The 141,406-nt window shown below is 43.4% G+C and overlaps 7 protein-coding genes across 12 annotated transcripts in view; 3 read left to right on the forward strand and 4 right to left on the reverse strand.

Moving 5' to 3' along the window:
• The window catches only part of arl9 (ADP-ribosylation factor-like 9), a 3,963-nt gene extending 3,536 nt beyond the window's left edge, over positions 1-427 (forward strand). The window contains exon 4 of the mRNA XM_053428656.1: positions 1-427. This exon is cut by the window's left edge and continues 1,577 nt beyond it. The gene's annotated coding sequence lies outside the window, so the exon portion shown is untranslated.
• A 14,005-nt stretch (positions 428-14,432) lies between these two features.
• Positions 14,433-20,874, reverse strand: hopx (HOP homeobox). The gene is made up of 2 exons (XM_053429579.1): positions 20,500-20,874; positions 14,433-14,724 (listed from the first exon to the last, which is right to left on the reverse strand). The coding sequence occupies exons 1-2, from the start codon at positions 20,644-20,646 to the stop codon at positions 14,647-14,649; spliced, it is 225 nt and encodes a 74-aa protein (XP_053285554.1). The 5' UTR covers positions 20,647-20,874; the 3' UTR covers positions 14,433-14,646.
• Positions 20,875-29,747: 8,873 nt separating this feature from the next.
• sec24b (SEC24 homolog B, COPII coat complex component) lies at positions 29,748-45,748 on the reverse strand. 3 transcript variants are annotated; one of them, XM_053428091.1, is made up of 24 exons: positions 45,531-45,748; positions 44,318-44,974; positions 43,908-44,051; positions 42,968-43,138; positions 39,768-39,851; positions 39,361-39,521; positions 38,845-39,029; positions 38,564-38,666; positions 38,330-38,453; positions 38,117-38,226; positions 37,730-37,842; positions 37,470-37,588; positions 37,043-37,098; positions 36,390-36,596; positions 35,671-35,794; positions 35,395-35,553; positions 34,962-35,135; positions 34,570-34,680; positions 34,052-34,227; positions 33,476-33,613; positions 32,934-33,038; positions 32,257-32,349; positions 31,555-31,658; positions 29,748-30,286 (listed from the first exon to the last, which is right to left on the reverse strand). In XM_053428091.1, the coding sequence occupies exons 1-24, from the start codon at positions 45,619-45,621 to the stop codon at positions 30,172-30,174; spliced, it is 3,624 nt and encodes a 1,207-aa protein (XP_053284066.1). In that variant the 5' UTR covers positions 45,622-45,748; the 3' UTR covers positions 29,748-30,171. The 3 variants fall into 3 exon arrangements, with proteins under 3 accessions (XP_053284066.1, XP_053284065.1, XP_053284068.1); XM_053428090.1 differs by having other exon boundaries at positions 38,330-38,456; XM_053428093.1 differs by lacking the exon at positions 42,968-43,138 and having other exon boundaries at positions 38,330-38,456.
• A 1,014-nt stretch (positions 45,749-46,762) lies between these two features.
• On the reverse strand, positions 46,763-50,954 carry LOC128445439 (thiosulfate sulfurtransferase/rhodanese-like domain-containing protein 2). Its single transcript, XM_053428098.1, has 9 exons — positions 50,583-50,954; positions 49,362-49,651; positions 49,147-49,255; positions 48,929-49,048; positions 48,534-48,639; positions 48,223-48,338; positions 47,806-47,964; positions 47,462-47,600; positions 46,763-47,311 (listed from the first exon to the last, which is right to left on the reverse strand). Exons 1-9 carry the CDS (start codon positions 50,712-50,714, stop codon positions 47,082-47,084), a joined length of 1,401 nt encoding a protein of 466 aa, XP_053284073.1. The 5' UTR covers positions 50,715-50,954; the 3' UTR covers positions 46,763-47,081.
• Positions 50,955-50,959: 5 nt separating this feature from the next.
• Positions 50,960-58,513, forward strand: LOC128445437 (nuclear cap-binding protein subunit 1). 3 transcript variants are annotated; one of them, XM_053428094.1, is made up of 23 exons: positions 50,960-51,167; positions 52,158-52,246; positions 52,396-52,496; positions 52,581-52,737; positions 52,848-52,955; positions 53,133-53,254; positions 53,392-53,461; positions 53,685-53,900; positions 53,978-54,075; positions 54,165-54,228; positions 54,330-54,440; positions 54,754-54,818; positions 54,936-54,998; positions 55,119-55,193; positions 55,443-55,546; positions 55,667-55,789; positions 55,984-56,086; positions 56,511-56,604; positions 56,693-56,796; positions 56,944-57,061; positions 57,153-57,314; positions 57,429-57,542; positions 57,965-58,513. In XM_053428094.1, exons 1-23 carry the CDS (start codon positions 51,134-51,136, stop codon positions 58,076-58,078), a joined length of 2,409 nt encoding a protein of 802 aa, XP_053284069.1. In that variant the 5' UTR covers positions 50,960-51,133; the 3' UTR covers positions 58,079-58,513. The 3 variants fall into 3 exon arrangements, with proteins under 3 accessions (XP_053284069.1, XP_053284070.1, XP_053284071.1); XM_053428095.1 differs by having other exon boundaries at positions 57,171-57,314; XM_053428096.1 differs by having other exon boundaries at positions 57,174-57,314.
• Positions 58,514-59,016: 503 nt separating this feature from the next.
• slc49a3 (solute carrier family 49 member 3) lies at positions 59,017-69,858 on the reverse strand. The gene is made up of 10 exons (XM_053428097.1): positions 69,444-69,858; positions 64,833-64,991; positions 64,439-64,658; positions 64,097-64,173; positions 63,655-63,792; positions 62,183-62,299; positions 61,934-62,086; positions 61,202-61,359; positions 60,775-60,878; positions 59,017-60,604 (listed from the first exon to the last, which is right to left on the reverse strand). Exons 1-10 carry the CDS (start codon positions 69,621-69,623, stop codon positions 60,264-60,266), a joined length of 1,647 nt encoding a protein of 548 aa, XP_053284072.1. The 5' UTR covers positions 69,624-69,858; the 3' UTR covers positions 59,017-60,263.
• Positions 69,421-111,350, forward strand: LOC128445440 (polycomb group RING finger protein 3). 2 transcript variants are annotated; one of them, XM_053428100.1, is made up of 10 exons: positions 69,421-69,702; positions 90,071-90,180; positions 94,316-94,433; positions 97,360-97,456; positions 99,685-99,740; positions 99,912-100,019; positions 102,642-102,730; positions 105,587-105,724; positions 107,602-107,682; positions 107,925-111,350. In XM_053428100.1, exons 2-10 carry the CDS (start codon positions 90,166-90,168, stop codon positions 107,970-107,972), a joined length of 750 nt encoding a protein of 249 aa, XP_053284075.1. In that variant the 5' UTR covers positions 69,421-69,702; positions 90,071-90,165; the 3' UTR covers positions 107,973-111,350. The 2 variants fall into 2 exon arrangements, with proteins under 2 accessions (XP_053284075.1, XP_053284074.1); XM_053428099.1 differs by lacking the exon at positions 69,421-69,702 and adding an exon at positions 72,201-72,325.
• The last annotated feature ends 30,056 nt before the right edge of the window (positions 111,351-141,406 follow it).

Here is a 141,406-nt window from a genome sequence, read left to right on the forward strand (position 1 = left end):
GAGTTCTGTTCTCATACACTTTATACATATATACTAAAATATATATTCTAATAATTAAAGTTCTTGTTACAGTTTAAACAGATTGTTTTTTATCACTAAATGACCGAAAGCTGAATAATTAATTTGCTTCGTCTTTACACTAATAATCGTTGCTCTGTGTTTTACGTTTATTTGAAACCCTAAACATTTGCCGTCATGTGTTAAACTCCTACACAGTTATTTCTTTATTAATGTAAACCTTTTCAAATTAAAACAGAGACTTGCTGCTTTAATATCATGTCCAATATATATCTCTATATATTTCAAACTGAACGTGGAGAAGCTCAGAACCTTGAAGATAAAAAAAATTGTGTAACGCTCCAAACGCTTTGTCATGGTCCGGATTGTTTGTACTGTTTTTCACATTTAAATAAAATATTTCAAGTAATTGTCTGTGGAGTTTTTAGGTATTGAGCTGATCACACGCACACACACACACACACACACACACACAGGGACAGTCTCTATATTTCCCATCAGCCCACACATGCAGTGACATACTTATGTGGTTAAAACTAAAAAACAGTTCATCTGAGAAGTCAGAAACAATTAAAAACATCTGGAATCTGATCAGAACACACAGATGCTGCCGACATGTCCACCGACCTCCCCGGATCCCTGTCCTCCTATTGTTGGAGAGGAGGAGGAGGAGGAGGAGGAGGAGGAGGAAGAGGAGGAGGAGGAGGAGTCTAGACTCCAGTTTCCAGAAGGCCTCAGGTGTGGCGCTGGTTACAAAGGAGTCCGGTTGCGATAGTGACAGCAGGAGATCAGCGTGACACAATCGACTGAGGCTGCGAGTTGAGATGGTGTCTGAACAACAAGGTGAACACAACAGCTCAGTCTGCAGACGTGTGTTGTCTCTTGTTTTCAGTCTCATGTGTTGTTGTTGTTGTTTGCAGGAGTCCGGTCCAGATTCGGTCCGTCCACCAGGTGACGTAACTTCACTCTTTATCAAGTTAACTCTTTCTGAAGCAGCTGGAAGATGAGGGCTGAAGTTTCTCAATCTGACTTGTTTGCTCACAGTTTATTTATTATGTATCATCAGTATTATCATCTATGTATATTCCTGTTTCTCTATATGTAGAGATAAGTGAGTGAAGTGACATTTAGACATAAGGAAAAGATGCTCCTGCATTAGTATTTAGAATAATATAATAATGATCATCATATTTTTTTCAAAGCAATTTTTTCAAAGTAGCTTTTACAAAGAAGAACAAATCGAAAACCTAAAAAAGTAAATATGAGCAAACTAATTAAAACAATCGATCCATTTCAAATAAAAAACAACAAATCAAATATTACAACCTAATTTTAAATCAAGACAAGTTTAATAGCACATTTATAAGTACTGGTAGTAACACGAAAGTAATGGATTACAGCACTTTTTGAGAGATTTACAAACTGACTTTTCTAGTCTGAGTTCAACCGGGGAAGTTTAAAGACTTTACTCGGTGGAAACTGGATTAAAACATTTCAGGTGTAAATAGGATCAGGGAAGAAAATGATACAGAAATAAAACACATCAAAACATTAATACAATAGTGATAAAAATAATAAATCAAACAAAACCTGTTGGTAATAAAAGGAGGCAATAGGATTGATGAAAGGATTTAAAATATATGATTTTAAGTTGATATATTACTGACAATAATAATATTAATAAACACAAAGTGCTTCACAAGTCAATAATTAAAAATGTATGTCAAAACGATGTAAAGATCCCTCAGCGACAGGGCACAGATAAATAAAAGAGATGCAGTGACTCCACTGAGTCACGAGGAGTCACTGGATGGATTCATGAGAATAAAAACAACGGGACCCAAACGTTGTGGCCTCTGCAGTCACCGGATCTCGACCCCACGTGACCCGAGCTCTCTCCATCTCCTGCAGACGAGGGAACATCTTCAGGGAGACTCGTGTTTCCATCCCTTCCAAATGAAAAGCTGCTGCAGTGAAAGTCGTTTGATTAGTGGTCACTGTGAGGTTGAACGATGGAGAGGAGCAGGATCAGGTTCTTTGGAGTTTGCAGCTCTGCCAGAAAGTCAGAAAAACCCTTCGACAGAAACAAGGAAACCCGCAGAGTGATTGCACGTTTCCCCCTCTGAGCCACGAAGTGCCTGAACATACACTTGTGTGCGACGCTGATTTGTGTCCTCTGTGAATACTTGTTTTCTCTTCTGCAGGATCTTGGAGCTGGCGCGGCACAAAACCTCAAAAACAATCTGGGCCACGACTCCTCGGTGAGGAGCTCGAGTCGGGCAAACTTCTGGAACTCCTTCCTGCTCGTGTAGAAACCAACACGGCAGGAAGGAGCACAATGGCCTCTGTTCCGCTCACGCTTGCTTGTTTGCAGTTTCTCGGCCTCTGAGATCACATGAGATCCAAACGTTCATTGATCTGGAGTGAAACCTGAGTCTTTGTGTTTCTCAGTGAAGTTTCCCCCAAAAACCCACGTGATGAAACTCTGATGTTTGTTTGAGTACTGAACAGAGGTCACGTTTTGATTGACAGCAATCATTGTCTCATTTGCCCACTTGGAGAAAGTTTTGTTTTCCTAATCACAGCTTCTCATCGTTGTCTCTATCGATCAGTGAGAAGCTGAGGGGGGGCGTCCAGGAGCTGGTGTGGCCCGGCGGCGCTTTTCCAAGTGCAAGAATCCAACACCTGGCCGAGCACAAGAGACGCCTCCCAGCAGGGGACGGGAGGTAACTGGAGCCGGGCTTATTGATGACTCTATCAAAAGCGCATGAGCGGGGGGGGGGAGGTGTTGTTGTTTGTGTACACAAGCTCTTTACTGATGTGCTGCGTTGGCATATCAGTGGAAATGTTTGCAGAGCCAAAGGGACTAATAACCTCGCAGTCGGAGCAGGAAACTGTAAAGTGATGTTCAGGAGCGATGCCAGTTTCATCGGGGGGGGGGGGGGGGGGGGGGGGGTGCTGCTGCTGCTGGAAGTAGTTACAGACCCGGACGCTTTTATTTTGATACCACCTAAGTGTTTCCTGACTCAGCTGTCAGATTAAAAGCTCGGCAGCAGTGTAACTCAATCAGAAGCCCACACAGGAAGTGCAGCTCCCGGGGAAATGATAATAAATCTGATGATAATTGAGTTTTATTGATGATGACAGTGATCACCTGCTGGTTCCATCACCAGAGATTCTCCCCTGTGAAATATAAACAGCACAAACAAACTCGACCTTCTTACCTGGTGAAATATGTATTTACAGGTTTGTTCTGTTTGTTAATTACATCAGATAATTATGTTCATGTCTAATCACATTATTTTGCGGATGAACTTCCTGCTACACTATTTATTTCAATTTAAATGACAAGTTTATTCTGTAGGGCTTCAGAGAAATGGTAGTTTCATTATCAGGGTTTCATTATCAGTTATTGATCAGTGTTGTTATTTGATTAAAGAAATACTAGTAATAGAGTTGTAACAGTTAAAAAAGCAAAGATTCACAATTGTTAAAGATCTATCTACATATTTGTGTGAGTCCATAGGTTCCTGCTGATGATTTACTTTATATTATATAGTTTTATATCTAATAAGTGTCTCTAATTTCCTCAAAAACCCAGATGCTTTAGTTTTTATTAAGTTTTGATCAAGTTTCAGAGACAAATAACACAAAAAACGTGTTGGTAGGTTGTTGTTTTAAGTGTTTTTATGGGTTAATTCAACAATAAGGTAAGATTTAATAAATCAGTAAACTGATTCTTTACATTTGGAATTGGTCCGAGAGGATTTTGCACTTTCCCTATTTGAAACGAAAAGGAATGAATGTCCATGTTTGTGTGGTTGTTGATCATTTTTCAGTCGTGCGTCAGTGAAGCTCATACATTAATCCATTGTTCTGCCCCCCCCCCCCCCCCCCCCCCCCTTCTTCCTTCTGCTGGGAGACATTGTTTTGTCCCAGTCTCTCAACACAACCCACGCTAATGGACGTGGTAACAGCTTCCGTTTTCCTGCAGGAAGGACGAGGAGGCGAAGACACAGCGTCCTTCCTCCAAGACGTCCCAGTACCAGAGCTTCGTCCGCCTGTCCACACCCACAGGCCGCAGCCACAGTTCCCAGGAGGCGCGGTAACAGACCAGTAGAGTAACAGACCTCATTAGATAAACCACAACCAGTAGAGTAACAGACCTCATTAGATAAACCACAACCAGTAGAGTAACAGACCTCATTAGATAAACCACAACCAGTAGAGTAACAGACCTCATTAGATAAACCACAACCAGTAAAGTAACAGACCTCATTAGATAAACCACAACCAGTAGAGTAACAGACCTCATTAGATAAACCACAACCAGTAGAGTAACAGACCTCATTAGATAAACCACAACCAGTAGAGTAACAGACCTCATTAGATAAACCACAACCAGTAAAGTTAAACCAGTTGAATCTTTGTGTTTTGAGTTATTTATATTAGAGCTGCAGAGACCAGGGAGTTATTGATTTGGGTGATTTTCAAATTAAGAGACATTTGGTCAATAACTCATAGTTTCATCTTCCCAGTGACGATATTTCAGTGTAAAGCAAAACTACAGTTAACCTAAATTAACAGTCACATGACATTTAAACACAAACTTTCACATTCAAACCAAATGTTTTCATTTTTTAACCTTGAGCAGTCAAAACGATGCTTTTAACATCTGCATTGCAGCGTCTTGTATTCAAATTGTATATATATGTTATGTCATAATCTGAATACAACAAATATATATATAAAAAAGCAAAACCAATACATTAATACATATAATCGTCTTACTTTCATTTATTATATCAATGTATGTGTCACCAGTAAGTAACTCTGTACAGCTGGAAACACAGTTTACACTATTTGTCCACTAGAGAGCACTGACTGGTGTGTTTGGACAGTTTGTCAGTTTATTAGGAACACTTTGCTAAAAGTTGGTTATTTAATACGATAAAAACAATGTAATATGTTCAGTTTGTGTTGATTGACAGTGAAGTGATTGTCAGAATAACAAACAACTTTTACCTCTACACTTTATTTATAAGTTTATGTTTTCAAAATCAATGTAATAGATATTTGCTGATCTTATTTGTTTTAAATAACTTCCTTGCTATCTGTCTTAACTAATGTTTCTTATCGGATTCATGTTTTATTGTTTTTGCTAACAACTAGAAATAAGGACGGACCTTTAGCTTTAACTAGTGTTTGAATAATTAGACAAGTAATCAATTTGTCATTAGTGAGAACATTAATTATAATAATCATAGAAAAAGTTATTTTGAAAAGGCCGTATATATGTGATACATTTCAGTTTTATATGATCCTAAATGGAACATCTTTGTTTTCAGTCCACACACACAGACCCTGGGATTTAGGATTTTGAATCAAATCACTGCTTCATACAGAAATATGAACCGTTTGTCCTGCAGCTTCATGTCCTGTATCTGTTTTAAAGATAATGTCCACATCCAGCTCTCCACCAAACCTCCACTTCTCCAGCCTTTTAGAGATGTGTCCAAAACCCAACTGCAGAGTAACAAACGTATCATAAAGTAAAATATGAGAAGAGGCTGATGTCCAACACTAACGTCTCCCCTCGGGCTGAGGAAGCCAGGTTTGGGACTTTGTGTTATTTCAGTGTCAGACTGTGGGAGAGCGAGGAGCGGAGACAATAGAGCTCATTGTCCCGGGCTCAGGACCCCTGGGACGCCTCAGACAGCCGCGGAAGTCTTTTTATAAAATCTGAACACGCTGCAGCAGCCGCAGAACATCGTGCTGCCGAGCATGTGCAGACTGAGACTCGTCCAGGGTTTAGATCCTGAGCTCAACACACACACACACACATCAATATCTGCTGCTGCTGCTGGGATATGAATATGATGCTGATGTTTTAACATCCTGCACAAAAAACAACAATAGTCACGAGCAGCTGAGAAGAAACAACACAACACAAAAAAAGTGAAATAAAGAAATGAATCAGACAGAAATCACTTGAGACAGAACAAACCACAAACATCAGATACTTCTGAAACAGATTAGAGGAACCCTTTCAGAATAAAAGCAGCTGCTGACATCAAATCAGAAGTCCACACCTTCTTTACTCAAGCAGAATCCAGATGTGTTAGAAATGACTTTAACTAGAAGAAAGAAGAAGAATGACTTTGGAGATACAGGTCGGAAACTGTAAGGCAGAGTGGTTATAATAATAATAATAATAATAATAATAATAATAAATTAAATTAAATTAAAACACAGCAACGAGGTGCTTTATGAGTTAAAAACCAGAAACAGTTAAAAACAACAAATTGAAAGTAATTTGATTACACACAAAATAAAATATGTTACAGAGGAGATGAGAGGAAATGTATGAAGCGAAGATCCAGAGTCAAACCAGAGACGTCTTATTCAGGATGTTTGTAGAATGGTAGTTTGGTTGAACGCTCCATGAAGAGCAGAGTAAGATGTAGATGATTGATCACAGAAATCTACTTCATCATCAATACTCTAGAAACAGAGATTTGACATCAATTATGCATGTGTCGGATGTCGCTCTGTTGTTTTGCTCTCTGTCCTCAGATAAGACCTTGAGTTCAGACGTGTCTCCTGCATGTGGATCAATGAGTTTGATGGTTGACTTGTGTCTCTCTCTGGTCGTCTGTCCCTCAGGTCTCCTCACACTCCTCGGTGTGAGATCAACTGTCCGATCTGGCACGTTGACCCCCGAGTGAAAACTGCAGCGATCGCTCCTCGACTGCTGCGGCTCGCCAACGCCAGACAGAACCACCCGGACTTCCAGAGCAACAGAGAGGCCAGAACCTTTACTCTGAAATAAACACGCAGGAAACCTTGTGTTGTTGTTGTTGTTGTCGATACATTGTGAGGCAGAAGACATGTTATTATCGTACTGTACCAATGCTGCTGGAGTTTCAGATTTGCAGAGTTTTACTTTAATGCAATAAAACACCTTTACTGTTTGGAACCGACGCTCTTAATTATTTTATCTTTAGATACTTAACCAAACACTCCTACCTGTTGCATTGTGCTTATATATTACACAGCATAACCTCTTTTTATCTTGAAGTATTTCATTCCTTTTAATTGCTTTAATATTTCTTGTCTTTAAATGCTTCTTTTTGAATGTTATCTTATGTTGACTGTTTTTATTTATTCTATGCTCCTGTAAAACATTTTTGAATTGATTGTGTTTTAAAGGTAATTTTCATTCTTTATTCACTCATTCTAATTTAAATGAGTTTAAGTCTGAACTCCGTCCCTCTGTTTGCTCCGCAGAGCGTCTCGTCCACCGTGTCCTCGGCGTCCAGAGCAGCTCGTGTCTCTCAGCGACTCGTCCAGCTGTCCCTGCCCAGACTGAGAAAGAGCAACGTCTGCAGCGAGCTGGGACGTCCGGAGGAGTCGGTCTGGACGGTGAGATCAACTCGCATCAGATCAAGAGAAGGATCAAAATTCAGGAGCATCAGGCTCTTACTTTTTGGGGAACTGTCCCTCTAGAAGTTTGTCAACAGGAACAAGCACAAAAAACTGTTTAAATCATGAAACAAGGAAGATATTTTCCAGTTATTTGACCATTTATGAGTTCAACACTACAAATTGTTCATTGAATTAATTGTGGAGCTTTCAACCCAATGACTGTTTGATGCTTCCTCTGCTTTCCTTACAGTTTCCAGATTTTAAAACATGAGTTTAGATTCATTACTTTCTGACTTTTCTGCCCAAACTTCCTTCAAACTTTGGTGAAGTTAGTGTCGACACATCTTGAACCTCACAGTGAAACCTCTGATTTATGATCTCAGGTGTCGAGGGCAGCGAGGAGAGCGACGCCAAGTTCTCGAGTTGAAACGCTGGCGACACCGAAGCAGCTCTCCAAGGACTACGTCTCTCCACGAGAGGCGGAGTGGAAAAGAAACTACGTCCTGTTCCCCTGAACCTCCGTCAGCATCACAACCAACTCTCTGCTGGTCTCATCTCTGCTACTGTGGGATTGATGGGAATTGGAAGTTAGGATGAAGAAAGAGGCTTTGAACTTAATCTGAAAACACACATAGATCTTGACAAGAAAAGTTTTTAACATTTCTGAAGATCTGCAGATTCAATGTTCGTCAAATTCTTTAGACCTTTAGTTTCTTACATCTTTTCCACTAATGCAATAAAATCTTTTCGAGAGAAGTTTCCGTATTTTTCAGCCTGAGTCGTGTGTTTATAAATATGCAATGTTTCCAGACTCTGAGCGAAATCCCAGAGAAACAATTTCAGCCTTTTATGGGTGAAAAAACACTTGAAGTGACATATTGTGGATTGTTGCATTTGCTCATTAATATTAAACAGCAACCGAAATACCAGAATTCCTCTTTAAACCACAAAACCAAGCGAGAGAGTCTCTTCTCCTCAGTGCAAACCCAAAAGACGAACGAAGGAAACAGACTTAAAGTAAAAATAAAAAAAAGGAAGTTCTGAAAAAAACATATAAATTCTCAAAGGATTTGAAAATGTGTTGAAATTCTCAGTTTATTGAATCTGGACGGGAAACGTGTCGGAGATCGAGTCCCAACTGTTGCCTGTGTGTCTCCGCTCGTGTGATGATGTCATCACCGCGAGCTGGAGCCATTAAAACCAGTTATTTCTGGATTTGGACATCGTGATTTATGAACGATTGCTGCTTTAAATCTCTGAGTTAAAAAGCCGAGTGTGATGTCGTGATCCAGGAGGTTTTTCCTTTGCAGTGAAGCTGGATTTCATGTTTATATCACAACCATGTGTGTGTGGATGCTTGTCCCTGCACTGGTTTTTAATCCACTGTGTATTTTAAACCATAATCGAACCACTAAATAAAACCTTGAGAATTTCAACACCTGCTTTTGATTAGGGTCAGATGTGCACGGAGAGAGGACGTGCACGTTGAAGATGACTTCAACCGAACCCGTTCAGAAGCTCCCCTCTGTCCTCTGAAAGGTCGTGACCCGTGGAAAGTACCACAATCTGGCCTCAGTCCAGATGACAAAGGGGTTGTGAGGCCTCGGGAATCCGTTGTAAGACACAATTTTTCCATAAGAAGCGGTCACGGCTGATGTGTGCAGAGGTGGAGGCGCGGTGCAGTAATCAGGGTTGGAGCCCTGCGGGCGGGGGGGGGGCAGCCCAGGTCTGTGGTGCGGCTGGAGGCCGAGGAGCAGACAGGCATCAAAGGAGGCAGACAGATAGACAGTCTACACAGACAGTCCAGACAGACAGTCCAGACAGACAGTGATGAGAAGCTTCCAGATTTTTCAGCTCTTCTTGGAGATCATTGTTCTTCTTCTTTTCCTCTTGGAGCTCAGTTTTCAACTTCCCCTCGTTGTTTGCATGTCTTTGACAGACCTCGTGATAAGAAGCTTTGAGCTTCTCAAGCTCTTCTTGGAAAATGTTATTTTTCATCTTCTCCTCCTGGAGCTCACTGTTGACCTCCTCCTGGTTGGTTGTATGACTTTTGCAGACCTCGTGACAAGAAGCTTCGAGATTCTCAAAATCTTCTTGGAGAGAGTTCTTCATTCTCTTCTCCTCCTGGAGCTCGGTGTTGAGTTTATCCTGGTTGGTTGTATGATGTTGGTAGAACTCATAAAAAGAAGCTTTGAGCTTCTCCAGCTCTTCTTGGAGAATGTTCTTCATCTTCTTCTCCTCCTGGAGCTCGGTTTTCAACTTCTCCTGGTTGTTTGCATGACTTAAGCAGACCTCGTGATGAGCAGCTTTGAGCTTCTCCAGCTCTTCTTGGAGAATATTCTTCTTCTTCTTCTCCTCCTGGAGCTCGGTGTTGAGCTTCTCCTGATTGGTTGCATGACTTTTACAAAAATAATTCTGCAGAATCGTTGGTGGGTCTTGAATAGTTCCCATGTTTTGGTGAAAAAAGCTGTCCATCACTGGTTTTAATCTTCTAGTTTGAAACCTTCTAGTCTGTCTAGACTGTCTGGACTGTATGAGTCCAGATAAATGTGGATGTGTTGCCATTGTGTTAGAAACACTTTTAGGTTTGTCTCTTTAGAAATGTGAGTTTCTGTCATTAATCATCAACATTTTGATAATGATTCAAGTTATTTATCAACCAAAACATATAATATTCTAATTAAATGTTAATATTAGCTTCTTCTCTGTGATTGATTGACTTTTGAATGAACATTGGCTTCACAAACAGGCAATATGAAAATGGGCTCTATAGCAACTTGTGATTCATGTGACTAATAAAGACAAAAAGTAATTATATCTGAATATTATTGTATCCAGATGTTGTTTTGTTACGTCCACACCCATGTGTATAAAGGATTAGCAGTAACCATGACTGTTTGCACATCTTCACACAGGATGTTTTCTTTCTGTCACACCTTCTGCTGCACACAGGAAACGGTTGAATCATGTTTATGATGTGTATGGTTCAATATGACTTGTTTTGTATTCCTTCCTGCTCTAAGTGTAACAGCGACAGTTCAGTGATCAGGAGACAACTGTCATTTGAAGAAAATAACCCCGGTTATGATCCGTCTCACTGTTAGATTCGTTTTCAAGAGTTAAAACAAAATGCTACACAACTCTTTAAACTCCACCAACAGCCTCTCTATCCTCATCTGTTGAGACTGTTGAGACACAAAAGTTACAAACTCTCTTCACGGATCCCTGGTTTCATTTTTTCATTTGCATGGAGCGAGTCTGCAAACAAACCGTGTGAGGGCGGAGTGACAGGAGCTCGTTGGTCAAAGTTCTCCGAGATGTGAGAAGACGATGCTGCAGTGGGTTTGGACTCGAGTCAGTTGTAAATAAATAAAGTGTGCAGAGCGAAGTCCTTTATTTATTTAACCACCATTTGTGCAGCAAACGGTAAAACCACAGCTTTAATTTGCCGTTGCTTCAGTTTATTTGTGCGTGTAAATGTTTTCGAAACAGAAGAGGGAAAAGTTTGGAGGCTCCAGCGTTTCAGCTGGAAAGTATAACCCAGTTTGTTAAAGAGGTTTTCATTGGTTTCATTGGCACAGTCGGTTTCTACAGGGGAGTTTGTGTCTCTCTCACATGAAGCTGGATCTGAATCCAGTTTTTTTTCCCACTTTCCTCCTTTTTCTCATGTTTTTCTTGATTTTTAGCATCTTGCACAATCTTGAAATGACAAATCTTTTAACTTAAATTGATCTGCATTCAAATTTGATCTAAAGAATATCAGAAAATACATTATTTGTCTTGTCTGTAAAGCTAAAAACGCAAAAAAAATATAGTCAACTTATATAAAAGTAACATAGAGAAAAACAAAACATATTAAGATTTTAGAAGATCTTGGCATCTTGGCATAAATCAACATCAAAATTACTGGCTAACAATTTTTTATAGTTGATCAACTGTTTAATTCAGCTCTAATTTGCGCAGACAGCTGCAGAAACTTTAGGACCAGAGTTGAAGTCAAAGGACGACTACGAGCGGAAGTGAGTAAAGTAGAAACCTAGTTTTGCTCCGGTGGTTAACCGGTGATGAGATGATCGGTGTCCCGGCAGAAAGTCAAGCAGCAGAAAGTCAAGCAGCAGCAAGTCAAGCAGCAGAAAGTCAAGCAGCAGAAAGTCAAGCAGCAGAAAGTCAAGCAGCAGAAAGTCTGGCGGCTCCTGAGCGACAGATTCCTCACAGCGCTGCAGAGTTTTCTTAGCAACACACAAAACAAAACTCCAATTCAAATTCTGCACACACGCTCAGCGTCTCCTGTGGCTCAGCATCACACACCCGGGACGTCCTCTCACTGGAGGGACGTCCTCTCACTGGAGGGACGTCCTCTCACTGGAGGGACTCCAGGACGGACGGCTGGGGGACAGCGTCTCCGTCAAGCTTCATCAGTGAGGAAGAGGAGGCCTCTGTGACCTCTGACCCTTTACACTTATTATTACCTCTATTATTAGTTATCAATAATCCTTAGGTTAAGGTCTTACAAAGTAATAATACGTTATATAAGCTGTAAGAAAATAATCTTTCTGCTCTTTTCACAAACTAAACCACAAAGGTTAATGTTTGTTTCCATTCATTCAGTTGTTTTGCTATTTATTAGGAAAATGTGAACTTTCTGAGTGTTGAAGGGTTTAACTCAATTTTTTTTAATCGGCAAGATTTAAAATGTTATAGTTTATAGCTCAAACAAAACAGTGGAGCTGTAAACACAAGAGGGGATACTTTATAAATCACATGATCTATTGTTGATGTTAATAATTTTTGATAAAAGCCATTTTAAGTAAAGATTTAGATACAGGAGCTCAAACTGGACAAACTATTTTTCGTTTCTCTAACAACTGAAAGTTTCTACAGGTTCTCTCTCATGTTTGGAAGGGGGGGGGGGATGTTCGGCTGCAGTATGACACTTCACCACTAGATGTCACTAAATCCTACACACTGAACCTTTAATCCACAACCAGCTGAATTATCATGATGGAATAACAGTGTGTAAGGATTGTGTGTTTTGTTATTTCTACACAAAATCTTAAATGTAAATGTCAGTGAACATGCGTGTCAATGTGTGAGTGTGTGTGTGTGTGTGTGTGTGTGTGTTTATGTGTGAGTGTGTGTGAGTGTGTGTGTGTGTGTGTGTGTGTGTGTGCAGCTGATGCCTGTTAAATGGCAGTGTGTGTAAGGAGCAGCTGATCTACCTGTTGGATCAGTGTTGGTTTCTGTTGAGCTGGTTGTGAGGGCGTTCCCACCATCACAGCGTATCCTCTCTCTCTCTCTCTCTCTCTCTCTCTCTCTCCCTCCCTCCCACCTTCCTCTGTGTCTTAGTGGAAAGTATGACATGAGTAATGCAGATGGAGATCATGTAGAATGGCTTCAATTACCAGACTAACCTCACTCAGTTGTTGAATCAATCAAATCACAGAATCAGGAATGCAAAGGATTCTAGAGATCCTGAAGGTCGGAGGTGAGGAGGTCACCTTCCTGTGACCTCTGTCTGGAGGCCACAGCGTCAAACCTCTGCTCTACTTCCCAGTTTGTGCACCAGCGGACATTTTGACACCTCAGTTCAGGATGTTGACCTTGACGTTGACCTCTGGAAGGTGAGACGCCCACAGCTGGTCAGTGGGAGGAAGTGCAGCTCTCGTCTGTGTCTGTCTGTGAGCACTTCCTCACGTGTCGGAGCAACAGACGCTTCCCTCTCTGGACCTGGAGTCGTGTCTGTATTCGTTCCCAGTTGTTGTCAGTATAATATTCTCCAGTTCTCTGGAACCCACGAGCATCTTCTTCTCCTTCTGGCTTCGGCTCCGGTGTCTGGACTCGGCTCAGGACTCTGGTTTCCTGCTGGAACCTTTTCTGGAGCTCAGCCTGCAGCCGCCTGTCTGCCTCCTTCACTCCAACTCCAGTGAACTCCTGTCTAATTCATCTACTTCTATTTTATTTTAAATTACTTTACTACTACTGCTACGTTTTACTAATTTCTGAAAAGAAAAACCTTTTTGATCAAGAAGTGATGTCACCTCAGTACTTTGATCTGCTCCGATTCAGTAAAAATAATAAACTTGTGTTACACTTTTCTTAATCTGACTAAATACTTTACAATGAACAATGAGAATAATAAAGACGGAACACAAGCAGAGGAAACAGAACAATTAAATAAATAGATTTATATAATTAAATAAAGAGGATGAGTCCTTGTAGATAAGAGTCATCATGACAAGCAAACAAATTTAATTGAGCCTTGACACTTTACAGTTTAACCATGAAATTCATCATAAATATGGATAATTGCAAATATTATAAACTATTATGTTATCTCTCATGTTAACGCTAAATGAAAAAAACAAGTACAGCCAAATATATTGATATGTTATTATAAATAAAGATATATAAACTCTGGAAAGTCTCTTATCAGCTTCGGTTTCTAATAACTCATCCGGGTTCTTCTCTATAAATGTAAATATATGAAGAGCTTGTTGTTGTGATGTTTGTGTAACAGCCTGTGGACTGATTTATATTTAAGAGATGATCACAAGCGTTCTGCAGAGCTCGGTCACGGGGACAAAGGGACAATGTAATGACATCACCGGCCATTTGTTGAGTCCATGTTGCCGTTCACTTTACTCTGCCCCCCCCCCCCCTGTCCTCTCACTCCTGAAAACCTTCCAGATTCATCTCCGGAAGTTTCCTGAATAGCTGCAGCAGATTCCAGCTCCATCTATTGTAGCTGCAGCGCTTCCTCACTTCCTTTATCAGCCAGTGACGCTGCTGAGGGACATGCGTGTAAACAAAGCCTGAAAACAAAAGCTCAACCCCCCCCCCCCCCCCCCCCCAGGCCCCCCGCCGCCCACCACCACCACCACCACCCTTTCTAAAACCTCATCCCGCCATTGTATAGCCCGGCTTCCTCCCTGCATTCGGACCTCGGATGTTCAGTTTCCCTCAAAGCACACTTCAGTCGGTTTAACTTATAATAACAATAATGTTTATTTCTGTAAACATGGCGGTTAGATAGTTGGCAACAACACACAGACACCTTCACATTCTGTAAGTTAAAAGAGCTTCATGGGTACAAAACAGAGAGACGGACGCGAGGAAGAGGAGGGGAGTGAGGAAGAGGAGGGGAGGTCTTCTCGTCCGAGGTCAGCGGGGTCAGCTCGGGGTCCTAGAGGTCGGGACGTGTCAGTCCAGCACCGAGCCGTGTTCGGCGGGGAGACCCTCCGCCCGCCGCCACTTCGCGTTCCGCTGCTTGAACCAGACCTGGAGGAACCAGAGAGAAGGAGGAAGGTTAGCAATCAGGTGACAGGTCAGGTGACAGGTCAGGTGACAGGTCAGGTGACAGGTCAGGTGACAAACGGCTGCAGAGGCGGACACAGGAGAGCGATGAGGTCACTGGTCCCGGCGACTAATCACAGCCATGACATGAATATTCCTGAGAAGGTGGAGTTCTGCTATTGTCACGAAGGATTTGAACCAAATACGATTCTGTTGTTCTGCTTTTTCTCCTCCTCGGGCCTCAAGGCTCCACTCACACAATAACTTGACACAATAACTTGACACAATAACTTGACACAATAAGTTAACGGTTGGCCCGAGCTCTTTGTATGAGTCATCAACGGGCAACCGAGTATCCTGTTTACATACATGTGCTGTGGTTACGCTCACGCAAGACACAACATGTGCTGAACTAAAGTACATTGTACACATCAAAGAGTTTTCACCGCACAAAACAGGTTGGTTTAGTCTTTCATCATATTCATAATATTAATAATATAGAAGTGAAAAGCTTCAACATCTGGTTGAATCGTGTACAATTTTAAGATTTAGATTATTTACACTGTTTCGCTTTAGTTCTGAAAGTTAATAGATCTATTAGATATAATAAAATGCTTTAGTAATGTCCCGGGTTCCATTAAACCTTGGAACTTGGAATTATCGACCCAGGGTCAGAATTCAGTCTCAGAGAGTCGGAGGAACTTCACCACCCTCGACTTTGAAATCCAAGATGGCCCCTCTGTGCAAAGCGTTACTGTTTATTAGCACTTCTGTCATTAACTTATTCATACGTCCACTTACTGTGTGGACGTTTTACCTTGGTGTTAGTATACTTGAAATACTGCGTAATGCGTTGAGGATACTTTATAAATCACATGATCTATTGTTGATGTTAATAATTTTTGATAAAAGCCATTTTAAGTAAAGATTTAGATACAGGAGCTCAAACTGGACAAACTATTTTTTGTTTCTTATTATTTAACAACTGAAAGTTTCTACAGGTTCTCTCATGTTTGGAAGGGGGGGGGGGATGTTCGGCTGCAGTATGACACTTCACCACTAGATGTCACTAAATCCTACACACTGAACCTTTAATCCACAACCAGCTGAATTATCATGATGGAATAACAGTGTGTAAGGATTGTGTGTTTTGTTATTTCTACACAAAATCTTAAACGTAAATGTCAATGAACATGCGTGTGTCAACCTGGTTTACAAAAGTTTATCTGCTGGTTAACGTAAACATTGATCCTCACTCAACTGGAACTCACTCAACACGGGTGACCGGGGTGTGATGTCATTCTGAAGTCAGAACGCAGCATTAGATTTGCACCAGGACTAAATAATGACCATGTTTCGAGGCTGGTTTGTGTTGAACGTGATAAAACTCTCTTGTTTATCTCGAGACGTGAAATCCTCGAAGCGAGAGCAGCGTTCTGCTTTCCTTCACCAGACTCATTATCTTCACAACGACATTAAAGTGGGATTTCTCGGCGTGCGGAGGCCGACTGTGGTCAGTGACTCATGCAGACGCAGCCTTGACCTGGAGGCGCTCGTGTCGGAGCAAACCACAGAAAACAAAAGTCTCTGTGTAATTTGCAACACAGGATTCTGGCAGCGGCCGCTCCTCTGGATCCAGTTCTCCCACCGCTCGGCTAACGACTGCTGCTCTGGATCCAGTTCTCCCACTGCTCCTCTGAAAGCTGCCGGCCAGATGATGACTGCGCCGGGCGCCGCGACACACGCCCGTGACCTGACGCCCCCGCTATGTTGCGGCTGGCGTTGTTATGGGATCCACAACAACGCTGACATCATCTCGATAACGCTGGGGGGGGGGGGGGGGGGGAGGGGAGGGAGGGATCCAGCTCTGCAGCTTCAGGACACGAGGCCCGGACTGGAGGCGTGAGACGAGAGCCTGGCAGGACGAACATGTCCTCACCACATCCTCACTGGAGACACGTGAGATTCACATTCAGAGTTTTCTGGGTTTGCACTTGGATGTGAGAAGTAGTTTCTGTAGCTCCCTGTGTTTCAGAACATCTGTGTGAGGAGATGAACTCATTTTAAAGTTCTTCTCTTCGAAGGTCCAGTTTTTAAAGGTTCATCGGGTGAAGAGACCGTTTCTCTCTTTCCAGCGTTTGAATGGAACTCAAACGTTTTGCACTTTCTTTTGTTTTCTGCTCGTTCGGCCCGAAGCACAAAAGCTCTTTGATGTCTGGTGAAGCCATCACACACGTGCTATTTCTGAACAATCATGTCAGGATTTATAATCCCGCTGACGCACACAATGGCGCTTGTGTCATTTCCCGCCCATTGACTCCGAGTGGATTACATAACGAGGTCTTTCACCCCCCCGCTCCACCTTTAAAGCATTGAAAGCAAGTGAAACGTGTGAAAGGAGCAGAAACATGCTGCACAGCTGCACATTGGAGGAGCTGTTAATGTGGAACAGGGAGTGGAAGCCGGGGCGTGTTCCTCCAGCTAAAGCTTCTCCTCCAATGAGAGCTTTGTTAACTGATCCAGAAACACTCAAACTGAGGCAGGGCCACAGAGAGAGAAAGGAAGGGAGCTGTTTACCCCCCCCCACACCTCACCTCACCCTGCCTGGACCGGGCTTCACCTGACAGCTCCGCCCGATGAAGAAGAACACCAGGATGAGTCAGGAAAGATTCTAATACAGGTTTAGGCAGAAAATCTGGATTTAATCCTCGGTGGGCAGAGCTAAATAAACTATTTCACTGAGTGACGCATCCTGAAACCCTGAAACTCAGGTCTGTGCACACCCAAAGGGATGATGATGACTTCTGAGGCCTCAACAGCTAGTTGTTCACCGACAAATTGAATCAACTATAATTTAAATAAACTCATTTGTATCTATATTTTTTATCTATATATCGTTTTCTATGTTTTCGCATTAAAAAAGACTAGAAATCAAAGTAGGAACAGCACAAATCAGCTAAATCTCGTAATTTTAGAAGCTGGAACTTTCCGTTTGAAAAGTGACGTAAACCAATGTTTGATTATTAAAACAGCTGCGGAACAATAACTTGCCTTCAGTTGATTAATCAATTTAAAGACTAACCAACAGTTGTTTGAGTGAAACCAGCCAGAACTGCTCCTATAAATCAAAATACCTCACGTGACTTTTCTTTCTGAACGAGGGGGAAACTGCCCGATGCACCTGTTTGCACCTGAGGGTGAAACCTGTGTCAGATCTGTTGTAACTGCAGCTCTGAGTGAAATCTGGAGGAACCGGCTGGAGGAGTCCGAGTGGAACAATCCAGCGTCGGCCTGACGTGCACAAGTTATTGATTGGTGAAGTGTTTGCACTGGGAGAGCTCATTATGGAGAGGACACGTGTCCCAGTCCACGTGAGAGCTCGGTCTCTCCTCAACCTCAAAGCAAAACCAGGAGCGAGGATTTGCCTGTGACATGAAACTCAAATTACAGAATTTACATGACCAGCCAATGAGCAAATAACCAGGTTGCTCTGCTGCCAGATCCCAAACAGGTTCAACAACTCTGACTTTATATTCCGGAATGAAACGTCCAATCGTTGCAACTCTTGCATCGACTCATTTCTCGGGAGCGTTTGAACTGGTTGCCAGTGACTCTATCTGGTGGAGGAATGCTACTGGAGGTGTCTGCATAACTTCAGCTGCTGTTATCGCTGCGCTGAGGCTTCACATCTGGATCCTGATGTGGACGCTGCTCCGACGCGGCAGTGGAGGACATTCCTCAGATAGAGGCCGGGTGGGAGAGCTCACACGTGGGAGACGCTCTGGAGCCCTGAGTCATAAAGGGATGCTTCATTTCATTAAATGACAGTTTTCTATTTCTTTTATCACGGATTATAACAACATCCTTTAATCTTACTGCACTTCACAAGTTGTTCAAAGGTTTTCTGCTCGAATCTGTGTGATCATGTGCTGATTTATAAACTCATTGATAAAGAGAAATCGAATTAAGCTGGTAGATAACATTGTCTAATAGAATATGGAGATCGTTAATATGCTTTTTGTTGTTTACATACATCCTGAACTTTGTCTTTTATCCTGATATGATGTGATTTCTGTCTTAGAAGCTTCTCAGTCAACATCAGCTCGTTAAACTCCTGTTGTCAAAGTCAACGATGAACTTTTACACTTAAACGTCAGAGTTCGACTGTTGAGAAGGATTTTAAAATCTGTTTTTATATCATTTAGTAAGAAAAAGCAGAGCTGCAACTTCATTATTCATAAGCCTGTCGTTTATGTTACCATTTAAATGACTTGTTTTGTCTATTAAACAGAGATAAATACTAAGACTGTGTATTTTCATCATATTTGTATATCAGGTTGTTTGTGTATTGTTGGTTAAATTTTTGTGGAATTGTGTTTAGAACTAGTTTAAACTGATACTTCTTGTCCTATTAGAAATAAAGAAAACATAGGTGCTAGTTTTATCCGAACAAAAAGCTAAACTCAACAAGTGAGTATTTGTCAATTCGCCCTTGAAAAATCTGTCAGCAAATCAACTAATCATTCCAGCTACACTTTTAAATATGTGTCTCACTGGAGCCAAACAAATACACTTGGTCTTTCTCCTCCTTATGAAAGAAGTTGAAGTAACTGAAGAAGTTTTTTCCCACATGAACACATGACCTCTGTGAGCTCGGGCCCAAACAGATGAACGAGTGTTTGTGAGGAGGAGCTGAGTCGCTCTCAGAGCTGAAGGCAGCAGGAACCTGGAGCCTGAGTCTCTGAGTCCGAGAGGGAGAAACAAGCTGGAGCCGCCCGGCTGGCGACCAGCGGGGGGGCCCCGCCTTTGTCATCAGTGTTTGTTTGCACACAAACGAGGATTTATTCATCCCAGTCCACAAACCGGATCTATTCAGCGTCAGCACAGCGGCTCCAGGTTTGACTCGGAACATGTCGAGTCTCACTTTGTTTTCAGAAAAGACAAACACACATGTCCCCTCGGCTTTTCTCTCCACATTTCCCCTCTGAGGTCACTGGACTGTGACACAATCCTGACTCATAGAGTATTTACACAAAGATGTTAAAGTTTCCTGAGATTGAAGAAAAACCTCTGAAACTGCACACAAGTAAAGTAAATACACCCTAATACTGTAGTTAAGTAGTTTTTAGTTACCATTCTCTTCTTTACAAGTCGCATTAACATAATAAAGAAATATTTTGTACCATATATAGTACTTTTATTCATAGTACTCTTGTTATCAGCCAGATCCTGAAAACACATGAATATTCAACCTTTATCCTTCATTGTTAAGTGTATTTGTATTCAATTACTTACACAATGTAGTTTTAATTAAGTAAAAGTTTGAATACTGGACTCTTATTTGTACAGGTACTAGTATTTATTGTCTCTAAAAACATCTTCAAGTCCAATAAATACACTTTCTATTACAAGTGTTTGTGAGACTCAGTGGCTCCTATAGTGATGCTCCTAAGTGATATTATAGCTTATGAATATCATAAATAATAAATCTCAACTGGGACCATTACAGAAACACCTCAGTGAATCTAGAGAAGAGAAACATCAACTAAAGACTAAACTATAAAGTGCAAAGTTCATTACTTCAAGAAATTAGTGTCTGATCAGGATGAATACCTCTAAACCAGGAGTTAAGAACATCTGGGAAAGTTAATTCCAGATGTTTTCAGCACTTTATCACACACACACACACACACACACACACACACACACACACACACACACACACACACACACACACACAGAAGTGAAGCAGTGACTCACTAGTGTGTCCTCCTCTGACAGTCCGCACTCTGCCGCCACCAGCATGAGCGTCGTCCCGTCCGGGTACCGACAGCCCTTGAAACATTCCTCCAGCACTTTGACCTGCTCCTCGGACAGCTGCATCAGCTCGATCGCCTGGGAGGCCATGGTCCTGGTCCTGGTCCTGGTACTGGTCCTGGTCCTAGTACTGGTCCTGGTACTGGTCCTGGTCCTAGTCCTGGTCCCTGACCGACACGGGGCTCCGGAGAGGAGAGCGGTGCGCGAGGCTGGGACGCGCCGAGCAGGAGGCACCGCGCTGCGCACAGGACGCGCAGGATGGATCAGCGTGGAGCGGAGGACTGACAGCTCGCTGGGAGTGTGTGTGTGGGTCTGTGTGTGTCTGTGGGCGTGTGAGTGAGTGCGTGTGTGTGCGGAGGCTTTACTACTGTCAACAGAGGCGCGTCATGAGGCCAGTCCCCCCCCCCTCCTCCCAGCAGGACCCTCCCACAAACACAAACTGGAGGAGTAGGAGAAGGAGGAGGAGGAGGAGGAGGAGGAGGAGGAGGGCCACATTCAGCAAACAGGCCAATCAGGAAACAGCTCGTTAATGTAGATCATAGACAGAAGTTGTTATTGTGACTCAATAATTCAGCTTTATATTCATAAATTCAATAACAAACCACAGATTTATCAATATCTGCAGGAACTTTTAGTTACATAGCCGTAGAATAACAATTTGAACAAAAATGAATCAATCAACCAATTAATTAATTAGGTTAATTTCATTTAAGGTCCAGTATCTAAACAGTGTCTTCTTTTATAGGCTTCCACCACCAGGGGGCGTAAAAACAATCTGTTATCAGATGTGAACTCCGGACTTTCTCTGGAGTTTCACAGAAGATTCTCCACTCGGACACATTCTTATCGATATGAGATCTTCGGGGCGCTCATTGACATATTCCTCCTTTTCTTCCTGAACAATGACAACATCCAGAGTGTGAATCTTTCCCAAGATGCAAAGCGTGTCAGTGACGAATAAGCCAACGAGCCAACAAGAGCAGCAGCTCGAGGAGGAAGTGACCATGAGGGTGAGATAAGCTACTGACACACATAAAGATGTGATGGGTGATAAAGACGATAACCGATGTTCTCTAGTCAACGTGTTCCACCTGGTTTACTCTCCACTCAGACTTATTGGTCCAAACTGGAAACCAGAAGCTTCCAGAACCAACATCTGTATATTCACCTGCAGGATCTGTTTCTCATTTCTCATTCCAGATGTAAGAACTGCACAGAAAACAAACCAAGCTGCTGTTATTACACACAACAGACGTGTTGACGTCCCGAACTGGAATGTGACAGGATCTCTGAGGTGTTGCTAAACTAAGAAAACGAGGATAAAGGAATAACTCCACCTGATTCCATCTTTACTTTCATCTTAATCCGACTCTTGTTTCTATTCTGACGTCTTCACACAGAACACGTCGAGTCACCTGATAAAATTCTCCTTTTAAACCGGAAATCCCCTCCACACACACACACACACACACACACACACACACACACACACACACACACACTCTCTGGCTTTGTGGTGATTCTGCAGTGAAGGAAACCTCCTGACGCAGTTTGTTGAAGTTCTCATGGCAGCAGCAGTAAATAGAGGCCCTGATAAAGTTCCCTCACAACACACACAGCTCCCTCTGATGATATCTTTAGATTCCCATTAGACCCGTCATTATGTGGCTCTCTCACTGAGAGCTCGACTTGAGCGAGTGCAAGGCTGATTTCCTCCCGTCGGCCAAACAGCACCAGGCCTGCACAGATCCATGCAGAAGCCTCAGCTGGGCCACAGGGACAGAAACACGCTCTGCTCTCTATTCACTGTCTACTCTCGGGGCTTTTCAGGTTCTTAGAAGCTTCCACAAGCCGGAGGATCTTTTTTCTTCTGCTCCAGTTTGCACGAGGATCCTTTTCAAAACAGTTCTGACACCGAACAACAACTTGGACAACGCCTGGAGATGTAAAACTGCTCTCAGCACGATGGAGGAGATGTTTATTGTGAAAACGTAATCGGACACAACGACAGGAAATTACCTCATGAAGTCAGGTTTTATGGGGGTAATGGGGGGGGGGGGGGGGGGGATATGTGATAGGCAGCAGCTCCTCAGGCTCGAAACGATGAGAACTGAAGTCTGAAGTCGTTCCATCGGCCTGGAGGTCGACCCACTTTGTTTAGTTTGCTGAGCTGAATGAACTTTTTACCACAACTCACTGTTTTGTTGCTGTTTTCAGAGCCGTGACGAGCTGCTGGTGCTGATGCAAAATAACATGAGTATTATTATAGGATGGATGGATTACGAGAGAAAAGGCACAAGATCAAGTCATTATTTTTAAATCACATTGTGTGTTTGTGCAGTGATTTTGTGTCTTTTGTCATCTGTTCTGATCTTTAATAACTTCTTCTTGTTCATTTAGTTTCTCTTCAAGATCAATTTTCATCTTATCTGGTCACAATTTGTCTCTTTTCATGTTTCAAGTCATTTTGTCAGCTCTTTGTTTTAACTTTAAATCTGAATTAAGGTCTGTTTGTGTCTTATCCCTGTTTCACTACAGGAGGTGACTTGCTGCTGATTACAAGTTTACGACAGATCAACACAACGTTCAGTTCTGGAGAGCAGGTCCCGCGGCTGATTGGCTGCTGCAGAGGATCCGGGGTCGTAATTAAAGATAAGAAAGTTAATCATATCTGAATGTTCCAAAGTTCACTGTGAGAACCTGATGGTTCTGCAGATGTTTCTGTAAAGAACAGTCTTCACTTTCACTGTTTGAACAATTCACTGAACATGTTGTCTGTTCTCTGGATCGGATTCTAGAGCCAGTGACGCGTGTTATCAGATTCAGCTTCTTTAAAATGTATATATAGAAAAGGTTTAGCATGAGGATATGTTTATATATTTATATCCTCACCCTAAAGCTTTTTAATAAGAGAAAACCGTATATTTTATTATTTAAAACAAGAAAACTAGTCTAGGCAGTTATTTTATTGAACAAACTCATTTAAACTACGATTATAATTAACATTTTTATAAAGATTTAAGGTTTTTTTAAAATAAAAACCTTAGATAAACATCGGAGTGTCTTGTCACATCATCTCTTTCTGACTTAAATGAGAGAAAAGCTCTTTTTTGCAGTAGATCCCACAGGAGGAGTTTATTTAGTCGATAAACGAGCAGCGTGTTGCATCTGAAAACTCCCAGAATCCTAAATAAACACAGTGAGGAGCTGCTGACAGAGGACGTCTGTCCTCCTCCTGCGTGTGGGACACCCGGACGTGTTCAGGAGACACACAAGGACATCAGTGAGTGGCTGTGAGTCCACCACAGATATGATGAGAGCGCTCGGACTAAAAATACCACAGGTCGTGACTCGTTGTTTCCAGGCAGCGCAGGAGATAGTGTGAGGATGTGAGGAGAAGTTATTAATGTGTCCTGATGGTCAGAGACGTCAGGGAGGTTCGTATGATTCAGAAACAGACTGAGGATCAGTTTTATATATATGAATGTTGATATTTTAAACTTTTGAAAACCTCTCTATTAACTCATCTTATGATATTTACCCTTTTCTTTTATTATCAAAGCGTAAAACTGAATATAAAACTGAGAAGTATTTAAATTGTTTTATAAACTAACTATTAAATTGTTAAGGTTACCTTTAGTGTGAGTTATGTATGATATGGAATTAAAATATAAGATTTTGGGACATGATGAAGAGTAGGTGACCTGTACAGTGAACTTTTTAGTGGGTTTTTCCAAGATTTTTGTTGAATTCTCAGAGAATAATTCATGAATCTAAATGAAAAACATATCACATATGTTGAAAGGACTGAATTTAATGTGTGTGCAGTTTGGTGCAGATCTACATTCTGGATGTGGCTTCCTGGGGGACTGTTGGGCCTCGGTGGATGTATCTGCTCCCTAGGCTTTGACAATTCAACAGCTTTATCAAATTCACAATAAGTATTAATATCTCAATAGTTCTCTGGGGGGGACGCAGCAGCTTCATGTTCCCTGTGGACGGGACTTGTTCTTGAAAGCAGCCCTGAGCTGATGCTCCTCGTGACACAGTCTGAGTCCCTGTGATCACATGTGAGACACGGGACCTTCTCCTCGTCCTCTGGAGGTGAGACCACGTGCTGCCGTCCAGTGCAGGCATGTTGCAAATTGTTGTTTTCACGCACATGAGACTGGAGGAGTAACAACGTCCAGACACGAAGGCTCATCACAGGAGCTTCAGGGACACGTCAGAGATGCGACCTCCATCTTTACCTTACGTCCACGGAGAGCACAGAGATCTACAGACGTCCAGACCTCAGACCAGTGGTCAAACCCTCCGACTCTTAAATAACCCGAACCTAAACATTTAGACATTTTCCCGTAGCTGTTTTTCTGGGTGAGGTCAAAGGTTACGAGGTTTAATCGTGTCTGGTCGAGAGGACTTTGCTTTTCAGACAGTTAAACCTGTCGCTGAGGTGGATCCATGGGACAGAGCTCCAGCGTGTTGATGACACACGGCTCTCCCTGTTGAACCAGGGATCAAACCCCCCCCTGAAGAAACAGGGGAAGCAGATCCAAGACAAACACAGAGTTCTGTGTTCAGAGCCTCGTCCTCCTCACGAGACAGCGAATCCACGGAGAATCAGATATGTGCAGAAGGTCGCTATTAATAAATCTGGTCCTCCTGCGGGAAGCGGGAAGCGGGGGGGGGGGGAACAGCATCTGCTCGTCTTCTTCATTTAACCCTTCAAAGTCACAGAGCCTTGTTTTCGTTAAAGAGCGAGAGAGAGTTCTTTATTGGCTGAGAGTCGTGGTCGACACATGTGCCCGACTCGAACCTATGCTCCATCACCCCCCCCTCACTATTCACATTGACCTGGGAGATGAACCCACACGGCTGCTGAGAGTTTACAATGAACTGACACAGGAAGGGTTTGAATAATAAAATCACCTCAGCTGGTATTTGGTTGTAAAGTATTGGATTTATATATTTTGAGCAAAGACCGTCGTGTATAAAAGATGGACGACATGACAGCTCTCCAAAAAGGGGAAGTCCCCTGGTGGCAAAGTCAAAACCCCACCCTCCTCCGTGTTAGTGGAGGGGACATGGACCCTGTTGAGCCCATGTAGGACCCTCAGAGGTTGTTCTTCTCGGGGCAGGCCCTCGTGGAGGAAGTCCTGAAGACGTTTCAAACAGCCGGAGGAGGAAGCCGGGCCTTGACAGCAGCTTCCTGAGTCGCTCTGAGGATCCGACCGACACAGAGGAAGCCGAGCAGCTGAACTCTGAGCAGCACTGAGGCCGGACCTCTTGTGTAACCGGGTGGATTCAGACATTCCACGTGGAACACTGGGGGCCCTCAGTAGGTGACGGCTCCTGGGGAGGGGTCGAGTCCGAGGCCCGACTGGTGCTGCCGGCCAAACACAACAGACCGAAGAACTGACTGCCACCTTTGTACCGAGAAGGACTGAAGGAGTTGAGCTACTCTCAGTTCTCTAGACCCCCAAAAACAAAGCAGTGAAGTCAGCAACAGAAGATCCAGCCGTTTGGACTCTGCTGGGTTTGTTTCTGAGGACTTCTCTCTCTCTCTGAAGTCGTTCTACATGTGGTTCACGTTGAGGACTCGGGCCTGTGAGGGGATAAACTCTGGTTCCTCCTCCTCCTCCTCCTCTTCCTCCTGCCAGCTGAAGCGTCTGGTGAGCAGGCAGGAGGTTATCTGGGACAGAGGGCCGGCGTGTTGGCGGGTGAAGCTGCAGCAAAGCTGAACAAACAGCAGCGTTTGTTCATCACGCTGCGATAAAGAGACGCGATGAGAGCGGAGGACATCGACTCTGCCTTCACAGACCGACGCTACCACACCGGGTTCTGTTTGTGGGCAGGGAACAGTCGACCCTCCGGGGTTCAGACACAAGTTCTGAACTCGAATAGGGCAACAAACACACAACTGCTTTTCTGCTTCAGAGTGAACGCACCAGAGGAATAAAAACAAGGCGCACAAGCTCCTTATCTGGCCTCAGACGCACATACCTTCCCCCTCAGACTTCAGAAAGAACTCCTCTCTTTATTTTGACTGTGACTATCTGAAGCATATCAGCTGCAGCAGTAATCCAGTGTTTGCTTACAAGACAAACACAGAAGCTGCTTTTGAGCGAGGCCAAGACTCACAGAGCAGAGCAGAGCAGAGGCCTCCAGAAGAGAAACTCCAGAAGAGAAACTCCAGAAGAGAAACTCCCACAGGCAGCGACTCACAGGCCGATAACATCCGAGTGCACAAGAATCAGAATGAGACAGGTGGGGGGTGGGGTGGGGGGGGGGGGGGGGGGGGGGGGGGGGTTCTTATCTTCTAACGGCTGGATGAAATAGAAACTGAACATTCTGCAAACATACACGCACACACACTCACACACACAAACCCCTCCACCCTGCTGCTGCTCTCTTTTCTGGCTGGAATATTAATAAGTTTTCTCCTTCTCACTTTTCTACGTTTTGCATTCACTTGAAAAAAAAAAGTTCTGTTTTTCTGAGATAATTATCTCGGAAATTCCGAAAGTCTATTTAAGTTTTGCCACTTTCTGGCATTTAAACGTTTCTCATCAACCAAGATAAACATGACTAGATTCCTCATAACAATCTTACACATTTACTTCCTTATATATTGTTATCAGGAAACATACCAAACACTAATTGGCTGACAGTATTTAGTATTTTCAGATTTTCAGTGTTTTGTTCATATCTGTAACTGGTCACGCTTTCTTCTCCCAGTGTGAAACACCAGCTCTGCAGAGTAGATGCTCAGGAACCAGCTGTGTGAGGAAACTGTGACTTCATGATCATAAATAAGTCAAAGAGGGTCTGTAGTAAGAAGGAAAGTTGTCCCCCCCCCCGCTCTGGCAGAGGGGGTTGGGTGGACGACGGGGGGGCTGGACCAGTTAAAACAGGAGTTTAAATATAACACAGCGCTCACTTGTTGTTTGTCGGGAGAGAAACTCAAATGTCGAGCGTTGAAACGCAAAGAAATATCTTTTGACTTTTAATTTGTCGCAGCCGCCGCAGCTCACACATCTGGCCTCACAGATCAAATCCTTACAATGTGAAGTACTGCAGCTCTGAATCACATAAAGTGACATCTCCAGGCCTCGCCTCCAGCTGGACGAGGACACGTCTCTCCCTCCAGAACGTTTATTCACAGAACTTCCTCAAATCTGAAAGCAGAGAATGTAAGATGCCTCGTGTCAGCGTCTGTCTGGCTCCTTAAAGTTTGTCCATGAGAGCAGTGGCAGCAGATGGGATCCAGATCTGTTTGCCAGTGGAGCAGGGAGCCGTTCACTTTCTGTTTGTGTGTTTACTGCACACCATTAGCTTCCACAGTGTGTGTTTTTATCAGCTCCTTCATAAGCAGTTTGACTCTGTTGAAGGAAACGATCTTAATTCTCCTCCGCAGGCCAGTGGAGCCTGAAAACTACCGGGGGGGGGGGGGGGGGGGGGGGGCGAGGTCTGATCATTTCCTGCTGTGGAGAAGTTTAAGAATAAACACACAAGTCTGGGAAAGCATCACAAAAGTGTTAACCATGTTCATTTCACACACTACTGTTTGCTGATAAGATTTAAAACACGACTCAGCTCGAATGTCAAAGCATCAACTCAGTTTCTCATGGGTCGAACTTCGGTTTCAGACTTTAGATTCTGAAAGTCAGTTCATCTGCAGCGTCCATCAGGAAACCAGAGAAACCTGCAGACTGAGAGTTACTCATTTACCGATTGTCCAATAAAAGTTTTCATTCTGTTCATTCAGGCTGAAGTTTCAACACGTGAGTTCCATTTGTCTGAAATATGCAGAAGTGTTGTTGCCAAGTATGTTTCAGACATATTGCTGCTATAACTGTGGTGAAATGTGAAAAGTGAGAAAGTGACGGGAGGATTTCAAGTTATTCAAGTTTATGTGATTTTTACATCTTCTGAAATTTGATGGGAGCAGTGCTGGGTGTGAATACTTTGAATGAAATCTTAATTTTTTTGTAAATGAAAATCCGAATGGCACTGGATCATAAACCTCACATTTCCCTGATTAGAGATCAGTTCCTTAAATACTAATTTCAGCAAGATTCATGAATTATTTCCCTGAGAAACCAGTTCAAAAGTCAAAAATATTCCTGGGCATTTATCCAAATCTGATCCAAAATAAAATGGGTCACACCTCCACAAAAGTTCATGGACATCTGGACAGAAGCTTTTTCAAAATGCTGCTTACTAACAAACAATAAAAGACCCAAACCGCTCAACAGTCTCCTTATTAAACCACATTTAAATTGACGTGTGTTTTATTTCTTATTTTTGGATCCCCACCTAATGACACACTGACTCATAAACATCTGGTTTTCATCAGGATCCGTGAATTATTCCCTGTGAACTTTGTAAGGTTCTTCTCCGACCAAGTTTTGTCAAAATCCCTCCAGTAGTTTTAGTGTAATCCTGCAAACTACCAGACAAAACAAAACTATCTAAGTTGTACAATGAAGTTGGAGCTTTTAGAAAATAAAAGTTTGAGCAGATTTCAACAAGTTACATTTAATATATAAAAGTCAGAAGTGTGTATTTGATGGATGAACAGCTTCTGAAATCTTATCTGCTCACTAACAAATTCAGACGTAAACATCCAACAAACTACAGATATCTGTTCATGGCTCAGTGAAAAAGAAGCAGATCTCTGTTTTTGTTTTTTATTTAATAAGCTTGTTCATAAATTATCGCACATAAAAGATTCTTTTCAATAGTTACAAAGTGGAGGAGCAACTCGAGTCAGCGCCCGGGAAACAATAAAACAAATGAGAAGAAAGATTGTTGACAGAGGGACTTTTCTGGAGGAGTGAGCTCGACACACAGCAGAGCTGGGGGGTTGGCGGGGGGGGGGGGGGGGGGGGTTAAAAATGTCCAGTCACCGGTGAAGCTCCCGCTCGTCTTCTATCCTCGGGACCAGCAGCAAACAAAACGGTGACATGCGGATTTCAGAGCACATGCCGACAATAAAAACAAAAGCAACAGAAGGAATGCTTGTTTCCGTTCTCCAGTGTATTCAAAAACTATTTAACTGAAAAGGAGTAAAGAAGGGAATAAATTATAAAATAAAAACAGCATTAGCTACATGTGCAGATCACGAAAAACAACAAAACTAAAAACGTACTCAAGTGGCATCTTCCTGGCTCAACGTCCCCCCCCCCCCCCCCCCCCCCCTCCCCCCTCCTGTTGACCTCCTGTGATTGGATGAGAGGCTGAACGAAGGCTCGACAGTGATTCAGACGCTGCAGGAGCATTTTCAACATTTCATTTTTAACATGTGACAAATCACCGGTTCCTTCATCATATTTCATTCCTGTAATTCTTTATTCTGTCCAGAGAAGTTGCCCCCGCGCCCCCCCCCCTCCTTCCTGATGGTCACATCACGGCTGACCAATCGGCTTCGAGGGTTCCTTTGTTTAAGAAGACCGTTTTTAAAATGAAGGGGAGGTCAAGCCACCTCCCTGAAAACTGGTCTGAGGAGGCGATGGGCGTCCGTCACTGACTAAAGCTAGTTTTCACGCTACGAGGCTGAAGTCCTCCCTCGCACTGGTCTGAGGTCAGAGGTTCTCTCCGACTGACGGGAGCCTACTTGGATATTTGAAGCTGAACTTGCTCCAGAAACTCAACGTAAGATGAAGCCGACTCCGACTTATCCTCCACCAGGTGCTGGAGGATGGAGGCTTTCCCCGCCGCGTCGTCTCTGCCGGAGAGGAAAGAGGAAAACAAGGTTAAAGTGACGAGAGACATGACAACACCAGGACTTTGGTTCTGATATCAAAACAACAACCAGACTCTCTTCTGAATTGCTTTCTTTCTATAAAACTAAATCTTCCACAAAGTTTGAAGTGCTTCATGTCAAGATCAGAAGCTTCGTCTTTCTTGATTTTCTTGATCTCTTGGAATCGTGTTTTTTCTGATCTCAAGTGAAATGACTCATCTTGTCAGCTGCGGTTTCAGGAGCAACAGAAACACTTCGGACCGACTCCACCCGTCAGTGATGAGGTGTGGTTAGTGATGAGCCGACAGATGCGAGTGAGGTGTGTGAACTTTAAAAGACTCAGCTCCTGTCACATTTTTGCTTTTTCCACCATTTCATAAACTTCCTCTTGTAGTTTTATTGTTGTTTCAGATCAGTGAGTCCTGCACGTCACCCTCCACCTAATCAAATCCACTGTTTGTTCACTGTTAGCTCTCCGTCCATCTGTCTGACATCAGCCCTGCTCGCCCAACAACACTGAGAAATGTGGTTGAGCAACAATGCTGTGCCGCGGAGGGGAGAGAGAGGAAACAGAAACAATAGGTTCCCTGTGAAAGCCTTCGCCTCCTCTGGCAGATCGGTGACCTCAACGTTACTACGTGTTTACACTGGAGATTGTTTTCTGTGAACCTCGGGCCAATCGCTGCAGGGAGACAGATTCCACTCTGACATGAAACCAGTCACACCCTGTTTCTGCTCAGCGCTGGGTGACAGCGACTCGCTGGGATAGAGGGAAGAGTTTTCAGGCAGATGACAAGAGCAGCTACAGTTATAAGTTTTAATAAACTGCTTTGAAAGAAATATCTACGTTTGTATCATCTTATTCTTGTTGGTTTAGATGTTTAACCTCAACATCTGTAACCTCACCGGCTCCATGCGACCTGGGAACTCACCTTCTCCCTCATTTCTCACATACAACCCGTATATCCTGAAATGTATCTGGAGTTCAGTGCACTTCTGAGAGCAGCTTCATTTAGAACATTTTCATATTTTCCACCATTTGAGTTCAGACTGAAGCTCTTTTCATCCTCTCATCTCAATGTCCCGGAGACTTAGCGCTCGTTAAGAATAAACTCTTGATGTTTAGAATTCCTTGAAATTCAACATTTGGGCGGAAACCTGCTTCGTGACCCTCCCACACTTTCTACCACCTGTGGATATGAGATGTGTTAAATCGTCAGATGTGGGTCCAGATGTGCAGCGGTGCTTACTTGAGGACGTGCAGGGTGGAGCTGAACGCCCGGTTGTCCTGCAGCCAGTCGAGGAACGCTCGCACCCTCTCAGACAGAGTCGTCTCCAGCTCAGGAATGTGACTCTGGGATTCAGAGAGAACGAAGCGAGGGGCAAAACATCAACAACATTGTTTTCACTGCAGCGAGTTTCGGACGGGAAACAGATTCAGTCGATTGGTGCAGCTTCTAGAAACATGCCTGTGGTCTGAAATGTGGGGTTTGTGTGTAGGTGGGTGCATTGGCCCGTGTGTAGAAACACAAACAGTGCTGACAGCGGCTGTTTGTTCTGGGTGTTGCCATCGTGCCCACACTGTGGTAATGACAGAGTTTTCTATCTAGCTGTGTTGTTTATTAAAAAAGCCAAAAGGCAAAAGACAAGCTACAGCAGCACATTTGTTTTGCTGCACGAGTTATTTCTTTGAACAAAACAAAAATGCAGTTCCCCGACTGTGACTCATTTTCACTGGAACGTGCAGAGTGCTGCGTTGCATCATTCATGCAGAAACTGGGCGGTGGCGTTTATGTCAGATTTAAACTGTACAACAATAATTCAACTTCCCTAATCAGAGTCAATCTCAGTCATTTCCTGAAATGTTGGAATGTGAAACGCATCATTTCTCAAAGCACGTTTCTTCAGGAGGGAGCTGCTGATTCACAACAATCAGAGATGGTGTCACTGACCATGTTGGGGGGTATTGAGGCGTAGTTGGAACAGCCCAGAACATCTCGGATGAACACCTCGTTGCAGCATTTGCCGATCCAAAGATAAAACACCTGCAGACGGAAACAGAGCCGTGTCAGAGCCGAGCGTCACGTTCAAAAGTCTTTAAATCTCTTATATCTGAGCTAAACATCACAATAAACTGTAAATAAGGATGGATGATGAAAAATGAACACTAACAATCAATGTTATAAGAACCTAAAATGAGAGAAACATTTTATATCGCCACTATCTATCGTGTGCAACTAAGGTTACATCTTATTTTCTTGATCATCTAAATAAAACTGTTACCATTTCTCAGAGCCTGTAGACCTGTAAGTTGATTGAGTCAAAGATCTAAAGATATGAAAAGGAAAAGACTCCAATCCTCACATCTGCTGGAACATCACTAAATTGATTATTCGATTATCAAAATTTGACATTTATCATAAATTTTCTGCATCTTTGAACCGAATTCTTTCACGTCAAAAAACTGAAATAACTCCATTTCCTATTTTATTATCGTCTTGAGGTGGAAATTCCCCTGAAATAAAATTACACCGACACTAACACTTGGCCAGTCCTGCTGCTGAGCTCTGACATTAGAGGAAAAACATCTCTCTTGTGATTTAATGAATAAATAATACAGGAAGCGTACGTTTCCACAGTCCATGAGGAAAGCTCCGTCTTTAGTCAGCCTCTCCGCAGCCAGGTGGAGCAGATGAGGCTGAGGAACCACCGTGTCGTTCAGATGGAGCGCCCCCTGCAGGTCACACAAGAATGGTGCGACAGATGAGCTGGAGGAAACTCAGGTTTGTTCCACAAGCAGCAAAATCACCAGATTTATAAAGTGTGTAAAAAGTGGGTGAAATGTGTAATTTACTGTTTTCATAGTACAGTTTACAAGCTTTATTTAATGATCAGGACTTTAAAGTAATCTGTATGTTTAACATCCCCATTTAAGATGATTATAATAATTACTTTGGATTAACATGTTGGTGCTGATCCGGATCAGTGGAAAGATCCAGGAAGTTTTATAACATTCTTAAATAGGGCTATTGTTTGTATTGTTATTTGTACTTCAGTAAAGCAAATCCAAATACTTCTCTCACTACTGGTTGTGACTGTTTTTTAATTGAACCAGTTCAGCAGATTATATGACTCACTATTCAAATATCCTTTAGTTCAGTGCAGTCCTACCTGGTCTGACATGTTGTCCAGCCTGTACAGGTCGGGATGAACCATCTGCATCATCTGCTCCAGCGGCTGCGTCTTGAACTCACACATGGCGAAGACCCGCTCGTCCAGTCGCGTGCTGGTGCCGGTCCGCAGCGCTTTCTGGAAACACATACACAGGTTCCATTTTCATTTATGTAATCATTCATGTGATGGTCTGACATTAAAATATAGGTTTAATGGTCTGTTTGTTCCTTTATGTGACCTGTTTGTCAACATGGACACACCCTGCATGTATGAATGGACAAGTCCTGGGTGGAGGAACAGTCAGTGAACATGTAGAAGAGTCAGTATGACTGTGAACTCTGTCTTTATTAGGGTGTGTGTGTGTGGGGGGGACTTTTGAGGTGTGTCCTACACACACACCTCATACAGGGTGTTTTTGGGTGTGCAGAAATGACGTAAGTGTATTTTATGATGCATAATATAATTACTGAGGAGCATTATTGTGTTTTGTTGATACAGAACTAACCATGTTTCCGTTTGCGTGTCTGAAGCTGTGATGAACTCTTCAGACACGAGTGGATTTGTGTGTCTCACCTGTTTGAGCAGAGCGAGGATGTAGAGAGGGAACAGGCACATGGAGGAGGGCACCACGATGCCGGACTGATGCATGTTGGACACGTTGCTCTTGTAGGAGGTCACCATGTCCACCACGGCGTTCACCAGAGCGTCCCGAGCATCTGACAGGCTGGACGATATCGACCGGTCGATGGCTGGAAAAATAATATACCATAGTTACAGACCTTCTTCAGGTACATGTGAATAAAATACTTGAAGAGTCTTGTTTTATAACATCCGAGTCTCCTATAGCAGTTCACTAAAAATGCCTTTTTGCAATTTTGCTATTCTTAGGTAAACATCATACATCATTGTCTACTTTATCATAAATTATTAATTTCTATCGATAACCATTTTCAAACCTTGCCAAAGAGTTTTTTTTCCACACAGCAGTTTTAATAATCTCTGTACATTCAGGCACCAGGCAAATTGTCACCTTTATGGAAACAGATATTTTTACAGGTCACAGCGATGAAGTGTTTCTGTGAGAGACTCACCCATGTTGGCCAGAAGACAAGTGATGGCTTGGACATCAGCCCCAGCGTACACGTCACTCAGCTGGTTGACCACCGGCAGACACAGGGTGTGAACTCGAATACGCCTCTTTCCTACAGACACAGTCACACAGAAGCTTGAGTTTTCTTATTCGTTTTAAACTGCTCAGAATTGAACCATCAAAAACTTTATCAAATGATGTGGAGTAAGAACTTTATTTAACTCTGCTCCACAAGTTCACATCTGGAAATCTGTTAGAATGAATACAAGCTCCTGTTGTTGGCCGATGGAGCTGGTGAGCTTCTAAAAGTCTTTAAGGCGACTGAGAGTTGCTATAGAGGAATGATCTCTGCTCACTGAGCTTCACAGATTCCCTCGTCCAGAGTGCGTGTACCTTTGTTGGAGGTGTAGAGCAGCGCAGCCTGGAAGCAGGCCAGAGACGAGTCTGCCAGAGAGTCATCGATCGACATCTGGACAGCGAAGGCGGAGTCTGGGTTCACGTTGGCGAGGGACAGCAGGTCGGTGGAGCGCACAAAGAAGTTACCATGGAACGTGTGGATGGATAAACCTGAGAGGGAGCACAGAGGAGGGGAGTGAAATACAGTCAGGTAGAAAGATGGAATCAGACGGGTGAACGTCTGAGCAGATTTCATCTTTGCTCAAATGCAGCTGTGAGCATTGAGTCACTCTCCTTGTTAGGAAATCCAGCGTGTAAAACAGCTGCCAATCAAATGTCATCTAATCTCGATCTGACACGGGAAATACAACTGTCATATGAGATAACAAACATCTGGAGGGGCAGCGTGCCTGAGCTCTAATCCGCTCACCTTTAGTGCAGCGTATTCTCATAACCGCCTCAAAGCCGATCTTCCTGGTGAGGTAGCGCTCGAGATCCTTTTGGAACTTCTCCAGCTGTGCAGGGTTTTGGATGTAATGAAAGGAGGGGTAGTAAAAGATGCTGCCCGCTGAGTACTTGGAGATACAAGCTGGAGAAGAGACGCAGAGAAAGAGGAAAGGTTTTTATTTAGAAAAGACAAAAATAACAAATATTCAAACTTTCAAAGTGGCTCTCAAATGCTATGTTAGGAGGGAGGCATTATTACCTAGCGAGGCCAGGTCAGCGTACTGGGAGCTGAGCAAGAAGAGATCCACCCCGATCTGTTGTCCTGAGCAGTCCAGAGCCAGCTTCTTATAAAAGTCTGTGGCCGGGCCGAGGTGCTGAACTCCCTGCAAAGAAACAGACTCATTACTTATCGGTTTACAAAGAACAAGACAGCACGTTCAGGTTATGGGCATATTTTATTTGTAATTGCTGGATTTGGTCCAAGTTTCCTTCTTTCAGCCTCTGTATACACCAGAAAGTTCAGAATCTAAAAAACAGAGATTCATTTTCCCTGACAAAGAAAACACATCTGTTCTTTATTCATTATATTTATGATTTGTGGCCACATTTCTGCAGCAAGTTCCTGGCAGCCGGGTTCTGAGTCATGAACCGAAAACATCAAGACAATAAATATGAATCCACATTGAATCTACACAAGAGGAAGAGAAATCATCCGTCTACATTTCGTCTCTCGCATGGTTTTGCTTTAGACGTCATAAATCTCAAGCTCATTCAAGTTCCCAAATTCCATTTGAAAAACGCAACTGGCTGGGAAAACCACAAGAGAAAAATACTGCAGTTAAAATGGGCCAGTCGACACCTTCAGAAGGAGCAGAGACACAAATCACTGCTAAAGAACAAAAACAGCAGCACCCACAGAAACTCAAACCTTGAATAACCACAACAAACATCCAGAAACCCTCCTTTCTCTCTCCTCACCTTAGTACTGGAGCGCTGGTTGGGGTCTTCTCTCGATTGCAGCAGACCAGCTCCCAGCGTGGGCAGCTGGGTCTGGAAAATCGTGATGCGGCCGCCCGTGGGAGACATGAGCTTGAAGGCCGCCTGCAGCGCCGGGCCGAGGGCACTGTGGGTCTCCTTGGTCTGACTGAACATGGCCGGCAGCGAGGTGAGCAGGTCCTGCACCAGCTGGAGGACAGAAGATTGGGGGGGGTGGGATTTATATCAGGGAATCGAGGATTGAAGGAATCGTTGAAAATGATGGAATGAAAAGGAAAAAGTTTCATTAAAGTTATTACCCACATATTTAAACACATTTCTAGCCTTATTGTACATTATATATTAACTCTGATATGCTGGAGATGGTAACACAGCATTTCACTGCATATTGTAGAATGAGCACGACATTTAAATTCAAATGTCAAGAGAAAATAAGCAGAAGAGAGACACAGATGAGATGTGAGCCGATGGAGAAGAGAGGGAGAGTGGGAGCGACCGAAAGAGAGAGAAAGAGCAGCAGGCAATAAAGGGAATAAAAATAGGAATGTAAGTAGGAAAAGGAAATGCTGGAGATGAGAGAGAAACATAAAAAATGGTTGTCAACACATTTGTTCCCACAAAGCAGGACAGTGTACCTCTCTGCTCTCCTTCAGGTTCACCATCAGACTGTCGTGAGACGGTATAAAGACATCTGCGAGAAGAGAGAGGGACACAAGCCAAAGGAGAAAACTGAGAAATCACAATTTCAAGGTTCACATCATAAGAAAACAAAGACATGGTCAAGATAAACCAGTTTCTATTGTATACTTAAAATAATGGAGAAATGGTTGATTAGGGTTAGTAGGAAAAGTAATTGTACTTTGAAAACCCTCCTTAAGAAAAAAAGGCTAATTTGCATCATATTATGTGTAGAAATTGTGGATAAATGTATATAAATCTCTCATGATTTCTTATAATATTATCTTTATGTGTCAAAGAAGACCAGGTAGTCCAGTATTTTCATGATCAGATGTTAAAAACACAATGTTCCATCTAAACCCAGGTTCCCGTTAGCAGACGTACCGTCTATGTCTGACACCACCAGCATCTGAGGCTGGGACAGTCCCTCCTGCAGGTTGTAGAAGTGGATGGTGCTGTCGAAGGTCAGGAAGCCCACTCTGGTGCGCGTGTCACCGGGCAACCTGAACAACATTTGTGAGGTTTAGATGGAAGTGCTTTAGAGAAACGTCTGTGACAGCTGTTCATAACATCTGCTTCTTGACCTCCTCTACTCGATCTTAACAGACTCATCAACCAGCCACATGAACATCAACAGTACTCACTTATCCAGGTTCTCCAGAAGTGATTCACAGAAGTACTTCAGGTAGCCTGCCTCCACAGCGTTGTGACACACGTCCAGGACGAACAGGTACACAGACGGCTGAGGAGGTCTCAGCTGAGCACACAGGTCAGAACATGTTAGTGGGGACATAAAGAACCTGAGATGAGATCAAAACTAAGCTGCTGAAAGTTAAATTGCTGATCTGAAGTTAATGTAACTTTATTTTTGTAATAAATTCAGTGGGGTTCCATCACACATCTATTTGCCCTCTTGACAGTTATGAAAAGTTAATTTGAACTGAGACAAGACTGCCCTCTAGTGGACAAACAATCACACCACAAGACCGACTTAATAAATAATGCACTTTTTACAAGAGGAGCATGTTTACCATGTAGTCTGAGGAGGCGATGAACTCCACGGTGGCGTTCTGAACCTCCGGTCTTTTGTGGGGCTCACCGTACGACCTGGTGACCGGGTTGTACATGAACTCATCTGGAACTTAACGAGGAAAAACACAAGTGAATATAAGGTGATGGTAAATTACCCAAAAATATAGGACTGGAAAATATAGGACTGGATGCATAAAACATTGTTCTCCTACCATCATTGACTCGGTAGCAGAGGTTACACTTCCACCTGCGCTGGTCCAGGAAGGTGACAAAGGGATTGATATAGGTACGACAGGAGCGGCAGCGCACTATCGTGTTCGATGTGATCACTGGTAACTGCTGCAGGAAGAAAAAGGAAGAAAAACAAGAATACAAAACGTGTCTTGTGAGATGAGCATTTCAAATGTTTTACATTTTCCGTGCGTGCTGCAGGCGCTGGTTCACACCTGCAAGTCTCTGAAGGGATGGAGGAGGAGGCCCAGAGGGAGCCGGGCCTTGTTGAGTAAAGCCTGCGTCTGGGGGATGCTCGTCAGCGTACACCTGAATGTCCTGATCAGCAGATGAACACAGGGAGAGACAAGAGGAGCTTAGATAACACAGCCACACATTAGATCATGACCGAGGTTAAGTTTGTAAGACAAAGTTTCAAAGCATAATGTGCTATTTACCCACAACTAGATAAAACTTGGTAGATAAAAAGTAGTTGGATCCCCCCCACGTTACTTACTGCGGACTGCAGTTGACCTTCTTGAGGTCACCATTGAGGTTGGGTTCAGGGGCCTCCAGGGGCCTCGGGGGCAGCAGGTTCCTCTCATGCATCAGGTTAATCGGCGTCAGGGCCTCCTGTTCCAGCTCCGGCACCCCGCTCAGGCCCCCGAGGGCCGCAGACAGCTGGGACAGGTTGGGAAAAGGCTGAACAAGAGGGGGGGGGGAGAAAGAGAAATACATTATAAACCTGTATTTAGTGAGAACTGGTGTGACAATGCAGCAAGAACACGACCACGATCACAGAGGATAAGATCCCCCCCGACTCTGACACAGGTCGTTAACATTGCCACCTGCGTGGCTCTGATTGGCTCGTGGTGTTTCTCCAGCAGCTGAAGCAGCCAATCACAGAAGAATAAGCAGAGCTCTGAAAAGCTCCTTGGCAAAGAATCTAAATTTTGTATCCAGGCTCCATAATTTACAAAAACACCCGTAAGGGAAAACATCAGTTAACACTAAACAGAAACTGTGGCCTCACCTTGGAGTAATGCTGGTAGCCGGACTCGTACTGGTCTTGAGTGGGAGAAGAGTCAGGGTGGGGGGGAGGCCCCTGAGGATAGGCTGGCTGCATGCTGGAGTAACCATAGCTACCATAGGACTGAGCCTGGCTGCTCATGTCATTAGAAGGTGGTAGAGAATCTGGGGAATAGAGAAAGCATGTGAACTGGATTTCTACATATGAGATAGGGTCTCATGTAGTTTGGATTAATGACATTCATGTGGGACACGTGTCCATCAATCAGCTTTTCACTGCAGATAAATATTTTGGTTTCTCAAAGCGACACATTTTGACCTCTGGCAAAAATATAAATTGGGTTATTTTGATAATCAAGGTCATTCTCTGTGTTTAAAGTTCATATATTTGTATATAAGATAGAGCTGTACCTGGATAGCTGCCCCCTTCAAGGGAATCATAGCTGTTGGGCACCGGAGAGGCACTGCCAGTGGTGGAGGAGGACGTGTCCCCACCTGAGAGAGAAGAAGAGAGGAAGAGTGAATCACAGAAATATAAACAACCTGAGAGTAAACAATGAATTTAATAGAATTAAAAGTCAAGATATGAACGAAGTACAACAAGGAAAAAAAACTAAGTCATTAGAAGATGGCACCAACAGAACCTGGAAGAGCAGATCACTTGGTGACATCATGGTCTGTACATTAAATAAATAAGCAACATGTGAAGGAACAATGGTGAAGATACAAATGAAAGAACAGGAGGAAGAGAGGGAAAGGAGCAAAAAGATTAAACATTCAGAAGAATGATGAGGAGTTTCTTTGATTTGACCATGAGGGAGGAAAGGGAAGGCTGCGTGAACACTGAACGAAAAGGATGAAAGGACGCACTCCAGTTTGGAACAAGCTAGTGTTCACATGTTTGATGGAGAGCTCAGGCCTCTGAGGACAGGAAACAGGGAGTGAATGGTGAGATAAGATGGTCGAAAGCTATGAGAAGAAATACAGGTTATGAATGTTATTAACTCTCGTTTCTGTCACTGGGTCTTTAATTCAATGTTGTGCATTGAATTTCCTCCTGATTTCCTCAGTCCATGATCCATCTCCCTTTCTCTTTCACACAGTTTCCTGTTTCTATATCTTCTTTTGCCACTTTAACATTTTCTGAATTTGCGACCTTCAAAGAAAAATGCCCAGAATTGTGGCAAATAGGTGTAAAAAGAAGAAGACGACAGCTAATTGATGTAAAGAATACATTTAAAGACACTTAAAACTAAGGACTTTATCTTGATGGGAGGGAAACGTGTTAAATTCGTTATTTTAAAATCTCAGGGATGTAAAATCACCGGGACCATTTTTGGATTTTTCTGTCTAATCTTAGGTTGTTTGTCCTGTCATGTCATGAATAGATTTTTTTTTTCCATAGGAGGATTACAAGGTTAGAATATTTGAATGAACCATTGAATCTGTGCTGGCCAAAAGGAGGGATGAACCAACAGCGAATCAAGACACGACAGGTCTGTGGCAGAGACCTCATTGGACAGGACACGATCCAATTATCTCCGACTAAATCTGACCAGAAGTCTGCTGGATTATCTGGTCTGCAGGAGAAAGAAGACACCAGAACAGCTAAGCCCTCTTCCACCCTTTCAAATACTTATCTGACATCTCCTCCTCTTCCTCTTGTGTGTGTTCACATAAATCGGAAATCTTTGGTTATCAATTTAAAGCTTTTTTTTTTGCATTTCAGATAATTTTCACCATTTTCCCATTTTTTATGGACTGAAATCTCATTTTATATAATCAGAGGACTCACCAATAATGACAAAAATCCTTATGTTCAGTTGTAAATGGTAACAAAAGATATTTCATTTATGTTATCTATGTTCGTTTATTCATAAAATATGATGTAATGGAACTTCCTGTAGTATATACATCATAAATTATATATTCTTTACAACATCAAACATCCAGTTATGCTGTTACTGAGCGGTTTTCTCCTGCTTTGTGTGAAAATAGGGGAAATTTCATTTTTCTATTTTCTAACAGCTAATTTTTCAACCACATTGATTCACTTAATGTTTGCAATGTGGTGAGCGAACTTATTAAAATGTGTAATATTTAAGATCAGTGTATAAGATGTAATAGTAGCCACCAAATTTAGCTTTTTCCCGAGAGTACAAGCCCCTGGCTATTTATTGCCACTGGACTGCGATTCCACTTGCTCGGGTCAGCCGCTGCTTTTCTTTTATCTGAAGTGACGTGCTAATGAATAATATCTGTGCTGAGATAACCTCTGCCCATCCTCCCTCACGGGGAGCGAGTCAGTGGGAGCATGCACGGAGAGCCTGGGCCGGGCAGCAGGGGACTGGCTATATTTAAAAACACGTTAACCTCTGGCTGACGACACGCGGCCTGAGGGACGATCATCTGCAGAACACCTCAGTCGCACATAACCTAACACCGAGCTGTAAAAGCACAGTGCAGCGTGACACGATATGTAACAAGAAGAGGTTACATTTCTTTCCCACATACAATTATTCCTTTTTTACAAACTATAAGATCTGTAATGTTGTATTATATTTCTGTAATAAGATAGAATGTCGTTAAATGTAAATTCGAGCAAGATGAATGCCCCTGGTGACTTTTAAAATAAGTTATCAATTTTATTTAGTCAAACATATTACTCTCATTTTAAAGATGAAGCCGGAAAATGCTATGCCTCTTTGATTTATAAATCACAAATGATGGACAACAACTGTTTAATTGATTGTAACTTAAGTCTTATTTCATCCCTCGACTGAAACTTTCTGTCAAATGTTTAGTGTTTTTTATTCTTTGACGCCGGTCTTTATATTTGATCTTATGTTATCGTTTGTGCTTTTATTTGTGTTTTTTTTAATAGTGCTGTATATATTAAAATTATTATTATCATCAACAACATCCAACTTCTAATCTCATAAAACTGACTCAGCTCAATATTAAACAATCCCATCTACTCCCAACTCGTATCCAGCCCGTGAGGTCGGCTCCTCCTCTCTGAGCTCTACAGTTGTAATACGACTGAAAGTAGGAACACGACATATTGATCACAACCCAGGGATCACTCAGCAGCACACGAGAAGGACCGCTTCCACTGCACGACAACTAGAAAAGCAGAATGTGGCTCAAGGCTACTTACCCGTTTACCTTTCTAAGATAAGGTTTCATATCAGTGTTAATTCGTGGAGGAACAGAACAGGGTTCAAAAGATGAGATCGACATTAGGGAAGAGCACTGATGACTGTGGGCGGGGGGGGATGGTGAGCAACAGGTGAACTGTGGAGGGCTGTTGCAAAGGAGATGGAAGGAAGGTGAGGAAAAAGATCTGATTAGCCTATTAGAAAAGGGGAAGGTACAGATAAGTGGAAAACTCATTCAGGGTGATGAGCAGAGCAGGAGGGACAATCGTTAGACACAGAACAGAAGGGTGGCGGTGATCAGACGTGACTTTTTGTACGAGTGGGACACGAAAACGCAGAAATGGCAAAGTTATGTTTTAGAAGAAAGTTTTAGACATAACTAAGAGAAGTTTAAGGGGATGGTTGAAGCGGTAGAGGAGGGGTTATGGGGAGGTAAAAGCTAAAGCAGACCTGCTTCCTCATCCTCCTCATCATCATCATCCTCCTCCTCATCCTCATCCTCTGAGCTGGATGACGAGGGGGGTGCTGCCGCTGCTGCTGCTGCTGCTGCTGCTGCTGGGCCTGAGGTGATGGCAGAGGCAGAGCTAGCTCCACTATTAGCAACATATCCATACTGCATGCCTGTTGGAAGGGGGGGGGGCGGGCGGGAGAAGTAGATAAGAAACTGTCAAGACCAGTTCGTCGAGAAGGGACGGTGAAGCTCATGCAGAAAACTAATAAAGAAAGTGTAAGTGACAACTTGATGAGGCCAAATTCAAGGTTAAATTTGAAAACCATTTAAATTCTGGCAAGATAACTTAAAACTTCCACGTGCAAAAGTTGTATGTGTGCATCATATCTCTTTTATCAGAACTCAAATGGTTTCATTTCCTGTGGTTTCTCTAATCGTGGTTTTCACCGGTAATGATTTATCTGATTAACGACCTCAGTTTCAACACCACAGGTTAAAACAATTCACAAATATTATTTGGAAATGTTCATACTGATAACTTGAAATATTTCTAACCACCAGGCGTGACTGTTACAACATGTCCACTGCAGATGTGTGTCATTAAGTCTTCTGCTAGTGTATTGCATGTTTTCTGTTGCCTGAGGCTATATCGCTCAGAGGACAATTATCTGAGTACACATACCGGTATAGCAGCTTTGGATATACATAACCTGTATATACACACACACACACGCAGGCTGTATTTTGTTGTCTGTTAGTTAAAGGAGCAGCTTGTCAACTTCCATCAACACAAAAAGCCTCCACATGTTCTGAGATGTCACATCAGAACCTAAAGAGCAGTGTTAACAGCTGAAGCATACTTCCTGTGTTACCGCCTTGTGAAGACAAACCAACTGAAACATTTTGTGTCACGAGTCTTGTAAAAAATCGTGTCATTACCTTGGTGGTGACCCGGCGAGGAATGGACCGAGGTGGCTCTTGAGGGCGCCTGGTCTGTGTCTGCACCCCCAGTGCCACCGTAGGAGTTATAACTCTGCAGGGCCTGGTGGCTGTGGTCATAGTGTTGGTGGACTGTGGTCGGGGCTGCAGGAGAGAGGAGGACAGAAGACAATGAGAAATATTTAAGTACGAAATATCCATCACGAAAAGGTCTGAAAACAAAGTATTGTCCATGAAGCTGTGACAGAATAAATGTTCTTTTCTATGACAAAGCTATATTCTTTTGGTTAATAGTCTTTTCACAAATGCAGGGACGAGACAGTGCATGTGTTTTAAGCCAAATAAATATATGTGATTTGAAGGAAACATCTTAAAAAGGCAGAACAGCATTATTTCTGTCAGGCACACACCTGTGCTTCCTTGTCCGTTGACCGTTGGCCCCTGACCGGGAGGACCCACGCCGTACCCGGGCTGCACTGGCGCTGTGGAGGCTGGCTGTAACGTGTTGTACTGATGGAGCGGTGCACCCATCTGGGTGGGCAGCACTCCGGGCGTGGGGGGGCTCTGCAAGGAGCTCAGCGTGCCGTACTGACTGCTCCCTGGCCCCGATGGGTACGACACGATGGGGTAGAGGGGCGCCCCGGTGCCGGGAGCTGCCGCCGGAACCAAACTGGGTTGTTGCTGCTGCTGCTGCTGCTGCTGTTGAAGGGGCTGTGCCGGGGGAGCGTGGTACGGCTGCTGTCCATAGTAGGATCCTGGAGTGGTGTAGGGCGGCTGCTGCTGCTGCTGCTGTAAAGGCCGCTGGTTGTACTGGGTGTTTGATGGTGGGGGTGCAGGAGAGGGGAGTGTGGCAAATGGCTGAGAAGGGGGACCAGAGCTTGGAGGAGCACTGTATGGAGAGGGTGCTACATGATGCATGGGGAGAGGCTGCTGATGGTGCTGCTGATGGTTGTTCTGGTAGTAGTGAGCACTGTTCGTAATGGGCGCTTTGCCAGGGACGGTGGGGTAGCTGTGTGGCGGAGGTGGGGCTCCATAGTAGCCTGGAGGTGGGTACGTCTGAGCTGGACCTGAGGAGGAAGAGGAGGAGGAGGAGGAGGAAGACAGGTGCAGTTAACATCAGAGTTTCATCTCAATCAGTTCAGTGGGAAGATAAATAAAAACAGGACATATGTTCCATTAGCTGCAGACATCCAGCTGATCCCAGTGAGCCCAGTACTGAACCAACAACCATCCCAGCAGCAGCAGCAGAATAAAGAACCAATCATTCCAGTGTGAAGTGATCTCAGCGTCTTACAGCTTCTATAAAACAGAATATACTGAGATGATGGCGCGCTAGCTGTCACACGGCTAACCTGCTGCTAGCCCCGAGCTAACATTAGCCCTGATCCCCTTTGAGTCAGCTCTTAACTTAGCTAGCTTTAGCATCCAGCTAGCATTAGCCGAAACACTTTAATTCCAGATTTTTATTCCGTCGACAGGATTAATTCCCGGCTCCGCTGCTGTAGATGAAACCGGAACAGACGTTTTATAGATTAGAATAAATGCTCGGTAGGTGACACACGAGCTGACAAAGCATTCTACCGCTAGCGGGTGGGCTAACGGCACCATCCCGGCCTGTGTTACCGTTCTGACGGGGCGGCGCGGCTCCTCCGTTCGGCATCGAGTTGTGGTTGTAGCCGCTGACGGAACTGCTGGTGGAGCCCGGCGCCGACATGGCTCGGTCCTTCCGGCCGGGTTACTCCCGCAGGTTCGCGGCTGGGTAGATGCACATGAGCGGTTTGTACCAAAAGCCTCCGCGGGTAGGAGAGCGGTCGAGAGGCGGCTTCTGCGGCCGCGGCTGGTCAGTGAGGACCCGGGCAGCCTGAGCAGCTCGCCGGGGCTGAAGCTTCCAGTGGGGATGAGGAGCAGCTTCACTCCGCCTGGTGGAGCTCTGCTGCAAGTGTGGGGCCGTCCATCACTCTTAGAATATTACAATTTTAATATTGCTTATTGCTATAACTATATAATTACTTTAAAAAAAAAACATATTATGCGTAGTACACACACTTGGCACATTTAAACACCTTAAGGTTTTAATGCCAGTTTTTGTCATATTTATCCTTTTTGTTTTGTATCATTTTAAGTGTAAGTGTTAGGGCAACTCACTGCAATTAAGCTTTATTATTATTTTATATTTTTCTATTATAAGATGAATAGATTTGACTTTAGATGTATCTTCTTCATTGTGTCACTACCTGTTTGCACCAATAATTACACAGTATGCACATAATGGGTTTGTATTCTATGTGTAGGTTTTGAATTAAATAAAAGTGAATTAAACCGTTTTATACATATTGCAGTTTTTTCTCACAACTACTGTTTCAAGTATTTGTGTTTTAAAAGTTCAGGCAATATAAGTAACTCTCCATTAACAATGAAAGCAAAAACTATTATTATAAACCTGTTGCACTTAATTGTACATCTGATTTAATAGTGTCCTGTGTCAAAAAAATAACCTTATCAGAATGAAATTTAATTTCTTTAATTTGTTATTGTATAATTTTGATTTGTTAGTTTTCCCAGTGTTATTGCCTGTTCCCATTTCTTAAGTTACATGTGAATTTCCTCATTCAAGTCAAGTCTAAAATCAATAGTTAGGAGCAGAAGAAAGCTGATATGAATTCTTCCTGGTTTTGGTGTATTTGCTTTGTATCTACAAATTTTTAGGAAACCTAACATCCAATTAATTAAATTTGGATTAAACATAAAACTATTACCATTTGAAACAAATAAAAGCATGTTATGAACAAAGATAATTCACAACATACAGATTTAAAAAGATAAACACAAATAAGCGCACACACACACACACACAATGAGATCAAAACCCCCTGGGACAAAGTATTATTTATTAATGATAAGGCATTCCAGTTAAAAATCAGTGTCAGAAAACTCATGAATACTATAGGTGTGTATTCATATACACATAAATAGGAATCAACTCTTATAATTTTACATCCGATTCACAGATTACTTTAACCACCTAAATACAGTTCATCTGACTTAAAACTCGACATTTGTACAAAAAATGGATGACTTCAAATATACTCAATAGTTAATATATAATATTTACTATCCCTGGAAATGCAGCAGTTTTCATGTGACCATAAGAACTCATGTCCGATCACTGTAGAGTTACACATCCTGAGGGATCCTGGGACGCCCGTCTGTGCACTCGCACTCCTCTCTCTGATGTGGAGCGGCGGACGGTGCCTCGCTCTGAGCTCGTCCCTTGGTTTGGCAGGTGGGACAGCAGGAGGTGTGTCCGTCCCGTCTGCAGCTGGGACACGACAGAACCAGCTGGCAGCAGAACTGGGTGGAGCAGAGCTTGTACTGGTCCCACGGACTGCCGCAGTACCTGCAGTCTGAACAGACACAGAAATATATGCAACTTTGAAAGGTTTTTAACTCAAAGACTAACAAAAGAACAGGGAAATATTTATGATATTATGAAATTGTCTTTTCATAATGTAAAACTATTAAAAGAAGCTTTAAAAAACAGAGAGGACACTAACCTGAGATGATGTCTCTGTTGGAGGAGATGGTGTAACGCTCATCAAACACAAAAAGTTTTCCACGATAGAAACCTTCTGGGAAACGCTCCAGGTACTTGTGAATTCCACCTTTCAGCTGGTAAACCTCTTTGCACACATCCTACAAGGAGGCCAGGACATGTTAGGAACGGAGTAAACAAAAATCTAGCTTCTGTATTAAGGAACAAGTGGAATAAGGACAAATGTACATCAGGACCTAACAATTCCCTCTTGTGAAGAAGCAGCAGCCTGCATGAACATCTATCAATCAAAATAAATAATGTAAATCTCCTCCTGTAGTGGGAGATCCAGACAGGTCCACCTACTTTCGAGCGGAGGTAGGCAGAGCCTCGCTCACAGCGGATCCCTCCTGTGCAGTACATGAGGACCTTTTTGTCCCTGAACAGGTCAAGGTTCTGGTCGATGTAGTCCGGGAAGTAGCTGAACTTACGGATGTTTGGGGCCAGACACTCAGTAAACTGCCCCTGGAGGAAAAAAACAACAATAACAGTTTGTAACAAACATTGCAGCTTTCATACAAAGTTTTTCAAAATGGCTGTTGAAGTGCCGTCTTGAATTCTGGTATACGAGGTGCAACAAGTTAAACACAGTATTTGCTTACATGGTGTAGATATCACAAAAAGGAGTAAAATAACCAAAGGGTCAGATTTGGTCAAATGATTTTGCCTTCACAACCTGTTTAACTGAATATTATTTACAGGGAATCTGATACAAGTACTTACAATTTTACTCTCGTAAAAGTTGCGGCAGTCGAGGAGAATGGTGTCAGTGCACAAATCCCCTTCGGTCAAAAGAGCCTCCACCTCTTTGTGAAACTCCTCAGGCTCCAAATGAATTCCTGACAGGAAAGAAACGTCTTTTTACTGAAACAAGCATCTTCACAAACCACACAGATTAAAAGCTTAGAATACCAGCTGTTGCAAAACAGACATAGTAATTGGTTTTCCTGGAACAACCAAAATAGACCTATGGGAGTTTGTTTGTTATTACGAATTAAAATCCATTTCATAGTGTTGCAATAATAATAGTGTACCTGCTAATTGGTAGGAGATGACATCAGGGTCCACTCCCATGGGGACGATTTCTTTATAGACCCCAACCCTGAGGTCTGTGAAACACTCTGCACCACCATCACTGGTCTGCAGGCACAAGCAGGAACAAACACTTTATAGAATAAAGTAATGTTACTAAATTAAAAGAAAGGTAAAGATGAAGATGACATGCTTGCAATAAGACTTTGTGCTAACTTAATTAATGGTTTCCCTAAATTATGTGTTTGTTATGTATACAATTATACGTCAGAGGTGATTTTAAAGATTTCACTGATTCTCCAAGCCTCAGATGATTCTCTGTTATCACAGTAAAAATGACTTTTCAAGATAACATATATGTGACATTACAAAAGACAACAGTGAGTGAGACACTGACCTTAAAATCCTCCCTCTCCATCCTGAACAAGGGATGTGAACACATAGCGCTGATGTAAATGTCCGTCGCCATGTCGGTTCCACCCACTGTTCCATTGACGCCCTCGGACGCCACCCTCACCTGCAGAACAGGTTCGTTTTAAGGGGAACGATAAATTTAATTAAACGATTCCTCCTTTTCAATCTATTCCAGATGTAAATATTTATGTGTAGGATCACCTTGCCAGTTAGATGGAGCTTTACACACAAAGCTTTCTGCCACGCACAGATGACCTGCGGATCCTCCACTTGACAGTAGTGATAAAAGAGGACAACCTTTCCCGGACCCCTGGTGGAAAACAAGGGAACATCCATCAGTATTTATGATTTTATAATTTACACACAGTATATCAAAGACGCGAGACCTGAACCCAAATGAGGAGATTCAAAGTTACTTCTGAAGCTGCTCCTCAGAAATGTGGCTGGTGTCGGGTATCCATGCAGAAATGTCCACCGCCTCGGCTTTGCTCTGGTTTGTATCCTGTGTTTTAGCTTCTTCCTCCAGTTGGCTTAAAAAACACTTGTATGTCGTCTGTGTCAGCTGCTCTATTTCCCCCACGTGAGTCCTGGCCACGTGTTTGTGAATAGCCGAGTGTTCCCTGAAGCTCTGGCCGCAGCAGCACCAGGATGCACCTCCTTCCTCCTGACTGCCGTGGCTCTTGGAGGTCACAAAGACAGCAAATGACTGTGGAGAAAGAAACGCATGAAATACATTTAATTAAAAACTGAAATTAGAGAGTAAAGTAGACAGATGATACGTTTGACTTTTGAAAAGGAACAAATCCAAGGACACCTTATCAGTCAAGTTTAATTCAAATTTTTTATAGAGCTCCCTAGTATCTTACTTTTAAGAAAATGCGACCACACGTTCAAATAACAGTCAATATATATTTAAAGAGGTACGATTTATCAGTCTTACGATTTCTATCTCTACGCATCGTTATACGTGTATGTTCTCTCTCAAGACTATCTTTAGGAGATGGGTGCCCACTTCTCTCATCTGAGCACCTGCAACGCAAAATGTCTGTGAACAGCCCTGCCCTGTCCCTATCAATTTATTTTAAAGGTTCAGTGTGTAGTGACATCTAGTGGTGGAGTTACAAGTTGCAGCTGAACACCCCTCACCTCAACCTCAGCTTCCAAACATGACAGAGAACCTGTGGCAGCCTCCAGTTGTCATAAAAACTCAAAGAGGTTTAGTTTGTCCAGTTTGGGCTACTGTAAAAAACATGGCAGCCTCCGTAGAGAGGAGTCGCTCCTGATTTAAATATGAAGTATTGAAATATAAAAAGGCCCATTCTAGAGTTAAGAAAACCACAATTCGTGCAATTTAGATGAAACACACTCCTGAAAACATCACTAGGATTATTTTATATTCAATTTCTGCCAGTAGATCCCTTTCACCTAAATCTTACACACTCAACCTTTAAAGAAACTGATCACTTTTAGACGATTGATGAATGTGCATGTTTGATTCCAGCTGTTGTGAATTCATGTGTGTTGAAGTTTGAATATTATATCTCCAGTGGAAGTGTCCCGTTGTGTCTGCAGCTCTGGTTCAGTCTGTAACAATGAAGCCTCCGAGCCTCAGTGTTTAAATCCACGTGGCCTCTCACCTTCCTCCTGCAGAGGCTGTAGAACCTCCTCTGGGAAGCACACAGCTGTTTCTCCTGCTTCACTCCACTACCACGCGTGGACGAGTCCGGCTCCCAGTCTGAGAACTGGGAGCAGGGATCCTCTGCTGCCATGTTTTTTTAAAATGTCAACAAGAGGAAACAGGAAGCGCCGGGATTTGATCAAACTCTCATTGAGCTTCTTCTGCTTTGCGGCTTAAAACGCAAATAAAACCAGTTGTATTGTGATGATTACAATTTTTTGTCATGTTGACAAACACAATTTAATATATAAAAAGGTTTTATTTACACACACACGCGAGAGGAACCGGATAAATCCTTTCACCGGGCGACGGATGAAAAACAGGCGCTGCACCATCCGGTTGACCCCGGAAGTGCCTGAATTGAATCGGACCGCTTTTATTTTCCTGCTCCGGTTGCGGCCACACTGAAAACGCTCGTACCACTGACGTGCCCGTCACTTTCACACCCGCGCGTTCGAACCCTCAACCTCGAATCCACTTTGCACTCGCAAACCCGCCGCGGAGAGAACCATGTCCCGGAGACGACACAGCGACGAGAACGACGGTAACCGGACGTTGCGAGTTGTGTGTGTTCCAGGGTGTCAGTGCTAACAGCTAGCTAGCGTTAGCGTGTGTTTGCTGCTCGCGTTAATCTCTGACGTGGGTTGTTTCCTCATGTTTGTGTTCGTGATTACTTTCCAAATAGCTGCATCGATCGGTTAATATCAGTCTATTCGATTAACCGAGGCGTTAAACCGGGAAGTAAACGGTCTCTGTGACGATTTAATTCGCCCGGAACGTTTCACCGTTAGCAGCTCGTTTGACGCGTGTGATGAGAAACGGGGGCGGTCACCGGCTTCTGGCAACTGATTTACAGTAGTTTATGTTTAAAATGCTGTAAAAGTTGAATAATGATAAAATTTGTAATGTGTTGCAAAATGTAAATAATCTCATTATTTACTCACTAATATGACGGGGGGGGGGGTAGCTGAGTCCAAAAAACCCTAAAGGAGTTTCAATGATGAACTCTGTTGCAGCTAAATCCAAATTTCATTTAAGTAAAAGGGGACAGGTTCAATTCAACTTTATTTGTCCCCATTGAAGCAAACAATGATGACATCAGTGTAATGTCCACGAACAGTTTAAATCAGTGCAGTGTATTAAAATGATAAAGTGAGAGAAGTGTGTGTGTATGTAAAAGGACGGTGACATCATGTCTCCATGGTGTCATCAAAGTGTCCCTGAGCCCCGACAGTCAAATTCAGGCTGGAAACGGTGTTATTTACACCAAGTGGTCCCCTAAATGTCCCCATGTCCTTTACAATAGCCTCAGTAAAACTCATTAGTCTTTTATTAAGTTCAGCGACAAGTAAACTCGTCTTCCTGTGTTAAATTTACCTCTGAGGAGAGATCCCAATTAAAGCAGCTGTTTGGTCCTTTACATTGTGTTTTTGTTTGTATGTTGAAGGATTTTTCTCCTCAACGTTGCTCCTTGAGTGAAATCTCCTCGCTCGTGTTTCTCGTTCATCATTGTGTTTCTCTTTTAACCTTCCAGGAGGTCAGGCCCATAAAAGGAGGAGAACATCTGAGCCCATCGAGATCGAGGATCGTCTGGAGTCACTGATATGTCGTGTGGGGGAGAAGGTGAGGACTAAGTACAGGAAGGCACACTGGAAAGACTGCTTAAAACAAACACTAGAACTCTAGGTGGTGTTGAGTGAAGTAAGGTGTGGTTCAGCAAAGGGTTGCACTGTTAAGGGCTTTATTTAAATTTCCTTCGTTTGTCTTTTCAGAGTACGTCGTCCCTGGAGAGCAACCTGGAGGGGCTCGCCGGCGTCTTAGAGGCCGACCTCCCAAACTACAAGAACAAAATCCTGCGCATTTTATGTTCTGTGTAAGTTTACACGTATACCCTTTCATTGGTGAAAAATGAGTCTTATTGGGTAGTGGTGCTCATTGAATTGTGTTTTATTGACAGCGCCCGCCTCCTACCTGAGAAGCTGACTGTCTACACAACCTTAGTCGGCCTCCTCAACGCCAGAAACTACAACTTCGGGGGCGAGTTTGTCGAGGCGATGATCAGACAACTCAAAGAAACCTTGAAAAACAACTTGTACAATGAAGCTGTTTACTTGGTAATCTTAAATTTGCATAAGCACCAGATGTTTTGCATTTTTTTTTTTTTTTAACATCTGTATATACACGTACGTGATTTGCATTTTTAAACAACCTCTTTCTTTTGCAGATTCGTTTTCTGTCTGACTTGGTCAACTGCCATGTGATTGCCGCTCCTTCCATGGTGGCCATGTTTGAAAATTTTATCAGTGTTACTCAAGAGGAGGATGTACCACAGGTGGGTGGAATGTAGAGGAAATGAGGGCAGTAGCAAGCATCTTGTTAAATCTTGACTTCTCTGCTTAAGAGATCTCTGCATCGTGGGACTTGAGGTTAACACAGATACAGTTTTAATTTTGCTTCATGTTGAGTATTTAAGCTGTTGTGATGGACGGGATCTTATTTGTGTCCCCAGGTTCGGTCGGACTGGTTTGTGTACGTGGTTCTCTCCTCTCTGCCCTGGGTCGGTAAGGAGCTCTACGAGAAGAAGGACGTTGAGATGGACCGACTCCTCAGTCAGGTCGAGGGCTACCTCAAGTATGACTCTTCTCTTCTGTCTATTTACGACTGTTCCGAGGCTCATTTGTCCTGCTCACATCTTTCATAACTCAGCCTCTGGTGTGATCACATCTTTCAGCCGATCCTTGCATCACAACATATTTCTTGTTTTTCAGGAGGAGAGTAAAGACTCATGTCCCGATGCTGCAGGTTTGGACAGCGGAGAAGCCTCATCCTCAAGAGGAGGTGAGAGACACAGCAGTGCTTCAGTTCTCACAATATTCTCCTCAACAATATTCTACTCAACAATACAACACGTTCCCATTGCACAGCTATAGTGAAGTTGAGGACTTGTTTTCATTTCCACGTGAAGTTTCTGTTCATTCTTGTAGGAAACAGGTTGTCTCTGATAGATCCAGAGCCCAGGTCACTGTGAAAACCTAACCCTCTCTCTCTTTACCCTCCTCAGTACCTGGACTGCCTCTGGTCTCAGATACAGAAGCTAAAAAAAGACCGGTGGCAGGAGCGCCACATCCTTCGCCCGTACATCGCCTTCGACAGCGTCCTGTGTGAGGCTCTGCAGCACAACCTGCCCCCCTTCACTCCACCGGGCCACATGCCCGACGCTCAGTATCCGATGCCCCAGGTCGTCTTCCGCATGTTCGACTACACTGACGCCCCCGAGGTACAGAACACGCTCCTGATCACATTTTTGTTTGCCATAAATATGATAATAATGTCAGAGCTCACATATTCCTTCAGGGTCCTGTGATGCCCGGCAGTCACTCTGTGGAGAGATTTGTCATCGAAGAAAACCTGCACTGCATCATCAAGACTCACTGGAAAGAGAGGAAATCATGGTGGGTGACGAGTTTGATCGTCTTTTGCAAACCGACCGCCGACACACATATTTTTTAACCCGTCTCATTTTTCTTTTATGACCTTTCAGTGCTGCTCAGCTACTCAGTTATCCAGGGAAAAATAAGATTCCGCTCAACTATCACATTGTGGAGGTATGAAGCTTTTGTTTTTCGACGAACCTCACGCTGAGCAATTTAAGAAAAGACTAAAGGCTGGTTGAAACATTTAAACATTTATCTGTTTCTCTGTCCAGGTGATTTTCGGGGAGCTCTTCCAGCTGCCCGCTCCGCCTCACCTTGACGTCATGTACACCACACTGCTTATTGAACTCTGCAAGCTGCAGCCGGGTTCTCTGCCTCAAGTCGTATCCTTGATTGTTCGTGTCAGTGGAGTTTACGTCAAAGTTCCTTTTTCCAGCAGCCCTTTAAAAATCTGAGCTTGTATCAGGATCCATTTCATGGACTTCAAACATTTTCTGTAGTTTGACATAAGGTGACAATATAATATATAATATATAATAACAATATAATATAATCCCTTTAAACTGAACTGAGATACACTTATTATCCTGGGCATGTGGTGGTTAACAGTTGTAAGTTGCAATAAATGAAAACCCCAGAAGAGAAAATACTCGTGAACATTTCAAAAGAAACTTTATCTTAACGCCCGCCTGTCAGTTGGCCCAAGCCACAGAGATGATGTACATGAGGCTGGACACCATGAACACCACCTGCATAGACAGGTAACCTGACTGCACAGTTACACTTCCTGTCAGAGAGTGGAACCTCCCATGAGGTGCTTCCTGTCTGAAGTGACACCATCACTCATTCTCTCTACCTCCCCCTTTTTTCTTCACCAGACTAATTAACTGGTTTTCTCATCATTTGAGCAACTTCCAGTTTCGATGGAGCTGGGACGACTGGTGAGTAAATCATTCACACACACGCACACACACACACACACACACCCTTTATAGCAGCTGTTCATTTGTATTAAATAAGATGTGAACCATACAGTTAATAACGTGTGTGTCTCTGTAAAGGTCCGACTGCCTGTCTGTGGATCTAGATAAACCCAAGCCCAAGTTTGTGAAAGAAGTTCTGGAGAAGTCTATGAGGTAATAAATCATTATTCACCTTTTCTTTAAGTTGTATATAGTTTTAAATGACATTGAATCTGAAGCTCAGTACCTTTGTTCCCGTCAAACATCCTGTTAAACCTAAAAAATCTTCATTCACGTCATTTTATTTGCTGTTCTCTCTTAATTCCTCTGGATGAAATTAAATATTATTACGTTTCCCTGTTCTTTAAAACATTGATTTATTTTATTTGGAAAGTTTCATCTTGTCGCTCTTTTCTCTTCCAGACTTTCGTACCATCAGCGGATGGTGGACATCGTCCCTCCGACCTTCTCGGCGCTCATCCCCGCTGAACCCATCTTCATTTACAAGTACATGGCCGAGAGCGCTTGTAAGAATTGATTTTACACACTTGCTGTGAAAAGCAGCAGCGTGATTATCACTGCAAACAAATGTGTTGAGTATATTCATTTAGATATGAAGTGACTGGAATGTGTCTCCTGCCTCACAGCATCGTTGCCGGGTTACCCAGTATCCATCACTGTGGGGAACGCCATCAAGAACCGGGCGTCCAACGAGGAGATCATGTCCATCCTCAAAGACGTGCCCAACCCCAACCAGGAAGACGACGATGGTATTGTTTCATTTGAGTGGAAAGAATGTAGAAATCATTTTACAGTTTGTCAATAGTAATATTAATTTAAAATCACCTTTAACATGTGATGAAGCCCCTGAAGGGTTTTATTCTGTTCTCACTCATCCAGGCTGGTGGATCACTCGCCTGAAACCCGTCTCTGACTTTGTCCTTTTTGTTTCCCGTCCTCTCAGATGAAGGCGAGACTTTCAACCCTCTGAAGATCGACGTGTTCCTGCAGACTCTTCTCCACCTGGCCGCCAAATCCTTCAGCCACTCCTTCAGCGCCCTCGCCAAGTGAGTTCACCTGCCACAGAAACCTTCATCTTCATCTGCCATGTGATCTTATTAAACCACTTTTCATGGCCTCAAAAGAGACAAACTAAAATGAGTTGGGTCAAGTCAGACAGTGGGGCTTCAACTAATCATATATATAATTAAATATACATGTCACTCCACAATTAAATCTTTGACTGATTATTTGAATTACCAGACTAATTCTTATTTATTCAAAGAAAATTCTTAAACTAGAGTTTAATCTCAAGAGAACAGTGTAGTAGTGATGCTAATAAAAATCATCACCAGCTGTATAACTATGTAGATTTAAACTAAACAAATAGATTGAAATATCCCCTGAAACAATGAACTGGGTGTTTGTGTGTGTGTGTGTTGAATGAGTGAATCCAGACCCGTTGTCCTCAGCTGCATCTTTGTCCTCCAGGTTCCATGAGATCCTGAAGGCGCTGACCGAAAGCGACGAGGGGAAGCTGCACATGCTGAAGGTGGTTTATGAGGCGTGGAGGAACCACCCACAGGTGAACACAGGGTCCTTCAGGGGGGATTCATACATACATGTACATTTTGAATGACTTGAATGAAGAGTTGGGTGTTTTCCTGTTGTAGATGATTGCCGTGTTGGTGGATAAAATGATCCGGACTCAGATTGTCGACTGTGCTGCTGTCGCCAACTGGCTCTTCTCCCAGGACATGGCTCACGAGTTCACCAGGTGAGGCAGAGGAAATAATGTATTTCTGTACACATACATTTCTCATTTTATTTTACATTCTCTGCTCATGGAAGATAAAATAAGTGTGTTCTGCGTTGTCCTGATTTTAATATTTTTTCTCTAAAAACAACCCTGAACCTCTTCTAGACTGTTCATCTGGGAGATTTTGCACTCCACCATTCGAAAGATGAACAAACACGTCCAGAAGATCCAGGTGGAGCTGGAGGAGGCCAAGGACAAGCTGGAGAAACAGCAGCATAAGAGGGTAAGTTCATCCTCTATGTTTTCTCCACCACGTTACTCGGTTTGAACATCAGTGATTCAAATCTATAGATTAATTGTTGAGTAAAGTGTAGTTGGGGCTTGTACACCAGCAGAAGGACAGCGGGGACGAGGAGGACATGGAGAAGAACAGCGAGGACGAGGACGGTCAGCTGGAGGAGCAGATCGACCGGCTACAGGAGAAGGTGGAGTCGGCTCAGAGCGAACAGAAGAACCTCTTCCTCGTCATCTTCCAGGTAACATTTCCATCTCTGAGATCCTCATCTGAATCAGATCAGAGACGATTCACACGACCGAAGTCGCTGGTGGAGGAAAAGTTAAAGACGGTGTTAAATGTTCTCCTCCCTCAGCGCTTCATCATGTTGTTGACCGAGCACTTGGTTCGCTGTGAGACCGGAAGTGTGGACATCAGCACGGCCTGGTACAAGAGCTGCATCGAGCGCCTGCAGGAGATCTTCCTCATGGTAAAACACACACACACACACACACACAGACACACAGACACACAGACACACAGACACACAGACACACAGACACACACACACACACACACACACACACACAGTAACGGAGAATCATCACCTTTTTTAAACATTTTCTTGAGAATATTTGAATATTACTCTGAAGAGGTACCACGTAAACCTACTTCTCCAGAATGTGAACTTATATAAATCTAGAAGGACGCTCATAGGCTCAAATAAATGGACAGTCCAGATGAAATCAAGACGGGCCTTCTGGTTCTAACACGTCCCGTCTTTGTGGATCCGCTTCAATTTTGAAGCGGATCCACATCCCCCCCATAAGATGTAAAGGATATAGGTTCCGTAGTGTTTGAATGATCCTGAGTGAACGTGTCCTCTCTCTCTCTCTCTCTCTCTCCGTGCAGCACCATGTGACCATCCACCAGTACATGGGCACCCTGGAGAACCTGCTGTTCACCGCGGAGCTCGACCCCCACATCCTGGCCGTCTACCAGCAGTTCTGTGCTCTGCAGCTCTAAGACTCACAAACATCAATGTGTACGTGTGTTCACACAGTACCTGTGCTAAACATACACATTACAAACTACCAGCTCTTGCATCAAGAATCTCATTAGTTTTTGTTTTTTTTTGTTATTTCCCTTTTCTTTGAGTTTAGTGTCATTCGAACCGTCAGTTACATGCAAGAGTCTATTTGACAAATCCTGTCATTAATTTGCTGTAGTGATATTTTTAATTGTATTTACCCTTTTTTTTTTTTGTTTTTAATTAGATTACTTTTTACATTCTGCTTGTGTTCTCGTGAGTTGGGTCTTTTTAAAACTGACAGAGCTGGAGAAGTGATCATAGGAAGTTTCAGGTCGGCTCCGACGGATTCTGAATCTAAAGAGCGATATACTTTTTTATATTTGTTTTTTTGTGCAAGTGGGAAATAATTAAACTCTCCAGAGTCTTTATCCTGCCGCTTGTTTCTGTTGTTTTCTGGAGCTGAGCCACTGAGCTTCTTCCTGTCGGGTTTCTCTTCTTCTCCTTTACATGAACTGAGGAGTTTCACAGATTCAACAGCTGGTGTCTGAATTACTTGACTCACAATTCAAGGAATTTGATAAAGCACAAATTAAATATTCTACATCAGAGGGACAGATTTACACCAGAAAGGTCATAACTCAAAGAAACTTTATTCACATTTTAAGGCACTGAAATACAAAATGTAACAAAACAGTCTTATTATTAATCTTTACTGTAGTTTTGACCTTCAGAGAATGTTAAAAAGATGCTTCTCATTACAACAGAATGTTTTATTACAGATGTTTGAACTTGTTCTCGTCTTCATTTTACATTAAGTCCTTCAAGTGTAACAAATCTCTAATTAATTCTTGGAAAATATACAAAACAATCTTTAGTCTTAATACAGTTATAAAAACAGTTTAATGACATTATAAAAAGTATGAATATAAAGTAGGAATCAGCTGATTTGGTCAAAAGTGTCGTCCACCAAACAGAACATTGACAGTATGCTTTATTGCACAAAACCCACAACCATCCTTTGATAATAATTAGTATTTAAATGCTGTTATTAAGATTCTCTCTCCACAACATGACAGACATTAATAACGCAACGGGTTTGGTTTCATCTGTGCAATTTCAAGTAGAATGTGTTCTTAAACAGAACCTTTAGAACCTTAAGAGCAGTTTCAGAATAAAAGAATCAGAGTTAGACGTGTGTGTGTGATGATGTGACAAACACATCAAGTTGTTTTCGAGCGGCTGCAGAGAAGAAGGTTCCTGAAGCTTCAGCTGTAAACATCAGGTTTCTGTTGTCACACCCTGAGAATGGAAGCTGCGTGAAATAGACCAGAATGCACTGCAGCTTAATGCCCCTACTGCCTCTGGGGAGTTAAAGGTAAAGGATCCTGGAAGTAGCGTTAAAGCTCAGGTTGGAATGAGAGAATCCATCAATCATCTATACGAGGTCGCTTCTTGTCCAGCTGACCCTCAAGTCTCCAGTTAGTCTGACCTCCAAGCTGCATGAGTTCAGCCTGTGGGAGGAAGCCGGAGAAAACCCCCACCAGGAGAACAAGGAACTGAACCTTCATGTGAGACGACCGTGTGAACCACTGCGCCACTGTGCCGCTCGATTACCTTAATCAAAAGGTAGTTATACTAAAAATAAACCCGGTCGGAAGAGGAAAGTTAAACGTTTACATTCCAGACGGGTGATGTTTAAAAAAAATACTTGTGCGTACAAAATAAATAAGTTGTGTGCACGTGTAACTATCGACAAGATAATTAACTTAAAGTTCATGTGCGCCTCTAATGAGCTCAGATGCAGAGAGAACTCAAGTTTTATTTTCATATAATGAAATTCTTGCTGCTCTTCCTCTTAATGAATAACTGGTTCTTTGTTAAAGTGAACAACCAGAACCACAGAAATGTATTTTCCATTTCTCAATGGAATGATGTAAACTACCTGCTGAGGGTATTTCTGCAGATAATCGTCAATATATCGCTGAAATATATTTTGAGGATACTTTTACGTACCAGTGGTGTTAAAGTAAAATCTGCTTTAGAAACTCAATGTACGTAAAATCTTTGGTCGCATATATTTGACTAAAGAATCTAGTTTTTTTAAGAAAAATCCATTAATCTGAGGTAAAAAAAACTAAATACGAAAAAGTTTCTCTCGCCATGAGTCCGTTAGCGGGTTCACGTCGCCAAAACATGGGCGGAGTCACTGGTCGCCTCACTGTGGGCGGGGTCACTGGTCGCCTCACTCTTGGCGTGTCCACTGGTCTCCACACAGTGGGCGGGGTCACTGGTTTCCACACAGTGGGCGGGGTCACTGGTCTCCACGCTGTGGGCGGGGTCACTGGTAACTACACTCTGGGCGGGGTCACTGGTCTCCACACAGTGGGCGGGGTCACTGGTTCGCCTGGTGCCGTACGTGGCTTCCATCTCCGCCTCCAGGCGTCTGTATCTCGTGTGGAAGAGGACGACGAAGCAGCAGCTGAACAAACTGCACAGTCCGGCCATCACCATCATCGGCACTGAGGGCGAGAGAGGAACCGGATTAACGTTAATGAAAGCTCCCGACTGTGAAGCCTCCTTCAAGTCGGGACAACGCCTCAGGAATTGATTTGTGTCGTGGTTGATGTCATGTACACAGGGACGAGGGTAGGGGGCGTGGCCTCGGTGAAAACGCCATCATGTGACCCACCTTTCCAGCTGAACACCGCGTCCCCGCAGGTCGACAGAGGAGAGTCGGCGATCCGCTTGGTCAGCGCCTGGAGGATCACGATGTAGAGAACAGACTGAACCTGTCTGGAAGAAGGAAGAAGGATCACAGGGACTCGGTCATCACGGTTTCACACACACGAGTCCAGCAACTGACCAGAGTTTAATGTAAATATTAAAACACAAGAACCCATAATAAATATCAGCAACTGTATAGCAGTTATAGCAAGTATTTCCTCTCCACTACTTTGAGGGACTGAAAAGGCCATTTTTCTTTTTACTTTTTCATTTACTGGCCTCAACAGCACATGATTTAAGTTCTATTAGATAAAACCACGTCATGCTGTATTGTGCGTGTGTGTGTGTGTGTGTGTGTGTGTGTGTGGTTTGCTCAGAAAGCAGAGTTGTACCCCGACACGAAGACGAGTCCGGCCGACGTGGCTTCACCGACCGGATACGAACACTCCACAGAGAGCTCCATGACTACCGGGTAGATGGAGAAACCGAAAAAGCCGAAGAGGGAACAGACGACGGCCACGGCCACTTTCTGCTCCCGCATCAGACACACCTGGGGGGGGCAGAACTCTGAGATGAACAGAATAACAACAGGACACGAAATAGCTCCCACATCTATAGAGATGCATAATAAATACTCAGTGTCTGTATTCAGTTTTTTTCTCCCTGTGCTCGAACTCAAATGTTCCCAACGTGTTTTTCAATCTGCCAGATTCCCTTAACTCAAGCTTCACTTCTTCTTTTATTCTTTTGTGCAACAAGTCTGTCAGAAGACCCATAGAATGCAAAGTGTAGTGTTGACAAAATGAAACGCTCCCCGCCCCCCTTTTTCGCGGGTGCATTATCTTTATGTCAGCTTTATGTAATCATAAAGCTGTGGAGGGCAGTGGAGCGTGAAGCACCGCCCGTACGGGACACTCCCAGATGTAAAGCTAATGCACCCACAATGAGGTTGGGAGAAAAATACTGCATATTAATAAAAACACTTAGAATGTCCTTATGGTACGATTTCAAAGGCATTTTTTTTTTTAGAAGTGATAACTACGTTTTCATTTTAGAGATGAACTAACGGTCAAAAGGCTGTTTAGTGACATTTTCTTCAAACTGGTCCCGAGTCGTGTTCTCACCACTGAGAAGACGATGCAGGCCAGAGCAGTGATGCTCATGTTGATCTTCGTGGCTTCGATGAACTTCTTGGTCTTGTCGACGTAGAGTCCCAGAGCGCCGGCGCCCACGATGCCGAACACGATGAAGAGGGCGCCGCACAGCCCGGCGAAGTCCTGCAGGGGATAAAGTGAAACACCAGATTGTTAATTAAGAAGGAATCAGACATGTCCGTGGAGATTGGGGGGGGGGGGGGGGGGGGGGGAGCTTACGTTGGTGTATCCCTGCACACACAGGATCTGCTCCAGCAGCGTGGAGAAGCAGGTGAACACGGCGATGCCCGAGCCGAAGCAGACCAGCAGGACGAGGTAGGGTCTGTTCTTCATCAGCTGCACAGGAAACAGAGGGAGCGTCAAACGTTTAATGGGAGGAAGTGGAGACGCGTCGTCCATCTTTATTTTAAAACTTTATGCTGGTGCAAAACTTAATATATCCACTGATCTTCATCTCAGAGCATTAACACTGGAACTATTCTGTTTTCAATCATTTTCATTTGATAGAAAAGTCTGAGGGATGATGCCTTAAGGTTTAGCCTTGAGTATTAAAAAGCATGAAATAAAGTACCTCACGTATTTGATGGTCTATTTGCTTCAGTTAACGCACAATATTTAATATTATATAGTTCTACTGTACATATGGCTAAAAACTTTAGACTTATTCCTCTTTGAGCAGAAATCCCTGAGTGGTGGAAATGACCCCCCCCCCCCCCCCCCACACACACACGTTTTAAATGTCAGCTGTGCAGGTCCACGAGCTGCCGAGGCCGAGACGCTGCAGCAGCAGAACTGGAACTAATACAAGCCCAGATACAGGCTGCATGTTTTTAATATCGATTATTTAAATGATATTGAAAAATAAATATTGTTTTTTTTCAGCTAAATGTTTGTATTAAGTCATGTTTGTTTAGTTTATTACGTATTAAAGTTTTCCCCTTGTCATGCTGAATCAATTCATTTAACAAAATAATCAAATAAACCAGTAAATCACCACATTTATGACTTTTGTTTGAAAATCTTTGCACCGATGAATCAATCAATAATTAACAGCTAAAATGTATTAATGAATTGTTAGTGTTACTGTCATTGTATGAAACTATTTCATGTTTTGGTTTCTTAATGATTTACATATTTAAATTGTTTTTGTTGATATAATGAGCTTGTTAACAAATGCTAACTTATTTAAATATATATTATACACACAGTATAAACATAGCTGCTACAGAGAAACACTATTATTCATTTGGACTCGTGTCTCTCGCCACCTGGAGAATCTCAGCGGTTAAATATTCGCTCTCTTTCAGTTTTGTTTTTAACCCCCGAGGGAACAAATCGTAGTTTTTAGACTCCAGATGTTAAACTTCCTTCACCAGCTGCTCTCTCACTGCGTCGCCCTGCTGTTCTCTGCTCTATCTAAAGTGTGACTTCACTGGAAAACAACTTGATCACTGATGTCATACATGAAAATTACCGGAAAATTGATTCCGCTCATTTTCTGCACGTTGCTTTTCACACATTAAAGAACTCAGCAGCAGATTTTCAGGGTCAGACGTGTTCACAGCAACATGTCAGAGCGGTGATGAGTCTGAAAGTTGCTTCTGGTGATAAATCACAATGAGCGTAATAAACAGGAACACCAGTGTGATGCTGCCGTCTGCCCCATGGCTCCAGCCTCTGTGTGCTCTCACCAGTTTGATGCCCTGCACAAAGGGTTCCGAGGCGGAGGACTCGGCACTGGCTGACGGTGGCGTGGGGGGGGTGCTGCTCCGTATCCCCACTGTTGCTAGGAAACAGATGAAGCAGGCCGGGGTTGCATAGACAAGCAACTGGAGGAGGGAAAGAGACACACACACACACACAACGAGAGACACACACACACACACACACACACACAACGTGATGATAAATCGATGTTAGCCTGTGAAATTAAAGGTGATTTATCATCATTAGCAGCGGAGGTGGTCAGAATCCAGCAGGTTCTCTGCTTTCTGCTCAGGTTTGGTCCCATGAGAGAAATATCTGCCCCTGGAGCTCCGGGACAAGATCATTATCTCTTCATACTCAGCCTGGAAAGCACAACACCTCCGATGTGAACCACTTTCACGGCGGCAGCAACAAGGTTGGACTCACCAGCTTTGGGATTTGAGCAGATGTCTGAGCCATCAGAGGAGAGATGATGTTAGCGAGGAGGATGCCCAGCGGATTGGCTGAGGAGGGAAAGAGAAGTGAGTCCGGGGCTTATTCTGCTCCTGTTGTAAAAGTTCACTCTTATTCCACTTGTGTGTTTCTTTGTGTGTTTGTTCTTTCCCTCACTTCGTTTCTATGCCAAAAAAATCTAAAATTACCTTTATTCATAAAAAACAAAACACTGACATACCCCTAACAAATATTACCAGATGATAAAGTTATCTTATCTTGCATGTGTATGAATAGCGGCGGCTGTGTGAACGCTGCAGTGATAACGTCACTCACACATGGTGGCGATCGTGTTGGCTGTGGCCCGCTGGTGGTCGGGGAACCAGAGGGCTGCCAGCTTGGTGGGGGTGAAGATGATGAGGGGCTGGGCGATGGCCCCGAGGGTCTGACCCACCATCATCAGGGGGAACACCACCTTCGGGGATATGTCGACCACATCCGAGGCGAGGAAGCGCAGCAGGGCTCCGAACATGTTCAGCCAGGCGCCCAGGATCAACTGCAAGGGGAACATGGCAGTGACACGTCAAAACCACAGACTGATCGCCCCCTGGTGCCCGGCTGCAGTATGGGTCATATCCCCCGGCCTTCTGCATGTTGGTGAATGGGACATGTACCAAACTAGAGAGTCAATAAACAGAAACAGCTGATTAGCTCAGGGTGCAGTTTGTACCGTGATCCGAAGCCCGAGCGTGTCCAGCATCCACGTGGTGCCGAAGCTGAGCGGGATGGCCACCACCATGAAGACCAGCGACAACCAGTTGACACCCTCCAGGGTGACTTTCAGGAAATGGGCAGACTGGTCTGCTACTGGTGCAAAGGTCAGCCATATCTGTGAAGGCACATTCAGAGTATTATTCCAAACAGTGGATTGAGAGAAAAAGTATTAGATACTGATTTATGAAAATAAAACTAACTATGGAATACTGATAAAGTCTTTTATTTCAGTCTGTGGAAAAACAGATCTGGATACAAAATGCAATGTAACTAACTATTTTTATCTTTTTACCATATTTCATTTTTACTCTTACATTTCTGTCCTAATATTCTGTGATCTTCAAATTGCTTTTAATCATTTGCCATCATGTTATCATTCATTTTAAGTAAAGCACTTTGTGAATGGGTTTTAAAAGGTTATGTATAAATAAGTCATGATTTAATCACTGACTCTGCTGAGCCCCCCCCCCACCCCTGCACATAATTTATAACTCTATATTACTGGCACTATTACCAATCTCTGCACCTTAAAACCGCACGTAACTCTTTAACTGTATATATTGTTGTTTTTTTTATATTGCTATATTGTTCGATATTGTGTTTTTTTAATTTGTTGTTTGTAAAGTGCACCAACCACACCAAGGCAATTTCCTGTATGTGCAAATATACATGGCAATAAAAATAATTCTGATTCTGATTCTGATATTCAAAAGGTATCAACTCAACTTTCTCTGTGATCAGTTCGGCTTCACCGTGAGTTTCTGTGACAGATTCCCTCAATCATCTCGTCGTGGTCATGTGACCTGGACATGTTGATTTAGAAAGAGGAAGTGCCGACACTTGCTCGGCTCATGTGAGGAACAGACTTCATCTCGCTGTACATGCAATGGCTGACTGGAACGAGGCCTTTCACTGGGTTAACAGACTGAACACGAGGGTATTCACACGCATTGAAGTGACTGGGCTACAGCCTGTTCGCTGGCTTTAGTCTGGTTTCGGTTATTGAGGGATGAGAAAAAAACCATTTCACGATATGTGCGTGACAAAGGGATCATACAGGCAGCGAGGTCAGACGGATCAAAGGACACAGTTTAAGTAGCAGCACATTCTTGGCTACGATGTAATTAAACCTGAAATCTGATTTAAATTAAACGGATTCTAAAATAAAAGAAATTGAGCTTCTAGTATAATGAGTTGATTTTTAAGAGCTTTCACCATTTGTTCAAAACTATGCACTCTGAGACTCTACAAACCTTTAATACCGAGCATGTTAACATGAGTTGTACAATAACTAGGTTAATGTGAATATGAATAGAACCGTAAATCTTTTGTCCAGAGCCCTGAACACGGGCCTCTGCAGTGTGGCCTGAGACTTTGAGGCACAGAGGGTAACAGAAGTATTTAATTCTACTGAAAATGTCTTAATAGATGTTTCTATGGGGGTTGGTTCTGTCTCTTTTATCGACTCCTCCCTCTCAGTGTGTGTGTGGCGCCGCGGCCTTTTCTACTTTTTCCAAACAAAGCAGCGCGGCGTCCCAGCAGCGTCTCCCACAGATGGGGAATTGACTGGTGGTGGGCGGCGCTGCGTGTGAGCGGTGTTCCTGCAGAGACTCGTGTAGAGGACGAGAGCGTAGGACGGACACTGTGGATGTAAGCGTGCCGTCCTCATCGACTTCTTCTTCCAGCCTGTTGTCAAAATGAAATCTCGCTTTGCTCCGGGAAACAATGAGAGGAATTTCTAAACTTCAACCTGAGCAGTGGAGATGGAAAGTTTGGATCTGGATCTGTTGTTTTGTGAATTAGCCGTTTTAATGACACGTGGGAATGTTCCACGTACAGACTGTTTATAAAAATGGACGTAGACGCCGGTTCCTGAGAGCGAAGGGAATGCAGAGGTTCCTGACACATGCATTCTCTCAAATGGTCTGCAGAGGGCGACTCCACTGGTTTTTAAGAAGTCGGTCTCTATAGAAGTTTATGAAAAAATGACTCTTCTTCTACTTCTAACTTGATTTATGACGTCAGTAAACATTTCCCAAAGGACTCTAAGATCTCAATCTGTAGTTCCAAGTCTTCTTCAATACACCATGATTTTCATTTTATAAAATGATGGTCCCATTAAGAGAGAAATAGACCATAAAGCACTGTATACATTGGGGAGTTGTATATATGTGTGATTGACAACGAGTGGCGTCCAATGGGCGTACAGTGTCCTCGAGCTCTCAGTCAGGCTCCACCCCTGCTCCTCCAAATATGGTTACATCTAGTTTCCAAAGAACCAAGATGATGACGGCACTGGACAAACACTCCAGGCCTCAAAGCAGCAGCTCACAAACCAGTGGGTGACGTCCCGGTGGGTTGATGCTTGGATCCACCAACACAAGTCCCCCCCCCCCCCCCCCCTCTCCAGCTTTATCTAGAGGAGCGCCGTCACCATATCACCACAGTCGATTGTGATTGATTAAAGAACAAGGCCGAGCGGGTTTCTTCTCCTCCTACTGCAGAAAGATAATGAGACCATTAGTGCTGACGGGGCGCTGCTCATGGGTCCGGCCATGTGAGACATGCAGAGTGGAACTAAGGTCGTTTTCTGTGGAGCTGCACAGTTTAGTGCGTTTCTGCCTCACACAGTCACATGATCTGCGAGGGCTCCACCAGTCGTACAGTAGAGGAACTCTAAGAAGAAGTAGCATGCAGGGCTCTGACTGAATGAATCTGACCTGTCACCCAAACTGGGATCCCAGAGGCAGCACCAGTACGACTCCCTGTGATGTGAACAATGAAGAAAACCTCGTTTTTAGGCCGAACTGAGCTGACGCGAGCTGGTCAGCTGACTCAGACGCACAATGCCAGTCCTGTCCCTCAGGAGGAGGAAAGACTCTGAGGCGTTTTTTAACATCTCCTCTCTTTCCTCCTCCCTCTGTTCTTCTAGAGACCGGTGCTGTTTGCAGAGGAGAGGAGTGTCTGTGAGGAAGGTCAGGTTGTCTGACACAATATTGTTTCACTACAATAGCACCTTGTGTCAAGTTTCCACTACTTGAGTTTCACGTTGTGTTGACACGACAAAGCTTCATGGGAACACAGACACCTAGAAACTGTTAAAAGTGGCACAGCAGGAAAAGTTACTTCAACCTTCAATAACTTTGAGGCCATGAAGAAAAATACACGGTGGTCTGCACCATGACTGACAACAAGAATCAAGTTATTCCTGTTATATGTCTTCTGACAGTTTTTCATTTAGGACACATTAGAGTTTGATTCATCACCATAATAGGAATCAACATTTTCATCCATGGAAGATTTTTAATTTTTAAATTCAATAAAACTTAAATTCTGCAGCTTTACTTTCTCTCTCCAGTGCCAGAGGTCCTCAGGTGAAAACCTGGGTGTAAACAAAGGAGGTAAACAATAAAAAGCATGGTTCTAAGAAATCCATTTAAAAGACTAACAATCTATAACCTGCCACGATAACACCCTGAACCCTCAGCGGGGGCATTAATGCCTCACATATTAATATCTGCTGCTAGCTGCTCATCCTGACCGACCCTCCAGCAGCTGAGCATCTTCAGTGAGTGGGGACACCGGCCCTGGGGAGACGACCCCTCCAACCGAGAGGACGAGTCCTGAGGGAGCTGCAAATAGGTGAGGGAGGGCCTCAGTTTGCATGAATGAGGCCGGCACGCTTTGCCTCCAGACCTGCTCTGCTTGACAATGACAACATCCCCCGGGCGAATAGATATCAAGTTCCAGCCAAACACAAGAGGGCAACACATGTCGTCTACCTGCTGAGCTCACAACCACATCTGCTGTGAGACGCCAGAGACAAAAGGTCAGAGAGCGACGGAGGAGCAATGAGCTGTCGGCTGAAGGACGACATCGAGAGTGAGCCCTTCCTCGAGTGGGGAATGTGACAACATCCTTGATCTCTGAGGATAAAGACATGACGGGTTCTTCAAGGGGATCTCTGGTATTTAACCTAGGCCCTATGTTTACAAGTGTGGACGTAGATCGGTTCAAGGGATTCCCTCCACCTGCAGCAGTGAAAAATACCTGAAACCCTCATTTAAGTGGAAATTTGATTTGTTTTATGAAGGACATTGACATTAAAATGCTTCTTGACACTTAGCATATGGACGTTTATTCATAATCTGATTGGGTGGTTATGATTTTGTTAATGAAATAAGTTTCACAGCTGAAGTTTTTTTTTTTTTTTTTATCACACCTGACCTATTATTTTAAATCTCATCTGCTTACTTATCTATTTATGAAATAGTTTGTCATTAAAAGTTCTTCAGGGCACTTATCATATGGACTTTAACTCATAATCTGATTGAGTGGTCCTGATTGGTTTGTTTGTTTGGCGCCTCTGGGCTTCCATACTAAAACACCTCCTACCAGAAGACACTTAACAGGAGTTTAATAAAAACATTGAATTATAAAAACACACATAAAACATTTAAAAACAATGATCTGGATTCATCCAATGTGTTTTTGTTTTTTTGTGTTTGACTCTGACACAGCTGATATAACCGATGTGCCCTGTGCTGTCACGTGACGCGCGACTCACCATGGCGTTGGAGCAGTTCAGCAGACACAGGATCAGCAGCACGAACCACCGCCTCTTGTACACTTTGAAGAACAGCAGCTTCTTCAGCTCCACGTTCGGCTCCCTGGGAACATCACAGGAGGAAGAGGAGGAAGAAGAGGAGGCTTCACCGCCATTCGTGCCAGCGCCATTCTCCTCCATTGGAAGAAGTTGTGTTGACCGGGCGGCGGCAGTTAGCTAACTCCGCTCTGCGGTGGACACGATCTCCCGGGAAATCCAGGTGAGTGTGTTGACTACACAGCGTGAACATCCGGTGTGTGCTGAGGGAGGGTCGAGGCACATGTTCGGTCGTGACCGGTCAGACGCGGAGGTGGAAGGTAGTGAGACCTCGTCTCGTTATTCAGGTACAGCGCCGGGGAGTTCACTGGAGCGAAGATCCTATAGTCACTGGATGAGCCACTCCGTCCGGAAAACAACCACCCGGAAGTGGGGAGAACATTCATGACTACAACGTGTGACAGTTTCATTAAGATGCATTTATTAAGATGCATTTATTAGTCCCAAACACATGCACAGACATGCAGGTAGGGAAATTTAACCTCTGCCTTTGACCCATCTGGTGCAGGACACACAGAGCAGTGAGCGACCATGCACGGCGCCCGGGGAGCAGATGTTGGGGGAGTAAGGTGCCTTGCTCAGGGGCACTAGACAGGGTAGGGAGAATCCTCTTGGATTTTTTTGGACAGATCAATCCAGGTTCGTCTTTTTGTTGTTTCTCCGTGGAGTCGAACCAGAGACCTTTTCTGCCCATAGTCCAAGTTTCAACTTCTCTATATTAAATTAGCAGACGTGTTCCAAGCTCTCTATGTTAAACTATCATTGTGATCTGTTCAAACTTGTTTAAATCATAAATAAGTTGGAACAGATCAGAAACACTAAGCTGAACATTTTGACTGTATACAAAGTTTATGTACGGTCTATATAGGTTTATACACTATATACTGTGTATAGTGTTAATATACAGCTTGTGGAGCAATTTGTTGACCTTCATAAACCAAAAGCTGCTCACTGTAATATACCTGTCTGGAGTGATTGAGAAATAAAGCTCAACAAAGAACAACACTTAAACTAAAAACTATATTGTTCCTATAAATATCATTTACTTGTTAAGGAAATATTGTTATTGATTAATGTTCTTTTATTCCTGTGTGCAGCTTTTATTTGGGGAATTAAAAAAAAAAAGTTAACCACCTAAAGTTCCCTCAGGATCATAATGACATTATTGAAGTTGTCATTAATCAACGTTTACCTTAAAGCCAGTGACCATGGTTCAAGCAGCTTTACCGTACCCAACCATGACGCACATTATATCAAGGTACTTCACAGAGTAATGCCAAGACCTCACATCATTAAAGAGAAACCCTGTCTTCACCATGAACAAGCAGACCTAATATTTGTGTTAACCTGCAGCCCCTTTTCAAAGTATGTCAAAGATGAAGTCTCAAATATTAGTATTAATATTAGTTCACAGGTGCACTGGCCCAAGTTTCAACTGACGGCAGTGTTGATGGACTTTGAATTGAGAGTTATTCTACATGCATATGGTATTTATGTCTCTTTTCCGCATAAAACCTGAGGAAATTAATGATGACTGAATTCAATCATGTACACGATCACAGCAAGTGCTTCTCCAGATATCAGGACATGTTTACATGTGAAAACAACTGTGCATCATTTGATGGAGGACTTTCCTCCCACTGTGGAGCTTTCTTCCTTGTGCTTGGCCACATGAACAGAGTGAGAGTCCTCTCGTTTAAACAGCTCTGACTGAAAACCCTCCTCCCTTTCTTTAACCCTTTGTGTGTATGTGTTTTAGTGTTAAGGTTTTACTTCTCAACAAAGCTCTCTCTCTATATATATATATATATACACACAAAGTTAAAAGATTACCTTTTGAACAGGATGTATAGTGTTAATATATACAGTGTAAACAGAATATGTAAAATGTAAACAAAAATGTACATACCAAAATGTAAATCTAAATATATATATGCATGTAAATGTAAGTTGAATATATGCTGTGTAAACAGACTATTTACAGTGTAATATAATATATACAGTTTGAGTGCAGTGTGGAAACTGCATATACACAATGTAAACTTAATATAAACAGAATATATACAGTGTACAAAGAATGCAAACAGAATATGTATCGATAATAAAAAGTGTAAACAGAATACATACAGTATCAACACACTGTAAAACGAATGCATAAAGTGTAAACAGAATGTAAACAAAATCTACACAGTGTATACAGAATATTTACAGATTATACACAGTGTAAACTTGATGTTAACAGAATATATACAGAGTAACAGAATGTAAACAGAATATATGCACTGTAAACTTAATGTAAACAGTCTATACACAATGTAAACTTAATGTAAACATAATATACACAGTGTCAACTTGAAGTAAACCGAATGTAAATAATGTAAACCTAATATTACCAGATTATACATAGTGTAATTGACTGATTATACACAGTATAAACTTGATGTCACACATTACATGTTATAATATAATCTTAGTTTCCAGTATAAACCCAGTGTGGAAGTCAGTAAAGTGTGTATAACTGTATCATAACACACACACACATTCTCAAAGGATCGATCCCCTCCTCTCAGATTAATAATGATTGACACTCTCTGCGGACCAATCCCAGGAAGGAGTTGCACCCGCTCACCCCGCCCCCTGCCCCCGGGCTCGCAGTGCGCATGCGCGGCTCAGCTGTTTCGGCCTGTTCCGCGGCCGCTCGGTCATCTTCGCCTCTTTGTTTTACCCACGGTGGATTTAACTGGGATCCAGCCCGACATCCAGCGGACCGTGCTGCTCCCGAACAGGTCAGTGGTCGAGAGTGGACCCGTGCCCGCCGCGTGCGCCTCCCCCCGGCGGGTCGCTGGCCCGGTTTACGGTCCCGGTTCGAGCACCCCCCCCCCCCCCCCTCCTCCTGCTGCTGCCTTTTCCCAGTGTCTTTCCGCTGGGTGCTACGGGGGCATGCTATACGTGCTGGTGTGTGTCTGGGAGCGGGTGTATGGCGGCGCCGGGGCCCTGCGGTTGCACACCGGGGATGGGGGGGTCGTTCCAAACGGGTGGAGGTGGGGGGTGGGGAAGTGCACCGTTGGTCCGGAGCTAGCCGGGCTAGCCGCGCCGGAGACGAGGCTCCAACTGCCGCCTCTGTTGTCTCGTCATGTTTGAATGCTGTTGTTCCGCCGTGTCTTCTCTCCCCCATTGAGCTGGAATGCTCTTGAGGCTGGAGGGGGGAGAGAGGAGGAGCAGGGGACGCTCGTGCTCCTCCATGAGATCCGGGCTGACCCTGCACCTCCTGCGGGGCAAAGTTAGTGCTCGGGTCCACATGAGGCTTCCACAAAGTTGGTGCATTTGTGCTGCGGGTGGATGTCGTCCCTCGCCAGGCTGCTGCTGCTGCACTGTGTGTGTGTGTGTGTGTGTGTGACATTGTGGAGAAGAAGGGGTGAGGGGGGGACATGCAGAGAGAGAGAGCAGCCAACAAGTCTGTGCAGTTATTCAGGAGGAGGTGGTGGAGGAGGAGGAGGAGGTGGTGGAGGATGCAGCTGAAATATCATCTGCACATGGAGCAACACGCTCCTGGGCTGTGATGAAATTCACATTCAGGGGTTTCCTCAACTTTTTCTGTATTTGCACCATCCTCCTCCACCTCCTCCTCCTCTTCCTCCTCCAGGGAAGGTGCAGCCTGCAGGGAGCTCGGTGGAGGTGAGCTGCAGGTCAGAAGATGGAGGTGTCTAGAAGCAGCTCTGCTCAAGGTGCTTGATAAAGTGACTCTCCAACAGACACTCTGCAAACATCTGCGTCTTGTTAAGTCACGTTCGGCTGGAATCGACTCCTCACAGTCTCGCTCCAGTTGTAAACATTTTTACTTATTGTTAACCCAGTTGCAGCTTGACACACAAAAAGCTGATTTCACGTTAATCTGCTGAGGAGGTAAAGTTTCTCTTGAGTATTGAATCTGTGCCGGCTTGGTTACAAGACTTTGTTAGACGTTTGACAAGTTGTGTAACTTTGTGTGGAATCTCCAGCACACGCACACTGAGGATTTTACTTTTAGGTTAAGTAGGACATTAATATTTGCGTCCTCACAGGGTGGGTTTTTAAATAAGGAAGTAAACAAGTTTATCCGTCTCAAAATATCATTATTCAGTTCAAGTTTCTCCAAACAAATGTAATAATTAATTTGGTTTTTTCCTAGTTCACCTGAAAACCTGGATTGTTCCTGGAAATCTTCTCGTTCACTTCAAGAGAACCATGTTGTTCAGGTCTTCATCAGATGAAGAGTTTTGCTTTATGGTCAAACTTTACAAATCCTTAAATCATCACCGACACGTCACCTTGATTTGACTTTTCACCGACACGTAGCTCAGCTGAAACCGACCTGGATCATTAAACCCGTGTCTGCATACACTCTGAACCACAGACATTTATACTTAGTCTAATTGGTGCATGGAAACCAGAGACTATAAATTAGATTGGTATTGACTTCAAGCTATGGCAGTGACCGCGCTGACAGTACAGCTGCCCTCCACCACGTGCATGTAGCGGTGAATATTTGAACCTGTATAACCTGCGTCCTTCTAATGAATGGCTTTGTGATTGTGATGGTGAACGCACACACACACGCACACAGACACACACCGGGGAAGTGTTTCCTCTGCTCCTTTGAGCTTCAGTTGCCTCAAATCCCTCGACGCTGCAGCTGAACTGCTCGTGCTTCAGCTGCCGAGCCGCTCTGTGAAGCTTCATTCCATCAGAGAGGACTGAGATCTGACAACCGGCGAGTCCTGGTTTCTGCTTTTCACTGTAACTGTAATCCAAATCTGTAGAGCCTCAGCCAGACGCCAGTGAAACCGTAGTTTTACCAAATGATGTCACCTTCCGTGGCGGTAAACTGAACCTCGTGGTTTCTCGGTTCCACCAGAGCCCCCCCCCCCCCCCCCCCCCCCCCCGCTGTCCTGACTGAACGCTCCCGACCAGCTGACTTGTGCTCGTGTCGCCCTTCAGAGGTCATAACACGATATGACCGTTGCATAAGAGTCCACATTCTCTCCAAGCATCAGCTTTCACGTCAGGTATCTGCTTGCTTTGCAGGGCGAGCCCACGCTTACCGCAGTCATAGCCAGATTTCTCTCTAACAACTGGGCCTGTGCATGGGCCCGTGGGGCTGTCTGATACGTGTTGGCACCACAGGGCGGGCGAGCAGGATATTTGGCCTCCTTAAGAACCAGTGCCAGATGAACCAGATGAGGCATTTCTCTCTCTTTTTTTTTTTTTAGACAGGAAATCGTCTTAGTCAACTTCCTATATGAGATGCCACAGCTTCCAATTCAAGCTGCAGCTCAGAGAAGCACTGGTCTCACTTTCTCCTCCTCATCACAGACTCTTAAATCATTTGATGAGATTCTGCAGAAATAACCGATTCCCACATTGGCAACACAGACAAAATGACATCAACCAGGGCAGTGGGGTTTCTCTGTTGTTTTGCTGAATTCAGAGAATTAGACCCAGAACTTTTCTGTTCTCCTGAACTTCTCTTCAGCAGCTTTAGTCCAATGAGCAGTAAAACTTTTAACTGGAGTAATCTGTAGTGATTTCTCCAATGAAGACTTAATAGGAAAGAAGAACTAATCAAAGCAGAATTAAGAGCACAGAACAAACGATAAAACTCTGGTTGTGGAACCAAGTTTATTGAAACTCTTAGAAGCACAATTTAAAAGGTTTGGTCAACAACATGGATTTATTCATCTGAGCTAGAATTGAGACTCTGGAACACAAATATCCTTCACTGAAGAAAAGGGTAAAACGGATGTATATATTTTACTTTTCAGCAGTGAAGTGAAAACCCTCTTAGGCCTGAATACACAGGTCAATAAAGCAGCATTTAGACCAGAGGACAAACGCATACACATAATATTTGTAGATGAATGTCCCCCTGTCAGGTGGCGCTGCTCTGGCTGCTCTGGCTGCTCTGGCTGCGCCTGCTCTGATAAGATTCAGGGCCAATTGTGTCTGTTTTGTGTCAACATCTCGGAGAACTGGTTGTCAACAGGTTGTGTAAATTTAACAGTTGGCTTTGTGTCAACATTACAAACACCCACCCACTGATACTGAGCTGGATTCAGGTGGAGAAAACCCCCAGGAAACAAGCTGCAGGACGCCTGTGTTTCCAAATCAGGCTTTGAATTAAATCTAGATGACGCGATCGCTCACATTGATTTGTGTTTCCAGCAAAGTTACTCTTATATTGAGAGCTTGTTTGTTGTGTTGTGCGTCGGCAGGTTCATAAAGGAGCTGTGCATCTCCCAGACTCACTCGTTAGCTGAGGCAATTAAATGAGGACAGGAAGACGGTGCACTTAAAGTGCACGGATGCTGAAAGCTGCCCTGGGGGGGGGGTTCTCTTTTAGGGCTTTCATGTGATGAAACCTTTTTCCTGCCGGCCGGGTCCAAGGTGTTCAGTTGCTGCTGATGTCTCTGAAACTGTGCCTCTGCTTTCTCGACTGTACACGTTACACACGTTGTGGTTTTGACTTGACGGATCACTCTGAGCACTGAGAGAAGAACTGAACCAAGAAGTCAACATTTAGATTAGTTAATTGACAGAAAATGCAAATATTTGCTGGTTTTCTTGATGTTCTATGATGTTGAACCATAAATCTGTGGGTTTTGGATTCATGAGTCAATTTGGTCTTTGACAGTTTGATCAGCTTACTTTCAAGTGTTTCAATTGGTTTAGATTAGTAGTTTAGAGGTTAGGATACTTTAGTCTTCAGCCAAGGAGATGGGATGTTGCACTCCTTTAAAGCGTTTCTGACATATTCCTCAGTTCTGGATATATTGATCATTATTTCACCCACAGCTGTTTCTCTGCCACCTTTCAGCTCTGGGATTTTAGAGCCAAGTAAAGCAGGAAGTCTCCAAAACTGAGTAATATCACCTCCAAGGCCTTTAACATTATTATTTATTATTTATGTCTCAAACTATCCTCATGCTTTAGGAGCTACTCCAGTTTTCAACATGCGTTAATTCTACAAATAATCACCAATTTCATTATCTATTAATCCGGTTATTGTTTTCTTGGTGGATTAATGAGTTGTTTTGTCTATAAAATGTCCAAAGGTGAATAATATGGTTAATCGTTACATAGCTTCACCCCAACAAGTGATTTTCAGTTAAGTTTCTGAGGTCAAACAAGGTCAAACCAGTTATTTAACTGACTTTGACTTTGTTTTCCATTCTTGGTTTGTTCTGTCATCCTGGAGCAGACGTAATTATAAGACTTACCCGTGAAAACAATGTGCTTTTTGATATCTTCAGTTTGAACAGTGTAGGAGCTCGCTGCCCACTCAGCTTCCAGTTGAATGATGTTTGCTGGCATGAAGTAAAGATTTGTGAGGGAGACGTCTAAGTGACTTTAAAGATTTCCTTTTGTGTTTCGCCCACACGCCTCCACTATCATCTTGTGATTACTTGCAGTCTGTTGTTGTTACGGCAGTGTCAGTGGACAGAGCCTCGTGAAAGAACCAAACAGACAATATAACAGCTCAGCTTGTATTTATTGGTCCGTCAGCCGTTTGATAAACGTGGTCCAGGGTCAGCAGGGGTCTCTGCTCTGTATCACAGTCATATCACAGAGCTGCTCGAGTGACGGCCCTGTTCAGCTGCTCTGTCGGTTTTCTAACAAGCCCAGGAAGGCGTTGGAATTGAACGTCGCTGGAACCAAACGAGGAAATAATTACCTGCTCGCCTCGTTCCTCAGCCCGACTCGTCCTGTAAATGGGTAATAACTGTCATCTCCGGGTTTCACCCTGTCGCCGCCTGTGGCCGGGAGCCCACAGTTTGTGGTTTCGAACTGGAAAAGCATGACAGCGCTACACTGCTCTGAGCCTGTTAACCAGCAAACCCACGCAATGGCTCATTGCATCCTCCCAGTTGAAGCTGGCCTCGTCCCCACCGCACAATATATGGTGCATTTGAGTATTTTTATTTTTCATTTAGAGGAATATAAACAGGAACTTGTTTTTCTTACCACTTGTTTAGTCTGAAATGTGTTTGGTTGGACATGGAGCTGTTGGAAAAAGCTGTAATTCTTAATTCCTTGGTAAAGTAATGGCAGCGTGGTGACTTGAGCATCGTTCTCCACAGACGGCAGATGAGGATTTATCATCGTGGGGCAGTTATCCAGGGAAGAAGGTTTAGTGTTAAGTTGATTAAGAGATTGGTTGATCAGTGGGAAAATGAGCTGACAACTGCTCTGTCGTTTAAGTCTCTATTCAATTATACGACACGGTTGGATGGAACATGCATGGATTTAGGATTTACAGGGAATCATTCATTCATCTCTAAGTAACTCAGGCACATTAAGGTGTTTGATATCTATGATTGTGTGTATTTTGGTGCGGTTCCAAATATAAATCCACGTATACTACACTTTGGATCTGGTCAAACGAGCATAGTGAAGACACCACATTAACAGGGTCTGTTCATTTGCTCTAACCAGCAGATTAATCAATGCTGAGCATAGTGTCAGCCCTGTCTGCCACTGTGACCATTTCAGGTGACCTCTGATGCCCTCTCTGTCGGAGCTGATCTCACTGTATAAGCTTCCACCAGCAACCCTAAATATCCCGCGCCCCCCCCAGGGTCTCATGGCGTCATTACCCCCGAGGTCAGGAGGCTAATAGCTTTAGAAGAGGGCCACTTTGACCTGAGGGGTTTTCCTCTGCGCGTGTGTAGCTGTGCTTTTTAGCAAAGTGACATCAAGTGGTGTAAGTGACAGTGTCTCAAATTTTAATTAAGGGCTTCCATCGTTTTAGTATCATATAATAGTAAACTTAATTTCTCTGGGGTTTTCACGTTAGTCTTTTTTAAAGGATAATCAGGAAGTTCTTCAGTAATGAAAATGTCAATTTCTACTTTTCTTTTACGTTTAATAATCTTTAAACCTTACTTATAAAATGATTGCTTGAACATTTAATGCTAAAACGTTGTGTTATCTTTATCATGAGCTGCCATTAGATCCTGATTTGAAATGAATGTTGCAGTGTCAGCAAATGAAATGAAGCCTTATCTTAAAAACTGAAAATACTGTATGAAGAGGCGGCGACTAAAAGGGTCAAAGGTCATGGATGGACGTTTTTTTGAATATATGATTTTGTACTTTAACTATCTCGTCTGGCAAAGAGCGAGAACCTGCCTGACCTGCTGCTGTTAAAGGCTTCAAGTAGAACAGAGCATTGGAGCTGCTAAATATTCGATGTTATACTGTAAGTAAGTAGGAATGTGGAGAGAGGTGTTGGAAGTAAATGCTTACTCAGCAAAACACTCCTTGCATAAACAAATGTTTCAAATACCATCTCACTGAGGTATTGTCAGGACACATGGCAGGTGAAGGGTTCCTGTGAACTCTGAGGGCGTTTCTGACAGTTAAGTCAAAAGTGTGCTTACATTTTTATATAGTAACAATTAAATTAGTTTTAAAGTAAAGCTCCAAATCAAAATAACCTGAAGCCACTTAAGCTGTGGTGTAACTCCACTCAGCAGCTATCACAACATCACACTTGGCTTCACAGTATAGAATTAGATAATAGATCAACCTGTAACATTTCAGATTAGCATCTGGCATTAAGTCATAAAGTTGAGGCCTTTTGAAAACTGTAAAAATAAGATGAAGTCTTTTGAGCATGATGAGAGTGAAGAGCTGTAAAATTAATGGGACCAGTTTGTCAGAGTTCAGTCCCCGACCAGTGGACGCACAAACCAATCAACTGATCTCAGATAAGGCTCCTTGACTGTGAGATTATATCAAATGTTATAGAAAATTCAGTTCCTGAGTTAAACAGGTTCTTAAAACACATCCTTCCACCAAGTTTCATGGAAATCCATCCAGTTGTTATTATTTAATCTTGCAGGGTTGAAAACACATGACCTTCTCTGAGGAGGTAAAAACTATCACACACAAGAGGAAAGGAAAACAAAAATCATATCTTTCGTTAAAACATATATCCAAGAATATTACATACATTTTTCATCATAATCCTTATACCAGTACATTATATGAAATGTAACTTGGGTTGGAAATAATTTGCTCAGCCTTGTTAGTAGCTGCAGCATCCGAGTCTTCATCTCTGCCGGTGGTGGTGAGCCGCTTTGCCACCCAGGCAAGATTACACTGTGGCACGAAGCCTGGCTCATGGGCGTGGGTCGCGAGCAGAACAGAGACATTTAGTACGAGGAAACAACAGACGCCTTTTATTTAACCCAGTCCTCACAAACAGCTGTGTGGAGGTCGATGATGGAGTTGACTCGGGTTCATTTGTTATTCAAGACACTTTTTAGTTACTGCTCTCAGCTGCACTCTGACGTGCCGAGACAAATACTGGATCGCAACGCAGGGAATTCATATTTTCTCCTTGAACTGCAGCATAATATGTCACTCAAAAGTATTTGTGTTATCTATTTAACTGCCTTAATATCACCGATAGCCTGTTGATAATTAATAATTTCGTCTTTCCACAGCTGCTTTGCTTGTTGGATAGTTATCTGTTTGTGTCCCTGCGCTCCGGGAGCCGCAGCCAGCCGTGCTCGTTACATGTATTTAATGACTTAATCAAAGTTGACTGCTTATTGGTATCTGTTAAGTGGGTTGTGTGCACGCCAAATGGACTAATGCTGGTTCTTTAGGTCTGCTGGGGAAGTTCTCACGCGAGCCAGACAACAATACACAGTGTTTTCTCTTCCTCACAGATGGAACTAGAGAGTGGATTCTACCAGAGCTGGATCTGAATCCGTCTTTAACCTCTGCAGCTTGAGTCAGTTGAGTTTATTTGATCCGTGTTTGCAGTTAGGAATCGCTGCAGCTGAGAGGTGTGGTCGACCCCCCCCCGCTGTTAGCTGTGAGCTCAACAGAGCTGTGAATCAACACGTTGACCTTTTTAAAAACTTCCAACCAGGACACTTGATAATCGTCCTTATCCGTGTGAGTAAATGTCTTAATTGGTTCTGTCTTCAGCTTCTGAGGACAAGAGCCGTTTCATTTGCAGTGAAGTTCATCGTTCTTCAAAAAGATCAAATGCATTTTTTATGTTTCCACTGACAAACACGTCTTTGTTGGGGATAAACTGAAGAGGAGCCGTGTCGGTGCGAGAGCAGAGAATTCAAAGAAAACAAATTGACGGTGATATCTTTGCAGGAACATCTGACAGATTTGCATCAGTAAACCGTGTTTTGTGGCTGCCAACCTTTCGTTTAGGTCTCCAGCCGCTCAGTGTCTGGCTCTTTAACGTCTAAATGCTCAGCAGCCTGCCTCTGTCTGCCGTGTCTGACTCTGTAGGCAGAGCAGGTACAGAGGCTTTATTGGAAACGGCTGCCTGCAGCTGGAGAAGATGCAGTGAGTGAGCTGAATGATGCAAAGGGGGGGGGGGGGGATTCTCTATGCATTTGTCACGATGACGTTCAGGCATACACTGAGGAGCATAAACAGAAGTTATCCGGAGGGGCTGTACATGTGATGCAAAATGTCTGAATCGGTTGCTGCAGAGATTTTCCCACTCGTCCCCCCTGAGTAACAACTCTGTCTAATGTGAGTGAGTCCATGTGCAGGTAGCCGACAAGTTGGTGATGATTCTAACCCCAAAAACAAATAGAACTATCTCAGGGTGAAAAAGAGGAGACGCTGAAGACACTGAGGAAGATGTCGACTTGGAAAGACGTGATTAGAGAGATGTTGGTGACACAGGCCAGAGTCCATGTGTTTTAAACATAAAGATGTGATCTCTGCAGCAGATTTCATACGTTACGTTCTTCCTACTGCGCCTTGTTGAACACTCAGGAGATTTTTCTGTTGTTGTGAACTCGTCGGACTTCATACCTGGAGAGAGTCCAGTTCCCATCGTGTAGTCATATCCTGGAGCTTCTGTCTGAAAACGGCCTTACAGTCCCGTGAACCATAGTTTCTATGCATCTATCAATAAATGCAGCTTTAATTGAAATCAATAATAAAACCTGCAGCACATTATTGTGTTGCAGGTAGTGTCCTCGATTAATAAGACGATGCATGTTCCAGCAGTCGGAGAGAAAGAAGGTTCGAGACACGTCGGCGTGTTGGAACAGATTTCTGCAGAGCCTCATTTTGCAGATTCTCTTTTGTCTCTGAGCCGTCGAGGCAGCCAGTGAGTCCCGAGCCTGTTTACTCTTTGATATGGTCTCCTCCATGCGAGGCTGTGTTTGTGTGTCTGTCTGCACAGTAGGGCCACAGCACGCTCCATCTCACTGCCTGACAACTCAAAGGAGCTGGATAACAATCCCATTTGGCCGCGCTGCTTGCATGTATCACTTAGTGGGAACATTTAACCAAAGCTCCTTAAGAATGTCATGTGCGAGTGTGTGAGTTTTTTGTGTTAGTGGCTCCGATGGGAATCTCCGACTAATGGGAAACCACTAACTCATACAGTGTTAGTGCACTAATCTGCCCAGCTTCCCCTCCAGGATCAATTTGGCTCATCCCCCCCCCTTTTTTTGGAGCCACACATGACTCCAACTGATGTTCGAGATAAAAGCCACCAGCGTTTCACACAAATGGTTTTAATCCGACTTCGAGTGGCTCGATAAAATGTTTAAACTCTGAGATAAACGCTCTGAATGGGCTTTGAACAGGTTGGTGTCTGTGACCATCTAATCTGACTTTTCAGATGAAAACAGAGACAGCATGGCTGCTGTGTGACCTTGAGTTTTTGACATGACCACGAGTCTGAGTCGAGGCTGAGGTTTTATTTTCACCTCTCTCCTTTGTTTGTTTGTTGGTTGTTGTTGTTGTTGTTGTTTCCAGCAGGATGACTCACAAAGTAATGAACACATGTCCTTGAAACTTGGTGGAAGGAGGGAACTTTGATCTTTCAGGAATTTCTTTTATCAAATTCTTTAACATTGTGAGATGGGACATTTATTAGCATTTTCAACAATTTCCCACAGGGAATAATTCATGAATCTTAATTGTCAAAAACAGGTATATTTAGGGAACTGCTCTGTATGGATGTGTGCAACCTGTTGAAGCCTGAATGAATTTAAGGGAAATGGAGGAAGGCGCTCGACTGGGAGATTCATAAATCCATGAATGTGCATCTGACAGGCACAAAATTAAGGTTTTAAAAAATCTCACATGTGACTTTCTGAGGCTTCTACATTTATTTCCCGTTATAAGGGGTTATTAGTAGTTTTACTCTTGTTGAGGGTTTATAACTGAGGATGTCGCACCTTGTTAAGCCCTATGAGACTAACTGATTTGTGAATATGGGCTATAATAATAAAGTTTGATTGATTTATTGTCCCAAGTGCAGGGTGTGTGTATGGGTTTCTATTTCCAGGCCTTGCTTCTGTTTTTTTCCAAATAAAGTTTTGCTTATAAAACATCAGAAAATAGTGACAAACCAACCATGTTCTGATCAACACCCCCGAACCCAAAGATACTGAGGTTATGAATGGAACAAAGAAATGGCAAAGATCCCAAACTCACTATTGGAATTAAATCAATTCTTAATTCCTTAACATGAAATGCTGTGTGTCAAACCATGGTCTCCTGTCCTCTTATATATAATATCACTGATATCTAAGTTAACTGCTCTTGAAGAGGGTCAGATTGTGACTGAAAAGCAGAGTAGGTTTTTTTTCTTCTAATTTGATATTTAATTTATAACATTTGAAAGTTCTCTGTCTGTTTGAAAACAACAAGGGAAAGTGGAATTCACTGACCAGCTGTTGGGCACTGCAGAGGACTGGGAGTGCTCAGTAGTGAGGTGAGGAATGTCCAGTATGTCTCCTGCAGTGGAGAACAGCCTCCGTGCTGTAACCATTAGCAGGTGAAAGCCATCGTAATCCAAACTGCTGCACAGGCTCAGCGCACGTGAAATGAAGCGGACCTTGGACCAGGTTGTTTTCTTGGCCCAGTTTCAAGTCCACTAACATTCGCCGTAACGGGACGTAAACACACTTGACTGTAAAACTGATTCATTTAGTCGTGTTATCCAAAATGCAACCAAACACCACTTTTTATGTTAAAGATTCCCTGTGAACATGTTACAGTTTTGGGAATTTGATTTAAAAATCATAGAGGATACAAACTGCACTTCAATAGATCAACAATCAATCAGATACGTATTTGTCAGTTACCTTTTTAAAGATAATCTCAATGATGTCAATGGATAAATTAATAATCTTGGCTCTTAACATTTCCTCCTGTGAGAATCAGGCCTGTTGAGCCTCCCTCATTCGAGTTGAGCCTCCCTCATTGATTCTGAGTGGGATTGTTGAGGTTTGGTTCCCTCGGATGAACAAACAGGTTTTCCTCCTATTCCTGGCAAAATTCAAACCTGTGTGCGTGTTTGGTAGAAATCCAACTGTTGCCTCGGATTCTCGAGATCGATTTCTTGGCGTCTCTCTGCCCGCTGCCTTTGGGAGAAACTTGCTGACAGAGAAAAGTCACAGCGCCTCTCTCTGCTCACCCTGATAGCTTGAAGTAGATAAAGAGAATAGTATATTTGCTTTGCTACCAGTTTGGGTTCACAGTCACGTCAGCAGAGCATTCAGTCATATCTGTTGTTTGTTGCATCTTTGACCTCCATTGGATTTGTTCGTCTTTGCAACCGATAGATTCAAGATTCAAGATTTTTATTATCAAATGCACAACAATAACATTAAGCAGTCGCTGGCAGTTAAATGCTTGAGACACAGGCTCTTCTAGCAATGCTCAAGTAATTACAACCTATAAAATAAAATAGAAATAGTATAAAATAGAATATCAAAATTTAAAATAGAAATGAAGTATATATATCTAAATATATATATATATATATATATATATAAACAGCTGAAGAGAAAATAAAACAACAATAGTGCATTTATGTGCAATATGCAAATATGTCACGGTGCTGGACTGGTGGAATTATTGCATTTCAGAGGAGTTTAAAAGTCTTATGGCCTGGGGGATGAAACTGTCTCTGAGCCTGGTGGTGCGGGCCCGGATAACTCATCAACTGACTTTTACTCTCTAAAACTTTGACTCCAAAATCCTCCAGCTCTCCTCTGAACGGTCCTTTTCCCAGGTTCTGTTCTCTCCGTGCACCGGGTGACCCGCGAGCCGTTTTTACACATTAGCTTCAATAACTCAGCTGCCGGCCTTCACAACCCAAACTCAAAGCTCAATTATTCAAGTGTTGCTGCGTCTTGGCAGCGCACGCGGCCTCCTGGCCCGCCGCAGCCTGCCTCTCTCCGGAGCGCCGCCATTGTCTGACTGATTTCCCCAGGCACCGAATCCTGGCAGCAGGACTGAAGGCCATCAAAGAGAATTAAGAGGAGACAATAAGTGTGTGTGTGTGTGAGAGAGAGAGAGAGAGAGAGAGAGAGAGAGAGAGAGAGAGAGAGAGAGAGAGAGAGAGAGAGAGAGAGAGAGAGAGAGAGAGAGAGAGAGAGAGAGAGAGAGAGAGAGAGAGAGAGAGAGAGAGAGAGAGAGAGAGAGAGAGAGAGAGAGAGAGAGAGAGAGAGAGAGAGAGAGAGAGAGAGAGAGAGAGAGATGGTGGATGTGTGTACGCTTGTGTGTTAACTTGGGCAAGAGTGCTTTTCCATCTTTGTGTATTTGGTGTTCATTTGTCGTGTGTGTGTGTGTGTGTTGAAGTGCAGCCAAAGCTTCCACAACCAGCCCAGGCCTCCCCTGCTGGCTCCGTCCACCGGTGCAGGCCTTCAGTGTCCGTCGCTCCAGCTGGCAGCCGACTTCCACTGAGGCCAAACACTCCAATACCCACAGGCCGGCCAACAGGGAGCTCTTTGTGATGCCAGAGTGTGTGTGTGTGTGTGTGTGTTTCTTTCTGTGTGTGTACTTATCAGCTACTGAGACAGTTGTTCAGCTCGTGATTGACTGCAAACGGGGCTAATCTTCAGACTTGGCTGCGTCCTGAGGACTTTTGTGTGTTTTGAAGAAACGACCCGGCTGCTTTGAGCAAACCACTGTGTTGTAATTTACGCTTCAACCAAAGCAAATTGTAGAATCTGAATCGATGGTCTCAAGGACAATGTGCAGTGAGTGTGTGGTTCAAATGAGGATCTGGGTTTGTAATATTTTGCTGCATTGATTTTCTGACGGTCAATGTGCAGGAGTCAACAACAGGTGTAAATCGAACCCATGTGGAACAAGCAGTGGTTTGATCTGTTTTCTCCCAGTGAGAAGGTTCTGGGTTTCAAACTGAGCTGAGCTTTCATGTTCTCCCTGTGTCTGGATTCTCTGCAGTATCATCCCACAGTCCGAAACCATGCAGGTCATGTTCACTGAAGCTGGTAAAGCAGATTTCAGACTGAAACCTTCTGCGCCTCATATGAAGTACAAAGCAGGAGATCGTCCAATCGGATGTCTTCACAACAACAGGAACATGTCCAGAGATACAGAGTCGAGAACAAAGGAGATGGTGTTGAACTTTGACCTTAAAATCCCATGTCATGGCCGTTATCATTAAGGGCTCTTAAATCTCCTCATTCTGACATATTCATATTGTTTTTCTCACTTTTTGAGGTGCGTGTTAGAAGTGTCCCCGACACGCCCACTCACTGACAGTTTTCCTGATATTTACCTGCTGTGTTTACACAAGGGATCAGTCTGACATTCTATCAGGAGGCTGGCAGGACCCAGGAACATGTCCAGCCATCAGTGCATGTGTGAAAGTACAAGCCTTAAGCTGCATGTCAGTGTGGGTGCAAGCGTGAGATGTTGTTGGTCCAGACCTGACGTTACCATTCGCCCCAATATACCCATTAAAGAGTCGTCAGTTCACACCTTACATTGGAAAGTGTCTCCACGTGTGTCTTCTGTGATTAGGTCTCACTTCCCTGCTCTTTATGCTAATAAACACATGTCTGAGACCAAATGATGCTGTTGTGACTCTTGTGTCTTTAGCGGATGTGGTTGTGTGTCTGAGAGAATCAACGGGTTGCACGTAGCTTCACGATGAAAGACGATTTGACCCTTTTTCATAATGACACTGTTGACACAATGTTCACGTTCACACTGATAAAAGGATGTGGTCACACCTCTGACTGTGGTTTGTGAGATCGGAGCTCGAGACACAGTTAAGGATGCATCAGGGAGCGATTAACTCGAGCTGTCTACATGTGATCGGATCACTAAGGATAATAATACCAAGTGTGAACGGCCCCCCTGTGACCGACTAAGGATAAACGATATACCCTTTATACTGTTTATGATTCAGAGCCTCTGATGCTATTGCTTAATGTGTAATAAGGAAGGGGACAAAGTGTAGAGGATCAAAATCAGGTCAGTGCAGATCACCGCTGCACAGACCGCTGATGTATTACGCCGGGCCGCCAATTTGAGTGTTTCCTCCTGTCTGTTCCTGAGCTCTCAAGGATTCTGCAGTTGTGTTTGTTGCCTTGATTTGTTGCAGTGAGCAGGATCAAGTTTGTCCAGCTGTGAAATGCTGACAACTGGATATTGTCGTGTGAATTTGACGTTTTAATCAAAGCTACCTGGGCACGAGAAACGCATCTTTACCATAAAGCAGGAAGTGTTTTTTTTGTTTAAATGAGATCTTAGGGATTCATTGTCATGTCATCGTAGGCTGTGAAACCTCATTGATACCTGCTCGCTCCTCTCAGGGGTCGACCAGGCCGATAAACCTTTCCCCCCCGACACGAGGTTCAATTTAAGAATTTTAAAACCTCCAATTTCACCGTCCCTGATATTTCTGCTTTCCCAAGAAGCAGCTGGACTCTGTTAAGCGAGCACTTAAACTGAAATCAGTCCCCGTGATGTTTTTACATGGCAGACGTTTAACTGATCCATTTACCCAGAGTGACTGTTGCTACAGTTTTATTTCATTAAACTGTGGAGTCGAGCCACGGCCTTTTTTTTATTTGTTTTGAAGCGACCTCAGAATAATCGTGTAAAAAGAGACGTCGAGGAATAAATTAAATTTAAGTGGATTTCAGAAATTATTTAAATTCCTCTTATTTCTAAAGTAGACTTGTTTAAAGGAATTTCACGGCCTGAAGAGGTGAAAGTATTTTAGTTCTTGACGCCACTGATCATCTGGTGACCCCCGGGCCTTACATGATGTGTGACCTTTGGGGATGTGGGTCACTGGGTCAGAGGGCGTCGAACCCACAACCTCCGTAGACGAGAGACGAGCTCTGTCAAGGCAGCGTCTTGTGATGAAACGTTAGAGGAAAGAATCATTGGACTCCGAGCATCAACATCACTGTCATGACCTCTTTATATCTGCACTTTACAGACTTGTGACTGGTCTGGGAAATGAACATTTTGGATTTCCATCACATGTTTGGTCTTTAATTTAATTTCCAACGCGGTTATAAAGTCTTGACTTGAACTTGTTTAAAGCTGAAGACACCCCAAGGCTAAAACTTTCTGAAAGTCCTTTCACAGAACAGCCATGATTGTGTTTTCTCCCCCTGCAGCTCCGAGGAGATTTGATTCATCACGTTGTGTCTGTAAATCTTGACAGAATGAGACTTCTCTCTCTTTTCTACACCGGTCGATATCTGAGCTGCTTGAATCCCTCAACTCTCACTCCGCTGGGATCAGATATTTGTCTGTGGTTGTAGAACGTGACTGGTGGAACCAGAGCGACTGGTTTGTGAAGGTGTTGGGAGTGTGAGCGCGGATGAGTGTGTCTGTGGGTTTGTGGGGCAAACACATGCTGCTGGACAGGTTTCAGTGGGAGGATGATGAGGATCTCTGTGGTGTCATGGTCGTGAATCACTACTGGGTGACTAAAAGGCCAGCAGGGTGTGAACAGACCAACAAATCAGAAACTAGGTTTCGTTTCCTCTCATTTTCTCACTCAATGTTTCCTTTTGGCTCAGTTAATAGAATTCATATGTGCAGAGGGATGTTTCAATTGTTCTTTCTCCGAAGCTTTAACCAGTATTTGAATGTTTGGATATATTTATTTTACAGCTGAAATAATTGGTCATTCAATTCGTGAATTGTTTAAAGTTCCCAGAAAGGCTGTGTTGAAATAACACGGCTTTCCAGATGAGAGATGTTTTTAAAAGCAACGATAAGAAATAAAGAGCTGAAGAACACAACCACTGGAATCTAAACAGAAAAAACCCACAGGCCTTGATTTGTGTGTTTTTAACCAATTCATGATACAAACCAGGTTTGAACCAAATCTGAGACGATGCTGAAACAACCTTATCTGACCTGATTCTATCTGAATGATCCTTATCACCGGCAGCAGCCTGACAGCTGACCTGACCTGACCTGAGCCCAGAGGTGTGTTTTTATCACATGGAGTGATAACTCTCTAATCATCCAGTGAAAAGAAAGACGGCAGCTATCTTCTGATAAGAAAGTCTGACTCATATTGTGTTTCTCTCTTTGCACTTCTCCAAAGAATTAATTGATCTGCAACCACATCAATAAATACACACGTGGCACCTGGAACAAGGTCGAAATCCAAATCTAACTGTCACAGTTTGATATTTAGCTTATTTAGAGTCGTACTGTGCTCACAAATTAAATCAATGTTGATTTGTTGTGGATTGAAATGTTCAAACAATCACATGTGGGCGTGTGGCTAAAGAGAAAGTGTCTCCTGAGAGATTCCACTCATTGGAACATGCTTGATGTGAACGTGACCTCAGCTCACCCCTGCAGACGCACACATGTAAACACTCGTCACGTGACCAACACATCTGCGTGAAGCTCATTGGCGCGTGGCAGCTCTCTAATGGGCCCCCCCCCCCCCCCCGCCACACTTCAGACTAACTGGGCTGATTTCACGCTCTAATGAGCAGACGCAGGCGGGTTGACTTTTAAAGGCAGTGGGTTTTTTTTCACGTGTGTGTTTAGACGGAGGAGGATGTTCACCTGGCGTCCTCCACCTCCCTTCATGACTCCTCCACTGGTCCGACTCCTACAATTACACAGTGACTCACACAAGCTCCTGGCACGGCTGCTGCGTGGCTGGGAGACAGAAGTACAGTATGTTGCTGTGTGTGTGTGAAGGATGACAACAACGCTTGTGAACACTTGTGCAACGTGCGTTCTCGAGTTGTGACTTGTGAGATTCCTCGTCTGTGGTTTTTCTTTTGGCTGGTGGATCCGTGTGGGTGGAGCGGTGACGTACTGGGATTGTACTCACCTCTCTGTACGTTGTGTTGTCTTACTTTTAGTTACTCAACACAACCAAACCAAAGTGTGATCATGCATCTGTCCGAGTTCTCCCGGGTCTGCAGATTAGAGGTCCGGTTGATTAGAGAATCTAAATCCTCCATAGGTGTGAATGGTTGTTTGTGTCTGTGTCCCTGTTCAGACCTGGTATAAACCTCCACCCTGAGAGATCTGATCCCACGTGGTCACATCTCTCTACGTCTGTTCACACCTGGAATCAAGACGTGTCCTGAATCTGTCCCTGGAGATCGTCCCTCACTCCCCGGGGCTGGAGTGAATCCCGTGCAGCTCAGCCGCCGTCTCCTGGTTTGTGACCTCGCTGCATAACAAACAGATTTCTGACTCTGCTCCTCTGTCTCCTTCAGGCTCCAATGAGAGGCTCTCCATGATGAGGAGCTAACACTGTCGGCCGTACAACCGCAGGAAGAGACGTGGCTGCTGCACCATCCACAGTCGACGCATGGCGGTATTAGGGGTGAGAGAAGCACGCTGCTTGGTTTCCTCCTTGTTTCTGTCCTTTCATTTCCAAATCCTATAGTAGCTCTTTGCTCCACGTAGAAAATATCATTACAAAATCATAACCATTCTGACTATGGCTGCTCACTCTTGCCACAATTGTTTTTTGACTTACTAAAATGTCTGAAATTAGAAGTTAAAATCCATATAATTGTTTTTCCATTTAATCTAATCGGCTCTTTAGAATCTGAATGTGTTAAATTTTCTTTCAAAGACAAAACAGCAAATCCTCAGAATTTCAAAGCTATTTTGCCTAAAATTAATTATAAGAGACAAATCTTTTCAGCTCCATCCGTGTCGTTGTAGATTTTTTTTACAACTCTCAAAAATCCAAATCAAAGCAAACTCATCGTTCCTTTGAGGATGTGATCCTCGTCAATCTGCACAGATAAAAGATCCCGACCTCCAGGTTCGTCTGGCGTCTGCACGTCTTCCTCCTCGTGTCTGCCTCAGTGTGCAGATGCTGGTGCAGTCAGTCAGCACAGATCTCAGAACAGGTTGGAGCCTCTAAATGATGGATGGGAGCTGCCTCGGCGCCTTAATCACCAGACACAACCGTCCATTATCTGTAATGTGGCTGGCTGTAATTTCACATCTGATCATTTGCCTGCGACTGTCGTCTGCGGTGGTCTGTTGATGAGTCTGTTGATGAGTCTGTTGATGAGTCTGTCACACACTACAGACAGGGAGCCGGTCACTCACTCATTTAAAAGGACTGTCTATAAAATAATAGTAATTAAACATTAATTGCATCGGATAAATTAAATGAGCCGCTGATTGTTTTCAGTCAAAGCAGAAGTGAAAACAAACTGGTTTGTTGATTTGATGGAGACAGAAGAAATATGATTCAGTATTTCAAACTTGAAGCTCACCCTGCTAGAGATGAACAGAAAATCTTAGGTCTGATCTTTATAAAGATTATGCATTCGTCAATGTGGCATTTTAGTGTCTTAATTTTCATTGATTTCAGTGACCTGAGATCAATATTGATATTGTTCAGAAGAAGGAACAGCGCGTGTTTTATTAGAAAAGTAGAAACACAAGTATGACAACCAGCAGTTCCATGATAACTGACTCTAACCTTTAAATCCATTAGAGCCTCCACTGAACCCCTGTAACACTTTCTTCTTTATCTTTTTCTTGTCTTCTACAAAGACGCTGTAGTAAACATTAAAAATCACCGTTTTACAATGAAAAATGTGAAGACTGAAAAATTTTGTCTTCTCACTAGTGTAACAGGTCTTTAGATTTGAACAGTAAAATAAAGACGGCCATTAAGAAAACCTGTAAAACTGCATAAATAATAATTAAAAAAATCTAAGTATGTAATGAGTAAGAAACCAGATTGGGGGACTTCATCAAAGATGTGAGAGGGAACAGGAGCAGCAGCAAGATACACAATCTGAAACCGAGCTGCAGCTTTGGTTAGGATGTACAGGAAGTTACACAATACTAATAACAGAAGGGTATCGCTCCCGTAAAGTGACCGCACACACACACACACACACACGCACACACACACACACACACACACACACACACACACAGACGCACACTGTAGTTTGCATTGCAGGGATTTTTAACTTCTTCCCAGTATTTGTTTTGCCGAGTGTTGTTATATATGTTGATGAATTGTCTGCATGTGTGTACTTGTGTTTGCAAGCTGACTTGTAATACAGTGTTTTGAATTTAATTGAAAGTCCGGGGGGGGGCTGCTCTGCTGCAGGAGACTGTGCAACACACAGCAAATCCAAACATCATGGAAACAAGCAGCTGGAGCAGAGCAATCAGTTTTAATAAAGAAGGGTTGTTACAGTTAGACGCGTCTGAGGGACGGCTCATTATTGTGCGTTTGAGCTGAGGCAGCAGTGGATTGTTATTATTTTAAGCTGCAGTGTGTGTCTGCATTGTTCCTGTTGGTGCTAATAGGGACGCTGGAAGCTGTCTGGGGGGAAACGTGTTATTTTCATAAAACATCCGGCACTAATTTGTCAAATAATTGTGCTTTAACTAGCAACACTACAGGGAGGAGATGAGCTGTGGCTCCTGTCGACTGTTCTACTGTGACTCCTCTTGTTCATTTGGATTTCCAGTCACTGGCTTCTATTAACATACACGTGTGCATGTTAGCACCTGTTGATTTCATTATCAATCAGTCCGTCTGTTAAAACAACTCTAATTTCTACCATATAGTCGATTAAATCCCAGAACATTTTGAAGGAAAGTAACTGAAATGTCAGAGGGACCAAGGTTGCATCTTCAAAAAGTCCTAATTTGTAAGAGCAACATTTCAAAACCCAAAGATCCTAATCGGGGTTTCATGTGTAACAAGGAGAAGCATCAAAGCAAAAAAAATTACCTTTAATAATTATTTCCAATTCGTATTTATGAATTTTATCTGTATTATTTTCATTAACTATTTTTTAACTATTTTTGTTTACCTGTTGCGCGTCACTCCTGTGTATTTACGGTGTGTGTGTAGTTCCGCCTTCTCCTCACAATGCGTTCCACATTGCTGAGGGTAAGTTGTGTTGGGAGATGCTGTGACGATATGTTGTCGGCACAATATGCCGATATGTATAATTCAAGATGGTCTCATTGTCATTTTCATTCTGAAAAACATTCGTTGCTCTGCACATCGGTTACATCTTCTCACAAAGTGACTCAAATAACAATATTCAGTGATCAAAGTAAAGGCAGATTACACCTTTGTTGATTGACTAATCCATTGTTTGATGAATCGCTGCAGGGTTTGTGTGTGTGATGGAATCTGCGTGACATGTACAGGTGGACCGGGAGTGTGTATTCAGTAAGATGCGTCTCATTGGAAGTGGAACGAGGCCTCACTGAAGCCACAGCTCCTCTCTGTTACTGCTTCTCAGATTTAAAATGCCAGTTATTGTCTTTTAAGCATCTCCAAAGCAACAATCTTTGTGTGTCTCTGTTGTGATTGTGGGTATCTCACTGCTGCTGGCAGTGTTGTACTTGCTGTGGTTTGTGTTTTTTTATTTTGCTTGTGCTCGACAATATGTTTTCTGGAGATGAAATTCCCTCTGGAATTCACTTATGTCTTGTGCTTGATGTTCTTGTAGAAGTTTGCATCTTTAACCTTCATATAATTGAAGATATATATTGTGTGCTTGCGTTTTGGGGGAAATAATCCGGTGTGTGTTTGCTGTGAGGCTCATCACTGTCGCACAAATATTACAAATATAAAGCAAACACAACAGAAGGAGGAGAAAAAGAAAAGGAGAAGAGTGGTAACAGGCCCAAGTTGTAAATGCTGCACAATGAAAAGAGGTCAAATTGTGTAATTATCAGTTAATCTGTCGTTTAATCCACTCGACATTCAGAAAGTGTTCTGAGGACAAAAAGTCGATTTCAGTTCCCCACAGTGTTCGTCGGACAAACAGTCCAAACCAGAAATATTTGGTTTCTCATGACACAAGTGATAAATGGATTATTAGAATAGATGCTGGTGAATTTTCTGTCCACCTGCAGAACAGAAACTTTCAGTATTTAGGTTTAAAACCTTTTTTCATCCCATCTGCACATGTGCAACAATCTGCTCAGTGTGTTTACAGACGTGGGCACCTTTTGTAGTTTATGCAAATATATCTGATGCAAATACTAAATTATTTTTGCCATAAAATATTTTTATATCCCTTTACTTCCTCAAACACTTCAATAATTGGCACATTAAAGTTCTGCAGAAGCTTTTTCAATGAGAAAGTGTTCTGTCTGTTTGTAAGTGACGGATTTCCACGAGACTTGGTGGTGGAAGAACGTTTTATGGGTGAGGGAGGATTTAAATGTGATTTCATAGTGTGTTGGCATTTTTCAACCTCTGTGTGGGTCTGTGCTTTTTTTCAAATCGAGAAATCAAACCTTCATCTTATAGTTTTCACTAAAATATATCAATAGAACAATAGTAGCAACACAAATTGATTTCCCAGACATCTCAACATTTGCTCAAGGTGTTTTGACGGGAGCTAAATCATGTTTTTTTTCGTGTTTCACTCTCTCGCAAATTCCACTTCTGACTCATCCTGAGCTTCAGTCCTTAATGTTTTGTGTTTGTTCTTCTTCCTCAGAACCCCGACATGCTGACGAGGAAGATAAAGCTGTGTCACATCAACGCCCACATCACATGTCGTCTGTGTGAGGGCTACCTGATCGACGCCACCACCGTCACCGAGTGCTTACACACCTGTAGGTCCCCCCCCCCACACACACACACACACATCAGCTGTCTCCGTGTGCTTTCAAGTATTCTCTTGAAGTTTCGCTCTTCATCTCCTTGTTGTGTTCCCGTCTTTCTGTCTCCTGTCAGTTTTCTCCTTGTTCCTGTCTCGTCACTTTCTTGTTTACACTCGGCTCTGTTTGTCTCCCGGGGTTTGTTGTTTTTCTTGGCTCAGGTTTTCACCTCCGGGATTAACCTGTGATTGAGATGAATCCAGGAGGCCGGTCGATGCCTCTGTGATCCGTGCAGCTTTGTTTTCTATCTGCTCTCTGACACAACAACCTGTATCATGTGTTTCATCAGCAGCTCTGAAGTCCCTGCTGTCTGTCAGACCAGCTGTGCTCTGGAGTCTCATAGTGTTTTAGAAACATAGAACTTCCCCTCGTTCCTATTTATGTGTCACTTCATTAGGATTTAAAAGAAGAAGCCTCTCAGGTGAACAAACAATCAGATTCGCCGTTTCACAGAAAATTGGATTCTTGTCACTGCGATGAAATCTGCACATTTATTAGCCGGCAGATGAAGGAGAGAAGATGTCGCCTCTTATTCACACAGTGGTTCATCGTTAGCTGGGTGTTTTCAGTAATGCAGGGTAATACAGTCCTGTGTGTGTCTGCAGTTAGTCTTCATACTGTCTGTCTGTTTAACCTGAGGAAACTCTTTAAGCCTTAAAGCCCAAAAAGCCTCGTCTGAACCATCTTCAGAGTTTTCTCAAAGACACACTTCTTCGTTTTTAAGTTGAAGAAACACAAGTTGCACATAGTCCTGTCTGAGGTTAGGAGACCAAATCTGCATTGGATCAAACTCTTCAAAGACGTGACTCAATTTTCTATATGAGGCTAAATATATAAACAAATCTGCAACAACTCCTGTGGCTCAGGAAGAGGTAAAACCAGATCGCCCACTAACCAGAGGGTCGGTGGTTCCATCCCAGTCTCCCACTATTCCAAGAAGGCTGCACGAGGATTTGTGGACTTTAAACGTCCTGTAGTCTGAAGTCACACGTCTCGTCACTCTTGCAACACGGTTCAGGGGAGGGCTTCCTCCTTCAGCCAGATGTTTCCTGTGTAACCACGAGGCCTTGTGTCCCTGAGAGCATCGTGTGCTGGAGCGCTCTGCCCCTACAGACCGAACCCGGTGCTTTACACGTGGGTGTCTGTTCTAACGCCTCCTGAGGTTAAAAAGAAGTGGTGCAGCCCGTGTGTTACCTGTTTTCTGCCGCCCCAGGGAGCCTCTGAGCTGATCCTGATTACCTCACCCACCTGAAGTCACCTGGAACGCTCACCTGAGATCTGGGTGAACCACGTGAAGGCAGATTTCACTGCTCACTGACAGGGAGCCAGACGCCTGTGGTTTGCACACAGCTCATAGGTTGTGGTGGTGGTTGTGAAATCATTATGATCTGCTGCTGCAGAATAATGAAGGTGTCTGTGGTTTTTATCGCCTGAGGACGAGCTCAATCAAACTCTGCGTTTTTTATTCCCGGTGCATTCGACATTAGAGTCAGTGGATCAGACAGAAGAGAAACGTTTTTGTATCATTAAATTCTATTTGACACTGAAGGTGTTTCCAGTGAGGCTGTGAATCCGGTTCATTGATATGGTTTATACCAGACAAGCCTCAGAACTGGGCCTGGGGTATTATTAACAGACGTGTGTAATGTGTGTTGAAGATGTTAATAGTATCTATGAGATTTAAGAAACAAGATAAAAACTATCAAAGGAAAGAAAATAAATAATTTAAGAGCGGCACTGTGGAGTAGTGGTTATCATTGTTACCTCACAGCAAGAGGGTTCCTGGTTCCTGGTTAACTGGAAACTCTAAATCACCTGTAGTTGGGACTGGTAGTTTGTCTGCTGCCGTTTTCAGACAGGAAGTTTCTCCTCTTTCTCTGGAGCGAGTGACCAGGACATTTGCGTTCTGGCGTACAGCCCCTCTGGGTCATTTCAGGAAATCCCCTCTGTTTCAGTGCTTGTCTGACAGCAGCTGGAGGAGCGTCTTATTAAAGGAAATCATATGTTTTTCTTCATTGATTAAGATCTGACCGACTTGCAGCAAGTAGCCTCGTTTATTAAACACAAGTATCAATATCACGAAGGTCAAACCAGTTGACTCGTTCAGCTCCACGCCCGATTGTGACATCAACCTATACAGTGTAGTACCTTGCATGTCCACTCGGTGGCGCTGCCTCACCACAGATGAGGGTCTTATTGTGCATATAAAGGGATCACCGGTGAGAAATCAATTATCTAGAGTATAAACGGTTTCACAGGATCATACCCATCAGAAGTTATTATGTCATCACAGGCATCAAACTTTCCTCTAATAACTTCATTTCTGCTTGTGTAGGATTTGTGTCACTGAAACAGACGATTAGCTGATTAATCAAATCAAACATATTATCAATCACTTGATTTATCATCAACATCTGCTTCTTCCAACTTCTCACTTATGAACTTCTACTGTGTTTGTCTCCTTTATATCATTTCAACCTCAATTATTCTGGGATTCAAACTGTTGTCAGACCAAAAACAATTTGTAGATATTGATTTCTGCTTTCGAGAAGTTGTGAAGGGAAGTTTATAGACTCAACTTTTGATTGATTAATTGGTGTCCACAAAAACAACTTATATAACAATTATTATATAATATTATATTATATTATATAACAATCTTATATGTACATAAATGACAATAAGAGCCGTGTGTCTGTTTCTTCAGGTGTGTTCATGTTTGAAAAAGTCAGACGTGTGATTTCATTCTCAAGTTGTCAGTTGTGATTTCAATCAACATTAGTAAACAGGACTGTCTGAACTAAATAAACAATATTAATGTTGGTCATAGATTGATTTAAACATGTGTAGTAACCGTGTGTGTGTGTCTGTGTGTCTCCAGTTTGTAGAAGTTGTCTAGTGAAATATCTGGAAGAAAACAACACGTGCCCCACGTGTAGGATTGTTATTCATCAGAGCCATCCACTGCAGTACATCGGGTAAGTGAGGGACCCCAACACACACACACTCCCTTAGTGCACACACATGCAAACCCTTGCGTGCACACTAACACACACGACATGTTGACATCAGTGTGTAGGGAGCCACTTGTGCCTTTGGGGGCGTCACCAGCTCCCTGCCAGGAAACTACCACACAGCAAAGTCCTCATGGCCGTGACCTTTTGACCTTTTCCTCGAGACAGGAACCAAAGACCCTGCACCTCTGTGGTCATTGAGCTCAGGGTGGTTTCTACTTCTGTGTGTTTCTCTAGACACTAGACAATTCACTGAATCAATTAGTGTTAAAGAAGTAGTAAAGAAGCAGCTTGTAGGAGTGCAAACAATAAGATAACAGCTCAGTCTCCATTAGGTGGTGAATTCCACTGGAGCCATTCACTGCAGGTTATCAGCTGTGGAGCTTTCTACACCAGCACTGATTAACTCCTCAGGTTAAAGTGAAGAAGTCTCATTTAGAAAAGTCCTTCTCTTGATGTTTTGGGGAGTCGGCTCTGCCAGGTGACATCCTGCAGCGCGAGGGATCCTGAGACTCTAACCTCCTCTGGAGCGCTCAGCCTTCAACGTCTGATTAATACCAAACACAAAGCTCATCTGCACCAGCAATTAAGTCATTACCTCCTAAACTGTGCTGTCTGCAGACTCATTGTTTTCCTGGAGTTGCTCCATTCAGAACACATTAGCTCTTTGCACAGCTGCTTGTCTTTGCCCCCTCGAGCTGAGAGGAGACATCACAAGAGACGTGAGGACAAAACACTCGACAGGTGTTATCCCCGAGTGCTCGTCGGGACCATCGTCAAACAAAAGTCAAACTCAGACGAGAACAACTCGTCCTACTTGTCCTGTCAAGTGGAGCTTCTAGTTCTCACAGTAACGTCAAATATCTCAAAATACTTACAAAGAATATCCTGCTGTTCTGGGGCTGATATTAGTTTTCCCCAAATAATATTTACAAGTTAATAGTTTTCTTTTCTTATCAGTTTCATATCTGTGTCCCTCTGATTGGGCCCCAATCCCCAGGTTGAGAATACCTGCATCCATTTCTGTAATGAAGTTCATCATTAGGAGGTTATATTTTCCACTGTGTCTGTTTCTTTGTTTGTATATTTGGTGTCAGAATAACCAAACTGATATTCACCAAGCTTAATGCAGGGATGGGGCCGTGTAGATTTTCCTCTGTGCTCTTCTCAGTTCTATATATATTGAATGTTTTTGCAGTGAATGGTTTTTTCCCGGTAGTGATGCACCTCACTGATGAAAACCTGCAGAAACACAAAACCTTTAACCTTTTAATCACCTTTGTGTCAAAGTCTTTTTATTCATTACAACATTTATTTAACTTGCTAAAAGTCTTCACCTGATTGGAATCTGTTTCCTGGAGAGACGCCCCTGAGAGGACAGAATACAACAGTGTTTGATCAATAAGGACAAAATGAATTCCTGATTGGAGCCTGAGTACAGGCGGTTTACCAGCAGGTTACGATAGCTTCAGCTTTGTGTTGTGGTGTTTGCCCACCAGGGGGCAGTGGTCTGCTGTGTATCTGGAGCCTCACCATCGTGCAGCCTCAGATTCAGTCTCTCTCCCAGCAAACAGCAGGGGACATGAACCTGTCACAAGGTTTCTCCTCCGTAGAACCGAAGCACACCCAGCGTGTCCGTGTCCCTGTGTGTCAGGGTGACGGTGACCGAGCCCACACACTGTGCACCTGCGTCACCCAACAGGGAAAAACTCTTTAACACTGACTGACGGAGCATATGCTGCACCGCGGCCTCCGAGCGCGGGCGCCACTTGAATTCTCGGCATAAATGACACCTTCAGAAAAAGCTTTCAGCGTTTGGGAAGTTGTGCAACATTTATTATATTCGTGTTTCCTAACTTTTAACTGCAGTCGTTTAGTTTAACCCAAGAGGAATCATTTCTCCCCAGGTTGTTGTATTTAGAGACATAAATAAAGTGTGGACCTCATTTTGAAAAAAGAAGGAAAGTCTCAAAAAATATATTATATATTAATGTTGTGCAGCAGATTTTGTCTATTTCTGTCTTGACCCTTTTGATCAACTCACGACTCCTCAAACTAATCTCTAGAAACTGTTTTAAATATATATATGTTGTTTCTCTTAAACTAATAATAAGGATGATAACTAAAATACAAATGTATGACTATAGATTATAAATGATTATACAAAATAACTATTTCCTTGTTCTCTTCAGCCATGACAGAACAATGCAAGACATTGTCTACAAGTTGGTACCGGGACTTCAAGAGGGTGAGTGTTGTGTGTTTCTTTGTAATGCAAAACATAGTGTGGGTCCATCTAATGCACTTAAAATGTCAGTTTGCATCATTAAGAAATGCATAAATACATTATAATAGAATATTCTTGTTATCCTGTCGCCGCCTCGTCTCACTTTCTTCTGTTTCTTCTCCTCTTTTGCAGCGGAGATAAAGAAGCAGAGAGATTTCTATCAGAAGTTGGGGATGGAGGTGCCCGGAGACATTAAAGGGGAACTTTGCAACATGAAGACTCTTCTGGATCAGCGCAATGGTACGAGCGGCACCGCCCAGTGTCCACACATCCCAGTACTGTCCGGGAGGAGCTGTTGTGAAAATGTTACACAACCACACTCATTAGAAAATCCCCTTTTCTACTTTGTGGACTAAATACTGTAAATCCACTGTGAAGTGTTAATTTACTGGTTCACTGTGGCCTTCACCTCTGCAGCGTCTTAATCATCTCATTGTTCTCTGTGAGAAATGAAGCTGTGAACATAAGTAACAATAACTAACTTCACAGGCATGACCAGTAACAGTGGGAACCATTAAGTAGTAGAGACGAAGGCAGTTAAACCAGTCAGAATGAGCCCCTGTCCTGCTGGTGGTTCTTTTCCAAAACCAGTTTGCTAGCGAGTACTGGTGTGACTGTGCCCACAGGGCCGTCGTGCTTAATGCTCGCTTAATCCCCTCCTCTGATTTTGGTAATTAAGGCTCAAATGGAAGTGGAAATGCTCTCCAGCTTCCTGAGCTTCAGCACTTGGAAGTCAAGTTTACAGCCACACACACACACACACAGACACACACACCCACACACAATTACATATGCTCAAACACACATTCATGTTCATACACAAATACATTTCACGGATCATTTGATGCCGACAGAGGTGGAGACCCAGGAACGGTGGAAATGCATTTCACCATCATTTGAGTTTGTGCTCAAAAGCAAACATGTGACAAGAAAAACAAAAATCAAGTTTGTTTATGGGACTGATTTCTACACAATGTACTGTTTATTGAGTGAATATCTTGTTTAGAACAAATTGAATATGTGGAACAGCAGCGGCAAAATATCATATCATAGGAGTAGTTCAAACAGTTTCTATTGACTGTTTTCCAAGGATTCAACTCTTAAGAGCCATCCTGCTGTTGATGCACACACAAGGACAACACATGGTGTACAGTGCACTGTAGACCCATCACTCAACCAATGATAGCGCCCTGACGTTAATGGGTGAGACTGAATCACTGGAGGCACCAGACGTTCTGTAAATCGGAGCTTCCATTCACTTCTTCTTTAAGTGCAAACACAGTTTTCTTTATAAGCATCGTTTGTCACCGGGCGAAACAAAAACATTTCCTGTCAGCGCACGAGACTCATTTTCTCCAAATTGCTCGGTTTCACGAGCACTTACCGAAGAAGAGTGAGGAACACGAGGTGACAAAATATAGAAACTCCCATACACACACACAAACGGATGGTTTACCCCCAAAAGACGCCTCCCTGGAAAATGTTATTGTGCTTCCCTCTGCGACCTGATTGTATATGAGATCCCATCAATCACAAACCCGCCAGCGCTCGACTGCTTCAAACTCGATTGTTAAACTGAATGAAACAAAGAAGAAGAAGAGAAATCCCTGAACTCGAGTGACATCATTACCTGAGGCCGTCGTGTCTATTTAGGATCTGAGAGATGCTCTGGGGGGGTTGTTTGAAGGTGAGACACAACAACAAGAGCAACCCCCCCCCCCCCCCCCCCCCCCCTCCCCCTCCTCTCCTCCTGATAAGCAATCAGAGAAGCTGACTCTGGAGACAATCACCACAGAGACACCAAAGCAAGCTCAGGCCTCTCCCGGTAATACCCTGTGGAATTGGTGACAGTTAGTCCAAATGGAAAATGGTCACAGAGGGTTGAGCACTATCACATCTACAGTCTGAGCAGTGAACTGTCCGTTAACTCTCGCACACACACACACACACACACACAGACACACACACCAGAAGACGACACTGAATTTCTCTATGTGTAAAGTTTACAGAAAAGCAATACGCATCTGAGCAGCAGTTTGGTCCCAGCGCCTCGTATGAAAACAATTCAATACTTCAATATCACGGCCCACGAGAAAATCCAGGAGGAAACGTAGAGCCTCACCTGCTCGGGACCATTTAGCAGCAGCTTCTGTTATGAGGTGTTTTTAAAAGACGTTTAGGCGACTGACTGTCCTCTGGGTTTACGTGCACGTACAAGAAAGTGGGACCACGTGGGTGAAGAAGACCAGGCGTTTCATAAAACGTTTATAAACCTCACTTTTAAAAATTGTATGTGACACCAACTCATAAAAGACAATTAAGAAAATCACCCCAGGCCTTTTAAACACCAGGCCTCCTCCTCCACCTCTGCACCACCTCAGGCTGAGGCTTTGTGTGTCATTCAACAGGAGCAGTAGCTTCCATGCACTGCTCTGAACACATTAGCTTCAGTGGAGTGTCCCCCCCCCCCCCCAAGTCTCATCACTGTGGAGGATGACTGAGGGTTTTTCTCCTGATTAGAAGTCGCTGTGTTCCAGAAACGTGCTCAGACTGCAGCTAATTCACTGAACGGCTGTTGTGACACTTCACACATGTGATTGTCTCATAAACACTCCGACAGGCTCGGGCTGCTTGAGACCTGCAGAGAGACAAACGTGTCCCCGTCGTCCAACAAGTCTCCATTTCAACCGAGACAAATGGTCCAAGAATCATCCAACGATTGTCCTCAGCTTTTTACTTTGACGTGTTTGACAGTTTGCAGGTTTAGATCTGTCCGTGTCCTTTTCTCTGGGGACCAAGTGTTTTTGTTGTGATTCAGAACCGAGAACATGGCGCTCAACCACTTCTTCTCCTCCTGAACAGGCGACGCAAAATCAGAGGACACCGCCCACAAGGAGGCGGGAGAGGAGAAACCAGAGGAGGACAACGACTACCACCGTAGTGACGAGCAGGTGAGTCCTCGTCTCAGGGACGGACACCCCCCCCCCCGGGCAGCTGGTCTTTTATAAACTTAGACAAAGTGAAGGTTTGCTTCGGTTAGAGTACAAATTATTAAAGAGGACAGGAAAGACAAGATGGTGTTCTACAGTTTGGGATTGATCAATCAATCATCTTTCATGGGGCAGAACTCAAAACTTCACAATCTGTTCGTGAAGTTTGAAGTTTTCCGGAGAGACATAACCATAATCACCTCCCTCATGTTGTTTATATGGAGGCAGGATAATTGACAGTGTAACTATCTGCATGGTTAGATATCATGAAAAGGAACATGATGATTATGTTATATATGTTATAGAGGTGAACTGGCACTTTCACATTAGAATTCAGAGGCTGTGCAAAAAGAGTTTGTCTCCTAAAGCGGCTTGGAAGCAGCAAAAGGTTTTAAAGATAATGACGGGTTGCAGAACAATCTGTCAGGAACAAAAGCACAACTGAGTAAAATACTGTTGCTGATAATTGTCGGGACAATTACCTTTTTTTTCTTTTCTAAAGGCCTGCATTTCAATAATTGCTTTTATAAAAGCGGCCTCAGTGTGAATCACCAGTCTGCTTCACAATTACAGGTTTCTTTTGTCTTTGGTTTCTGTGGCTCTTTAATTTGGATTTATTCATTTAGTGTCGGGCTCCACGGCTCCACCGTCCGCCGGAGGCATTCAAAACGGATATTTCTTGATTTCATTTGTATTCTGGCACAATCTCAAGCTCGGCAAAAATGGTATCAATAATGCAGAGGGAGCCGACTGATTGTTGTGCTGGACAGACGACACCGGGAAGACAAAGCTTCTTCTCCTCATGTTGCACAGGCGGAGGAAAAGTGTCCTTGTGCCATTTTGGCTGCTGTGTTTAGACGTAGGCCCGACCCGGTGGTGTCGGACGGAGCCGCTCGTCACTGCCACGCGGTGAAGACAGGCCGCCCCCCCCCCCGGTGAGGGTGAGGATCTTGCCCTTTTGGAAATTCAGCGACGGTGCAGAATGCGCTGTGAATATCTGATCCAGAGATGTGAGCAGAATGCAGCCGAGGAGGGAGCGAGCCGAGGAATCCAAGATACCTGATTTACTCTCCACAGACCGACTCTAGAGAACCTGATGTGTTGTTCTGTTTGTTCTCCGCCCAAAGAGGAGATGGAGATTCATTATTTACTGCAGAGGTCCTTTATTTAGTGTTAGATTCCCAAACTGATGCTGAAGGTTATCTTTATAAGAAAGGAGCTGTTTGGAAGAAGCAAATCTATTCAGCTATAAAAAAATAAACAAAAGGGCAATGGAGGACAGGCGCCATGGTGAGAAGCCAAAGTGATGAAGAAGGAGAGGAAGGTCCAGGGGAAAGGATCCAGGATCAGTGGCATCATACGTCTGAGCAGCAGAAACTATTCCCCCCCTCCACCACCACCACCACCACCACCATCACTGTGTCACTGTAGATGTAGAAGCCACTTAGGCTTAACCAGCGCCATGCGTGACCGATTTCCACAACGCTCTCCTGCACAACCTTTCTGGGTCGAGGGGGGGGTGTAACCTTGGGGGGTGCAGCAGGGCCACAGAGAGCTAATGAAAGCAGTGACACACAACTAAAGAAGAGCGAACAAAATGACAACAACAGCCACAATCACTCAGAGATATTTCCATCATCAGCAAAGCATGAGAGAGTGCAGTTTCGGAAGTGATTATTCTGGGATGGACGGATGAATCCTGAGGGCCAGGGTCACACTCAGACTCATCTAATGATCATGAGATGTTCCCGGTGGGTAACATTTGATGAACCGCAGCTATTTTGGGTCCTAAAGAGGAGAAATCAGAGAACACGGCTCTGCTCTAAATTATTAATAACGTTTCCAAATGCTCGAAGCCTCATTTATCAAATTCAACAGCGGCACGGAGAGAGAGGAGCTGCTGCTGCTCAGAGAGACACACAAAGAAACACAACAAAAAGACGACTGCACGCGTCCGTGACTCGGTGAAGAGCCTGTGAAATCATGTCCTCTCTGCCTGGCACCGTGAAGACATGTATGATGTGTTTTCTCTCTTCGCCTCACTCTTGCATCAGTCACACACATGTAAGTGTGTGTGTGTAGCTGTAGCAGGACTCCTGGGCAACACAAAGAGGTCGTTAGTGTTCAGTAATGTGAGGAAGCCGCCTCTCGGGCTGCCGCCGCGGACTCCAGATCACCGCGGAGACTTCTGTTCCACATTATGAGGCTGCCTGATTGCCGGCGCGGGTGGAAACACACACACACACACACACACACACACACGTTACAGCGCTGCCAGTTTTAATCAAACACCAGTGATGGGTTCCCAAGGTTTAAGCAGAAACCAGAGTAATGTTGGCTCTTCCTGTTTGAAGAGAGAGCGGCAGAGGACTCGGTGGTGGTGATGCAACCAACCCGGCTCCTGCAGCCGCCGACAACTAGCGTGTCACCACGAGGGGGGGGGGGGGGGCCACTCGGTCACATGACAGAAGCCAAAGACAAAGAGACAGTACTGGTTCAGTGAGATGTGAAGGTGAAAAGCAGAAAACCATAATTCAGTCTGTTCTTATGATAAATACATGAAATGAGCAGAGTTATAATATCAATGATAACCGTCCTTTAATGCTGATCTGCTCCTCGGATGCAATAGGGTTTGAAAAGGGTCAAATTTAGCTTAATGTCAGATTTAGGTAAGTTGTGTCTGAAACCGTCTTTACGCCCTGATAGCCATTCATAAATAAAGCTGTGTGTCTGTAATAAATCAATCATTCAATCAGGTTGTTGTGTTTTGCTTTGTCTTCCCTCTCATGCGTTGGTTTGTGTTTCTCCTCTCCGCAGGTCAGCATCTGCCTGGAGTGCAACAGCAGCAAGCTACGAGGGCTGAAGCGCAAGTGGATCCGCTGCTCGGCACAAGCCACGGTCCTGCACCTCAAGAAGTTCATCGCCAAAAAGCTTAACCTGACATCGTTTAACGAGGTAGAGACGACAACGCGCTCCAGAGAGAAGAACCTCAGCTCGAGGCTGTCGCTAACTGCTTTGCTGCTTTACTCAAACTTTGAGAAGAACTACACGAGATATGAAAGTGTAGAAATAATCATCTTTGTGTGGTTCGCTCTTTATCATTCGTTTTAATTCCTGAGCCTCACAAAGTGATGTAGATCCAGTGATCCACGCTCACTGGAGAAAAGACAAAGTGCTTTGTTCCCCCTGAAGTGGATTTGTAGCAATTTTGGAACAAATCTCTTAATTCTTTGGCGTTTTTTGTTTCAACTCGTATAAAAGCACCAGCTGGTCCTTGTTTAGCAGAAAGTAAGAATGTAATCACAGGAGATTACACGATGGTCAGCGGATACACACTTTTCTGCACTGACGCACACAGGCTCAGATATCAGGTCCTTGTGAAATCTAGATGTGGCAACTTTTCTATTTATTGACTCCCCCCCCCCCCCCCCTCCCCCCCCACGTTCTGAGCAGCAGGGGGGGGAAAGGTGGGCGATAATTTGACAGATGGATTTTTCTAAGATGCTGTGAATATTCATCACAGCCGCCTTCTCTCCTCCCGTTTTTCTATTTTCTGCGTCTCTTGTTTTTTTTGTTGTGGTTTTTCCTGGCTGTCACAGAGATGAGTGGGACGGCTCCATTATAACGCCGATCCCCCCCCCCAGCCAGCCAGCCATTGTTGTGCTATCTATTGACATATCGAAAGTTGTTGTTCAAACCCGTTTCTGCCGCGAGCTTTACAATATGTAGCTTTGTGAGAGAACAGTTGGGCCATTTACTCATTTCCTGTGTCTGTGAACCCGGCGTTGTGATCCTGTCACACATCTAAACGTTCCTGCAGGAAGTGAACGCGTTGATAAATACACAAGTGAATAGAAGAAACACACAAAACTACCAAAATAACATATTTATATAAAGCTCAACACAACGGCCCGGGTGACTGTCGATGGTAAAATGGCTGGAAAGGCTCCTGAGAGCGTCTGAAGCAACTGACTGATTCAAATACAACGTACAGTAAACCTCTGTCTGTAGGAAACAGGCCTGCGACTGATGATTACTTTCATTATGGGTTCATCTGTCCTCTGGTTTATTGAGGTATTATTTCTGCAGTGGTAGAAAATGATGAAAAATGCTCGTCACACTTTAGTTTCAGCTTCAGATTGTTGGTTTTGTGCTGGAAATCTAAAGAGCTTCACTTTTCTATCAACAGAAGAAAAGTAAAACCAGTAACTTTTCACTTTTTGCTGTTTCACTGTTGGTGGATGTTGTTTCCTCTTTTATTTGGACACAGCTGCTCTGTGACTTTCAGGATTAAATCCTCCCTCTGGATTGTCTCGTATCTTTCTAATCACAAACCGGCTGTTCCCGTGCTGATAAAGGCTTACATGTCCTTCCAGTGGCAGCCAGTAGGTGATGCTGTGGCAGTGTTTGTCTCAGGCCTTCCCCCCCCCCATCCTATCCCCTCCCTGCCTGTCTCTCAGTATATTGATCGACAGATGCAGATGCCAGGCGCTGCTCGGCAGATTATCAATGTTGACTTCACAGGAGGAGAGGTGGATTTGGCGAGCCGGGCCCCCGTGTTCGGTATTGAACTCCCGTGTTCGCCTGAGAAGCCCCCCCCCCCCCCCCCACTGCTGCACAGGGCCACAGGGGCCACTCCATGTCGAAGTCTGCTCCCACCAGGCTCCTCTTCCTCTGAGATGTTATAACTCAGGCTGAATAATGAGAGAGCAGAGGGGCATCACGTCGGATCAGATGCAGACTGGAAACCTGGCGTCATGTCTGCTGAGTGAAAACCTCAAACCCTGATGTTCAGGAGTGTTTCAGTCATTTGCTCTTTTCTCTTTTTACAGCTGGACATTTTATGCAATGAGGAAATCTTGGGGAAGGACCACACTTTGAAATTTGTCGTCGTGACAAGATGGAGATTTAAGGTAACGCTCCAGAAAGACAGATTTAAAATGTAAAAGTAGTTCTATAATCATGTAATCTGAAGTTTAAACCACAGTCAAAGCCTTTATTAAACTGGTCCCTGGTTGACTTTTCAATGTTTCTTGTTGACTTGTTAATATGCATATGCAGGCAACACGACCTGACACCAGCAGTGCAATGTCCTGTAAAGGTTCAAGCTAACAAGCTAAAGCTAACCGGCTCCATGTCTTTGTGTGTCTCACAGAAATCCCCCCTCCTGCTCCACTACAGACCCAAGATGGATCTGCTGTAGCGAAAACGGACACAACGGTTGTTTCTTTCCTTTTTGTTTTTTATAAATATTTTTAATTTCAGGTCCGGTGACTGCAGACTGTGCCGAAACTTCTTCTTCTTCTTCTTCTTCTTTTTAAATTTTTTTTTTATTTATGCAAAGACGATCAACCAACACCAAGCAAAACGCCCGACAGTAAAAAAAAACAAAACACAACATAAATCAGCATAAGCCAGCAAACGGGGGAACAAACACACAACCACAGAACTGGAAACCTCCAGCACAGACTCTGCAACACTCCTGTTTTGTTTTTTTAAGGAACTACAACAACCATTTTTTGTTTTTTGTTTGTTTGTTGTCCGCTACATCCTTGATATGTGAACAAAATGGAAAAAAAGAAAAAAAAAATTGAGAGAAAGCATATATTTATACTTTTGTACAGAAGAGACACATTGAACCAAGACACTACCGGTGCTCTGTTTACACGCAAACAAGATGTCTGGAATCCCGTGACTGTGGTTTTTTGAGCTCCGTGCAGATTTCATCCTCCCGAGACGAAGACTGGACGGAGAGGAGGACGTTTTCTTTTTTATATATAACAAAAGGTTTCTGTTTTTTTTTTTTAAATTTCCTGTCACAATCCACTTGACACGTCTGGGGAGCACAGAAAGTTTTATGGAAGATTTATAACAGGCATCGATTTCAAGTACAATTGTCTCAGAATTCCTTTTTTTCCTTTTCCATTTCATTTCGTTGGCTTTGTCTAATTTGCTAATGGGTTCTTGATGATTGTCAATTGTGAATAGGCTAAAACATTTTTGTTGTGTAGTAATTTATGTTCTATATACCGATATTGTACATAAAATGTCATTACAGATAGAGAGAGAGAGAGAGAGATTGAAGAGAGTAAGAGAGACTTTAGACTGTTAAAAAGAAAAGAGTGGATCCCAGAAGAGTTTTCTATATGTCGGGCAAATAAAAAGAAAAGTGTCCAGAGGTTTAAAAATGAGGATTTTAAAAGACAGACTCACTATCAGTATCAAAAATATATAAATGCATCTTTATGCTGTCTGACACAGACACAAGACAAATATCAAGTCCCTTGCAGTGTGCATGTGTGTGTGTGTGTGCGCGCGCGCGTGTGTGTGTGTGTGTTACGAGACTTTAGGGCGAACAAGCAGAAAGCTTCCCATCCCCCCCCCCCGTGCTCCTCATCTCCCTCCTGTAGAGTTCAGTTATTGTTCATTTGCTCATCATCAACAATTCCTTTCTCCCCGATGACTAAACACTGGTGTGTGTAAACCCAGTTCATTCTACTGGTTTCAGTCTCGATCTTATTTGGATTTCGCATCATTCAGACCTGAGTATCCGTCCTTGTGTTTCCACTCGTTCAGTGAAAACTGATACAGCCACATGTTGTTGTTGTTGTTGTTGTTGTTGCTCCGACGCAGAGTTTGTTTTGGAAATTTACCACAAACTACTTTAAAGCAACACAACGTTACTTCTGGTGAGCAGCAGCGCCCCCTGCAGCCAATGGATATTACCCATGATCCTCTGCTTCCTGAACCAGGAGAGCTACTTAAAGAAAGTTTCTCCAGTTCAGCTTTATTCTTCCACTTCCTGGACCTGATTAATATTGTTATTGATAATTGAAGTTGCGACTGATTTGAATGCAGATTAAATTCATTTCACATAGAACAGATGTTTAACGAAGAAGTTTCAAAGTTTTGCTTTAAACCAGTCCAGTTTGTCTTCACCCCCCCCAGTAGAGCATGTCACCCTTTTTTATATTTTTTGCCCAAATTAAATTCTGGTTTTCAGTATCGATATTTTCTCGATCAGATCCCTGATGTCCCCGCTGCACGGTGCTGGTAGATTTCAGTTTGTCCTCACTGCCAGTTGCAAATGTTCAAAGTTACAAAGTGTTAAAGAGCGTTTTTTCTAAAAGTGGCGTGATTTATTAATCAGTATAAAACCTGGAATTCTTTTTTGCAGAATAGCTAGTGTTCGATAATGTCGACTTCGCAGGACAACATTTTTTTTCTGAGAAGCTACTCGCAAATTCAGGGTCCGCACAGGGGGCGGAGGTTTTTTCTGAACATTTTGATATTGAAATTCTGAATAAAAAAAAATGGCCCCAGTTGGGTCATTTGGTGCTGATGCGTGTCTGTTTCTAGTCGTACGGTTGTTCTTTCTACTGTCACACTGCAAAAACCAATGTTCTGTCCAATGAGAGAAAATGTCTTTATCTCACAACTGCTCAACTGTCTTCAAAACAACGTGAAACACAACTGGATCCTTAACAAAACGCCATGTCTGACCTCAAGTATGATTACCTCACCTGACCCGTGTGGTCAGAGGTTGAATTACAATGATTTACCCTCTGCATTGTATCTGCCCACAGCCAGATGTTTTCTATGTGTTCACACGCAGGGCTCCTCCTCATCTGCACATCGTCCCTCAAACTTTATCAATTGGATAAAAGCTCTTAATCTATTTACCTGCAATATTTATATTTTTTGCATGGAAGAGTAAATTACGTCGTGCACATATTGTGTTGGATTTGGAGATGTAATGAGATGTGTAGGAACCCTGCTGCATCAGGACCTATATGACTTGTGTGTGAAATCAGCGTCTTTAAAGCCGACAGGTCGGTTCCAAACCAGCTCTACCAAAACCCTCCAGTCTGCATGTGTCACTGCTGATGGGAACCGAAATATGTCAAGGCCCCAAATCCGGTTAAATACGTCAACTGGCCATTGTTTTTGTTTTTTTTATAATGCTGGAGCTGAAATCGTGAAAAGCAAAAGGTGAAATGCAAACAGCTTTCTGATCTGATTTAGGAAAATTTGAATAATTTGCAGTAAAAAAAGCATAAATAAGGTTTATTGGCTCTTAACCAACAAATTTAAAGCCAACAAACGGTACAAAATTCACGATAAAACCAGAAACAAGGAGCCCGACGTGTTTGGTCAGATCCTGGATGTGTGTGTTCTGTCAAATCCCTGCACACGTGATGTGAGCCCTGTTTGAAATGAGGCCGGTGGGGAGTTGACCCTGAGGTCAAGTTCATGTTCTCAGACTCGTCCTGTAGCTGTCGTCACCTCCTGTAAACGTTCAGGAGGAATTCTCTCATTCCTTCATCCTCTGTTTTCCTCATGTGATAAAGATGTAAAGAAAAACCAACAACAACAAGGTGCTACTTTTAAAAAACAACGACTACAAACTAAATGTTTTGCAGAACATCTTTTTATTCCTCTTTCCGTTTCACTCCGTGACTTTCACACGGCACCAGTCTCACAAACAATGATTCATTTTCAATATGTCAGAATGTGAATTCACTTTGTCGCAAAAAGTTTTGAAACTGAAACAACTTTGGAAAGAAAAGTGTGAAACGACCGACTGGTGCTTTTCTTGGTTCCACAAAAAGTTTGAAAACCTAGAAAGTTCACAAACTTTCAAAACTGCATCGAGAGAATCAAGGTTTCACTTCTGTGGAGTTCATGATGGAGAAAATCTCACTTTTCATAATTTTACTATACTTTCAGTTTTTTATAGTTTCATCACAGACGATTTGATCTGAGCTGGTTTCAACACAAACGTTCCGAGAACCCTGTGAAGCATGTGACGGGTGGGGGGGGGGTTAGCTCTCTGTCTCTGGTGCTCTCTATGGTGCTAACAACCTCTCGTTTCTGACGACTCCTCGGGGGAGCTGCTGCTCTCCTGAACCTCGGGCGTCCTCTCCTCTCAGACCGGCCTCGCTGGCTTTTCTCCTTCATTTCTCTCTCTTCATCTTCTCAATGATTTGCTGGCTTTGTTTTTCCCCCTCTTGTCTGGACTTGCTCCAGCTAACTTGAGGTCCTGGACTGTGACGAGTCTGATGCTGTGAAAGTAGAAATAAAAGTGGTGAGACATTGGACGTGCGAGCCGCGATCTCTCTCCCCCCCCCCCCCCCCGAGACGAACTCACACTTGTTGGAGTTTTCTCTGCCTCCGAGTCAGACTGAGATTTTGCTTCAATCTCTAATTGGACCTGCGAGTCTCAAACCACCTTGATATCACACGTAGCTTCTACCTTCTGACCGTCCAACCACCAGCACGTGATTTTTCACCGGCTGCCTCTTCCAAATTTCACCTTCACGTTTCTTTTGCTCTGAAATTGGCTCCAGGATTGAGTCGCCGCTGCAGGAACGCTTGACAGCCGAGCTCAGAGGCTTGGGGCGGGGGGGCAGGGGGGAGGCTCAGCTCCGCCTCACTGCAGATTCACATCGGTGTCAAGCCTCGGAAAGGTCTGCGGCATGAAGCCAGGCCCGGGGCTGTCAGAGCCCTGGTGCTCGGCTCCTCCGCTTCGACCTTGAGCGCCCGTCAGCTTGTTATCTCCTGCTGGGATCCGGGTGAAGCTCCTGGGCGAAGCCGCGTGAACCTTCCAACCGAGGCGGCTTCACGTGGCCTCTCGGCACCGGCAGATTTTGGTTCATGCCGAGTAAACAAAGTCCCACCCGGCTGCTGACCTCGGGGACATCTCAGAGGCCGGCCCTCTGACGGCAGCAGCGTTCATTTCAAGTTTGCTGGAGCAGAATCTCTCCTGGCGAATCAAAATGGCTCCTCCTGTGTTTTTTCACGCCGCTCAGAGAGAGAGAGTGCTGCCCGGCTCCTTCTCCCTCATTTCAGAGTGAAGCTCAGTCATCTCACAGGCTGTGTGTGTGTGTGTGAGGGTCACTCAGACGCTGACGTGAACTGAAACACTCCACAATGTGATTGTCTTGCCGAGTTGGCGCCGCCGCCGCCGCCGCTCGACCTTGAGAAGCACCGCGCTCAAGTGCACTGAGTCGCGGCGCCATGGGTTCAGCAGCACCACGAGCAAATTGACCTGACACGTGTAAAGATGCTGGATCGAGACTTCGGGCCTCAGCGATTCCCCAAATAACACTGGGAAAGTGGTCATTAGCCCCCCCCCCCCCCCCCCCCCCCCCCATATGAGCCATACGTCATCAATACATCTGTCCAGTTTTGTATTATTATTTATTTATGCTGAATAAGTGACTTCTGCAGTAATTTCTTGGTTAATTCATTTGTGGAAAGAGATTTGCTCAAATGGTAAATTTTTATGATGTAGAACTGGACTCGTGCATAAAATGACTTAAATTCAGAATTTCCTCTTTTTCTGTCCGTCTCCTCCGTGTCCACGTCCCCGCGACGCTCTGTCCACGCTTCACAAACACATCGTTGTTCCTTTAGGTTTTAAAAACAACTAAACAGTGTGACTCTGGCAACGTGGTTCTTGTATTTGCAAGGAAAATGTGCAATAGACGGTTCTCAGATGGTTCCAGGCTTCAGCGTAGAACTCCAGACGTTCACTTTCTTTTCTACCGTCTTTCTTTCCTCCAGTCAGTTCCTCAGGTCACTAAATGCCTTCTGGTCCTGAGGGGGACCAGGGAATCTCAGAACATACACTAATGCACCCGAATTACAAAACGACTGGGTTTTACTTTAGTCTTGTCGCTCTCTGATTTATTTTCTCCGCTCCCTTTGTTCTCGTTTTTGTTTTTTTTCTCTGACGATTTTCACAGGCTTCTGTTTTTTGATTTTCAGGTTCAACGGGCACTTGTTCAGGTGTCCCCTCTCCTCGCCTCATTTTGTATTATTGTTATTTATTGCACATGTAACGAACTGGTTTCCATTGCCACATTTAATCCGAGGAGTTTGTTGGGTCTAGAACGGGGCTGGAATTTCTTACATACAAAAACTACAGAAGCTTTTGTCAAAACTTAAGTGTGTATTTCATCAATAAATGCCTTTAAAAGTGTTGCTGTGGTGACTTGTCTTCTTTTTGTCGCGGTCGTGTCTTATTGGAGGAATATCAGAAGATCCGTCTATTCCCCGAGCTAAAATGATGAATGTGGAATAAGTAACACTCGAGCTTCATCATATCTGTGTCACATTCAAAGAGGTTTTATAGTTTCTGAAGAACAAAGACCCTTAAAAGCATCAGTGGCTCCATTAATGGTTATGTTTGGCCGACAATTTATATTCTGATATTTCACAACAAGGAATATTTCCTATTCTCTGAGACCGAGCTTAACTTGACTCAATTAATGAAAGAATGTGTTTTGCTTTCATAAAAAGATTCAGGGTTGTTCTACTTTAGTCAAATACTTGGGTCGGGGCAGATGTTGGCAGATGTTGAGCGTCAGACCGGCCGTGGCCTCAGGTTCTCATCTGCTCGGCTGGTGGTCGACTCTGTGCCAGTGGAGCTCATCCTGTTTGAATCTGCCTCAAAGGGACTTCATGGTTCCTACATGATCCACTCAGCTTCAGTCGTCTAATATGTACATTTATTCAAGAATGACTTATTATTATAGTGTTATTATTCTCCAAGGATTAGAGAAAAGTCCCAAAAATCCATTTACAAAGACAGATTCTTCGTTGTAATGAAGTATTTTTATTTCCATGTACTTCCCCCACCAGTGTACATCTGAAAAACTCAAAAAAATACGTATCTTAAATGAATAAAACCATACATTTATCACTCTCGACCACTTTTACAAGATGAAACAAGCTGCACTTAAAACCTGACATTTCTCATATTTCTTGGAGAATCAAGGTTCTGGCTGCACAATATCTGTAATTCAAAAATCCTCTCTCGTTTAAAACTGTCTCCGCTTCCTGCGATTGATCTGAAAGTCTGAAGAAGGCACTTAAATTATATATTATATACTCGAGCACCATTTCACACAATCACTGTTTTCATCAGGTTTGGACATTAGATCAGATTTCACTACATTGTCATTAAACCTTTGTAATATTAAAACGTTTTGTTGAGATTTTTTGCCAAAATGATAAAAATCCACAAACCCTGAATCTCCAGAGGGAAACCGAGCGTGAAGCCGACGTCACTGTGATTACACACAGGTCTTTAAAACTCCCGGTGCAGCTGGTTCTTTATGACGGGTCTGCAGTGATCCATGTGACCCGGCTGCCTGGAGGAGGTGCAGGAGGAGAGCGGAGGCTTGAGGAGCAGCGACTCACAAGACGACAGGATGTGTTGTTTGTTTTCTCGGGACCATTAGACGGAAGCTATTCCAGGCGGCGTGTGGGCGGAGAGCTCACATGTGTGAAATGAGAGGAGGAAAACCTCGTTACTGACTCATTAACCGAGGCCGTGGTGTGGAGGCCGGGTTTCCTACGCTTCACCGTGACAGACGTTTCCCCACACGGAGCCGTGGACTCACCGAGAGGCCGAGAGCATCAACGACCGGGTTCTGAAGCTGAGAGGAGTTCAAACCTCCATCGCTCAGGGCTTCACACAAAGTTCATCTGGGGACCCGTCAATCTATAATAATAGTGATCTATCTATCTATCCACCATCCTGTCAGCCATCCATCTGTTTGTTTGTCTATCTGTCTGTCTGTCTGTGTATCTATCTATCTATCTATCTATCTATCTGTCTATCCATCTATCTATCTATCTATCTATCTGTCTATCTATCGGTCTATCTATCTATCTATCTATCTATCTGTCTATATATCTATCTATATATCTATCTATCTATCTATCCATCTATCCATCTATCTATCTATCTATCTGTCTATCCATCTATCTATATATCTATCTATCTATCTATCCATCTATCCATCTATCTATCTATCTATCTGTCTATCCATCTATCTATCTATCTATCTATCGGTCTATCTATCCATCTGTCCATCTATCCATCTATCTATCTATCTATCTGTCTATCCATCTATCTATCTATCTATCTATCTATCCATCCATCTATCCATCTATCTATCCACCATCCTGTCAGCTATCCATCTGTTTGTCTGTCTATCTATCTATCTATCTGTCTATCTGTCTATCTATATATTTATCTGTCTATCTATCTATCCACCCATCCTTTCATCCATCCATCTGCTTGTTTGTCTATCTGTCTGTCTGTCTGTATATCTATCTATCTATCCATCTTAAGCTCTACAGACACTAATACTGGTATTGCAACATTCTGATAATGATGATTTTTAATAAAATGTCGCCTTTAGGCCAAACTGTCACAGAAGGATTCTGTTTACCATGGATTCATTCATTTTCTTCAGAATAATTCATGGATCCTAATTAAAAAAACAGAGAATCAGTCTTATTTAGACGACTGATGTGTATGAATGTGTGATGTGGAGCAGATTTCATCTTTGGGCCTTGAGTTGATATGGGCTGCAGCACACTGGTCCTCTCTCTCTCTCTCTCTCTCTCTGAACCACCTCCCACACAGACTTTTTAAAACCATCATAGCTGTGAAAGTCCACATTTTAAAGTCGATCTCCCCCCCCCCTCTCCTGTATGATGTGAGCTGACAGCTCCGGGGTCACAGCGGATCAGGGGCGTCTCACTCAGATGAACAAGGTCTCTCTTGTAGCCCGGACGACCCGAGCCGACGTGGTTCGATGCCGGCAGGAGGCAGCGGCGAGTGTCACAGCTTCTTCTTCTTCTTTTTATCCAGAGCTCTCGTCTCGACAGCCTCAAGTGGACTGACCAGCAGATCGTCCCCGAGCTGCAGGACGTCCTCTGGTCCGGGTCTGACAGCAGCCTCGTCCTCCGGCCGCTGCCTCAACATGGCGTCGGTGCCTCAGCTCAGAGTTTAACCTCGTCCACGCGGTCGTGTCCTTCAAAGTTAACTCGGCCCACAAAATCCACAACTTCTGTGTTTGAGGAGACGAACAAACTTTACAGACTTTTCTTTTCCCGTCTTTTCAAAGGTTGGATTCATTTTTTATTCCTTTCATTTACTCTCAATTCTCGCTGTTTATGTGTTTGGCAATATTGTTGCTTCAGGTTATTACTGCTCGGTGAGAGGGGGCGGAGAATGGAAAGGTCAATAATTCATCAAAAAGACACAAAGGTGCCGCTCACACACACACACAAACACACACACACACACACACACTTTTGAAGCCTCCCAATGAAAATGTATTGACTTGAGTTATGAATGTCATGAAATATTTTTTCATAATGACATCAGGACGACGTGGATCTATCTATTTTTTTTTTTATTCATCAGCCCGTGTTTGTGTGATCTGAAGAGAAATGAATCTACACAAACTTCCCTCAAGCAGCTTGAGAACTATTCAGCCTACAAATCTGTATTTCTTTTTTTATAATCCACTTGTTCTTGTTCCCAACTTGTAGATGACAGTTTTATTAAATCTGCAGAGGAGCTGATGTTATTGTCTGAATTTGTCTGTGTTAGTCAGGATTACACAAAAGAACTACTTCAGGGATTTGAATGAAACTCGTTCCAGACAAGGGAGGAATCCATTAGGTTTCAGTTTGGATTCTCTTTTCTCACTTTCATCGATTTCTCAGGGAATAATTCATGGATCCTGATGATGTCTGATATTAACGAGTCGGTGTAGTTTGGTCCAGATGAAGTGAATTTAATGAGCTCTGCTGATAATACGTCATTATCAGATAAGAAGCACTTGAAACACCTGATCTCATGATTACAGACATATTGTGTCTCAGAAATGTAAAAATAAAGATTTGTAGTTTTTCCAGAAACCAGGATCCGACCGTGAAAGAAGCACAAGAGCCAAAAGTTTCAGGCTGAGATTCTCTTCGGCTGATTTCAGGTCTGCAGACGGTGTCAACACCCTGAACTGGGAATAATGACGCTCAGAGGAGCATCTCCCAAAGCCCGGGCATTAACTGTCCACATGGTAACAGCTGTCAAACCCCCGCCCTCCTGACACACACACACACACACAGACACACACACACACACACACACACACGCACACACACACACACAAACCCACACACCAGGCTATACGTCCATTGTTGCACCAATTAGCAGCTTCACAGAGTCGCTCACAGGAGGTAAACTGTGAACCTGTGTAAACATGACTTCATCTCAGGGGAAACCGGAGACGACACGTTTACATGGACGCTCCGAGATGTTCACTGCTCCTCAGACAGCACAGACACTTCCTGTCCGCCCCCCCCCCCCCTGTCCCCGTCCGTCCTCCGGTTGTTCACATTAATCAACAACATCAATGCAACACATTCAATTTATCTTATGTACGGAGTCTGGGACCAGTTGAATGTTTGGTAAAAACTAAATTTTCAAGAGCTCAGAAGTTATTAGTTGTATTTTATTTTTGTAAAAACTTAAGACAAAGTTGTTTCTGTAGTTCCGGGACATTCGGAACCTTTGACTTTTTTTCGATAAATGTTTCTTTTCAAAAGCTTTTTGAAAAGGTTTTAAATTCACCTGGTCTCTTTCTCCTCTCGCTTGTTTCTCCACAGCAGGAAGCTTTTTCTGCAACACTGTGAAAAGGGAGGATTTCTTTACTACTTCTTTGGATTTAAATAAATATTAAATAATTTCAGAGGTAGTTATGATGTAGATTTACTGAAAATTTCCCAGTCAAGACAGATGTTGCTACACATGCAAACGGCTGAAATCTGAAATCGCAGCACAGTAATGATTGGATCCTTGTGGGTGAATGTTCAGGCTCATTATTCTCTGTGTTGTGTCGAATCGAGTCAAGATTTCAAACAGTTTCATTAGAGAGAGAGAGAGAGAGAGAGAGAGAGAGACGTCTGAGCTGAAGTGGGCCGGAAAACAAAGAGATCTCGGCCCCCCCGCTGTGACTCCTCCTCAGTGGCCAGCCGACAGGAGCTTCAGGCTCCGTGAAGCTGTGGCTTCATCACACAGGTGCAGAGACAAGTGGAGCGGCCGCCTGGAGAGAATCGTGAAAACCAGAGAGGAGACGTCGAGTCAGAGGTCGTTTACTGGGAAGACGCCAGAGAGGCTCCTCTGCCACTGGCTCTGCCCCCTTGTGCAAATACACCCACTCGTTAACACGTAAATTCAGTTTTATTGTGTTTGTTCTACTTAAGAGGAAATAACCGGGTAATTAAATGAACAAACACAGTCCTGCAGTGGCCCAGAAGTCGTCGGTTCAATCCCCTCAAACATCAGAAGGAGAAGAGGAGGTTAGTAACGATGATTTAACATCTGTTAGTGTTAAACTCTGTGGTCACACTGGACTGCATCACACTCATAAATCAATTAAAACTACACAACTAATGATGATGAGAGTCAAATCCCTGAAGCACGAGTCGTTTATTAAATTAATACAAATGTTAAAAATTCATTTAATGACTTTTGGGCAACAACATGGACATTTTATCTGTTTTTTTTCTGGGTTTTTATTGAATATGTGTTAAATAACCGAAAAGCCATTCAAACCCAGACAGAGAAAAACACTGTTAAATATTTAATACTCAAATAAAACCAGCACTCTCTTGGCCTTGCTGCCTAAAAGTCATTAGTAAAGGTGGAATATGATTTTATAAATATGTCTCCCTTGTGTGTAAAGCAGTGAATACAAAGTCTGTGCTGTGTAAAGCAGCTTGTGACTGTTGTTGTGTAACAGTTTCTCCAGAGCGGCTCTCTGCTCAGATTCCACAGCTTCACAGCTTCACTCTCACACGGAGGCGTTTCAACACAACTGAGCTCAGGAGGGAAACTTTAAAAACACTTTGACTCTGAATCAAAGATAAAACATCAAGAACATAAAGTTTCTCTCAGAGAAGAAATGAACCGAGAGTCAAAGTGAACGGGTTTAAAGTGTGAGACTCATCAACGCCGATGAAGCTGCTTCTGCAGGTTAACACAAATCAACACAATGAATCTGTGATTAAACACAAAAACTGGTTTATTTCACATTTTCTCTTTTCAGATTTAAAGATTTTTCAGATTTGTTTCTTTGGGAATGGTCGATAGAGGATTTTCCAAACTGACGGCACAGATCTAATCCACTGTGTGTGTTTGGGTTTGTGTCTGTGTGTGTGTGTTGTGTGTGTGTTTGTGTCTGACTGATTCCTCCATAGAGAGCTTCACTTGTATCTTGTATTTTCCTCCAGAATTCCTCATTTTTGCTTCATTTTCTCTGAATATAATGCAACTGAACCACAACCACAATATAAACCAGTTACATCTCCTTGTAACACACACAGCTTTTGTCTGGATTCTTCAGAACCTGAACCTGATCCTCACACAGTTTCACCAGCGTTCAATCATCCTGCAGCTTCACTTGTGTATCTAGTCTCTGTCTGTCAGTGTGTCTGTTCCCACGTGAGCATTGACCTCATGTGTCTGTTCTGTTCTCTCATGTTTAGTTGTTGATCACCTGTGTGTTCCCCCCCTGGCTACAGAGACTATATAAGCCTGTTTTTGTGTTTCATTAAATTCCCCGGCAGGTGGGTCTAGCCGTGCAGCTTCATTTGTTCACTTCCATTCTGAGAGCGAGGAGGTGAATTGAACATTTGCTGCCTGTGGAGAGGAAAACAGCAGCAGGACATCAGGGTTCAGCTGGAGTCCACGTTTCAGACGAGAAACAAGATTCAACTGGTGCAAGAAAAACCAACAGGAGAGTGGAACAGCTCAAACCAAACCACGGAGGGGGGGGTGAAGATAATTAGATGTTTATTAAAAAAGGTTCATTAGGCTTCTGGGCTCATTCTCCCCCTGCAGGACTCACTGACCCGACACACGCTGTGAAATATATTTCCTGAGAGTAAAATCTCTTCAAGACTTTTCAGACTTTATTAAACAAAATTGGTAAAATACTTGGCCTAAAGAGTTATTTACACATGTTTAGTATTAAAATACCAAATAAATACACTCCGTGAAAATGTTATGTAAATCGAATGAGTTGTAAAACAAAGCTTACTTCCTGTTGCCAGTAGATGGCGCCATCAATATTATTATGATCGACATACAGATCTGTTCATGTAGGCGCTCTGATGTAGCGTGAGCAATTTTGTGTCAATTGGACAATGTTACCACAACTTAATTTTCACACTGAACAGTAGGTGGCGCTATGACCCTGAACTAATATTAATACATGGAACTGTTCCGATCAGGATTGTGATCAAAGGTCAGTAGTTTGGAGCCGGTTGGACAATGCAGAGTGGATTAACAAAGTACTTCCTGTTTCATGGCGAATCAGTAGGTGGCGCTATGATACTGAAGAAATATTGACACATAGAGCTGTTCAGGCTTGTACTCTAATCAGAAGACAGAAGTTTGGTAGTGATAGGACAATGAACAGTAGAGTTATGACAACATCTTGTCCTTTGATGTTGATGTGCGACACATTGATGTTGCACATCAATGGTTTGAGGATATGTCACAATTCTGACTATGATCCAATGACTTGACTGAGCTCTTTTGAGCTGTATATTGTAATGCAGCCAGGAGCAGTTCATCAAAGTATAAAACATGTCACTTCCTGTAGCCACCAGGGGGCGCTGTGATTTCAAGTCATAATTTCTGTGTAGATGTCATCAGGCCGGGACTCTTGTCTCACATGTGTAGTTTGGACTTGATTGGACCGTAGAGGTCCGAGATACAGATGCTCGTGTTCTGATGGCGTTTAATCAAACTTTGACGCCACGGTCACAAACAGATCTTTAAATCAGTTTTTATCTCCACCTTGTTGGGATGACACTCATCTCAATTTGAAGTTGATCTGATGAAAGCCCTCGGACAAGTATGTCAAAGTAAAAATGGTGAATGTGGTCAAGATGGCCACTATATGGAAAATGGCCGGCTTCCTGTGGTGTTTTTCATAAGGCCAGAAAAGACTAGAGGTCTGGACAATATGGACCCCAAGGTCTTCAAGGTGTGTGTGGAGCAGCTGTCAGGTGTGTGTATACATCTATACAACCTCTCGCTGAGGCTGCCCAAGATCTGGAAGACATCTTGCATCGTCCCTGCCTTTTTATTTTTTAAATAGCCTTGTGTATATATAGAATTATCCCTACCTTTGTATATATTTCTATTTTGACTCCACTTGAGCTGCTGCTTTCTTTATTAACCTCGACCTGCAGAGATGGAGAGACCCTGTTCTCCACCATTTTAGACCAACGCATGCACGAGTTCCAAACCCACTAAGAGAAGTAAACTGAACATCTAGTATTCAGTCTATCATCATCGAGGCAGAATATTAATTCCAGCACTCTATCACAAACAAATAAATATACTGGTGGCATAGTGAGCAGCTTTAAGTAGCATTCTATATCTCCACTCAGATTTCCATGGCTGTGCCTAAACAAAGGTCAACAAAAATTCTTCAAAGCTTCTCATCACGAGGTCTGCTTAAGTCACGCAAACAACCAGGAGAAGTCGAAAACCGAGCTCAAGGAGGAGAAGAAGAAGAATAACGATTTCGAGGAAGAGCTGGTTTATGTTTCCTTAAAAAACACACAAAATCTGTATAAATAAAAAAAAAAAAGTTATCTATATAGACATAGATATAGATATAGATATCAGTGTCTGTATATTTGTATTTGCATGTGTGCAGGCACACAGGTGATTCATGTATTTTATGTAAGGAATATGGCTGTGTAAACTTAATAAATGAAAAAAAATCTATATCCACAAACATATTATAGAAGAGAATAAAATGTGATATATATAGAGTCTGACATATGCATACCTGGAAAACCAAGAGAACCAAACTGGTGGTGCATGCACCGGCCTAAACTGTGGTTCCATGACTCTTGCATGTGTACATGAGGAACCGTTCTCCGGTTCTGCAGGAGGACGTGTCTAAGACACTTTCCTGTGCTGCTGTGTCATTTGTGAATTTCCTCTACGGAGGATAAATTAAGGTACATCTTATCTTACCTTATCTTAAATACATCAACATGAGCAAGACATTTTTTTTTTTTATTGTTTTATTTGGTGCGATACTATCATTGCGAGGACATTATTATTTTGTATGATGTTTTGAAATCAAATTGTAAATCCCTCCATTAACCTTGACAGTCCTCACAGCAGGTGAAGAAGGTAAAGTCAGCTCAGTTGCTGGAGGATGTTGGCGCAGCTGACTTCTTCTGCCTCCTTCACAACCACACAATGTTGCAGACTCTCACAATGAAGCATTGTTTGGTTTCTCCGTCTTCTCATGCAGCCCCGTCTCCTTGGGTTTGGGATCTGGGAGAACATTGGAGAGAACCTCTCCCTTATTGAGCTCAGGTCTGGAAACATAAGGTTTATAGCATTGGAAGACCTCATCACAAGTAACCCTGAACTTCTCCAGTTCTTCCTTGAGATCGTTCTTCTTCTTCTTCTCCTCCTGGAGCTCGATGTTGAACTTCTCCTCGTTGTTTGCATGTCTTTGACAGACCTCGTGATAAGAAGCTTTGAGCTTCTCAAGCTCTACTTGGAAAATTTTATTTTTCATCTTCTCCTCCTGGAGATCGATTTTGAACTCCTTCATGTTGGTTGCATGACTTAGGCAGACCTCTAGATGAGAAGCTTTGAGCTTCTCCAGCTCTTCTTGGAAATTGTTCTTCATCCTCAACTCCTCCTGGAGCTCGGTTTTCAACTTCTCCTGGTTGCTTGTATGATGTTGGTAGACCTCATGAAAAGAAGCTTCTAGCTTATCCAGCTCTTCTTGGAGAATATTCTTCTTCTTCATCTCCTCTTGGAGTTTGGTGTTAAACTTCTCCTGGTTGGTTGTGTTACTTTTGCAGACCTCATGATAAGAAACTTTGAGTTTCTCCAGCTCTTCTTGGAAAATGTTATTTTTCATCTTCTCCTCCTGGAGATCGATTTTGAACTCCTTCATGTTGGTTGCATGACTTAGGCAGACCTCTAGATGAGAAGCTTTGAGCTTCTCCAGCTCTTCTTGGAGATCGTTCTTCATCATCTTCTCCTCCTGGAGCTTGGTGTTGAGCTTCTCCTGATTGGTTGAGTTACTTTTGCAGACCTTGTGACAAGAAGCTTTGAGATTCTCAAGCTCTTCTTGGAGAGAGTTCTTCATCCTCTTCTCCTCCTGGAGCTCGCTGTTGAGCTTCTCCTGGTTGGTTGTATGATGTTGGTAGAACTCATGAAAATAAGCTTCTAGCTTATCCAGCTCTTCTTGGAGAATATTCTTCTTCTTCTTCTCCTCCTGGAGCTCGGTTTTCAACTTCTGCTGGTTGGTTGTATGACTTTTGCAGACCTCGTGATGAGCAGCTTTGAGCTTCTCCAGCTCTTCTTGGAGAGGGCTCCTCATCCTCTTCTCCTCCTGGAGCTCACTGTTAACCTCCTCCTGGTTGGTTGTATGATGTTGGTAGACCTCATGAAAAGAAGCTTCTAGCTTATCCAGCTCTTCTTGGAGAATATTGTTCTTCTTCATCTCCTCTTGGAGTTTGGTGTTATACTTCTCCTGGTTGGTTGAGTTACTTTTGCAGACCTCGTGACAAGCTTCAAGATTCTCCAGCTCTTCTTGGAGAGGGCTCCTCATCCTCTTCTCCTCCTGGAGCTCACTGTTGACCTCCTCCTGGTTGGTTGTATGATGTTGGTAGACCTCATGAAAAGAAGCTTCTAGCTTATCCAGCTCTTCTTGGAGAATATTGTTCTTCTTCATCTCCTCTTGGAGTTTGGTGTTATACTTCTCCTGGTTGGTTGAGTTACTTTTGCAGACCTCGTGATAAGAAGCTTTGAGCTTCTCCAGCTCTTCTTGGAGAATGTTCTTCATCCTCTTCTCCTCCTGGAGCTCACTGTTGACCTCCTCCTGGTTGGTTGTATGACTTTCGTAAACCTCGTGAAAAGAAGCTTCAAGCTTCCCCAGCTCTTCCTCGAAATCGTTATTCTTCTTCTTCTCCTCCTTGAGCTCGGTTTTCGACTTCTCCTGGTTGTTTGCATGACTTAAGCAGACCTCGTGATGAGAAGCTTTGAGCTTCTCCAGCTCTTCTTGGAGAGGGCTCCTCATCCTCTTCTCCTCCTGGAGCTCACTGTTAACCTCCTCCTGGTTGGTTGTATGATGTTGGTAGACCTCATGAAAAGAAGCTTCTAGCTTATCCAGCTCTTCTTGGAGAATATTGTTCTTCTTCATCTCCTCTTGGAGTTTGGTGTTAAACTTCTCCTGGTTGGTTGAGTTACTTTTGCAGACCTCGTGATAAGAAGCTTTGAGTTTCTCCAGCTCTTCTTGGAGAGGGCTCCTCATCCTCTTCTCCTCCTGGAGCTCACTGTTAACCTCCTCCTGGTTGGTTGTATGATGTTGGTAGACCTCATGAAAAGCAGCTTCTAGCTTATCCAGCTCTTCTTGGAGAATATTGTTCTTCTTCATCTCCTCTTGGAGTTTGGTGTTAAACTTCTCCTGGTTGGTTGAGTTACTTTTGCAGACCTCATGATAAGAAGCTTTGAGTTTCTCCAGCTCTTCTTGGAGAATGTTCTTCATCTTCTTCTCCTCCTGGAGCTCGGTGTTGAGCTTCTCCTGATTGGTTGCATGACTTAAGCAGACCTCGTGACAAGCTTCAAGATTCTCCAGCTCTTCTTGGAGAGGGCTCCTCATCCTCTTCTCCTCCTGGAGCTCACTGTTAACCTCCTCCTGGTTGGTTGTATGACTTTCGTAAACCTTGTGAAAAGAAGCTTCAAGCTTCTCCAGCTCTTCCTCGAAATCGTTATTCTTCTTCTTCTCCTCCTTGAGCTCGGTTTTCGACTTCTCCTGGTTGTTTGCGTGACTTAAGCAGACCTCGTGATGAGAAGCTTTGAGCTTCTCCAGCTCTTCTTGGAGAGGGCTCCTCATCCTCTTCTCCTCCTGGAGCTCACTGTTAACCTCCTCCTGGTTGGTTGTATGATGTTGGTAGACCTCATGAAAAGCAGCTTCTAGCTTATCCAGCTCTTCTTGGAGAATATTGTTCTTCTTCATCTCCTCTTGGAGTTTGGTGTTAAACTTCTCCTGGTTGGTTGAGTTACTTTTGCAGACCTCATGATAAGAAGCTTTGAGTTTCTCCAGCTCTTCTTGGAGAATGTTCTTCATCTTCTTCTCCTCCTGGAGCTCGGTGTTGAGCTTCTCCTGATTGGTTGTGTGACTTTTGCAGGCAATGTGATTAGAAGCTTTGAGATCATCCAACTCTTGGCTCAGTTGGATCCTCCAGTGGTACTCTGTTCTGAGGTTGGCTTTCTCCTTGGCCAGCAGGTCTATGAGATAGCTTATTTGTCGAGACACACAAAGAGAGTTTTGCAGAATCGTTGCTGGGTCAATAGTTCCCATGTTTTGGTGAAAAAAGCTGTCCATCACTGGTTTTAATCTTCTAGTTTGAAATAGAAAGTTAGAATTATTCTGGACAGATTTCTGAACAGGTAGAAGTTTATCCCTTTAATCTTATTTTGCTATAAAGAACCTATCAATGGACCCTTTTAGATCAAGGGCATGAGCCTTAGATATATAGAACATAGAACATATCTTTAATCTGTTTGTGATCTTAGTGAATCCTTTTAGTTTACACATATTTTGGGGTCTTTTTATAACCTTTATTGTTTTTTTTATAGGACATTCAATAGGATATTCTATTCTTCTTCCGGAACATTCCATTCATTCCTTTATTTCTTTATTTTTTACATATTTCCTTTCAATAGTCATATTTCATTACAAAATGCAAAAATCTAGATTAATACAAACACACACACACACACACACACACACAGGTAGCAGTTAAGAGTTTTGTCTTTTGTGTAGTTTTTAACGCTGCCAGGTGGTTTATGATAAACTTGAAATTTGGATGATGAGCGTTTTGGTGGAAACTCCATTAAAACGTCCTCTCTCATTTATTTGACAGATGAAATCCGCGAATCTCAGCTGCTCTTTGATCTTTGATCCTCTCAGAATCGTCATCACAAACAGATCAAAGCCTGTTGTTTACTCTACTCTGTTGTTTACTTTAGTCTGTTGTTTACTTTGAAGGCTCCATGCAGCCGGTCATGTAGTTGCATAGCAACAGCTTGGAAGGGAATGGAGAGTGAGTTGACCTGAGCATCGTCAGCCGCCAGCAACTCCCACCATTCCACTGGTAATGTGCAGTGTCAACCAGTTAGGAAAACCGTGGGATGCTGCAGGTTGTGTAATTACTGGAGATAATGAAAGTAATGGGAAATATGATGTAACGTTATTGATCATAGGAGGTTAAAGGTGAATTCAACAACATGCACAGGATTTTAAAAAGCTTGATATTAGAAATTAAACCATTAGTGCAATATAAACATAATTTAAATGTTCACGACTCTGAAAACGTCAATTTTTTTTATTTCAATTCAACACAAAGAGACAATAAAAGTTGATTTACAAACACGTAAGTCAAAATATGTGTCTGAACTAAAGTTAAAGTGTTATAATTAAGAACTTAGCTCCTTTCAGTTGTTTCAGCCTCATCCCTCGGTCTTTATGAGCTCATCAAGTGTCCAGGGTTGTTTTTCCATCAGTGCAGTTCGTGCCATGAGGACATGAAGCCTCCCAGCAGGACAGGGAACAGATGCTCTGTCCTGGTCCTGCTGGTTAGCGAGGCCAAGTCGTGCCCGTCTCCTCCTGCGTCCTCGGCAGCTCAGCAGGAGCGAGGAGCTGAAGAGGAGAGATGAATCGCTCAGTGAATTCTGTTCCTGATTCTCTGTGGTTTGCTGTTCACTTGTCCTCTGGAGTTCTTGTTAGTTCAGTATTCTGCCCTGTTGAGTTTCCTGCTTATACAGGAGATCAAACCCTTAATCTGCCAGGTTCCCCAAGATGCTGGGAACAATCAAACTGGGAGTGTAGAGAGGAGAACTGGTGCAGTTTTAAAGAAACAAGGTGGAATAGTGTCTGTTTAGTGATGCTCCAAGTTGAGTCTGCAAATTATGTCAAAAACGCAAGATGGCGCCGCCCCCGATATTCTGGCTTCATTTTTCTACGATGACGGAAAGTCTGCACATTGACAATCTTTATTAATAGTAAAAGTTATTGTTATTATTGTTTATGCTGGAGCGTCAGTGTCCATGTGAACGTCGTCTCTGAGGAGAAGCAGATTCTGTCACATATGAAACAAACTGGATGGAACCAACCGGAGCTGTGATGTGAATTCAAACCACAACACGTTCCTTCACATTCAGGAAACTGTTTCCTCCCCACATCACCGCTGCTCAGTTTGAATGTTTGTGAGTATTAAGTATTCCTCCTAAGACCCGGAGAGCGAGAGAGGATTTGACCCGACTCACAAGCTGCAAATAAATTCTGCCTCTTTCTCTTCAGCCATGACTCTCTGATCCTGAAGCTAATAATCTGCACCCTGGAGAGTTTGATTGGTTTTCTGCTGGTGAGGGAAACTCTCTCCTGGGAGAGAAGCCTCCTCTGGGAACAAGTGGTGGAAGCATCACAGCTCAGGTCACAAGCAGCGACGGAGACGAGCAGCAAGAGATTAAGAAACGAGGATCCAATCAAAAAGCTGCTCTGAATAACATCAGGATGACGAAAGCTTTGTTTCCATAATCGACACAACGGGCGTGTTAGTGTGAACGAGTCCCGGCTGCAGAATGAGTTTGACCTGATGAGGCGATGATGTAGGTTAAAAACACACAGAGCCAGGATCCTTCCATTGGACTGACTGAGTGTGATCTGTTTAATTATCTCATCCATGTCAGACACTCAGACAGACGTTTGTGAACTGTTGTTGTGAACTCGATATCTCACGAGAACATTGAGGGAATCTCTTCAAATTTGGTAAAAACTTTCACTTGGACTTGAATATGAAGTGATTTGATTTTGGTGGTCAAAGGTCAAGGTCTTGGTGACCTCATGACCTGATACACATCAGGAACATCTGTCACTGACACTCACTTGGACTCAAGGACAACACAATCTTTCTTTGCCTTTTGAATGTGTTTACATTTACAATACATCAAGAGAATCCTTTCAAATTTGGGTCACATGTTCACTCACAGATTACACTGATTACATTCGACCGGCTAATTGGTCAGAAGTGTGTTTTCCCTTTGTCATACGTTATTAACCCTGGAAGTTATAACTGTGACGAGCAATCCAGGGGTAATACGGTTATAATGAAACTCAAAGGCGACCTAGAATAAAATATGAGAAACATTTTGGATTATTTAAGTACACAACTCAACAAAAAAATTGTTCTAGTTGTTGTTTCTAGGTTTGAATGTGGAATTGTTAACCTATTATAATATTCTCCTCCTTTGTCTTTCTCTAAAGATGCTAAAGAAAAGAGCGAGAGAGAAAAAAACGACAGACGAATACCGGAGGGAAATGTGGTTTTATAGCTTTCAAAAGACGAAACCGTCCCTTTATGACTCACTCGCTCCTGAATTTCCAGCCGGAGTCGAGTGTATATCATAACACACTTTCAAACCTGTCCTGTTTATCCACAGCGGCTCGTGAGATATCTCCCCGTGATGAGCAGATGACAGCAGTCGTGGGGAACGACGATTTCACGGGAGCCTCCTCACATGTGCTCGGCTTCAATAAGTCATCATGGTGGCATCACTTCCCTCAAGTGCTTCACACGGCGTGAAGACCGTCTCCTCACCCGTCAGTCGCTCATCAGAGCAGCAGCCGACTTCTCAAATAAACCAGGTCACTCTTCATTTCATCCCTAATGTTCATTTGTTTTTTATGAAATGTTCTGATTTCCTTTTCCCCCCGTCACTTCCCAGAAACACAAGCAGTTACATAATCCTGCTCACACGTCTCCTCCTGTGCGTTCTTTGATTTTTCCCGTGGGAGAAACCCAGCGTGAGGATCTGCATGAGAAGCCTTTCATCTGCCGCCCGTCCCCGCCCACAGTGAATCTCTGCCTCCATGATAATCACGTGAGCTCACATGTGACGTGACGGCAACACGGCTTCAAATGAAAGACGTTTCCCAACACATATGGTTTCTGAATATGTTCTGTAATAACCTAATGCCGGCTGAGGCCTTTCTGTTATAAAAGAAATGGCCTTAATATAGATACATATTTCCGTTGCTTCACTCTGCTCTTTTGAAGCTGAAGCAGCTTTAAAACATTCATTGACTCTCCTGAGAGGTTCTGGAGATGCTCTGGAGATGCTCTGGAGATGCTCTGGAGGAGCTGTGTGTAATAACACAGTCGCTGCTGAGATGATAACATCAGGTGATAAAGCAGGAGATTCTCCAGAGGATTCACAACGAGCAAGTGGGCGCGTTGACAACATGCGCTAACACGCAACGCATGCAAAACTGAAAATTAAAAACACATATCTCAGGATGAAGCAGATCCCAACAGATATGTGAACATGGAAAAAGATAATTAAATTTCGATTTGCATTTAGAAATGAGTCCTCGGCTAAAAAGGATAAACAATGGAGAGCAGACACAGTGAAGAGCCGACTCTCTGCGGACGTCGTTTTGATGGAGTGACAGATCTGGTCTGTTATTTAAAATGTATGAGGACAAATCTGGACTATTACAAAGACTGGGTCTGATCAGAGAACTCTGGTTATGGATATAACCTCTGTTGCTATGACCCTGAATATGTGAACACATAATTTAATAATCTGAGTTTGATGTTCAATCTGTTTGATCACATCCATCATCTAAATCCTTTGAGGAGGCTGGAGCTGATCCCAGAAGACTTCCGGTGGAACTGGTCCAACCTGGACAGGTCAATACAGGAAATGGAAATAACGATAATACATAAACATTGTTCACAAAGTCCAGACACTCCTCTATACTTTATTTAAATTAGAGAACGAAAGGCTCTTTCTAATTTGCAATTTCTAAAATCTGATTTTCTGTTTACTCTCCACTTTTTAAATTTAAGTAGTATTGACAGCTCTTGTACATATTCTGTTAATAAAGAATGTGTAATAATAACCTACTATAGAACATAAAATCAAAACACCTATTTAACTATGATATAAACCTGTTAAGCTGGGATATCAAATATGAAAGAGAAACATTATATTCATGCTGAAGTTCCTGAGGTCTATTAAAATCTGATTCATAATGTTCCTGTTCAGTAATACTGGGAACCACTGGGATGTGTTCTGGTTTCAGCTTCCACCTTATGACCAGTTACTTCTCTCACAATGTCCCAGAAACAAAGAGGAAGTCCACACGGTCTCCGGCTCAGAGGAGACGAGGGGAACTGAATTTACAGGAGATGGCGTCCGCTTGATGGGGAATGAGGAGAGTAGATGCTCTTTCCTTTCATCGTGGATCAGCTCGGACTCTGAGGCTGAGGAGGATTACTCCGCCTCCACAGACGCCCCCCCCCCCCCCCCGCTCACAGAGCTCGCTCCACCACATCAAACACTCCGGTTACTTTGCTCCAGAGAATAAATGCAACGCCCACTGGAGGTGGGAGGATTCAGGACTCGGGTTTTACTGCTAATAAAGAGGCTGATAGCTTTGAGTTGTTGTTGAAAAGTTTCTGTCGTAATAAAAACCACGGTGCAGTAAAAAGTACTTCACTCACTGCACATAATTCATCTTTTTTTTTAACTGCGGTGGCTCAACAGATCTCAGTTTATTAAACAGTTGGGGAGACAGAGGAGAACGAGTCCCTGAGCGGAGACGTTGAGATGAAACACACAAAAAGACACTTGTTCCTTTTCTCACTTCAACGTCTTGATATTTCAAAAGCAGTGACTTTATATATACCTGAAAAGTAGAAGACATTTAATACATTGCAGACTGATGCTGCAACTATGAACCGAAAAGGTTAAATGTCCCTTTTCTTTAAAAAGTGCATCATGGTCCATTCTGACTTTGAGTTAAAGCATCGGAGCAGAGACGTCAGAGGGTGAAACAGCCTCAGGTCTCGTGTGGTTTCAGCTCGTAGATCGATAATCAGCCAGGAAGCTGCAGGAGCCTCAGTGAGAACATCTTCACAATAAAAGCACGTGTTTCTCTGTAGATGAGTCTGACCTCTCTGCTGAGGAGAATCCATATCACACTAATATCTCTGCTGGAGCAGGAGATCGGATGAAACTCTTAAAAGTTCCAAACCCCGACTTGTCTTAATATCCCTACAGCTTGAATATTGTGGTGTCTGCACAGGGATTTCAACAATATGATCTGATTTGAATTCTCATTTCCATGATTTTTCCAGTTGAATTCATCAAATCTCTGCAGTTTTCTGTCCCCGCTCCACATCCGAGCAGCAGCTGCCGTCCGGTGCCATCGTCTCACTTCTCTCTCTCTCTCTCTCTCTCTCTCTCTCTCTCTCGAGTCCTGGCAGATCAGTCAAGTGTCTCTTCAAGAGGCACGAGGCTGCTGCAGGAGACCAGATGGCGCCATCAGCTGGTTCCCCCCCCCCCCCCCCCCTCGTCCTCGCTCAGATCCTCTTTGTCGTTGTGTGGCGTCGGCCTGGACGTCAGTCAACCTGTGCCAGGACGGCTGCTTCAAAGAGAAACTCGACAGGGGGCTGCCCACTTGGAAAACAATCCACTTCTCTATTCAGCTGCAGGAGAGGAGCTGGAGGCTGAAACCTGCCGCTGCGCCCGGGCGACTTTCAAGATGGAGGAGCGCGTGACAGAGGGGCCTTGATCTCGGCTTTGTTTCTGACTGCGGCTGATTAGCAGCTCGTGAGGCGTCGCTTTGCGTCCCGGCCCCTGGTGGCAGCCGATAGCAGCGGCTCCACACCCCCTCACATTATAAATAGGTTATTGAGCTGCTCAGCGATGTCTCCCCCCCCCCCCACACATCCCCGCCCCTGTGGCTTCTCTCAGGTTGTTGATGTGCGAGATGTGTTCCAGAGCAGCGCTGTCAACACAACACCACACACTTCTTAAAGGCTGAGCTGACAGCAGTCATCTGATTCTTGCTGATTTATTAAAGTGCATTTATCTAAACTCTGATACGAGTAAGTTTATAGATTCTGCCTCCGTGAAGCTTTCAGGTTCAACTTCTCATGTGGTTTTTCAGTGCTGGGAAATAACTCATATCTTTTGAATAAATGTACATCGAAGCAAAGATAACCTTCATTTAAAAAGACCAAAAAATACATTGTATGAACAGACGTCATTATATTTATTGTATTTTATAATATTTTATACTATTTTGCAGTTTAACTCTACCTAACTTTGTCTTAATCTAGATAATCTAAATATTGTTATTGAGCAATTATCCCATAATAACCTTTCAGTATAGAAAACTACACTGTTTCCAGTGAGAGCTGTCCTGTGATTGGTCAACATCTCCCATCACTGATCAGAGTGAGCCCTCCTATTGGCTGTTCTGCTCTAAATCAAGTAAAAAAACAAAGTCAATAAATAAAACATAACGTGCATGAATCCGAGGTCGTGCACACGCATTAGGCCTGTGCATGTGCACGTCAGGTGGGCGGGGCTAATCAGGGAGAGCCTCCATCTTGAAAGGTGGAGGAGGAGACGCAACAACCAATTATCATAGTGATCTCACCCACTGCAGCTTCAACCTGTCACTGTCACACCTCTCACCACAAACTGGCTGCTCTTACCTGTGTGTGTGTGTGTCTGTGTGTGTGTGTGTGTGTGTATAGTGTGCGTGTTAACACTAGACCACATCCTGTGTCCCCAGGAATAACCCCCCCCCCCCAGCAGTCACACGTCTGACGGCGGCTCCACGAAACATCATCGCGACATCAAGGACACGAAGATATTCAGCGATGAAGGATGTTCTACATTTAGATATATTCAGACTCAAATATGCAAAGATATTCACGGGCATAATTCTCACCAGCAGGTTGAGTGTTGAGCTTTGAGTAATCACTGGAACGGAGACTAATCTCTCCACAAAGAGAGAGAGAGCTTCCCTGTGAGAGCCGAGTGCTTCGAGGTTTAATACAACGACAGAGCTGCTGTCAGCTGACGTCACCTCAGAGTCCTGAATCGGTTTATTGTTGTTTTTCAAAGACTGAATAAGAAAAACTACACGATGCACAGTGGATTCAATCTTATGTGTAATTAATATCGGAAATACGTTCTACAGCACTGCACCAAAAACTCATTAGAATTTAATCAGTTCTAATGATACGACACATGTAATTCATTCATGTAAACTTCTTGATGGAGTGATGAGCTCAACTTTTGGAGGCGCTGGCCAATCACATCACACTGATGCAAGAGGGGCGGGGTTCAGATAGATGATGGAGGATTCACTACAGGAGGGAAACATCTGTCCGATCGTTTCTCAAATAGGAATTATCCAAGAATAGAGTTTAAACATTTTGATAAATAAACATTTCTGAAAGGAGTTGAGATCTTACTGTGCAGTACCCGCTCCAGGGGAGAACCACAGATTGATCTAAGTCAAAGTTTAATAACTTTTTAGAGCCTGAAAGTATTAATAAATGTTACGTTTGTTGATTTCTGTTGAGCGCAGCCCCGGCTGTAATGAGCGCCGGGCCTCGGTGACGGTGTTATCATCCGGATCCAGGAGCGGTGGCGGGGTGATCTAGGTCTGTGCCCCCCCCCCCCCCCCCCCGCCCTGTTTCATCCTCACTGATGACTAATGAGGCCCCTCAGGTAAAGGAATTAGCCGGTATAACTCAGGAGGAGGCAGCGACTGGTGGAAAACACCAGGATATCAATCTGGCCTCGGCTCCTTTTTGACCGGCGCCAGTTGTTTGGAGTCACATCCAGGAAGCTGATTCGTCCGGGAATGAGAAGGTTGTGTGTTTTTCCACATGTGGCAGCTGCCCCCCCCCCCCCCCCCCCCCTCCCCTCCTCTCATTAGCTCGGCTCTCGCAAACTCTAATGAGCTTGCAGAAGGTCAGCTCACCTCTGTGGTGTGAAACAATGCTGGGACACACTTCACTGGTTCTGCTTTCTCACGCCCACGCACACTTTTACACAAGCTCACTTACACTGTTACTAATGCGTGTACACACTATACACACACACACACACAGACACACACACTGAGGGGCTGCAAGACGATACAAAATAAACAGTCCCGCTCCTCGATGATACGAGTACATGAAACATTAATATTATCTAATGATCATTTTAATCTTCAACAGTTTGTCCTGTTCTATTTCGTGCAAAAGGTTAAAAGCAATAAGATAAAAACGACCTGCTGACTTAAGCCTCTGAGCAAACGGTGAAGACTTGAAAGCTGGTTTATGGACATTGTGCACATTATTTTGTCAAACAGCTGAAGAGGATTTGTGAAATATCATCTTTATAAAGAAGCTTTGAACAGTTTCCTGAACAAACTTTAAATCAGACAAAATATATTTTTAAAACTTGCGAACTAAAATTCTCAGTAGAGCTGATTTATGATTTATTTCTTATTATAAACAGTGAAAATATTGAAAAACACCCAATTTTGAAATGTTAAAGTGAACAAACATTTCTGTATCTGCACCAAAATGAAATGTGTTCTTCTCTGACTCATCCCTCCGCCAGATGTGATAATCTGTCAAGTTATTTTTTGGTTAATCTTGCTTTCAAACAAACAAATAAACCAACAGACATCAAAATATCAGTATAAACAATATTCTCATGATTAATTTAAACCTAAAATCCGGTTTCCTCCCTTTGCTCCTTGAACAGTGGAACTGTCTCGTTGGTTTTATTACTGAATGAATCTGTCTCCTGATCGACCTCTTAACTAATTGTTCAGCAGACAGAAATAAAACTTTGACAAATCAGCCGTCTGGGATCAGTTCCACAGTTTTCTGGGGGGAAATTCATTAATGCAACTTCCTTGCTGCTGTTTCTGTTTCTGTCCCACAGGTGAATTCCTGTCAAGAGCACAGGCGCTTACCCAGAGTGGATCAGACCCACTCCCCCGTCCCTCAGGACCTTCTCTACTGTCCCTGAGAACCTCTTAATTGCACGAGGACTTCTGCATCGCGGGGAGACACTTTGGACAGAAACACTGGGACACTTTGGTTACATCACCACAGTGGCATCCTAATGGGCTTTTAATGAAGTTATGCCACGATTGAAAGAAACGCCCGGAGACGTCTCAGGGAAATTTGAATATGTGGCATAATGAGGTAGAGGTTTGGAGTCTGGTACCTCATGTGAGACAGACTCACGGCTGCTGTGCGTCCTGCTCATGTGGGACAGCGGGTTTAATGGCAGCAGAGCCACGCTCCCTGTTAAAAGCTTTTCTCTTTTGTCTCTCCACCGATGAGCAGTGAGGAGGTGAGATATGAAGTAATGTTAATATTCCTCACACGTGGTTTATTTCACTCCAGAGAGCAGGAGGATGATTGGTTCTGTACGTCAGAGTCACCACCTCATCGGGTCCGTTTGGTCTGTGAGCACATTACGAGATGAAGAAGTGAGAACACATGTTTAAGATTAATGTTGGTTTTGAAGGAGTAAATGAGGAAATAATCAAAACATACAAGATTCATTGGTCTTGATTTACATGCACATGCAAACACAGCACGTGCAGATAAACAGAAAAGCATCATGAAATATTTCTTCTCGCTTCAACCCTGAAATTGTGCTTCTAAGGAAATGCATTTTTAAAAAGAAGTAATAATAGTTTTAAGAATGTAGCTGTAAACTCACTGAATATTCATTTTGCATTGAATCTGTGTGTGTGTGTGTGTGTGTGTGTGTGTCTGTGTGTGTGTGTGTGATGTGGGCGTGGCTTCCCCTTCAGGTTCTGGAGCACACCTGTCTCTCGTCCTCTCATCAGCTGCAGCTGTATATAAACCCTGGTTCTCCTCCTCTCACCTCATTGTTCTGTCTGTGGTTGTGTCTGTGCTGATGTCTGTGGTTGTGTCTGTGGTTGTGTCTCAGCTGCTTTCTCTTGTTTATCTGTTGAGTCGAACTGAAACAATATGCATCTTCTAAATGTGATGTCCTCGATGGTTGAAGGTTTCATAATTTAGGTAGAGAATGAAATCAAGAAGCGTTTTACATTTCAATCAGAAGAGAATTACGGAGGAAATATCGATTAAATTAGAGTGAAAAATCATTTATTATATAATAAGCACAAACTAATGCACAGTGAGTGGTTTGGTGCACGAGCTGCAGCTCGGCATGATGGGAAAGTGCAGAGTACGAACGAGCTACAGCTTTTATAAGAAGGAGACGCGTTCAGAATAATCTTACTTTAAAGCACCTCGATGGTTTTAAAACTTAAGTAGAAAAAAATAACAAACTGATGAATAATTCAGAAAAATGAATAAATAAATGAATAATTTAAAAAACCAAGGAAAGAAAAACAATTTTGTTTTCTTCTGTTTTAAACCAGTAAATGAGGAAGATGCCTGCAGGTCGCAAAATAATCACAACCTCACAGTGAAGAAAGTACCTGATGAGCTCAGAGATGTGATGATGAACGGAACAGTTTTTCTGGAGCTGCACTCGAGGTCCACGTGTGACGATGAGGGGAAATATTCAATATAATGAAATGCAGAGCAGTTTAAATACCTGCCACCGAGAGTCATACACGTGTCATACGTGTGCCACATCACGTATGAGACTAAGCACATGTTACTCTGGTGCTTCAGCAAACAGTGATCAGCTCGGCGTGTCTCATTTGTCTAATGTCTGCGTCCCACCAGGAAATCCTCAGGGAGCGGGAGCAGCAAATTAATGGTGTTTTCCTCCGACAGGGACCCGCATCGACTTTCCAGGCAATTATGATAAACGTGATTTATTTCTCCCCAGCTTTAAAATATGTAAAGGACTCGTGACACCGCCTGTACGGAGAATAATCCCTGAATCCTCTTAATGTTTTCTCTCTGACAGGAAACCTAACAAGCAGCTCTGCTCTCTTCGTATAGAACCATTAGGTGAAGCAAGACACTAAGAGACTGGGAGGGGGGGGGGGGGGTTATATCCGTTTACTGGGGACATGCAGGCTCGTTGTAAATCACCAGGATCTCATCTGTTTTTCTGCCTGGATTTTATATCCGCTTCTCTGAAGAGCAGTTTTTAATATTTTATAGTATTTACAGAGAATTTATTTTCACCGAATAATAAACTGTATGACATGAGTTAAACATCAATAAAAACCATTTTGAAGTAGAATAAATCCTTCAGACCTTTGGTGATTGTCGTGAAGATTTAGAAGCTCTTAGCTATTTTCTAGCTATTTGTCGGCCTCACCTGCAGTTAAAAGCCATCGGAAGTATTGAGTGCAACATTTCAATTTCCACAACAGGAACGTTTATCTGATGAATCCTTTAGTTCATATCTGACCTACAGGACATTTTCAGTGTATGATTTACAGACGGCACCAACGTAGGAAATATCGAGCAATTTATAAACAGATGAAAAATAGATTTACAATTCTCACTTTATGACTGGACACTGGGATTAACTCCACGTTTCACTCAGTTATAAAAGTTGACCAATTATCTTGTATGTTCTTCCTGATGTTAAGAAAACTATTGAATTCAAAATGATCGTCCATTTTTAAAGTGAGAGACATCAGATTGTTTTTATAACTTTGCTATAACCACATGAGGAGTTTGTCATGAGGACTGTGTTGTTGAAACAAAAGCTAATTTATTATAAACCGTGCCATTGTTAACATCACAATGTATGATGAGCTGTTGTGCGTTTCATTAAAGAAGATGTCGGCGGCTCCGACACGTTTCCTGTGATCTCTCTGCGGTTTTCAAATTACAACTATGAACAGAAGTGTCAGTGTCAGAAACTAAGTGTGTGTGTGTGAGTGTGTGTGTGTCTGTGTGCCACTTAAAAAGGTGACAGTTCTGTGTGTTGATTGGTTCTCGTGTTAATCTGTGTGAGTCAAATCAGCTGATCGCTGCTGGAGTTAATTGACTGAAGAAGGTTTCCGTCACAGACTCATCAAGTCGTCGTTAGAAAGACGAGACTCCTCATCAGGAGAAACTCGACTCCTCATCAGGAGAAACTCGACTCCTCATCAGGAGAAGCTCGACTCCTCATCAGGAGAAGCTCGACTCCTCATCAGGAGAAACTCGACTCCTCATCAGGAGAAACTCGACTCCTCATCAGGAGAAACTCGACTCCTCATCAGGAGAAGCTCGACTCCTCATCAGGAGAAGCTCGACTCCTCATCAGGAGAAACTCAACTCGCTGAGAGGTGACAGAGGAAACGTGACATGAACAGAACTGAACTCTTATTTCAGCACAAGCACGATGACTAGTGAATATTTCACCAGAGAACACGAGTCTGAGGAGAATGAATCAAAAGTAACACAAAGGCTTTTTCATTTTCCACAGGCACTTGACCCGATACTTTTATAATATCTGGAATAAAAAGATTATGTTTTATAAATGTTTCCAGGATACATTTTCTCAATTATATGGATTCTACACTTCAATTATTGAAGATGTGTTATTCAAATTGAATTAACCGAGAGCTGGTGGTAAAGCTAAATCATTTATTACAACAGCAGATTCCTTTTCCACTTTATTTTAATCAAGGAGTAAATGTTACGTAAAACAACTCAGTTTAGTGATATCAACTTTATTGGGGTGAAAAAATTATTGAATATCAATAATCTTGCCGAAGGGTGCCTGTGTCTCCGGGGACAAAGAGGGTTGACCACTGAAAAGGTTGATGGTTCGACCCTCTTCTCCATTCCTAAGTGTCCTTGAGCATGTGTGTCATACTGTCCACTTATCTACACAAAATATTAAGTGTTACAAATTTGAGATTTGATCCAGAGTAAATACTAGACCCAAATAAATCCTGAGACAAAAAAGAGAATAAACTAAAAGTTACTGAAAATGATGAAATGTTCGGATGAAAGATGAATTTCTCTCAAAACCCTGATTTTCTTTACTGCTTTTCTTTAAAAGTTTAAATGTACATTTTGGAACTTCTTTCTGTCAGAAAACAAATCAAAGTAATTTCCACACTGCACACAGGCCCGGTTTCATCAGCTCTGTTCTGCTTCTGCATTCAAGGAACTAAGGTTTTTACTGTGCAGCTGCTGGTGAATGATAAATGGAACAAATGGTGATTCACAGAATCCCACTTCATCACCAGCGACTGTTATTTACCTCCTCCAGCAGCTGCGTGTTCAGAGAGCGCTCTTTGTTCCAGACAATATGGTTTGATGAGCGAGTCGCTCTGCAGTGGAGAGCGTCATCAGGTCCAGAGGAACTCAGCGGTGGATCTGGCAGGTTGTGACTCTGCAGGAGGAGGCGGAGCAGCACCTGGTCCGATCCATCTGGCTCTGGAGCGGGTCGTCCAAAGAAATCTGAGGGAAAGATGGAGGACGGGCCGACAGGAGAGGCGGCTGCCAACTTGGCGCCAGGCAGCGGCACTGCGGTGAAACACATCTGTGCGTCCATGTGGTCACTTTCTCTCCTTTAACCGACGCACACGAGGAGGGCGAGCGACAGAATTCACAAATTACAGCCCCGGTCCCAAACTAGTTGAAAAACCCTGTGTTGTTGAGCCGCAACAGGAATTAATGAAGCATTTTGAGGATTAAATATAGATGAGATGATTAATGCATCTGGTGGCTGCTTCCGAGAGAAGGCTCCATTAATTAGCCGCCACCCTGGTTAGCAAGTGCCTTGGCTGCTGGTGGGTGTGGAGCGGTGGCGGAGCGGTGGAGCCTCCAGGAGCCTGATGCCATGATATGTGGAGCTTCTGCGTCGGCGAGAGATTCACGGGTCTTTGTACGAGCTGTTACTTTTCACAGGAAACAAATTAACAGGTGATAAATGCACAGTGAGGCTCAAACTTTCTACAGAGACGGGAGATTTTGTTTTTGCACAATAAAAAAAAAACAGGATCTGTTTCTAATGAGGCTGAAACGCTCCAGATGGCTGTGGAACCCGCGGCTCTCCGGGGGGGCAGAAACACTGATGTAACGTTTGAGGGCCAGTTCTGGAGTCAGTGTGGGACGAGTGCAAATGTTCAAGACGCTCTAGAAGGAGACTGAGGAGATGTTGCATGGCGTTTGGACGTGATAACCCACAGATGTGTTTACTTTATCAATCGTCCATCTCACAGTTTCTTTTCCACACTTCGCTGTAACTCAATTGAAAAGGATCTCCGTCAACATGAGGAAAGCTGAGGAGGGAAAACAACAATCTATGAAAGGTAGAATCTGGGATTCTAAGAGGACCGAGCAGTTACTGACCTTTGACCTTCACTTCTCGAGTCACAGCTGATGAGACCCAATCGGGAAGCGCGTGCCAGCATTATCATTTATAAGTCCACACTACCTGCGATGAGATTTCAGACTAAACTGAGGATAACAACATTTACTAACTCCTCAGTTTTAAGCTCTGTTAGCGGAACCGGTCGGTTCAGATGGTCACGTTCGTCCCAAATATTATAAATTATTATAGCTCTCTGCAGAAAATCATCTTAAAACTGTGTGTGGTCGTATTTGAGATTCGTATCGAGAATCTGCGTCAGCGTATTAAAACAGGAAAGTCGTTGTGTTGACGTCCCAGTTGCACGAAGGCGGATCCATCGTTACCACAGCCTCACACGGTCCAGATCCCTGCAGCTCATCTGAAGACCTGAAGTTTGGAAGTCGTGCGGTCGGAGCCTCAGATCATCTTTGTCACTTCAAACACATTCCTTTTGTCAGGGAGCCGCTCGTGTATCTAACCAATCCCTGTTTCCTCCCGTGTGCACAGAGCCAACCTCTGTTGTTGTTGTTCCTTTTGTCAGGAGCCAGATCCTCAGTGTGTGTGTGTCTGTGAATCACAGGCTGGGTGGTCGGGGGGGGGGGCGACAAATGAAGGGAAAC

Source organism: Pleuronectes platessa, chromosome 8 (assembly GCF_947347685.1).
Source record: "Pleuronectes platessa chromosome 8, fPlePla1.1, whole genome shotgun sequence".
In the NCBI taxonomy this organism is placed as follows: domain Eukaryota; kingdom Metazoa; phylum Chordata; class Actinopteri; order Pleuronectiformes; family Pleuronectidae; genus Pleuronectes; species Pleuronectes platessa.

What these genes read in the sequence shown, in the direction of transcription:
- LOC128445437 (XM_053428094.1), top strand. Translation starts at nt 51,134, where the DNA reads ATGTCCCGGAGACGACACAGCGACGAGAACGACG. An exon ending in CAGGTCGAGGGCTACCTCAA is followed by an intron (nt 53,255 to 53,391) that starts GTATGACTCTTC and finishes CTTGTTTTTCAG; the next exon opens with GAGGAGAGTAAAGACTCATG. An exon ending in CGGGTTCTCTGCCTCAAGTC is followed by an intron (nt 54,441 to 54,753) that starts GTATCCTTGATT and finishes CCCGCCTGTCAG; the next exon opens with TTGGCCCAAGCCACAGAGAT.
- LOC128445440 (XM_053428100.1), top strand. An exon ending in GGTACCGGGACTTCAAGAGG is followed by an intron (nt 99,741 to 99,911) that starts GTGAGTGTTGTG and finishes CCTCTTTTGCAG; the next exon opens with CGGAGATAAAGAAGCAGAGA. An exon ending in TCTTCTGGATCAGCGCAATG is followed by an intron (nt 100,020 to 102,641) that starts GTACGAGCGGCA and finishes CCTCCTGAACAG; the next exon opens with GCGACGCAAAATCAGAGGAC.
- hopx (XM_053429579.1), bottom strand. Translation starts at nt 20,646, where the DNA reads ATGGCCTCCCAGGCGATCGAGCTGATGCAGCTGTCCGAGGAGCAGGTC. An exon ending in TGTCAGAGGAGGACACACTA is followed by an intron (nt 14,725 to 20,499) that starts GTGAGTCACTGC and finishes TGGTTCCTCCAG; the next exon opens with GTCTGGTTCAAGCAGCGGAA.
- slc49a3 (XM_053428097.1), bottom strand. Translation starts at nt 69,623, where the DNA reads ATGGAGGAGAATGGCGCTGGCACGAATGGCGGTGAAGCCTCCTCTTCT. An exon ending in CAACACGATCGCCACCATGT is followed by an intron (nt 64,174 to 64,438) that starts GTGAGTGACGTT and finishes TTCCCTCCTCAG; the next exon opens with CCAATCCGCTGGGCATCCTC. An exon ending in CGCGGTGTTCAGCTGGAAAG is followed by an intron (nt 60,605 to 60,774) that starts GTGGGTCACATG and finishes TCTCGCCCTCAG; the next exon opens with TGCCGATGATGGTGATGGCC.
- LOC128445439 (XM_053428098.1), bottom strand. Translation starts at nt 50,714, where the DNA reads ATGGCAGCAGAGGATCCCTGCTCCCAGTTCTCAGACTGGGAGCCGGAC. An exon ending in AGCTCCATCTAACTGGCAAG is followed by an intron (nt 49,049 to 49,146) that starts GTGATCCTACAC and finishes CCTGTTCTGCAG; the next exon opens with GTGAGGGTGGCGTCCGAGGG. An exon ending in CTGCCTACCTCCGCTCGAAA is followed by an intron (nt 47,601 to 47,805) that starts GTAGGTGGACCT and finishes GCCTCCTTGTAG; the next exon opens with GATGTGTGCAAAGAGGTTTA.
- sec24b (XM_053428090.1), bottom strand. Translation starts at nt 45,621, where the DNA reads ATGTCGGCGCCGGGCTCCACCAGCAGTTCCGTCAGCGGCTACAACCAC. An exon ending in CTGCTACCGAGTCAATGATG is followed by an intron (nt 38,227 to 38,329) that starts GTAGGAGAACAA and finishes TTCCTCGTTAAG; the next exon opens with TTCCAGATGAGTTCATGTAC. An exon ending in CGCTGACCTGGCCTCGCTAG is followed by an intron (nt 35,554 to 35,670) that starts GTAATAATGCCT and finishes TCTCTTCTCCAG; the next exon opens with CTTGTATCTCCAAGTACTCA.